The sequence below is a fragment of the Elgaria multicarinata genome, chromosome 3 (genome assembly GCF_023053635.1).
Source record: "Elgaria multicarinata webbii isolate HBS135686 ecotype San Diego chromosome 3, rElgMul1.1.pri, whole genome shotgun sequence".
Lineage (NCBI taxonomy): Eukaryota > Metazoa > Chordata > Lepidosauria > Squamata > Anguidae > Elgaria > Elgaria multicarinata.
In genome coordinates, this window is record NC_086173.1 from 90083722 (window position 1) to 90227900 (window position 144179).

At 42.6% G+C, this 144179-nt stretch overlaps 1 protein-coding gene across 2 annotated transcripts; it reads right to left on the minus strand.

The window, feature by feature from the left end:
- Window positions 1–922: 922 nt before the first annotated feature.
- Window positions 923–89086, minus strand: FAT2 (FAT atypical cadherin 2). Of its 2 annotated transcripts, XM_063120887.1 has the most exons (23): window positions 85818–89086; window positions 84530–84844; window positions 59743–59804; window positions 57974–58279; window positions 56355–56565; window positions 48993–49132; window positions 45412–45687; window positions 43501–43711; window positions 37389–41444; window positions 35289–35485; window positions 34135–34288; window positions 32350–32583; window positions 30408–30797; window positions 29107–29321; window positions 28210–28347; window positions 27269–27412; window positions 26558–26755; window positions 24310–25120; window positions 22873–23018; window positions 11446–11887; window positions 8241–8397; window positions 4020–4606; window positions 923–2038 (listed from the first exon to the last, which is right to left on the minus strand). In XM_063120887.1, exons 1-23 carry the CDS (start codon window positions 89080–89082, stop codon window positions 1518–1520), a joined length of 13176 nt encoding a protein of 4391 aa, XP_062976957.1. In that variant the 5' UTR covers window positions 89083–89086; the 3' UTR covers window positions 923–1517. The 2 variants fall into 2 exon arrangements, with proteins under 2 accessions (XP_062976957.1, XP_062976958.1); XM_063120888.1 differs by lacking the exons at window positions 923–2038; window positions 4020–4606; window positions 8241–8397; ... (1 more) ...; window positions 22873–23018; window positions 24310–25120 and adding an exon at window positions 25615–25803.
- Between the last annotated feature and the right edge of the window lie 55093 nt (window positions 89087–144179).

The window sequence follows — 144179 nt, forward strand, 5'->3', positions numbered from 1 at the left end:
GTTCTATGTTCTCATTATTTCTCAGGGCAGGAATACGGAGGTGCTTGTTAATGATGGTAACTGCCTAATTATAGGAATCACAGAAAGATCGATTGCGTCCATCAACCACATCCATGAGTGCCTTGGTTTGATTAACATGGAGCTCTTTTGTCTTTCTTAATAAAAAGGATGCCAGGTACATGGAACCGTCAATGTTTACAGTACAATCAGGGCACACTCCTTTCTTACCGTTCCATGCTCTACCTTTCAGGCCCATTATCGTCAGTTGCCTTCCAGTGTCAGTGACCCTGTAACCATTTTGTGGCATAAGAAAAGGAGATCTGCTTAGCATCTCTTTTTCCTGTAGAAATGCAACCATTCTCTTTCTTTTTGTCCCTCCCATCCCAGGCTCTTTTCATTCAAAGCACTGCAGGGAGATAGCCCAAAAATGAATGAATGACAGCAGAATGACCCTCTATAAAAGGAGCAAGGACACATAGAACTGGAGAGCAGCCTGACCTCAAAACCCCTTGCCCAGTTCTCTTTGGCCTTAGCTAGACCTAGCGGTCTAGCGGGGTGAAGATCCCGTGATATTTTTATCATGAGATCTCCCCATCAGTACAGACGTGTTGCACCCGCCATTTTTTTTACTTAAAGGGTCAGCAGCACATTAATGCTTGTGCGCAAAAGGTGAGTGATTTTTTTAAAAGTATTTACTCGCGAGGAATTGCGAGGAGCCGGGACAAACCGCAGCGCCCGGCCGCACGTTCCGCGGTCTTGGGCTCAGCCTGAGACCCTGGAAAAGCTGGGCCTAAAGGAGAGAGCGAGATCCCAGGGCAAGGGAGGGATCATCCCTCCCTGATCCCGGGATCCCCTGTGCGTCATCTGAATGCACAGGGATCATCCTGGGATTTCGCCCCATCTAGATATGGCCTTTGGGGAACTTTTAGTCCAATGGAAACCTCTGACAAAGGCACAATATTTGACTATCCCTCTGCAATGCATTTATTGCCCTGTACTTTCCAGGAGCTAACACATTCAAGTGTAATTTCTTCTGCCCTGGCAATTGACAACCCCAAGTCCCTGCTTGTTCCTCAGTCACAACACATTCTAGCTCTTTCTTTGGGAGCCTGTTGGCAAAATGCGCCCATGCAAAGGATAGGGAGTTGGAGCTGAGGTTCTTCATCCACTTCTAAAGGAATCCCGTACTGCTGAGAAGAAGCCACTGTCACCACTCAGTGGGAGTTTTTACATGTATAAGGATGCACCTCTCTGTTGTTGCTCTCCAGATGCAACTGAACTCAAAACAGCAACAAGGTCCATTGAGAATCCAACCCAAAGCAGAAGTGGTGGACCACTTGCTGGCAGGCTGAAGCACCAGTATAGCTACATGTAGAGATGCTGTTGTTAAGAATATGACAGAAAGTTGCACATTCCAGAAAAGGAATACTCAAAGAAAGTTACTTCTCCTTCAAATACTGTAGGCCAGGTGTAATTGGATGTACAATATCCCTTCGCATTTCAACTAAGAGTCCCCATTAGAACATCACTTCTTCACAGCTCCCATAGTCACTCTCCACCATGTCGGAGCCCTCATAGTTAGGAGGCAGCACTGGCTGAGTTCTGACATTGGAGGTAGGCCTCACCTCGCAGTCTGCATAGGAGGGCTGGGCCACGCTGAGTCGCATGCTCACCCTCTTTAACCCACTGTCTGGAAGGTAAGGTAGCCCCTCATTCTCTACCAGCTGGGAAGGGTAGTAGCTAATGGCAGTGTATTCATTCTGACACTGGGAAGCAGGTAGCTCAGCAGAACTGGGGGGTAAAAAGTCTTCCAGATTCTGGTTGCTGTAGCGGGGCGGGATTGGAGCCCGCTTGTTGCTTTGATCAAGTGGGAAAGGAAAGCCACCATAAAGGCCAGTTGGATCTGAGTCTACGGCAGGAGGAGATCGATGGCATGGAGAAGGCGGACGGGGGCCTTCAATAACTTCATATTGGTGATACTCTTGGATATCTGCTGGCTGGTATCTCGGTGGCCAGTAGGTTGTCTCTCCCGGGTACACTGAAATAAAATCAGAAGCATATTAATTTCTCCCAATGAATTCTTACCTATTATTTCACTGTTTTATGAATTCATGTATACTACCATGCACCTAAAAAAGGTTCCCCAAAAGGTGGTATGTAGAATTCGGCTGCAATCCTATACAAATGTACCTGGGAGTTAGTTCCATTGAACACAATGGGACTTACTTCTGAGTAGGCATACCCAGGATGTACCATGTAAGGCAATTGATCCATCTAGTATCATGTGAGGACAGGCGCGGATGAGCTGGCAGGCTTTGCTCCTCCATCATGTTGCCCACAGCTCTGTCCATGTCGTTAATTCCCTCTTCACCATAATAAACTTTCAATATATTACTACCCCAGCTGCGCCATGGGTTAGAGTTACCAGCAACCCAGAGAAGTTAAAGCAAAAAATAAAAATTTAGGTTTATTATTATTATTATTATTATTATTATTATTATTGCCATTCTTTACTAAACACAGCTGCTTTGAACTTTCATCTTATCTGGAGGCAGTTTTTCCTTGGAGAAGAAGGGCCGGAAGTCTGATATAGGCTATGGTATTTCCATCCCCTGCCCACCTGCAAAACAATTGCCAAGCTGTTGCATTTCTCTCAAAGGGGTAAGTACAGCCAAATATCTCAGAATCAGACAAAAGCACCTATGAACGGACCCCAGAACTGTTGTTTTTAAATGGATACTGTAGTTTTTATACTGTTGTTTTTATGTTTTTCAATTTTGTATACTTTTAATGTTTACTGTTTTTAACTTTTGTAAACCGCCCAGAGAGCTTCGGCTATGGGGCGGTATATAAATGTAATAAATAAATAAATAAATAAATAAGTAAGTAAGTATTTAGCCATATTTTACCTAACATAGGCTGATATGTGGTATGTGCCATATTGAACATAAAGAACATAAGATCAATGCATTTCAACAGCAGGGCATATAAGTGATAATTCTGTAAGGGAAAAGATGGGGGTTCTAGAGATCAGAATGGAGTTCAATTGGTAAAGCCATTGGGTAGAAAGGAACTAATATCTGCCTGAACTACTGGCCGGTTTCTACCACCCCTGCTTTATTCAGAATTTATTTTCAGACAATAAAAAGTACAGACTAGTCCAATTAGTGCAACAGCTTTCACCCATGTAATTGTTGGGGATAATCTTGCTATGGTGCAATAGCCCATTCATGCCTTTATTGTATTGTATCCTTTTACCTCGGGAGAGATTGGTGCACCAATATGAGAGATGGGAGTGAAAAAGCCATCAAAGAGATTTTTTTTTCTTTTGAAAGCAAAAGTTTCATGAAATGGCCAGGACATATGCTGAGGATGGGGTGGGGAGGACACCTTGAAGTGCATGGTGCTTCTTTGAAGGGCAGCAGGAGTGCTCCTGTGCTTGAAAGCTTCTAAAGAATTAAAAAAGGAACAACCCTATTGAAAGATCACAAAATGAGGGAGACTTTGCCTCACTCATGACTAATGACATAATGGGGCTTTGTTGTGGGGCATGAAGAACTGCATCCCAGACTAGTGCAATGATGCACTAAGTGGGAGGGAAGAGGGGAAATTAATTTCCCCCAATGTCAACGTATTATGTTTTGAATGTTGGAAAACCAAAATCCCTGCAACAGAAATACTATTATGAAAAAAGACATCTGGATCACCCACAACAAATGGTAATGACTGTGTGGATTTACTGGTACCCTACACTGCCTCACGCTAGTGGGATCTACCACTAAGGCAACGGAAAGTTAGCATTTCTGGAACAGGGTAAGTCAGTGGAGCTCACAGAAGGGAGCAGTTCCGGAAACAAGTGTTTCCACTCATTTCCAAGTTTGTTTTAGGAAACGCTCATTCCTGTTACGCTAGTGGGGGGGTCCTGCTGGTGCAACAGAACTAGTGGAGATGCAGCAACAGTATACTGCTCACTGCACGAAAAGGAGAGAAGGGAGAGAGAGAAAGAAGGTTACACAAACCCATCTTTTCTCCAGCCCAGGCGCTCTTGATGACAGACTCATTGTCAGAGTTGGACGAGGGTGCAGCAATTGGGAGATTGGGGGCCACGCTGCACACAATGGCACCCCGCTGTTTCTGGAGATTGCTTGTGCTGAAGGTGACGAAGTCTGGCGTGATGGAGGGCTTGCCTGGGTCTAGTGCATTGAGGTGGTTGTGGTGACCATCACTGAGGATGTTGAGTTCAATGGGGGGAAGACCTTGAGTGCCGACACCGACACTTTTGGAGAATTCACTTTTGGAGAGCAGGTCTGGGTCCTCTTTGGCCACTGGTTTGTGAGTCTTGTCTTTGCGGCAGTAGCATTTGTGGATGACAACAGACACTATCACCAGGATGATGACACTGAGCACGCCGGCGGAAATTTGGGCAATCTCCCCAGGTGCCAAGAGCAAGTTGGAGGGACTAATATTTGGAGTCATGGTTTTCTGCGCGCAGAACGCTCCCTGGAAGTCACCCGTGCAGATGCAGTGAACGGAGCCCTCAGCATTCACACAACGCCCAGAGTTCAGACATGGATTCTGCAAGCATTTCCCAGCAACTTTTTCACATCTGTAGAGGAGGAGATGGAAGGTATCAATCAACAGACAACATCACAGCAAGACACATATACCTGAGACTCTTACTTGTGAAATCAGCAGGACTTTTAGAGTGCCAGAGAAATAAAAGGCCTGAGTCCCAATCTAGCTAAAGTTAGACATGCCTAGGTCCAACTGAAACCAATAGCACAAGCTGGGTTGCAGCTATCTTCAGACACATTGCTTTCAATGGAAGAGTCATAACCAAATGTAGCTGAACCCAGGCCTTGGGATCTAATTCAAAAGACCCAATTCAAAGGAGTCAAGATGTTAAAATGAAAAGCAAGGTTTTGAAAATACACACACACACACACACACACACACACACGCTTCAGGATATTTTACTTCATACAAATTGTTCTTTTTTAAAAAAACAACAACAACATTTTCTCCTACAATAAATTTTATTTTTAATTTTGCTAGTATGTTTACTTTGTACTGTTAATAGCAGTTGAGGTCTAGTATGCAAACCAATTTGTTTTTCTTTTTAAAAGCATGGAACTTTGCAAGAAGACAAACCATTTCTCATTTTAACATAAAAAAGCATTGGGCTGTATCCAGATTTAGCCACCTGCAACTGCACTGGCAGATGCAGACTTCCCTATCTCCTCAGCAGCCTCTTCAGCACACAGAGGGTTGGGCAACCCTGCTGTATAGGGTAGGCAGTAGTGCTCACAGAAGGTGCTCCTGCCTGATTTTTGAGGATCCCTTTCTCCGCTGTACCACAGCTCACCCCATTCAGCAGGGTCCTCTGATTCTCTGGGTAGAATTCTCAGGGGCCTGGAGAGTCTGCCATGAAGAGGAGGGGTGGGTGTGGAAATCCACTTTCACTAGTGCAGTGGATGAAGCTTAGATCTTTTGTATAGCTAGAGTGACCAGATACAACAGAGGGCAGGGCTCCTGCAGCTTTAACTGTTGTGATAAAGATGGAATTTCACCAGGCACTGCATGCCTGCAAAGGGCACCAGCTGAAATTCCATTTTCTATGCAACTGTTAGAGATACAGGAGTCCTGCCCTCTTTTCCATAAGGTCACCCTAGATGGTCTGACAGCATAAGAGGCTATAAATCTTGGGACTGTCACTTGGAATGTCAGCACTTTTCCTTTGCTAGGTGTCATCCTGAGACAACTCTAATGGTCTTCTTTAGGTCCATAACTTTAGGACCCGCTGGCAGTAATGGAAACGTCCCTGTTTAAATCATTATCAATAATAATAATAATAATAATAATAATATAAATACATCACTTCTTTTCCCGGAATAGCCTTGCCGAGCTTGGTGGTCACCAGATGTGTTGGGCAAAAACTCCCAGCACCCTGTAATCAGCCAGCTGGGAGTTGTAGTCCAACACATCTGCAGGGCGCCAGGTTGGAGAAGACTCTCTTCAAGATGTGTACCCAAAGTTCTGTAAAATAAACCTGATGTGCTGGTGCAGTAGCGCCACCTGGTGAGCAATAGTATCTTTTCCTCATTACATAGGGGCTGATGACGATAACTACCATACTACTGATCCTCATTCTCATGTTAGTTCCAAAGGTGGTCTGCTTTCCAGGAAAACACACACAAAAAGAATGGTCCTCACATTTAATCACATAGAAGGAGTATTCCTCTGTTGAGAATGCTCAGGAGTGTTAGTCCACATATAACAAACAGGAGCCATAAGTGCTTTGTTATTTCTCATATGCTGGTTATCTCACCGAAAAGATTGAATTAGAGCTAATGCACGTTAACTAATGTGCTACTGCGCATTAGCGCACATCATCTCACAAAGTGAAAAACCAGTTTGCAGAATCCAGGTGTCTCAAAAAAATGCTGGTCCATTTCAGAATCCACAGGTCGGATTCATAGAAATCTGAACAAATTTGAATTCCTTGCAGATTTCTCCAACATCCCGAGATTGAGCTATCCTATCCTAGGCAGGTTCCAAGTGCACTATTGCTGATTTGTGCTCCCCAGTTTAGCCCCATAAAAAGGCTCCGAGATGTTGCTGTGAATTTAGAGGGCAGCAAGCAAAGGTAAAATATGTACCAGTTAAGGGAGCAGTTCTTGGAAAAGAGTGGTCACAGGACTTCTCTTTTGATTTGCAACCAAAGAAAACATGCACTCCCACCTGTGTAAGCACCAATTAAATTAGGCTGAACTCTTTCAGCCTATAATAACCATGCCACACACGGTGGATGGGTACCATGTAATCACAGTCCTCGCAATGCAAGGTCTGAGATGTATACAGTGACGCAGTACTAGTCAGAAAGCTCATGCAGCAAACTAGGCCTGACCTTTGTAGTAGCCTTCCTGAACTTGATGCTCAGCAGATGTTTAGGACTACAACTCCCACCATCCCTGACAATTGATCATGCTGGCTGGGGAAGACAGGAGTTACTGTTCAACACATCTGGTGGGTATCATATTGGGGAAGGCTGGTTCATAAAGTTAATAGGTGACCAAAGGGTGATTGAGACAAGCAGGCATCTCACTACACTTCATTGCATCCACCACATGTGCAGTAATTCAGTGCAAAAAAATCAAAAGATGAACAAGGACTCCCTGGCAGATGAATGTGCCAACTGACTCCAACTGACACATGTTGCATTTGAGGTAAGGGGTCATGAAGCCTGTTTGTAGTGTCTGTCATGTGCTGGGCCTGTGACATCTGCAATGGCACTGGACCCTTCTGGATTCCACCTGCTGCCACTACCTGTGATGTCCACCCTCCACTGGGTTTACTTCTGACTCAATTTACTTCTTTATTGACTCCAAAGGACCCAGCTCAGGTGCACACATCAGGGCTAGAGATGCCAACTCTGTCTCTGTGGCACTCCTACTTCTGCTTAGGCCCCACAGCAGCACAGATCAGGACCTTTTGACCCAATCTTCTCCCTTCCGCTGCCACCATAAGATCACCTGTACCCTTCCCTAGGTACTCCAATGTCCACACCAGGATAAAGTAAATGTTGTTTATTTAACAAGATGATTATGCAGGTTCAAAGCTTATTGGTTTCTCTCAGTACAGCGTATCGTTTCAGAGCTCAAAGCATAATGGTTTCATAGGTTAATTCACTTTAATGTTTCTCAGAATATAACTTCAAGTACTCCTACCTACTCTACCCCACTCTAAACTACTCTGTTCTCATTCCCACACTTTAATCCACCAAAACAACAAACACACAGGCCCTTCCTATCTCTAACCCAAATAATTCAATACCTTTTCCCCTCAGAAGCAGCCTATTTATTCTCTACAGCCTTCCAACTCCTCCCCATCTCACACAGCCAATCCAGACACTCTACACAAACATCTAATTAGTATTCTCCTTCATCCAGCACTCATTAACTCTTTTAAGACCCATACTTACCAATCTGCAACAAACACACAGTGAGTACTTCTTTTAAACTTTGCAAACCTTAATACTTTATACTAAACAACACAGGCATAAGCAGTAAAACATCACAGGGCTACTCAGACATGAAAGTCATTTCTTGACATAGCACCACTCACTGATTGATGAACGTGTATATGTTCTGGGTGTTTAATGGAGGTTAGGATTTTCTTTTTCATGTCACTCAAGCTGGAAGCATTGGTTGGGGGGCGGAGCACTTAAACGGCATTCTTACCTTTCTCCCCAGTACCATTCTGGGCAATGGCAGGTATATCCGCCTTTCTCAGAGAGGGCACAAGTCCCTCCATGTAAACAGGGTTTGCCTTCACAAAGGCTGTCAGCCACTTCACAGTGGTCTCCAGAAAACTGTATGGGGCAGATGCAAGAGTAACCTAGTGAAAGGAAAAACAAAAACAAAGGGGAAAGGATTTTAAAAGAGGCGGGAGAAGGCAAGAGCTCGACACCTGTGAAGCCAGAATATACTCCAGGTAAAGTTATTTTATAGATGGAAAGGATGGTTGTTACTGATTTGTTGAAGTGGATCCAAACAACATATTCCCTATGCAGTCATCGGTTCATGGGAAAACACTTACTATGTACCAAAATGCTAGTATTGTGAGCAGCACCTATTGGACAGTATGTGTGCCATCGCTGCCGAAGACACAAGTTCTTACATCATTTTGAGGGGCTTACAGACCTTGCCGTTTCATTTTTCTTGACACTTTCTGCAGCATGCTGGTTTTCCTAAGACAGCTGTCCAACTGGAGAATACTTAAAATGTGCTCAGTCTATGCTCAGTTGCTAACCCTGAGGTTGTTCCAACCATCTACTGGCATTCTAGAGCACCCCGCCCCCGGCCAATGTGCCTTCCACATTTATGAAGGCATAATCCCCATGGATGTTTTTGTACAAGCACACACACACACATGTTCCCAAGCACAATGTCACCATGTGCCACAGATGTGCATGCAAAGACACCCTTGTCTCTGCAAATATTGTTGTTTAACAAGTGCACCTTTATTAAATGAGCTGCTGAGCTGACAGGAATCCTGATCTTCTTGCAGTGGTGTGAAGGAAAGGAAGATGTGCACTCCCCAGCTTTTGCTAGCTGCTCACCTGTCAGGGCATGCAACTCAGCAGCAGGCTTCGGGCAGAAATAACAAAGATGCACATGCCTACAGAAGGTGGTTCAAAGAGTTTCTCAGCACACATCTCCCATTACTGGTATCAAAGGCACATGCACCCATCAGTCCCACCCAACCCAGGATAGGGGAAGGAACTGTCTCTGTGAGATGAGAAGCATCTCACACAAAGACTTAGTGCTGTTGGGCTTCTTCCTCAATTGTAACACATGTAAATTCCACTCACACACATCAGACTGGAATATGATCCAATTCTGGGGACCCTAGCAACAGAGAGAGCAAACAGAACTTGTAAAAGTCAGAGATAAAAGATGGTTGTGCACTAGAGTTCGACCTTGAAGTTATATGTAGTTCCTCTTTTCCCCAATTCCAAAAAAATGGGATACTGAGTTGAAATTATTTGAGTCGGTCAAAGATTGCATGTATGTTCAGAGATTAAGAGTCACACCTGGCCACCCACATATTTCTTCATAGAGAAGTGAACAAATTCTGCTGATTTTGCTAGGGGACAGGGGGCGACTGTAGGATTAACTCCTCCCAAAGTAGTGGTTTACTCTCCTTAAAAATCCCCTTATCATCCCATCTTTGCTCATCTCACCTGCCAATATACCTTCATTAACATCACCCCTGCATCTAATTGAGAGCTTCCACCCAGTCTGGACTCTTTGGAGTTCCTAACTCCTTATGTCAGCCCCTTTCCCAGTGCCACTGCTTGCCTTCCAAAATATTCACAGGCCAAAAGGGATTCTCTGCTCCTCCCATCCTGCCAGCCTAAACATCCTTGTCATCCAAATCTTCTTCACTGACCATAGGGGGAAAATCCTCATCCATTCTTTCTCCTTTGGAAGCAAAGGCCAGCAAACAGCAAAGCTCGCATTTTCCACACTCCTTGGCCCTTGTGTTGTTTATTTTAACCATTGCGAGGGAGAGGCTGGTGTTTAGCCAATCAGGAGCTGCCATTTGGTAGGATAGCCCCTTTGCACCACTGAGGGCAGTGCTCCCTAGTCCTGATGGTTCAATAATTCCTGTGGAATGTGGTAAGAGGTTGCAGCCACACTGGAGACCCCCTAGCCTTCTGTCTAACAGCTCTGCCTACATCACTTCGGTAACAAAGTCAAATTTACTTCAGTTTTAGAAGTACCTTGGCATCTTGAACAAACGTCTTTAGCATCCTGCAAAAGCCTCCTATCAAAAACATGTAACAATGAGCCAGTGGTGTGTAGTCATTAGAATGTTAAATCTGCAACAGGGCGATCCAGGTTCTTCCCTCATGCATAGGGTGACCATAAGAAAAGGAAGACAGGGCTCCTGTATCTTTAACAGTTGCATAGAAAAAGGAATTTCAGCAGGTGTCATTTGTATATACGGAGAACCTGATGAAATTCCCTCTTCATCACCACAGTTAAAGCTGCAGGAGCTATACCAGAGTGACCAGATTTAAAAGAGGGCAGGGCACCTGCAGCTTTAACTGTGGCGATGAAGAGGAAATTTCACCAGGTTCTCCATATAGACAAATGACACCTGCTGAAATTCCCTTTTCCATACAACTGTTAAAGATACAGGAGCCCTGTCTGCCTTTTCATACGGTCACCCTACTCATGCAGGAAGCTCACTGGGCCTACATTCATTCCTGGCTTCATAAGCCGTGGTCTTAACTAGGCCCATGTTTCACAGGTGTAGCATATAAACATAGAACAGAGGTGCAGAACCTCATTTAGTCTGAGCTCCGAATTCAGTTTCGGAAAAGTTCTCAGGGGCCTCATTCCAATGGTGGGCGGGGCCAAAAGGGGGCAGGACCAAAAAAAATACCAGCATTGTTTAGCTGAAACCTCTTACTGCCAGCAACGGAGCCTTAGGAGAGGCATTTCAACATTTTGGAACGAGGAAGGAATTGCGCAAAAGCTGGGAAACTACCAAACAATGAGTAGTTGGGCAAAAAATGGGGAAGGGGCTTCCTGTGGAACCCCAGAGGGCTAGACTTGGACCCCAGGCCTGAGATTCAGCACCCCTGATGCAGAAGCTCTATGAATTCCTACTATTTCCCTTAAATACGACTAATTTCCTTGCTAATGGTCCAAGGGCATGATCTGAAGGCACATGAAGCAGCCAGCTTGCTGAAACTAAGCAGGCCTGGTAAGTACTTGTAGGGGAAACCCCCTGGGGACCGCATGTAGCCCCCTTGAGTTCCATGATGGAAGAATGGTGGGATAGGCATATAATAAATAAATAAAATGATAAATTACTTCTCTAGCTCTAACTGCTCCCCTCCCAGTTTGTACATTGGCTATTGCTACTCACCTCCATCTTTCAGCTCAGTGCACAGCCCGTCGTTGAGGCAGGGGTTGCTGCTACAGACCCCGGTGTGAGGGCAGCACTGCCTAACGCCTGCCTCTTCAACGACTCCTCTGGACCTCTTCTCCTTGGGCAGAACCACCAGGCCTCTTTTGTCGACTGTGACGGCGTCCAGGCAACCTCTGAAACCATCAGTGACTCGCTGTGCCTGATGATGTTGCACAAATCCTCCAATGAGCAGATCGCGCCTGGAATGGGCAATGTCACAGGCCTCAGGCAGCACTAGAGAGGCATTTCCCAAGCTGTCAACAAGCAAACGGATGGAATAGCTTTTCACTTCCAGAAGGATGGAGTGCCATGTACTGTCGCTCACAAAATGGCTGGATGTAAGGTTCCCGGTGAAACCACTCCGACATCTGTACCCAAGGTGAGGCATTCCATTAACAAGCTGCAAGAGGTATCAAACAGTCAGGTATTTTTTTAAAAAATGCTCCTTTCTTTTTCTTTTAAAGTCTGGTTCAAACACACAAGGTTGGATTCAGAAATGGGCTACTGCACGTGAGAGGCAAACACTTGCAGAATGGGACATTCTGCGTACTTTCCTCCCCACTGCAGCCCCCATGTACCCACCAAATCCCCTCCAGAGGGGTCTCTGGTGGATCTGGAAGATGCATGAGGAGCTACCGGGGGCAGGGGAGGAGAGGACGCAGAGGTCTAGTGTCACAAGCGGTAGCCTTCTGCATGTAATAGCCTGTTTCTGGATCTAACCCATCATTTTTAAGCTCACAACAGGTATTTTTCCACTTAGTCAAGCAAATGGAAGTCTTGTCTGGAAATTTTCGTTGAAATAGGAGTGTAGTGGAAACAAGGCAGCAAAAGTTAAGCATACCTAAATCAAATTCAATTGGATGTAAGCTGAAAACAATGAGACAAACCATGACTAACTTTTTACATTGATTTCAATGGGACCTCAGTGTAAACTCAGACTGCACTCAACTCCATTGATTTCAGCATCAACTTTGCATTTGAGTTTCACTAATTTCCCTTAGATTTAGGAACATCTAGCTTTTGTGAATATTCGGCCTATATAACGATTTATTTAAATTGGGTTGTTCTACATATAAGAATACATTTTCAACAAAATCAAAAATGACCAACCCAGTCAGGTAAGTAGTTTGGGTTATTGATACATCTGGCCCATGAAGCACAATCCACTGAGGCATTCTCTTGCACAAATCCCACTGAAATTAATAGGAGCTCCTCAACAATGCAAGACTCTTGTAGGGATCCTAATTCTTCTACTGTGTTGCACCATTGGACTTGCCTAAAAATTATATGCTGAGCTCTGCCTCCACCCCAAAACAGTGAGTTCTGACACCTGTCTGCACCCCTGAATCTAGTCTAGACCTTTCCTGCTGCCTCGGGGACTTTGGCTTTAGCTAGACCCACCTGTTATTGCGCGATTTAGGGTTGAAGATGTCATGATGTTTTTATCGCGAGATCACCCCTCTGGGCAGACGTGGCATGCGACGACCTCAGAGGGAGAGGCGTTGCACCCGCCATTTTTTATTTTTAAAGAGGCACAAGCACATGAGCGCTCATGCACAAAAGGTAGGGTTTTTTTTTAAAAAAAAATTTTTCCCCGCTCCCCCCCACCCAATGGGCGCAGTGCTCCTGAGGAGCTCTGCACCCCGTGCGCGGGTCCCGGCTCCTCACAAGGAACCGGGACAAACTGCAGCACTCAGCCACACATTCCGAGACCATGGAAAAAACGGGCCTAAAGTGTAGGGCGAGATCCCGGGGCAAGGGAGGGATCATTCCTTCCTGATCCCAGGATCCCCTGTGTGTCATGTGGACCCACAGGAATGATCCCAGGGATTGCCTGTCTAGCTATGGCCTCTGTCTCCGGGCTCTGCCTAAGTATCAGAAGTGTTGATTTCAAGACTTGACAAACTTCACGGCAAGGTCTATGAAGTGGGAGATCTTGGTTCTATTCTTCCTTTGGGATAGCCCTGGACAAGGTTGCTTTCCCTCTGCTCTTATCTTTGTCTTTATAGGATTGGATCCAGAGGGCTTGAAGGGCTGCTGTGCGAAGGAGAAAACAGGGAAGTCTACTTCTGCTAATGCAGTTGATCCAGTTTAAATCTGGATCTAATTCACTGGTCGCAATCAAAATAGGTAAGTGTTTGTTTCTCGTTATGTTCTAGTGCATTGATTTCAATATGTAGCTGTTGGAAGCAGTGGTACCTCGGCTTTGGAGTGTTGTTACTGTTACTGCCAAATAGTACTGAGAGGCAAATTCGATAAGCTGACAGTTTTCCAGACCCGTTTCAGTTGAAGAGTTTATAAGCTTACAAGCTTCTCATTCTACTCAAAGAATTTTTCGAAGTGTAACAGCTTGCACTTCCTTTCTAAGTTATTGCTTTCCATCTGGACTCCAACTAATTCTATCATTTAAAATGAATCTGAAAGATCTGAACCTTCCTGCTCAAGGTCCCTTCTTCTCCTCTACCCCAATGCTACTTCATCTATTGTTGTATAGACCAGTCCCTGAACTGAAGGGCACAAGTCCTATGTGAAGTAAAACGAAACTGATTCCTTCCTGAATCAGGCAGCTCAAAGGTCAGGATTTAAACTTTTACTAAATAAAGTTATTATTCATTTCATTATATGACCTTGGTAAATATTGCCAGCCTTTACTGTATTTGGCAATGTACATTCACCTGCAATAAAAATAAAGTCTGATAGGACTTTATTTAGCCTTCCCCTTTGGGTTTTTTGACAACCTGGCCAGACAGCTTTCTTTCCCTCTTCTGTTTTCATCTGTTTTCACTGGTGGCTTCTGGACCTGGAAATGTAGTGCTATGACATCCTGTGTGGGACATCATGGCTGCCAGCTAGAAGCCTGACCTGCCTCCCATGTTTCTGGGTCTTAGATTATTTGGAAGTGAACAAATGTAAGATAAAAAAACCACTTTACTGCTTATAGCCACAGGCTGTTGCAAATAATATAAAAGAGGTAAAATGTCTAAAACAAAGGCATTAAACATGAGCAACCGTGCTTCCAATTCTCATTTAAGCTGTAGGATTGTGCACTTATGTTCTCTTAAAGCATTAGTATGTCCTGCAATATTTTTTAGTTTGCATTGATTATGTAATTTGATGTTTTTAATTATTTATAAATTATGTATTTTTATAATATGCACCACCCTGGGATCACTTGGGAGGAAGGGCATTATTATTATTATTATTATTATTATTATTATTATTATTATTATTTAACATAAGCATAATCACTCAGATTAGATTAAACTTTACTCTGATTAGAGAGTCACCTTTGCTACCCACTGAAACTTTCTTCAAGATACTTGCCCAAATTTTCTTAGCTGCTATTGCAAACAATGCAGGTTGATAGGACATGTATTCATACTCAATTAAAAGTAACTATGCTACTAATCATTCTTAATAATTTGTCAATATAAAAAAAGCTCACCAAACATCAAAATATTTACAGATTATCACTTTTCCCCAGTTGAGAAAAGCCTTCACGTAACTTAGATTCTAGCAGATCCCAACTTCTCAAGGCATGCACCATCCTATTCTTGTAAGGGTTAGATTAAGGGTGCTTCTAGATGGACAGCTCCTGGTGCTTTGAATTAGAAGGCATTGTGCGGCAATTCTGTATCCTTAACAGATTTTAAGTGTTCAGAAAAAAGACGGCAGAAGCAAACATGGGAGGCTACAAGTTGAAGACTATGACATCTGGACCCCTTGGTAAAATTCTGGGAATGAAGCAGGGTGATGGTGCAATAAAAGCCTTGTCTAGAAGCATATCTATGAAGGCAGTGATATAGAAAACAGCTGATAGTTTATTGTTTTGACCAGCATATGATTCTCCCAGAACAAAATTTCTGTCCTCTTTAGTGATTCCATGTTCTGGCACGTTAATAAATGATATTGTGGCATACTTGCTTTTAGGATGTTTTTAAACAGTATATACCATGTTTTTAATCAGTATTTTATGTATTTTATGCTTATTGTTGTTCCCGCCTTGATCCAATCGGAGAGGCAGTTAAGAAATATATTATTATTATTATTATTATTAGATGAGTATGAATATATATATCCTATCAAGTTGTATTCATTGCAACAGGAGCTGATCTTTTTTTTTATAGTGGCAAACCATTGAGAAGAACAATATATTATTAATCACTTCCCTATCTGTAAGCGGGTGGAAGTAAGTAATCTGTTCATCAAGTCCTGGTTGAAAGCCATGTACAGCTACATATTCTACCACATTCTCTCTCAACGAATCTTGGACGAAGACGGAACACGGACATTCAAGACATCTCTTGACTGCTGGGCTCTAGCAAATCCTTCCCTGCCAAATGATGGTACAATCTTAGCAATGGCTCTGTTCTCACCCTCTTGTTTTTGGTGTGGATGCTGCTGCCTATGCTGGAACTGCTCCTTTGTTGGCACTCAGGACTGTTGACAGAATCCAAACAGGGAAAGGCAGCTGACAGTTTTGCACTGGGAGAGCCAGCAGGGGACAAATAGTGGCAGAGAAAAACTCTTGCTGTAACAGTCAGCTATTTTCCAACAGGATGGAAACAGAAAAGCTTGTTTATATATCCATGAGCTTAAGTGGGATCTCATCAGTGGGCTCTTGAGAAAAACAATGGGATCCCAGAGCTTCTGAGTAGAAAACCGCAAAGGTCTTCTTCATTGTGTCAGAAGGGTGGTGGCAAACATTTGGTTGCCCAAGATTTACCCTGACGACTGCTGCTGTATAGTGAAAAACTGAGCAGCAGTAGCAGTGGGGGGGGGGCGAGCATGGAATTGCAGACGATGCTCCATCTGACGAGCGTTTTATTGCACGCTCGTTACTGGGCACTCACGGATTCCTCGGAGGTAGCTCACATGACGTCGTCTGCCTCTCTCTCGCCTTACGCCCCTTCTAGTCTTCCTTGCGCCGCAAGAAAAACCAGAAAAATTACCCCCCAAAAAATTAAACCAAAGTTGCTGCTCTCTCTTGCTGTGTGTGGGAGAACCAGCATGTTCACAATGAGGGACTGAATGGCCCTTGTGCACCTTGTGTACTTCCTGTTTGAAAACAGGAAGTAACTGAGTGTCCACAGAGAAGCGATGGTAGCCAGCGTTTCTTCCAAGGTGTGACGGAGCTTTTATATAAATCTCAAGAAAAAAAATCCTGTTTCTTTCCCTGTAATTCCTAAGGACATTCTCTCTACAGAAATCAGGCAGCATGAATAAGGACTCAGTTTACTGGAATTTGGTATAAATCAAATCATTATGTTGAGTTTGGTGAAATGAGGGTGATTATCTTTGGAAAAAAGCATCTCAGTTGAGGTGTTGGATCCAGATCCGTCATTTCACCAATGGAAGGAAACCGCTTGCAAAATAGCACTTCCGTATCCTCTCCTTCCTCCCGCAGCCCTCCTGCACAGCCTCCAAATCTGATCCAGATGGTTAGGAGGTGTGGGAGGCTGGAGGAGAGGCGGTGGAAGTCTCATTCCATGAGTGGCCTCCTTCCATTGGCACAATGGCGGATCTGGATCCAACCCAGGGAAATTAGGTAGCTTACTTCTCTAGAATAATCTATTGCTCACAGAACAGGTGCTACTAGGTGAATACAGCCTATTTGGAAAAATCAATCCAATGCATGCAACAGCTCTGGAAAAATCCTCTGAAGGGAGCCCATGAAAGGCACAGGATACATAGCAATCGACTATGGATCAACAAATGCATGTATATTACCAAGTGGTCATGAGAGATTTGTGGAACCTTTTATAACCGGAAGGTGGGAAGCCTTGGCAAGAATGTATCATAAGCACCAGTATTGTACAAATGTATGGAATAAGACTCAGCTCTTGTGAACCTACTATGAGAAAGTGACAACAAACCTCCTCAGCTGTATCACTGTGTTCATCATTAGGTTCTATTTCAGAATTTTTGCAATAAACAGAAAGAAGAGGTGAAAGGACAGAGAAGGGGGAATAGAAGCAACATGGAAATTAAAATCCTCAGACTTGCACACAGTCTGTAAACTTGCAGATTGACTTCAGTGGGAATTAAGATCACTGTGCCGGACTGCACCCCTAGACAGCTTAAAAAGAAAGAATGACAGTGAGCCCAGGCGACATGACTCCAGGAAAAAGGCTGGAAGAAGTTATCACAGAAGAATCTATTAATAGTTGGTTTTGTATTTGCTGTGCTATGTCTAAAACTCTGTTTGGCATGTCATCCTGGATATGCTTAAAACTATTTGTAAGTTACAGCTGATGCTAAATGTGGAATCCTAGCAGCCCATCCCTTAATGGGAGCTGGATGAATAAAAACGTTTAGGCCAATCCTAAACTTGCTGTACTGCACTGCTTGTTGGCTGGCTTCTGTGCTCAACTGAAGCTTCTTTGGTTACAAACCCCTATACAGAGAGGGCCTAACATGACATAAGAAGAACCGTGCTGGATCAGACCCAGGGTCCATCTAGTCCTGCATTCTGTTCACACAGGAGCTAGCCAGCTGCCCAAAGCAAACCCACAAGCAGGACACAAGTGCAACAGAACTTTCCAGCCCATGCTCCCCAGCAACTGGTGTATATAGGCAGACTGCCTCTGATCCTGGAGGTGGCATATAGCCACCAGGACTGGTAGCCATTGATAGCCTTCTCCTTCAAAAATTTACCCAACCCCCTTTTAAAGCTATCCAAATTGGTGGCCATCACCACATCTTGTGGTATTGAATTCCATAGTTAAACTACGCACTGTGTGAAGAAGAACTTCTTTATTTATTTTATTACATTTATATACCGGCCCATAGCCGAAGCTCTGTGGGCGGTTTACAAAAGTTAACCTTTTATCTCTCCCACCAATCAGCTTCATGGGATGACCCTAGTATTTTGAGAGAGGGAGAAAAATGTCTCCCTATCCACTTTCTCCACACCATCTCCCCTCACTCACCTTCCCCAACCCCTAAGCTAATTAGTCCCAGACATTTTAACCTTTGTTCATAGAGGAGTTGCTCCAGCCCCATGATCATTATAGTTTCCCTTTTAACATAGGGAACACCTCTCCCCTTAGGAATATCGGAAACTGCCTTACACCAAGGTCTGACTGTTTATCTAACTAGCTCAGTATTGTTTGCTCTGGCTGACAGTGGCACTCTCTCCAAGGTCTTAGGCAGAGAAAGGCCTTGCACATCAACTTTGATCGAATCCTTCAAACTGGAGATGCCAGGGATTGAACCAGGAGCCTTCTACATGCAAGCACATGCTCTACCACTGATATGTGCTCCCCTTTCCCGAATAGGCCCACCCAGCAACAGAAATTTGTAGAGGGCTGCAGAAGGATCTTTGCTGGAAATCCTATTCTTCTCAAATTCATTCTCGACTAAGGAATTCTATTGTTGGCTTTGTATTTCTGTTGTTTTACAGATATTTATAACTTGATTTTTTTTGTATATTTGCCCTGTTTTATAAGCCGTGTTTTATCACAAACTGGAAGAAATAGGAATATCCATAAAATACCATAACAAATCTTTTACATATTTACTAAACAACTGTTGATGAAAGGTCCTTTATTAGATGTTGGAGCTACTAAGTCCATTGTAAGGGGTGAAAGAAAAAACAAACATTAAAGACACAATTCAGCCAAAGTTAAGCACTATTAAATACATTTGATTTTGATGGTGAAGAGTGCTTAGTTTTCCTATTGAAATCAGTGGGATTTAAATGTGCTTAGCTTTGGATGGATTGTGCAATAAAATATTTAAATGGATAAATTAGTTGATTAAATAAGCAAACAATTGGGGCATGGGATTAAAAGGTAATTCAAAATTAGTTTATCTACTAACAGTCAATTGAGAAGTAAATCCCATTAAATTACATGGGGATTACTTCCAAGCAAGAAAGTATAGGATTGCAGCCTAAATGTACTTCTTTTACTTATTTGTTTGCTCGATTTTAGGGGATTGACAGTTTTTCTAAATGACCACATTGCTCAATTAGACTGAGCTCAGAAATATTAAAAATTCTGAAGCCAACAAATTACAAGCTCTCATTTCTCCATCAGGTTTCATTAATATCAATGTGGGATCAGAAGAAGAAGAAGAAGGAGGAGGAGGAGGAGGATGTATCTGGAGGGTGATGCTCCCCTTCTGTTGCCAAGCCAGTAGTGATGCTTACACCTTTGAATTACACATAGATTCCAAAGTACAGCCAAAAAAGGATGATATCAGATTAAGATGTTCCTGCTTCTGGCAAGAAGTCTTGAGTGATGAAACTCATCAAGGGAAACATAAACTTAGAAGTTCACATGTTTGTGCTTGACTGGGTCTCCTTCTCCCTCTTCCTAATCTGTCAACATTCACATGAGTTGTTCATGAGAATAAGTCATGTAAAATGACCTTGAAAAGACTTTTGAGCTCAATTAAAGTGTAGTTTGTTTAAATCTTCATTGCTTGACATACCACATTTTCCAACTATATATGATGACCAATGGGTTTGACCTCAGCTTTCTTGACTGGGACCTTCCTAGTCTGAGTAAAGATTGCCTCAGCCATCTTTGAGAACATTAGATGTTCTCCTTGATTTGGAGGTCAAGAGGTAATGTAATGTTCAAGGCTTCCATAAAATCAGCCTGCAGGTTGTGGATTAGATTAGAGCTGTGATTGGGTTGAAGTAGGGTAGTCAATCTTTTTGGGGTGTGGGGATTTGAGAAATTCTCCTGGGCATTACCACAAAATGGCTGCCATGAGAGGTATGGCAAAGGACAAATAATCTGCCCAGATGACTAACTACAAGGTCTGAGCCTCAACAAGGAAATTAAGGAAACAGGTAAAAAATGCAATTTTATATACTAAAATATAATATTAAAAATAACATACACAGAGCATTTCACAAGTACAATAATACAAGACAATCAGAATGCTAGACAGAAAATGCTCAGTAAGCTTGATCCCTTTGTCCAGGAGGGGCAGGGAGTGTCGGATCTGATGAACAAAAAGAGATGAAGGACTCATAACGTATATTGTGGGGAGTGACATCTAATTTTGTTTAGTTTTTGGAATTTTTAAGTCAGCCCTGGGAGAAAATAGCCCACGGTACTAATCAGCTTGGCAAACTGGCCATTGAGGAAGACCAAGGGTCGAAACGTGTCTAGCCAAATGGATCAAGTTTACTGAGCATTTTCTGTCTAGCATTCTGATGGTCTTGTTGTATTATTGTACTTGTGAAATGCTCTGTGTATGTTATTTTAAACATTATATTTTAGTATATAAAATTGCATTTTTTTACCAGTTTCCTTAACTTCCTTGTTTTCATTTATACTGTGTTAGGTTAAGGTTATCACCTCTTTGTTGCAGTTGCACCCTTCATACCAAAACCAGCCCTTTGAAAGCCTCTAGTGCTGGAGAGCCAAGCATGGCTCTCGTCTCCTATGCCACCAAGGTAACAGGAATGTTTACTCTGGCTTCAGAATGAGAAGCAAGTTAGACCAGCACTGAGCAATGTTGGGAATTCCATCCCATAATAAATAAAGTACCTGCCAGCCAAGAGTTTCAGGGTGCTTCAAGGCAGAGGCCTTCATGCACTACCAACTGAAAGGTAGATTCAATCTTAACGGTGTGTGTGTGTGTGTGTTCTGGTAAGACTGGACTATGCCAGCCTTCCCCAACCTGGCACCCTCCAGATGTGTTGGGCTTTAACTCCCAGCAGCCCCAGGCCAGCAGGGCTGCTGGAGGGCATCAGGTTGGGGAAGGCTGGAATGTGTGTGTGTGTGTGTGTGTGTTGGGGGGGAACATGGAAGGGTTGCAAAATAAAGATGGGGTCATCTGGACTCCCTGTAAAATTCCATGACCCAGTCAGGGCAATTGCACAATGAGAGCCTCACCGGCAAGCCACCTCAACCAAAAAGACGAGACATAGGGAACGACGAGGAGAAATGAAAAGTCAACAAACAGCAACCACAAGAGAATATTCTTAGCATATGCTTACTGTGCAAAGAGTCTAAATTGTAATTACAAAATTAATTAACTTTGCATAGTCATTTCAAACTGTCCTCAGCTTCCCAGAAAAGCTTTAATTAGCTCAGTGCTTTGACTCTTTGTCTCCACACAAAGAGCTCCTAAGCCTTAGACGGGTGTAAGTCAACCCGGTGATTGCTTTCTCCCTCCATGTGTCATCACAGGACAGTCAGTAGATCTCGCCACACGCCTGTCACAGCATGTTCTTCTTCACTGAAAGGAGAGTGTGGTGTTGAAATCCCAGCAGCGCATGAAGACGATATACTGCAAGGAGGGCACAGCCCTCTTTGACAGCAACGTGACCAGGTATAGTGAGGCTGGGCAGAAAACCTGAACTTTCCTGGCACATTCCAGCTTGACTGATCAATTCATCTGGAGTATTTATTTCCCAGCCTTCTCATGATGCAGCTTGCAAATTTTAAAAACAAAAACAACCAATAATAACAACCAATAATAATTTAAAATCATTAAAGCAGATAGATGCCATTGAAATAAGGGCTAACCTGGGGGAAAAAACAACCCTCAACCAGGCAGGTCACATGCCTGCCAGAACAAAAATAACGTGGCCGAGTAGTGAAAGGCAATGAGTGGCAGCCACCTTCTGGGACACTCTCTCACGTTTGCTTCAAGAGGTGCAGACTGTAGGGAGCTTCAAGCGCCTCTTGAAAACACATTTGTTCACTGAGGCTTCCCCTGACTTGTAACTGATCACGAACAATACTCTGATTTACTGCTTTGGTTGTAATATTTTAAACCTATTTATTATTTCATACTGTTTTCCTGCGAGTCTTTATATTGCATTGTATGTGTTTTTATGCAAACCGTTTTGAAAGCTTGGGATGTCAATCGGCACAGCTGCAGCTTAAATGAATAAATACATGAAATATTCTGCTGCACCACATCTGTTTTGACCTACTATGCGTTCCTCCGGGTCAGTCGCATGGTTCATGACACTTTATTCCAGCACATCCCTACTTGTAAGACACAGATAAGTACTGAGATAATGATGGCAGCCAGCCAAGATTGATGAATGTTCTTTCCTGGGTGGTTGGGATGAGAAGAGCTTGCCCTGTTTGCTTGCTTGCTTATTTATTTAGCAGGCTTATATATCGCTCACAATATCAGAAAAAAAAATATGTCTACATTTTTTACAAAAAAATACATTCAAATACAGCATTGTGCAGAAACCGCTATTGTGGCTGCTGCTGTTTTTAGCAAAATGGACACCAACATATCTGTAGGCACTCTATATTTGAGGTGGGTGATGGGAGTGATTGGGTGGCAGGCATTGTGTGTACTTCTTTGAGTAGTGGTTCTCTTGCTAGTCAAGGAATAGCTGATTGGGATGAGGGTGGTGGTGGTGGTGGCAATATAAGCACTTAAGAATCCTACCTGCAGAACAGCACTATTGCTTCCATTGGTCGTGAGCAGTACGGCATGGAGCTGATGGGTTTGCAAATGGAACTGCATTTGCCAGTCCCTTTTGCCTTGGTGGTGATACCAGAGGTAGCTGTGTCCGCTGAACCGCAGAGCTGTGCCTGGAAAGGTAAGCAAAGACGGCCATGCTGTGAAACAGAACGGTGGCATACAGGGCTCCTCCAGGCATGTGCTGACTTATCGTAGCGTATGGCGTTTTCAAGTCTTCAAAGTGCTAAACATGCATTACTTAATTGTAACCCGTACAACTGGGATGTGTGTGTGTGTTGCTTTCCAGATGTTGCTAGACTCAAACTCCCATTAGCTCCAGCCAGCAGAGTCAATGGCCAGGGAAGATAGAAGCTGTAGTCCAACATCTGGGGGCCCATCAATTGCCTACCCCTGCCTTCTAACAATCCTATAAGGCAAATCAGATTTATTTATTTGGTTTATATCCCAGCCTACATCACAAAGAGCCCAGGATGGCTTATTCTGCCCGTGTTACAGATGCTGGGGTGGCTGAGGCTGAGAAAGCGGCTTGCCTAAGGCCACCTAATGAGTTCATGGCAAAGGCAACATTTGAACTGGGGACTTCCTGATTCATTGCTCAGCCTCTTCGGGCACTATACTACACCAGCTCTTCTTCCCTAGGGCACAACTACACCAATGCGCTTTGAAAAAGATGCACAGAGACACCAGTCCTACAGCACAGGCCTTGCAGTTCTCATGACAGAAGGGCTTCAGACAGGGAGTAGCTTGTCATGCTTGCCTCAGTGTTTTCCCACTGTCTTGGATACGAATCAAATCTCTGTCAATAGCACTGGGAAAACTGCATTCCCCATTGACACACAGTTGTAGCAGCATGTCAGAGCGGGAGGGGCAAAGAGACCTCCGTCCCGGTCTCTATTGCTTCACCACTGCTGGAGCAACAACCCAGGTCAATAGGTGTGTGGGATAGAGGGAAATGGGGTGGGGCCTGGGGAGAAGAAGGCAATCTGGCAGGTAAGTGAGCAGCTTGGAGGCTCTTAGAGGTGGAGGTGAGACTGGACCCTGCTGCTCTCCCAGGACATCAACAGGGTGTGTGGCACAGCTAAGGTTTGTGCTATTTCCTATTTTCTGAGTTTTGGGAAAGCAATTCACTTTGGGTGGGGGGTTGCACCCAATTCTTGGCCTATCTGGGGAGCTCTCCCCAGCACACCAGACAAGTATCCATCTAGTCTGTACAGTACAGGCAACAATGATGCATCTAAGATGCCAATCTTTCTCTCTCTCTCCCTCTCTCTGTGTATGTATGTATGTATACACACACACACACACTGGGCATTTTACCATGGGGCGATTACTAGTAGGAAACACTAGAATATTGTTTTTATCCAGGAGATTAGAAGGTGATTGATAAAACGTCCTTCTCACCATTGCAAGAACAGATTTGTTCCAAGTTGTGCCGGGGAGTGAGGACACTAAGCCGGGCAGTGCTGTAGGTGAACACCATGCCTGGATCAAGCTGGATCGTCTCCCTACAGGCCCGCTGGGGGCTACACTCTCCTTCATGGCATGGGACATGAGTCACCTTCTTCATCTGCAGCCCAACTCGCTGGTCGATCTCTTCAGCTGACTGAGATATCCTGCTAGCGATGAAACTGGGCTTATACAAGGCATGATGAGGTTCTCCAATGGCCAGCAGGAGGTCCACGCCATCTGAAGCACCGGAAGGTTGCAAACTAACCATGTGGATGTTCTGCCGCCTAGTTTCTAGGAGGCTTCCCAGAAACCTTTGCAGGTTGCGCCAATGGTCTCCTATAAATTCCTCAGGGGTGAGGTGGCGGAAGTGGAGCACCACAGCCTTATCCAAAGCTTCCTGGGTGAAGGTCCACACATGGATGTGGACACTGGTGGTTGCTGCAAAGGTCCCATCACTGACTGTTACATTCAGAGCATAGTGACCATGCGGGAGACCATCACCCACAATTATCTTCCCATCTGTGGCCCCCACTGAGAAGTGTTTCTTTTCGGGTGCTTCTGACACCAAGGTGTACAGCAGGGTATCATGAGGGTCTCGATCTGTGGCATGAATTTTGCCAAGCACCCCTCCTCGGAATGCTCTTTCGTTAGTAGTGATGAAAATCTCCAGTGGGAGGGCGGAAGGAGAGTATCTGCTTTGCTGCGTCACCTGGACATTGACAAATGCAGATGAAGAGAGAGGAGGGATACCACTGTCTGTGACCTGTGGAGGAGAATTAAGCAAACCGTTACAAACTCCGCATCAGCACTTGCACTCAGCTTGTCCCTGGTATGCTTGCTTTTCTTATTTCGGCTTCAAGATAAGAAATCCATGTTTTTGCTCATTGATTCCACATCAGCGTTCTTCCCAGAGAAGTGAGTTTCCATTGACTACACATCTAGATACATTCAGGAACCTTCACAGCCAGCACCTTCTGATCATGGAGGACCCAGAACTGGAATAGAGAGCATGTTGCAAAGGGGAACTGGATTACCTTAGCACAGTGTTCCCCAACAAAGTTAGTGAGCTCCAAATTCTCCTTTCAGCCTCAACTTCTGAAAAGCTTTGCTTGGAACCTTGGAAATGCACATCCTCCTACTGCACATCCTTGGAAATGCACATCCTCCTATAGTGTCATGAGGTCGTGACACTATAATGCCACTGACCGCGGAATTTCCGTATCGTGACTAGTCGTCACTGATAGACTTTTTCTCCATGAATCAGTCTGATCCCCACTTTAAAGCCATCCAAGCTGCTGGCCATCAACACATCTTGTGGCAGCAAATGCCATAAACTAATTATGCATTGTGTGCAGAAGAGCCTTCTTTCGTCTGTCCCGAATTGCTCAGCATTCAGCTTCATCCTATGACCTTGAGTTCCAGTAGTTTGCTTGGATTTTCACCATCCTGAATAAGATGGTGTCATCAGCAAACGTGGCTACCGATGTAAAGGTGACACCAGGCATGCCCGGAAAATATTTACCTGTGAGGAATTGCATGCACCCGGCATCTACTTTATACCAGGTTGCCTTGCTTGCACATGTAGCTTTAGCACGCCAATGTGATATTTGGCTGGGCTATGGATTCCTGCTGTGCTAACACTGCACGTACAAGTGGGGCCGCCTGGTTTAAACAAGACTCTGGGAAGTTAGGAATGCTGCATGGATAAGTTTTTTGAGGATACTCAAAGCCATATATAAATTGTGCCCTAGTCTCTTTGTAAATTAAGAGAAGCGATACCAAATACAACTATGTGGAGACTTGCTACTGTGATTTCATTTTCAAATGTTACTGTAGCACTTCAAGTCTCAGAGATCTTTGCAGAACTAGGAAAATAGGGTTCTTCTAGATGGAGAGCACCTTGTGCCATAGATCAAGAGGAATTGGGCAGCAATTTTGTCTTTTCCTCCTTAACTGATTTTACCTGGTAAGATGGAAGCAGTGGGAAAACACGGGAGGGTTACAAATGGAAGTGGACGACATTCTGGAGCCCCCCTGTAAAATTCTGTGTTTGAGGCAAGGTGATTGCAGAATAAAAGCCTCATCCAGAAGCACCCTAAGTCTAATTCATTAACAAGCATTTCATCGAAAAGAAAATATTAGAAGATCCAGTCAGAGTTCTTCCTTGTAATGTGTAATATGGTTGTAAACATAGATCTACCTGGACTTGCAAAAGGTATTGCTCTTTTGCTCTTCTGTTCAGGATGGATGATGTCACCAACATTCCATCCCGGCTGATCTGGAATGCCTTTCCTTCATTTCCCTCAGTGATGTGGAAAGAGTATGGTGGCCCATTCTCTGGGGAGTCTCTGTCACTCATGATCAGCTCCAGGACACTGGTACCAACTGGAGAGTTCTCCTGAAATATTAAAAAAGAAAAAGGTTTACCTAGGTACAGAATTGCTAATTTTACTCGCAGGACAAGAAGAGCAAGGGATGACTGAGGCAAAACAAAAAGAAAATCAAACAGAAGCTTTCGGTTCAAGGTGTTAATTTCAGCCAAAGGCCATTTCAAAGACAAAAGTGTTAGAGATGAGCATGTGCAGAACAAATAGGCATCGCACAATGTTCTGCTTTTCATAAGTCTTTTCTCTCTCACATAATTTAATCTTACAGAAGCTCTAATTTAACAGTCCACATATGTTGTAAATATATATATATATCTAGTGAGCAGATGTGGATGTTGCAGCTGACATCTGCAAAAGCAGTTTAACTCAAGGGCTAAACAGCAGCCTCTGATTTCTTACTGCTATTAAGCATTGGTTGTCTCTCAGCTTCTAGGCAACCCAGCGATTAACATTGGCAACTTTCAGAATTATCTTTGGCAAAAGCCTAATCGGGTAAGGCTGTTGCCTCAGAAGGGCCACTTTACCTGAACTGCCACACTGTAATTGAGCTGAAAGAACCTGGGTGGGTTATCGTTGACATCAGACACCCGAATGAGCACAGTGGCATCACTGAAAAGAGCCACCTGTCCATTGTCCATGGCTCGGACTTTCAGAGAGTAGCTGGATATCTAGAAAACATAACACATGTACTAAGAGGGCTTGGTTGTTGCAATAATTAAACAAAATAGTAAGGATTAAGTAAAATATCAGTTATGGCCTCCTTATTCTTACCCTACTACTATTTTACTATTACTATTCCCTTTACTACTGTTTTACTAGGACTAAGAGGCCTAATCAGTTTTAAGTCCCTGACAACCAGGCAGCTGTAAATCAATGCTCTGAGCTCTCTGACCAGAGGGCCCTTATTCCATTTGTTAATGCAGAGGTTTTGTTACCTCCCAAGGGATTTTGCTGGACTGATAATGAAGAGAATGTGAACTAAGTGTTTATTTTCTGACAGTCCTTCATGCCTATATCTAACCGATCAACTGAGATAAAGGTTAGAGCGATGCTTAATTAAGAAAACTGCATTACCCTTGTTTTATAAGCAGGGGCTGCGATTCACAGAACATGGGGTTAGGGAAGATGGAGTGGATGCAAATGAAGCTTATACACTCAAATCCAGAAACCATGAATAGATTTCGGATCAAGACTTCCTTCCCAGTTACAGAGCAGTTCTTGCTGCCTCTTCAAAGGAGCATTCATGTAGTCTGGGTGATTTCTAAGCCCAGTGAATGGCAAGTAGGTCTTGCTGCCTGACTATCATTTTATATTGTTATTCAGAACATGTCAGGTGGATGGGCACCATGAATTTCTCCTTGTTTGGGGGTATTTCCTGCTTTATGTTGTGGTGGCTCAGTGGCCTTATTTTCAGTATCGAGCCTCTCACAGTTTCACCTGCACTCCCAGTGATCCTAGCACTCACCTCTTCCCTGTCCAAGTGCTTGGCAATATGGATCTGTCCAGCTTTGGGGTCGATGATGAAATGGCCCAATGGATTCCCTACCACAATAGAATACGTGATCTGGTTGTTCATGACCCCATCTTTGTCATCCGCTAAAACCTGTCAAGAGAAAAAGGGATGCATTGTCATTACAAACATCCTTTCATGGGAAAGAAGTGTTACCTGTTGGGAAACTTGTGAGAGAGTCTTACTAAAACAAAGAGGATTTAAAGCAGAATTGGACAAATTCATGGAGGAGAAAGCTAGCAATGGCTACTGGTCCTGATGGCTATATGCCACATCCAGTATGAGAGGCAGCATGCCTACATATATCAGTTGCTGGGCAACAAGGCAGGAGGGTGCTGTTGCACTCATGTCCTGCTTGTGGGTTTCCCCATGACAGCTGGTCGGCCACTTTGTGAACAGAGTGCTGGACTAGATGGATCCTTGGTCTGATCCAGCAGGGCTCTTCTTATGTTCTTATGTTTAAGATTTTGCAGGCAAAGGGTTTGAGTGGTGCATTTTGCAGGTAGGCGACCTGCTTACTTGTGAGTAGATATGCAGAAGCTTGATATTTGGGATGCTATTTGAAAGCACTGCTGAGTGTTTCACTCCTGCTTACTGCTGGGTAGACATGCAGAAGCCTTGTCATGCTTACTTCTGAGTAGGCTTAAAATGGTAGTGATAACATTTGGCCCTACCTCTTGACTTGCCAATAGATGGAGTGTGGCCCTCAGGCTGAAATAGTTTCCTCACCCCTGTTTTAATGATAAGCAGAGTACTTCACAGCAAGCATTGTACTTCACAGAGGCTGCTGACACAGTTAATTGCACTAGCACAGAACAAACCTCTCGTTTGGAATCTCTCATTATGTCTTACCGCAAGCACCATTTCACCAACAGCAGCATCCTCACGGATGTCAGCAATGTAAAGGTCTTGGCTGAACTTTGGCACATGATCATTTATGTCTGTGATGTTGATCACAACCATGGTGATGTCACTGAGAGAAGTAGAGCCCTTTCTGATACCCTCGATAGACAAGTAGTATTCATGGCTAACTTCGAAATCCAGACTTCCATTGACATATAGGATGCCTACATATACACAGAGACAACAAGGATAAGACACATTTTGAACACACAGAGCATCCTGTCTTAGAGATCCAGCCAAACTGAGGGGATGACTGGTCAGATAAACTGTCAAAGGCAAATGAACTGTTTCAGCTAAAGCAGTATTTCCAATCAATCAAAATTTACTAGTAGATTTTTTGAGTACAACCTTTATTTATTTATTTATTTACAGTATACAAAGATTTCAGAGCAGTGAACAAATAGAATAAATGAATAAAAACAGAATAAAATAAAATATCATTAAAAATTACATTTCAAAAGAACAAGGTACAGATTGAACCATGGCTGCTCATTCTGGGAAAACTTCTAGGAAGAATAATGTTTTCAGGAGGTGCCGAAAACAATGTTCTCCAAAGGGTGGGAGCTCCATAAGAAGGGGGGGGGCACACTGAAGGCTCTTCTCCTGGTGGACTCCAATTGGACCATAGGTCAATGTGGAAACACCAGGAACATGGCCTCAGATGAACTCAGTGGCCGAGCAGATTGGTGAGGGAGAAGGCGCTCTCTCAGGTATCCTGGTCCCAAGTTGTTTAGGGCTTTGTATACTAGTACTAGAACCTTAAACCTGGCCCAGTAGTGAACAGGTAGCCAGTGCAGTTCCTGCAACAAAGGAGTTACATGCTGAAAATGGGCAGCTCCTGACAACAGCTGAGCTGCTGCATTCTGCACTAGCTCCAGCCTCTGGAACAACTTTAAGGGCAGTCCCACATAGAGCACATTGCAGTAACATTAGAAAACATATCTACATCTATATATCTCCCTCTGAGATCCTCAATGAATTTGACATGGGATCTGTGGAAAAATGGATCAAAGGAATGAAATACAGGAAAGGAAAAATGAACAGAGCAAGTTTTGATGAGTGAAGGAGAAGTCAGAAGTGCTTTTTGTGAACCGCCCAGAGAGCTCTGGCTATTGGGTGGTATAGAAATGTAATAAATACATAAAATAAATAAATAAATAAATTTGAAGAGCTCAGAGGAATCTTGATAAAAGAGAACAAAGGAGCATAATGTTGGACTACACTGACTGCTGGATAAAGAGCCCACTTACCCGTGTTTGGATGGAGTCTGAAATTCCCATGATCATTTCCATTCATAATTTCATACTTAATCTCTGTGCCCTTAGCACTATCCCTTGTCAATGAAGACAGATTCAGAACCTCTGTTCCAACAGCTACATCTTCCTGCACCACAACCACATATTCTGTGTCCAGGAACACTGGCAGATATTCCTTTAAATCTACCACTGAGACTGTCACAGTAGTAAGGGAAGAGAGGGAATGTGGTAAACCCCTGTCTGTGGCGCACACAGTCAGCTCCAGGGCAGATGCCTGTGACTCCTTGAGAGGTTTCTCCAGACGTATCACACCAGTTGTCTCCTCTATTGAGAAGTGGCCATTAGCTGATTCAGCAAGAGAATAGAATATTTCTGCATTACGACCTAGGAGAAAAAGAGATAGGAATATTACAGGAGAGACCATTTTATTTGTGATTGTTATTCAATACATGGAACCAACCAAGGGGAAGCTCGATGGCCTTGTAGGTCCCCTTCCAACTCTGCTATTCGATGATTCGATGATTCTATCTCAGTTCCTGTCTCAATAATCAGAGACTTAAGATTTAACCTGGGCCAAAAACTAGGAGATTTTGTTTTGTTGGACTGACGGAAATTCGATTGACGTATGAATGGATGGTGTTTTGTTATTACTTGATAAAGATACATGAAGAGGGGAAGGTTACCGTGTTCAGTTTGACAAGTACATACAGGTTAGAAATATTGTCATGGCATAAAAATGGGCAAAGAATATTTTAAGATGCATGCCTGCATTTGAAGAAATAATTAGGATCAAAAAAGAGGGAGAATCTTTCCAGATGATATCATTTGTTAATAACTTTGGATCACCTCAGGGTTAAATCCTACATATCAAAATGAGAAAAATGATCTGCAGCAAACTACTCTACAGGTGGGATGGTGTTTCTCCTTAATATGGGATCAAGGTGTTTTGCCTGTTTAGATTTTAGACAAAATTGGATAAAGACAGTCATGCAGTAGTGTTGGGCATCTTGGAAACTTTGTAAGAAATAAAAGACCAGCAATAACAAACAACAGAGTGAAGGGAGCATTTCTGGTGGGAATGTTTTAAGAGCCAGCATATATTGGAAAATAGTAATTAACTCCAAAGACGACATGCTTAAAACAATCTTAAAATTCAAATGTCTGCTTGTTCAATTATGTGAAGGAGTGTGTTCCAAGTATCCATGTTGTACTCATTTCCAAATCTCTTGTTATGCCCAGAATTATTTAAGTTAGACGTTCAACATTCAAGAAATGAGTAGCTACAGTATATCAAATTTATGAGACAATAAGGCTGACAATATATAGTTCTTATCAGAAATTGGTAGGAATGGCAGCTGTTTTCAACAACCAATGGGCTGCAGTGGATAGATACATAAGCCACTTTGCATTATTTACCTATAATGTGATACAGTTAGTCTAGATCTAAAGGTTGGTATCCAATTAAGTCTTCCTAATGAAAGAACTGCTTTTGTCTGCAGAACAGGGAGGGGTGATTCCTGCTGCTTATTATATAAAATGTGTACATTTTAATTATAAAAATAATGTAGAAGATTTCCCACTGCAGAAAGAAGAAATGGCATTTCTCATTAATCTCTCTAAGTAGAGCTAAGCAAACCTAATTTGGAATTCACTAGATGATCACATTTTAGTAGAGTTTATTTTCAGAGCATATTTGAATACTTCTGTACAATGGTCCATTTCTACCTCCACTGACTATGTGACCTGTGTTCTCAAGTATCTTGAACTCACTTAAAACATTTAAAAACAACAACTTTAGATCGCAAAACACCCTCAAAAACCCAGACGCTTCTAAAGTTAAATTAAATCAGTCACAAGCTACGTTCCTTCTTAAGGTGCTGAAAAGATTTATCCAGATTGCAATAGAACTTATTCTAAACACCACATTTTGACTTACCTTCATCAAGGTCCCTTGCGAAGACGACTGCAACAGGTGTCTTTACTGTGGTATTATCAAAGACAGCTACTGCACAATGGCTGGGAAAGAACCTCGGAGCATTGTCATTCGTATCCTCAATGTCCACAGTTATGTCCACTTGGCAAAAACGCCCTCCGCCATCCGTTGCCTTGCCCACAAGCTGGTACTTGGGCTTCCGCTCTCGGTCGAGTAATGCAAAAGTAGTCAGCTCCCCTGGTGGGAATAATTAAAAACATGAAAAATGGTGCAGGGATATCAGTGAAGCCTTTTATGGACAAGATATATTCGACTAGTCTGTGCTTTCCTGAATGTTTGAAGAAATGTCTCCAGAAAAAATGATGTATAGGGAATGTTGGCCCTGGGTTCAAGAAATTATACCTCCTCCTAGTTTGGAATTAATATTCAATAATTGCTGGTCTACAGTTGTCTCCTGGATTGGCAGATAGACTTATGCGTACAAGTTTTTTTTGCTAGAATTATTATTATTATTATTATTATTATTATTATTATTATTATTTACATTTATATACCACCCCATAGCCAAAGCTTTCTGGGCAGTTTACATAGCCCTTTTCTTCACTTTTTCCAACTCTACAATATCCTTTTTTAGGTGTGGTGACCAGATCTGTACACAGTATTCTAAGTGTAGTCTTACCACAGATTCGTATAATGGTAGTATGATATTGGCACTTTTATTTTCAATTCCTTTTCTAATTATGTCTAGCATGGAATTAAGACATAATACAATATTTAAAATACAACAAAAAGAGTAAAATGCACCATAAAAACATTCCCTTTTTTTCTAGTGGAGAAATATGATTGATTAGCAGCTTAGCCTTTAAAAGCATTACAACAACAACAAAAAGGAAAGGAATGGGTGAATACAAAGGTCTTCCTTCACAAGATGCTGGAAAGATGGCAGAACCTCTTACAGTGAGGGATGCTTTTTTATTGGCAGAACATGGCTTTTAGTTGATTAAAGACTTCTTTAGAAATGGCAAAATTGTACAACGTGAGGATATATCCATGCCAGCAAATAGTGGAAGTATGAGCCCAAGATGTATTTTTAAATCGCAGCTTGTAACAAGCCAATAGGATGTAAACCCCTTTTGACACCAGAATGATTCATTCAGAAACAATAAGAGAAGAGAGCAAAGGAGAAAATCTGGAAGTTGAAATATGGGTGGGAGGGCTGTGGTGAAGATGCAACTTAAAGAATGTGAAAAATTAATTTTCTGGAGTATGTAAGTTACTTTGCAGCAACCAATCTTAGGGAAAGTAACTTTATAGATGGTTCCTTTCACTTGTGAAATTAATTTAAAATTTTAATTGGGCTACCCCAGACAATTGATGACACTGCTTTTAGCCTAAGGCAGATGGTAGTCAAGCCATATGTGGTGGAACTACAAAAACCAAAAACCAAACCAAACCCAAAACTCAATTGTTTGGGGAAAAGATACAAACAATTATTAACTAGAACCTTGGCTTCAAAATCTTTGGTCCTTGAATTTGAAATATTAAAGAACATTTTGTAGAAGCTTCTCCATGTTAAGACTATTCAGCTGTTGGACCATTTCCAGGAAAAGCACCAAAACCTAGGTCATCCAAGTGAAAAATAACTGCTTGGAAGTAAAGTCTCTGCTTACTCTATAGTACACAGGCACAAGATTCCAACTTCTAATGGATATGCAAGTAATGAATATGAAAACTAGTAACACACCTTCAAAAATAGCCACCATGTAGGCGAATAGATTCCATTCTTACCTGTATGGGAGTCCAATCGGAATTCCTCCGCACCAGATCCATGAAGACTATAAATAATCTGGCTGTTGCTGCCAACATCAGCATCTGTGGCTGACACTTTCAAAACAGAAAATCCTTGAGGTGCATCTTCTGAAACTTTCCCTTTGTATGGCGTCTGGAAAGAAGAACAGTAATCTTATCAAGCAAAATGACTGACGTCATTCCATATGCAAAAAATGCCTAGTGGAAGTGGTCCATTCCAGGTCTGTTAAAAACGATGTAATTCCAAATAAAGATTCATTGAATAATTATCAGCAAAATCATAAAATTGGAGAGTTAGCAGGAACCAAAGACTATCTAGCCTAATCCTGCTGCCCAAAGACAAGTTGACCCACCAGATTATGTGCTGGTCTGATTAGTTATGTTGTATCTGGCAACACTAATCCTATAGCAAAGGTGTAGCTAAGGAAGTGCTTGGATGATCAAGCTCCATGTAAATTGCTCAAACTTTCTAATCAGCCGCAGTTCAGCCTCTGCCATCATGACCACTGTGTGCCATAGGGAAATAGCATGTGCCTTTCAGTAAAGATGGCTACAAAATCCCAAGGTGCACAAGAGTTCATTCAACAAGGCCAGGCAATCCTCATAATTTAATAATTACAAAGCACCTAGATTATACTGGATGACTTTCAACCTAGTTCTTCTTTAGGGGAGTAAATTAATATCCTGTATTGCTATTACTATTAATGACTCAAGCAATCTAAGTGATCCGAACAGGCCTCCTCTTCAGATACCACTACCATGCATGTATGCTTAATTATGCTGAGGTGTGGCCATAGTTATCATTATACACATCCAGTGACCAGAACCATCAAAGCAATAAGAAGACCATGACTTTTACAGAGCATTTCACCTCTGTTAGCTATTCTTCATTATTGCAGACATTGGACTACTATGCATTGTTCCTTCCCGTTACTCCAATGCTGTAGCGAGTCAGAAGAACAGGACACACTTCATGAGACCTCCCAAACAAGAGATGTGGAATGATTCGACATTGCAGGCAAGTCATTGCTCAAGTGATTGCCATACAGTGAAGACACCAGCTTGTAGTGTGTGTGTGTGTGTGTGTGTGTGTTTGGATGAAGAGACACAGCTTTAGAGGCACACACAATCACCTGCTTGCACTCAGGGCTGTTATCATTGACATCAAGGACTGAAATCTCCACTTCTGTTGCTGCTTGGAACTTTCCATCAGATACCATGACTTTGAGCAGATATTTTTCTGTGTCTTCCCTGTTCAGAAGCTTCCTGGAAAAAACCCTCCATTCTCCATCAACCTCGTCAACACTAAACTGTCCCAGAATATCTCCTTCTGTTAAGGCAAAGAAAGCATAGTTATGAAATACAGGGTGAAAAAATGAAAGAATTTCAGGGAGAGGTAAGGAAAGGTAAGGAAATCTTCTTAGTGCCATTCACCCCCATCCAAATTGCCATGTAGGATAGGGACACTGTTTTGGTCCGAAGGCAGAATTCCATGTTGGAGAAGCTCTTGGGGTGGGGCCCATTCCAGTGGTAGCTGGGGGCTAAGGGGTGGGGCAAAAAGAACTAATACCAGCATATTGTAGCTTAAAACTAGATGAGGGGGGTCAGAGGGAGGCGATCTCGCAATTTTATGATTTTAAGATCGGCACCTTGGTTCACATGCAGCGTGCGACATTGCGCCCGCCATTTTGATTTTTTGTTAAAGAGGATGGAGCGCACGAGCGCTTGTGCACAAATTGTAAGTATTTTTTTAAAAAAAAAACTAATTTCCCCACTCACCTCACCCCACCCCACCCCTGATGGGCACAGAGCTCCTGAGGAGCTCTGTGCCCTGTGCCTGGCTCCTTGTGGTTACTCGTGAGGAGCCAGGACATACCACAATGATGGGCCACACGTTCCGCGATCTTGGGATCATCCCAAGACCGTGGAAAAAGTGGGCTATAACTGTAGGGCAATATCCAAGGCCAAGGGAGGGATCATCCCTCCCTGCTCCCGGGATGCCCTGTGTGTCATGTGGACGCACAATAATAATCCTGGGGCGAACACTGGGATATCGCCCCATCTAGCTATGGCCAAAGCCTTAAGAGAGACACTTCTCCCTTGTAGATCGGAGAAAACACTGCACAAAAGGTGGGAGACCACCAAATGCTAGGTGATTGGAGGGAAGGGGGCCTGCCCACCTCCGTGGTAAGAAAACTAAAGCATTTGCTTGCTTCTGGAAGTAACAAAAGAAAACATTACATTAAGATGACTTCATCTAGAGAACTGACTCTGAGCCAATTCACAAAACTGAACCTCTGTATGGAAAACACAGATCGACTGGATTGAAGTCAATTCTAGCAAGCACTGAAGCAGTTTTTTCATCATGCACCGTGTTTCAGGACCAACCACCTCTCAATCTGTTGGGGGCAGCTTTGCGGCAACATTCTTACTATAGTTATGAGTGAGACATATAGGGATGCGTCCCATGATAGCTTAACAATGTGCTAGACTGTTATCAACTGCTTAGAGATATTTTTGAGTACATTCAGCAGTATATAAATCATAATCATAATAATTCCAAATTGCTAACTTGATCATTGGGTCATATGACATTCATTTTTCTAACATTCAAATCCTCTGGCTCTATTCTAAGACACATTTGTGGTGAGTAAATGGCAAGACATGAAGTGGCAGATCTATATTTTATAGCTATTTTGTAAAAATAAACATGAGCTAGTTTAGATCGCTAAGGGGTGAGTTTTAACACTCCTGAGTAATAAACAACTTATTAGTTGATGTTTGGATGTTCATGCTGTACATGTAAAACATGCTGTAGATGTAAAACAACTTGGCTATATTTAATTAGCAGCAATAATCACTAACATACAAACAATTTAATCTTATATGATTAATTCATACAACATATTTTCCTTCGGAGATTTGCCCCATAACTATTACTGAGCATAATGTGTCTTAGGAAGAGGCTTTACAGTTCTCTCGCTTCAAAGTGCTGCCTTTCTCAGGACTAACAGAATGTAGTTTTCACATCTGCACCATTCCCACAATACTTCCTGGTGAGAAATATGTTGTATTAAGTGGTCTTTCATTAATAATGTCTATCATCTTTGATACTCATCTTAGAAATTTCAACATGACTAATATATAGAATAATGGTATTCTCAAAGTCAAGCAAAGTTATCAGTAAGAAGATAGATTCTAATTTATAAAAAATGTTAAAAGTATATTCTTACCAGTGATGTAACATGTGACTTGTCTGTTTTGCTCTGAAATATCACTGTCTATAGTTCTAAGCATGGTAATTATCTGTCCAGGCTCAGCATTCTCGACCACTGACCCTTTATAGATTTCAGAGGTGAACTGTGGAGCGTTGTCATTTTCATCAGTGATTGTGACTTCCACTAGGGCTTGAGAAGAAAGCTGGATTTTTCTGCCATGGTCGGATGCTACAACAAGGAACGTGTAGGTTTCCTGGACCTCACAATCTAGCTCCTTGAGTGTCATGATCCAGCCACTTTCACTGTCAATGGTGAAGAATTCTCTGATGTTGTTTGGTTCTGTTCCTAGGCTATACGTCACTTCCCCATCACTTCCAGTATCCTGGTCATTGGCGGTGACCTGAATCACAGTGGTCCCTGCTGGCATATTCTCCATGACAAAGGCTCTATAGGGATCAGCTTCAAAAACAGGTTTGTTATCATTGACATCTTTTACATGGATGTTTATAGATACCAAAGAGACCAAGTCAGTATCCTGATGTGAGCAATGAGCCAAAACATCAACTTGGTACCATTTCATCTTCTCATGGTCCATTGCCTTCTTGATAGTCAAAGCCCCTGTTTGTCTATCCAAAGCAAATATCCCCTCTTTATTGCTTTCGGCAGTGGTTCCTTTCACCAGACTGTAGATAATGGGGTCTTCTGCCACAGCTCTAACTGATCCAATTTCTGATCCCTCCGGAAGGTCTTCAGATGCTGAAAAGGTGTAGAGAGGCTCAGAAAACCTTGGCAAAGACACTTTCTTTGGAACAACTTGAAGCTTCACTGGAACAGTAGAATTCCAATGGGGAGGCCTGGCATCTTCAGCTTTGACCTTAAAGTTCACTGTTCTGTTTTCTAGCCCGTTGAGGCTCTCCTTGACTTTAACAACTCCTGTGACAGTGTTAATCTCAATCACATCCTCTGCAATGACCTCCTCCACTGAATCAACAGAGTAGGTGACGTCAGCATTCACTCCTTCATCAGCATCATAAGCTAGCACCTGAATGACTGGCGACCCTTTGCTCATATTGGACTGGATGGACAAGATGTATTCAGAAGCTTTAAACTGAGGTGGGTTGTCATTTTCGTCTGTGAGTATGATTCTGACAGTGCAGAAGGCCACCTTTCCTCCCCCGTCCTTGGCCATGATTTTAATAGCAACCACCCTCTCTGTGGAATTTTCCCTGTCCAGCTTCTGCAGCGTTTCAATGTGCCCCCTGTCATCTACTGCAAATTTCTCTTGACCAAGCTTGTTTATGATGGTATAATCTACTGTGCCATAGAGACCATCATCTGGGTCAACAGCTAACAACTCAATCACCTTGGTTCCTACCATAGCATTTTCAGCCAGCACTGCTTCATAAACATCCTGCTGGAATGATGGGCTATATTTATTTACATTTGTGGTATTGATGTAGACTGGCACGGTGGTCTTGAACACTCCATCTGACGCACAGACCTTGAGATTATAAAAAGATTCCAGGTCCTTTTTACAACGATTCAGTGTGGAAATGATTCCTGAAGCACTGTCGATGGTGAAATGTCTTTTTTCATTCCCCGAAATTATCAGATATTCCAGCCTAGGGGTATCCCTGCTATCTGGATCAGAAGCTTGGACTTTTATCACAATGTGGCCACAGGTGACCATTTCGCTCACATTAGCCTGGTAGTGAAGCTGACTGAACTGAGGTGGGTTGTCATTGACATCCAACACATGGACCATAACAAGGGCTTCACTGCTAAGAGGAGGCATCCCATGGTCTGTGGCTCTCACTCTAATGTGAAACTCATGGTTGGCTTCATAATCTAGAGCCTGAGTTGTTGTTATTTCACCTGTGCTGGCATCAACATGAAAGAACTTTGATGCGTCCGAACGGTCCTCCAAGATCTGATATGAAATTACTTTGTTCCGCCCTGAATCTCTGTCGGTAGCAAAGACCTGTACAACGGGAGTCTGAGCCGGCATACTTTCAGAGACAGATGCAGTGTACACCATCAGAGAAAATTCAGGTAAATTGTCATTAACGTCCTCAACCTCTACTTCTACCATTGCTTCTGAAAAGGCACCCACTGCTGTATCTGTTGCTCTGACGGTAAAGGCATGTTTTGTGTCAGATTCATAATCCAGTTGGCTAGTGACCATAAGTACCCCAGTCTTGAAGTCAATGTTGAACTGCTTAAGGGTACCTTCTTCCACAATGTTGTATATTAAGCGCAAGCCTTCGGGGCTCCGAGCCTGGATATGGAGAACAGGTGTGTAGATTGGAATGCTTTCAGGCACTTTCACAGTATACAAGAGGCTCTGAAACAGAGGGTGGGATTTGTTACGCACCATGATTACAACCTCTTCTTCAGCATATAAGGGAGGTTCACCAGCATCTCTGGCAAAAACTCTTAGCGTGTATTTATTTAAAGATTGATAATCAAGGGGTTTCTTGAGTGAGATGTCTCCTAAGTAGGGGTCAATCCGGAAATACTTGTAGTCTTCTATAAAGGAGTAAAAAATGACTCCATTATTTCCCAGATCTGGGTCAGTTGCAGAAACCTGAAAGACGACATCACCTGGCTCAGCACCATCCTGTATTGCTACATAATAAGGCACATTTTCAAAATGGGGTGGATTGTCATTAACATCATCCACATATATTTTTACTATTGCTTGAGATACTCTTGGTGGATTTCTAATGTCCTTTACCTCCACTGCAATCTCATACATGTCCTGGGTTTCACGGTCAAATTCCACGCCCTTGGTCTGTAGCACTCCTGAAGACTGGATCATCGTGAACCTCTCTGTGCCATTCATGATGGAGTAAAAGAGTGGTTCATTCAGCTGATTCCCAATGACATTAAGAACAACCAGAGTTTGAATATCTGTGGAGTTTTCCTTCACTCTAACTTTATATAAATCTTGAACAAATTTTAAGGTGCTGTCTCGTGGTTCAACACAATTTATTCTTATCAAAGCACTAGTTGTATATAAACCATCCCCCGCTCGAACTGTCAGTTCATGATAGCTTCCCAAAGTGGTAGCATTTAGCACAGAGATGGCACCAGTTGTGGGGTGAATGAAGAAAACATGGTCATGATTCCCTTCCACTATACTGTAGATTACCTCAGAGTCTACATCTTTTGCATGTACTGTACAAATCTCCATACCCTGATGGACAGGAAGCTGTGCTGAACATTCATAAATTCGTTCTGTAAATACCGGAGGACAGTCGTTTATATCTCTGATGTGAATGGTGACTTCAGTGGGTTTGGAAGCAAATAAAGTGGGGTTGCCACTGTCATGGACATGGACACGAATGTGGAAAACTGGAATATGCTCATAGTCAATATCAGCACAAGTAGTAAGAGTGCCCATGCTTGCATCTATTTTGAAAAAAATTAGTGCCTCTGGCTGCAAAATCTCATAGACCAGCAAAGCATTAGAATCTTGGTCAGCATCTGTTGCATGTATCACTAATGGGGCATTGTTTTCATCCATAACCATACTACCCAATGGCATGTTCTCACTGAGCCAGCCAACAAAGGAAGTCTTCTCAAAGATAGGAACATTGTCATTCTCATCTATGATATAAACAAACACCAGAACATCCATAAATGATCCTGCCATGTTGGTGCCACGGACTTTTAGCTGGTAAGACGAAGCCTGCTCAAAATCTAATCTCCTTTGCATAGAAATAAGTCCAGATTGATAGTTGATGGAAAAGAAGCCGTTCTCATCTCCCTCTATTATTTTGTAGCTGACAGACGAAGGGCTCATGGCTGAAACAAGGACGACAGGAGAGCCAATGACAGCAGATTCACTGATCTCTATAACATATTCCTCCTCTGCAAACTGTGGAGGTGTGCTATCCGAGGGCTTAATGTAAATGTTCACAGTAGCCAGGTCCTTCATCTGCGGAAATCCTTGATCTTCTGCTTTTACACTGAGAGTGAATTTCTCTTGCTTGCGCTGGTCTAGCTTCTGAGAAATTGTAATGATCCCAGAAAGCTTGTTTATGGTGAAAATGTCCCCATTGTTCCCTGAAAAGAAAGAAAGAAAGAAAGAAAGAAAGGCTTGAATAAAGAGAGCAAACCCACTCTTGAATTGCCATTATACTTATTCGTTTCTATCTCCATACCTAGTCTGATATATTAAAAAATTATCCATTTTAGACTTCGTGAAATAAACAGTTCTTAAAAACATTTGTTGCTTGGAGAAAAACTCCATTCTGTTTCCTGAGGCTTGTACTCTGAGGGCTGTGCCATATATTTTTAATATAAGAATTCTGCTACAGATGGGAGGAATATGATCCTGTTCTAGTTTACTTAGAAGTAAGCCCTAGTGATTTTAGTAGTACTTACTTCTGAATAAGGGTTGCAGCCTTAGGAACAAAGAGTTCTACTCACCAGGGTGTAATGGGTAATCATCCCTTCCCTGGCAGCCAGCTTGATGTTTAAAGAGATCTAAGAATGTGAAACTGTATAACCCATGTGCAGTCAAGGCCCTGCATCAATTAGAAAGGCTATCAGACATTCATGCTGCAGTTAGGTTCTAATGGCTTGAAGATAGGAGGCAAAGAAAACTATATGGAACTAAGTGTGTTCTTATTGCTTTGTAGGTCAGAGAGTCAATGGCCTGAACTAAAAAATAAAATAAAAAAAAGCTCACTGTCCTGGACTTGCTACTGCAATTTGTTCAACAAGATGGCTAAAAAGGGTGAGCCTTTTTTTTTTTAGAAGCCACTACTGTCTAGGATGAGCAGAATGAAATTGATCCATTGGACATTATATGACCTGGTGTTGCTAAATGAATGAGTGCTCGTCTCCCTATTTGGCTTTACTACTGTGGCCTTATCCCACAGCTAAGAAAGAGCAGTTTGGGCATGCTCCTAGATTCATTGTCATTAGGAGCCCCAGGGACTGCCTTGGCATGGAGCGTCTTCTATCAACTTCAGATGGTAAGTCAACTGCACCCATTCCTGGACACAGATTAACCACAGTGATGCATGCACTGGTAACCTCCAGACTGGACTACTGCAATGCTCTCTATGTGGGGCTGCCATTGAGGCTGGTTTGGAAGCTGCAGCTAGAACAGAATGCTGCAGCAAGGCTGTTGAGTGAAGTGCCTTGACACACACATAAAACACCTGTTCTGAAAGAACTTCACTGGTTGCCAGTTTGCTATAGAGTCCGGTCCAGTTATTATTATTAATATATAAAGCCTTAAACAGCTTAGGACTAGGTTACTTAAAAGACTGTTTCCCCCTATATAGACTACTACGATTTTCAGGGAAGGTCTTGCTGTCCATGCCACACTCTGCAGAGTCTCACTTGACAACGGGGCCTTCTCTGTGGTAGCACCCTCCCTCTGGAATAACCTCTCCTCTGCAATACGTCAGGCAATTATGTTCATGTGCTTTCGATACTTATTTTAAAAACTACTTGTTTACCCTGACTTTTACCAACCATTAACTTGTCTGAATGTTTCTGTGCTTTTATAATGATGTATTATTTGCTAATTGGTTGTAAACTGCTTCAGGATTCATAAAATAAGAAGCGATATATAAATATTCTAAAATTAATTAATTAATAATATTAATAGTAATATTAATTAATGTTGTCCTTAGTAAAGGACAGCATTTCTATACACTGAATTATACAGTATCATTTTGTGTTTCAGGGTCTCTGCACATTTATAAATACCAGCTAGAAAAATATTACTCTTTTGCAACATATGCAAGAATAAATTATATTATTCCACTGCTGTAGATAAGCCTGTGCTACTTGTCACTAGAAAGACAAAAACTAGTGTCAGAGGAAAAAATGCCTGATGAATTTGGAGACTACGGTGATAGCTGAGGGACTCTGGTGCACTGTCTTAAATTTTACACAAAGGGTTCAAGAGGATAGGGATGGAGAAGGATGCCCTATATTCACATGAAAGTCTACTGCCATGCATGTGATTTTGCTATTCCATCTAGTCTTGCATATCTAGCATATTAGAAAAGGATACATTTAGCTAACCTATGTAGTTGCATTCTTTAATCAGGTAAGCACTTGTGTTCACAGTCAGCTTTGACTTGCTCAAGTCCCTTACCTGCCTCAAGGGAGTAGAGGATATCAGCATTAACTCCATGATCTTGATCCAGGGCCCGAACTTGCACAACCTCTGTGCCTACTGGAGCTGCGTCCAGAACTTCTGCTTTATAATGGAGGCTGGCAAACTGGGGAGGATGGTTGTTACAGTCCTCTACGTGGATGACAACTCTGGCAAAATCTCGCTTGATCGGAACCTCCTGGTCTCGCACCTGAGTGGCAAAAGGGATGGCGATGTGAATATCAGTCTTAAGGAAGAGAGGCCATACGGCACAGTTTTGCAAGTGCAGAATGCCTGGTGGAAGGGGATAAAAGGCCACCCTGGATTTGATACCATTTTTGCCACTCTCATTCATTTGGAAGAGCTCCCAGGCAAGAATCCAAGAGCCACATCTCAGCCCCTTGATTCAAAGGAGCAGCTCCAGGTATTTGAAGGCCCTTGCATAGGGCTCCCTGAATGGGCCACTCCCTCGGTGAGCCTGCCTTCTCACCACCCAAGTCACCAGCTGCTTTTACTCCTTATCCTCTTTCTCATCAGCACTACCTCTTGTTGCTCACTTGGCAGGCAGAGAGCCTGTATCTGCCAAGTGGGCAGTGGCATCTACTCTTTGTTAAAGGGTGTGTAAAACCCATTGTCCCTTGGTTAGAGATGTCCAAAAATTCTTTTTCTGTTTGCAAATCATCAGAACTTGCCTTGTTTGCAAACCTGAATGTGAACACATCTCCAAAGTTACGATCACTTTCCCAGTGCGAACAAAAAGGGAAACAAGCCACAAATGAAAATAGGAGTGAAGCGAATCAAAATTCAAAGTGGAGTTTGGACAATCTTGGCAGACTTGAGCATCCCTGGTTATCCCATCTCCAGCTTTTGGATGGCCTTTGGATGGCACTGGAGCCAATGCCGCATGAGAGGAAGTCCATGGGACATCCGCTTGGCACAACGGGACTTCTCCGCCCTCTCCTCCCAATCTGCAGCCCCCAACGCACCACAAAATCTATTCCAGAGAGTTTCCCAACTCTCCAGAGCAGGTGGGAGTGGGCAGGTAAGCTGCAGGGGAGAGGGGAAATGCACTCCACCAGCCATCTCCGTTCTGTTGGCGGAATATGATGTGATCTGGGTTTTTTTTAAATAATAATAATAATTAGTCATTTTAATTTTATTTGGCCTCTTTTATCCACCAAACCATTTGATCTTTTATTTGTATTCTTCATGTACTGCCTTTCAACAAATAAATAGGGCTCAAGGTGACAAACAATAAAATAGAGATTAAAAGCAAAATCCTAATTAAAACAGAACATAAAAACAAATAAATTAAAAACACAATGAAAAATGCAACATTAAAAGAAATACACAGTACCCAACTGGTCAAAACCCACTTCAGCAACAGACCAGCTTATAAACCAAAAACTACCCGTATGAAACATCTTTCCCTGCCAGCAGAAGGACAACAGAGAGGAGGCCAATCTCACCTCCTTTGGGAGGGAGTTCCACAGCCTGGGAGTGGCCACCAAGAAGGCCCTCCTTTGCATCCCCACAAATGCACCTCTGATGGCAGCAGTGCTGAGAGAAGGACCTCCCTTGAACCTCTCACAATCTGGGCAGGATCATATAGGAGAAAGCGGCCTTTCAGGTAGCCAGGCCTCAAGCCATACAGGGCTTTATACTAGCACTTTGAATTGAGCCTGGAAACAGACTGGTAGTCAGTGAAGCTACTGTAACAAGGGACTCACATGGGATTTAAAGTCAAAGAAGGGATTTGGAATAAAATCCCATTTAACTTTATTAGATTGGGAGTCCCTTGGCGAGAGAACTATTAATATTTAGAAAAAATGTTGAAATCCCCTCAGGAGACCACGGGATAGAGCAGGGCAGTTGTCAAACAATCAGGTTGCTTTCTTGTGACTCACGTACCATCACTGTCAAGGTGTGCAGGGACATGGCTTGAGAATCAAGGTCTTCTACAGTCATGAGGGTGCCCCTGCTTGGGTCCATTTGGAAGAGCTTCATGCTTCTAGGATCCACACTGCTCTGAAGGGTGTAGATCAGCCCTTTCCCTGGGTCCTTGTCCGTTGCACTGACCCAAATGAATTCGGTTCCGGGAGGCGTGTCTTCTGGGACGTGCGCCTCATACTGGTACTCCAAGAACTGGGGGCAATGCTGGTTGATGTCAATCACACGGATATAGGCCTGTGGGGGTGAAGAGAGAAAGTGTACATGAGAGAAGGGAGGGTCAATTCCTAGGTGTTTGTACCATTTCCCACAGAACACCCTTTCATAGGGTGGCTTTGGATGCGTATTTAGCATATCAGAGTCAGCAAGGTTTGGGCCTGTGCCCTCTGCCATGCCTATAGATGCACATGTTTATTTGTAGGGGGACGTCATGCAAACGAAACCCCAACCAGGTATTCTTTCCTTCTTCCCCTCACAATCCTTGTCCTCATTTGCCGACAACTGCCACTTAAACATGTATGTGGCGGTGACGAATGCCATTTTTGTTGATGACTTGATGCAAGCCCACTTCTGGGGGAAGGGAGGGGAAGGCCTTTGAAAGTGCTCTTCGAAGGGCCCCCTCCACTGCTGGTTGGCCCTTGTGGGTTTACTTGACGGTGGTGGAAGGTGGTGGCAGCGCTGCAAACAGCACTAAGTGGCTGAGATTGCCATTACAATGTCTCACAATGTCTTAGAATGAGACCGTGTCAGGGGCATCATGGGAAATTATGAATAAAGGGTTCCCAGTAGGGGTGTGCACGGACCCCCCACTCCGCTTCACTTTAAGATCCGCCATTTTCGGATCGGCCCGCTCCGCCCCGCCCCCACTCTGCCTGTGCCCACTCCACTCCGCTCGGAGCTCCGGATCCGGATTGGAGCTCCGGTCCCCCCCCATAGGGGGGGTTACCGGGCCCTGCCGCCATCGCCGCCCATGCGGCGACAGCAGCAGAGCCCGGTAAGGAGGAGGGGGGCCTTACCTGCCTCCGTCCGTGGTCCGTCGCCGTCTTCAATTGAGCCCGTGGTTCCACCAGGAAGTCTGGGCCGCAAGTGCGGCCCAGACTTCCTGCTGGAACCACAGGCTCAATTGGAGACGCTGACGGACCGCGGACGGAGGTAGGTAAGGGAGAGGAGGGCGGGGGGCGTTACCGGGCCCTGCGGCTGTCGCCGCATGGGCGACAGCGACAGCGGCAGGGCCCGGTAAACCCCACTTACCTTTCCGGCCGAGCTCCGGATCAAGGCGAAGGATCCGCCTTCACCTCGGTCCTCTTCGCCACGCTCCGCCGGCCCCCCAATCCTCTTCGCCTCCACCTTAAGGGCAGGCGAAGCCCCCCGCTCCGCTCCTGCTTCTCCGGTCCGATTAGAAGCGGAGCACATCCCTAGTTCCCAGGGCACGTGTAGGTGGTGAGCCCTGGCAATTATTCAAGGATCTCAGTGCTGGTGCTGGCGCCAGCCCTGACGTGATAACGCAACCTCTGATGCAATGATAGGGTGCAATGATAGGATGGACTCTTGTAAATAAAATCACAAGGGCCGTCACAGCCAATCAGAGTAAATGAAGTCTGGGGAAATGAGGCTGACGACCGTGAAGGCATAGAAGAGGGAGCTGGTGCCAAGGAGATGTAGCAGCTATGGGAACAAAAGCAGTGAAACAACGTGCCTGCTTGGCAGTCATTAGGTTGGCTGTGCACATATCAAAATTGCAGCATATTTTGTTTAGCTCAGTATCTGTTCATGCCATTCTAGGAAGCTAACAGAATAAAGGAAGAAACAGAATGGTGGAAAGTGTCCTTCTAGCAGAAGCAGTGGGGAAACACATCTGAAAGAGCTTGCCCTTGTAACAGGAAAACAAACCCTTCCCTTGCTGTCAAATGTTGCAAAGAGGATCTGGCAGCTTCCTTCTATCTGATCCGATTGCTTTTCATCGCATAACCACATCTTGGAAAAAGGTGGCCTGATGCAATAACTTTCTTTCTTTGGTGAAAGCCAACTTGCCGTGATTTTGCAATAGCTGGTTCACCAACATATCCAGCAGTGGTTGTCAATGCCAAAGTAAACAGAGAAAGAAGTTCCTGGAGGCTGGGATGGCATGTCAGCCAAGGTGTCAGCGGATGACTCTTAGTGGCAGAACAATGTTCGAAGACATTCAAAAGAGCATCAGCCAGCAACTGAGTCATGGTAGAATGGCAGCTTCAGCTTCCCACAATTTTCCACATTATACAGAACGTTAATGGCCACCAGCAAAGAAATGATCATATTAAATGCATGCGGAACACCTTGTTTTTCTAGGTAAACCTCTCTCTCCATCCCTCCCAGCAGGAGTGAAAGATGGCGGAGCCTGGTTTCCGGAGACAAAAGGCATATCTGCACTATAAATATCAGGGTGTTTTGACCCTCTTTAACTATTACGGCTACTAGTTAACGAGTCCTTGAACTGCAGCTCTTTGACGAGACTAAAGATCTCCAGCAAATAATTCCCAGGCGATGTTAGCTAAACTAATTTCAAAGTGGTTTAGCTGTGCTTTAGTATCTTGTTTGAACGTGTAGTAGGGGAAGAGGTGGAGCAAAGAACCATTTCTCTTCCTCATCTTTCTCTTGGCCTTGCCGTTCGACAGGCTTTTATCAATTCTGCCAGTTACGTACAACAGGAAAGTGGGTTAAGATGGGGATTAGAACTGGACCTGTGGAATTTTTGAATCCCCAATTACCAGAGAACACTGAGGGGAATTTTAACAAAGAATGACACCTCTACACTAGAGTGTTCCCCTCTTGTTTCTGCTTTGCTGTACTACCCTACACTGGACATTAGAACTGTCACTGACTGATGAATGAATGAAGAATGTGAGTGCTGAGTTTGGGTCCTTAAGAACATAAAAAAGAACCAAAGGTCCATCTAGTCTAGCACTCTGTTCACAATCAGCCGTTGACCACAAGCAGGACATGGGTGCAAGAGCACTCTCCTGCCGATATTCCCCAATAACTTGCATATATAGGCTTACTGCCTCTAATACTGGCGGTAGCACATAGCCATCAGAACTGGTAGCCATTGATAGCCTTCTCCTCCAAGAATTTATCCAACCCTTTTAAAGCCATCACCACATCTTGTGGTAGCGAGTTCCAAAGTTTAACTATGTGCTCCATGAAGACATACATCTTTGTACTTGTCCTGACTCTCCCACCAATCAGCTTCATGGGATGACCCCAGGTTCTAGTATTATGGGAGATGGAGAAAAATGTCTCCCTATCCCCATTCTCCATCCCCTTCTCCCTATCCACTCAACAATTTCTTCCCCAATCCACAGGGGATGAACTGAGAAAATTTGGAGCCCAAATAGCTCTCAAACCCTCAAATCTGACAAGCTGAAGTGAAATAAGAATTTCAAGTATTTTTTGTAAAGGAATTATTTTGGGGGTAACTCCATCTTTGTATCTAGAGCCCACTCTACTTCTTATTAAAGGCCCCCTTGATTACCAAAGGATTTGAAACAGGCTCTGGGGCTTCTGACCTGCGTCTTGATGATGCTCAAGCCATCGGTGACTTCGATTGTGAGGTTGTAGTTCGACCTTCTCTTCGCATCCAGGGCTCTTGCGATGACAATGCTGCCAGCGCTCTTCTCAATGTCAAAATCCATTTCATCATCACCACCTGAGAAGAGGAGGAGGACTTAGTAGGTGGGTGTTATGACGATGACGATGATGATGAAGAAGAAGGCCAGGTGTTTGATTACCAGCATCTTCTAAGGGGGACCAGGAGGAAAACAACCCTTGCAGCTGTCAGCAGTTGCTGCAAACCCACTCACAGAATCTGATGAGAAATATCTAGAGGGAGGGAGCCAAATGAGCATAAAAGGTGGGTGGGGAATCTCTATGAAAGGCTTCTATTGTCACTATGGATCTTTGCTTCTTTACCTTAAATTTAGCATTGGCTTAGGAACGTAAAGCTGAATTTGCTACTGCAGTGTCCCACAAGGTGAAGGGAGGGAACTGAAATTAACCAGCGGGAGACATTCCAGAAAAGAAGGAATATCAAGGCAAATTGGCAGGGGAGAGTAAATCTGCTGGCTTTGCTTCAGGGCGTGCTACTTGAACCAGTTCCCCCCTCTCTCCCTTGGCTCTGTTGGGGCTTGCCCTGATCCCTGGAGGAGTCCTGCATTCCAGTCTCCTGCTTGCTTCCCTTTCCGTGATACGTGCCAATGAAGTAAGCTGAGCTCCATGTGCTCCGCAAGAGCAAAGAAACTGACCGAGTGGGAGGAGATCTTAAACTCTGCACATTTAGCTTCTCAGAACTGAAATAATAATAACTATCATCATCATCATCATCCTTTATTATCCAGTAGTCCATTCACAGGGGTAGTTTTCTATGGTAAAGTGACCTCTCTGTGTGAACCCAGGGCATTTACTCTAGAACAAGAAATATTGGGCCCCTCCTCTGCAACCTTCAAGGACACTAAGCTCCACTGCCTCTGAAGGCTGCAGACCTAAGGGGTGCAGAGCAGGCTGCATGGTCCACACCTCTCTCCTCTAACACCTTCTGCCCCCCCCCCCCCAGCATCTGCCGCCTGAGGCAACTGCTTTAGTCTCGTTAATAGTAGGGCTAGCCCTGCTCCTGGCTACAGAATACGGTGGCTCACATGAACTCCCCCACGCATTGAAAGAATATGTATGGGGAGCTGCGAGGGGAGCACACTCCCTGCTATCATCACCGGCAGCACAAGCAGCTCTTCCCCACCACCCATGTGGTCAGACAACATGGGAAAGGGCTCTCCATACTCGTGGATTAGATGTGGTACACTCATGGCGCTCCTCCACAGGAGGTTCTCTCACCGAGTCAGGTTCCCTCCTTGTGTGTAAGAGCTCTATGCCCATGGAGAGCTGTTTCTCATGCCATCTGGACACACTGACAGTGGACATTTTCCACCACAAGCATTGGTGGGATATGTGTGTGTGGCCATGGCATGTACTAGTGGGAAGCTAGTTCACACAGCCCCATGACCCCCTTTGTGTGCATTTTTCAACATGTGTGTGCAGGGGTTTTGCGTGAACCACCCAAATGTCGTTTGGATTTCAGAGGTCTGGAAGTGGAGTCACTATTCCATGTGCAGCTTGAAGCAGAACAGCAACTGGGTGCTGCTAAATCACCCATGTCTAGAAGAACCACATCTAATCCAGGAGAGACCTGCTTCAGACCCAGTTTAGTTTGGGGGATGCTCATAAGGAGCTATTGTGCCATGGGTGGACCATAGCTGTGCTACAGGAGAGGCAGGAATTGTGGTCATTAAAAGAGTATTTGTGGAGGTTCTGTACTTTGCAATTGAAAAGAAAGGATGCAAAGGTTACTGATTAACAGGAAAAAAATATCAAAATGTTCCCACATGGGATTCCTGAAATGATGCAATAATCAATAAGGGCCTGCTACACTTCCAAAAGCATATTCAATGTTGCAGTTCAATTAACTATGGAAGCAGAAGAGGGAAGAGTAATGGCAAAACATGTCCCCATAGGAAAGATGCTTGGCTCTTCTGCAATAATTTAGGAAAGAAACAAGGAGAAAGCTAAGAGAGGGAAATGAGAGCCCAACAGGACTTAAATATGGGAGGAAACAGAGTGAGGTCATTTATGGAAAAATGGGCAAAAGGGAAGCGCTGAGGGACGAACTAATGCAATGACCCGGTCTGCACATAACAGCAGCAAATTGTGGATCAACTAAACTAATTAAAACCCTAATTAAAACTGAATTAATTAAAACCCAAAGTTCTTAGTTTAACTTTGGGTATTTTAACCAAATCGGAGGTTGCATATTTCAAGTGGCAGTGGCACACGGCCTGGCAATTTGTGGGCTAATTAATTAATCCATGATTTATGTGCAAATGGGCCCTATGTCTAGGAGAGAATGAACTTGAGCAACTGAATTATTTGAGCAGACAGGTAAGGATACTATCTGACGTGCACTATTAATCGCCTCAGCAGACAAATGGAAGGGAAGAAGGTTAGCACTGAGAGAAGCTTTTGGTCTAGAATTCAAGGTCAACCTTGTGTGTGAGCTTGCAACGTTCTTTGCCATCATGTGAGGGAAATTGCACGCTTTCTGGGCAACCATGCAAGACTGCACAGTTGTAGAAACAGACCATGCTCCCCACAGGAGCTTTAAAGCTCTTAGCTGCATTCCAGATGGTCACAGCAGAGGAGAGAGGGGAACTCATGGAAAAGCGCTATGCCAATGTCTTTTAATCCAAGTATGTGTGCATGGATTCCTTGCTCATGATATTTTTGCTTGTGTTGTGTGCAAAATTTGGGATCTGAAATATTCCATTAAACACACATGCACACACACACACACATACATATATATACAAACATGCTACTTTCAGCTGTATGACCCTATTCAAAAGTTAGATTATTTTGCTGAATATTTCACATGAAAGTGCTGTGTAGTTGTTTTTGGTTTTATTATTTATTATTTGTTTATTTTATTTTGGGGTATTTATAAAACACTTTCATCTACAGATTTCGAAGTGGTGTATACAAGTAATCAAAAACATTAAAAAAAATCTTTTTTCTCAGATGGAGCGGCCATGTGCCGAATCAACTGCTGAACTGGTGTGTAATCACAATAGGAGGGTAAGGCACACTGAAGTTAATATCCAATAATGCACATTCTATGTAGGTGTGAGAATTAGGGGAAGACATTATGCTATGTAGAGTGTTTCTATTAGAAAAGTCTCTACAACATGGTCCCTTCCCCTTTGCTTGTAACCTGTCCTTTCCTCTCGCATTTACTACCTTTATCTGGGACTGGGTATTTAGGCCAGAGATGTTCCCGATTTCAATACTATTTGTCTTTAATTTTGGTGGGGTGAACTGCAGTGCAATAAGGTCAGAGATACCAGAGCAGCATGGAACACCACGGTAAGAAATTATAATATATGAATTGGTCCATACAACATTCAGAGAAATCATTCATCACTGAACAATTTATCCATCTTCTCATTCCATCTTTCCCACTCTTGGAATCTGTACAGGCAAACAAACCATCCCTGGCGTGTTCCCTCAACATCAAGGCCAATACTTAGAAGAGTCAAGCAATCGCAACAGGCCAGTAAGACCACTATTTCTAAAGAAGCTGAGAAACCAGAGAAGATTTGTGAACAGGAAGGATTGGCCTGGTTTGTTATGGACAGCACATGTTCTTGGTAGAGAAGAGGATTGACACCTTTTCACCCCTGGAAACATGTCGTACTATAACTCTAGTGGACCAGAATCTATAAAACAGTGGTGAGCAAGTTGTGGACCTTCAGACGTCATTGGACTGTAACTTCCATCAGCCCTAGCCAGCATAGCCAATGGTGAAGGATGATGGGAGTTGTAATCCAACAACATATGGAGATCACAAGTTGCCCACCCCTATTTCAAGCCATTCAGTTGTCTTCTGGGAAGAAAACCTCCTGATGAATTTTGACAAACTGCTTTCAAATTACGCAATGGAGCACTACACACCAGCTTTTCCATTTCTAAAACAGAAGGCTGCATGTTCCGTGACATTGCAGCCTGTGCAGCTGGAGAAAACACCTGGGTAGTGTAATGCTTAGAGCAGCCTTCACCAACTGGGTGCCCTACTGATGTTGCAGATGTCAACTCCCATCAGCCTCATCCTGCATGGCCAATGGTCAAGAATCCTAGGAATTGTAGTCCAAAACATCTGCAGGGTACCAGATTGTGGAAGCCTGGGTTAGAGGGTGGCACATGGATCAGGAAACCAGAGTTCCTCACTCTAGTCTAAGCCCATTTCAAAGTCTACAATACAGCACCATATCACCTTTTCAGTGTCTAAAGTAGAAGGCTTCCTTCTCCTGTATGTTACAACTTTCAGGCTTCACAGGACTGTTGAGAAGATAAAATAGCATAGTGCTGATCTCCTTGGAAGAATGATGGGGTGCAAAAATGTGATTTATGAACTAAAAAGTGATATTTTCAACTCCAGCAATGAAGCACAGAAGCAAATTGGGTAACAACTAAATGCAAATAATTAGGGGACTCGCTGTATGAATATAGGAGGCTGACATATCATACAATAAACAGAACCTCCCTTTGGAGTAGAGATAACTGCTGAGATTAAATTCCAAGGAAAATACCTTTAAGGGGACACAATGCTAGTAGACAGTCCTAACACAAAGCAAACTTTCCACAAGCATTGTCATTTCTGTACTGTGTTGATTCTTGTCCTGCTTTAATTGTATTTGTACTTCATTATCCATGCCCAACTGCACCAGACAAAGAAGTATTCTTTGGATCTGCCTTGTGAAGGGCAATTCTTGCATGTCTACAAACTGTCTGCCTTCAGGGATGGCTTTACTCTACAGAAGCAAAATAACTAGTCTCCAATGTGATGCCAGGTAATAGGAACTACAGATCACTACAGCTGAAAGATACATCAAAGATAATGTAGTCCAACCCCTACATAGAGGATTCACTCTGCTTAAACCATCCCGAACAAATAAAGCCCTCAGTGAAAGAAAACAGCTTATGATAAAGTCGTAATACAAATGGTTTAAGGGGACCAACTCTAGAAGTGATTATCTGTATTGCAAAATGCTTTGTATTGCATGCTAAATTCACGTCACCTTTTTAAAAACTGCTGTTTCTACCCCATGGTAACTACTTTATTTTTGTAACCATTATTGTAATGTAAGGTATGCCCCTACGTCTGCTTCATCTTGGGAGGAAAGGCAGACTCATGCGCTTTGATATGGTTTTCTAGTGGTGCAAAGAACAGTTCAATTAAATATATTTAAAACTACAACTTACATTTCATTTCCAGATACTAAAACAACAACTATATAGATACTAAAACAGCAACTTTCCTAAATGCCTAACAACTATTTGAAAGAACGAGAAAAATCAAGTATGGTCAATCTATTATAGATTTTTTAAAATGTGCACATACGAAGAAACAGATAAAATCACTTGATTTCTTACATTATCTTATAGATCAGTCTTCTGCAGAGATACACTTTCTACACAGATGTGTCCTATGAACTTGATTTTTTCGTATTGAAAACCTGTTTATCTTATTTTTTACAACTGCTCATCAACAGAACTGAGAATAAAATACCAAAAGAACACAAGAAGAACCATGCTGGATCAGACCAAGGGTCCATCTAGCCCAGCATTCAGTTCACACTGTGGCTAACCACCTGCCCACAGGAAACCCACAAGCAGGACACAAGTACAAGAACACCCTCACGCCCATGTTCTCCAGTAACTGGTGTGCATAGGCATACCGCCTCTGATATTGGAGGTATTGTATCACCATCAGGACTAGTCACCATTAATAGCCTTATTCTCCACAAATTTCTCCAATCCCCTTTTAAAGTCATCCAAATGGGTGGCCATCACTACGTCTTGTGGTAGCAAATTCCACAGTTTGACAATGTGCTGTGTGAGTGTGTGAAGAAGCACTTCCTTTTATCTGCCCTGAATTTCCCACCAATCAGCTTCATGGGAAGACCCTGGGATGTAGTATTATGAGAGAGAAAGAAAAATGTCTCCCTATCTCCTTTCTCCCCAGTATACATAATTCTGAACACTTCTATCATGTCTCCCCTTTCTCAGCCTTTTTTCTCAACTAAACAGTCCCAGATTGGGCCCATAGGTTCAGGTAAGGTACAGAGGACAAGGACAGTCTAGTCATTAATTTCTATCCAGAATAATAGAACCAATTTGTTATATACTGGGAGTACTATTATTGAACAAGGTAACAGGCTAGCCAATTAACTTGGTTGTAATAAATAAGGTTAGGCAATGTGTGGCCTACAACTCCTATTAATCCTAGTCAACATAGTCAATGGTGAGAGATGATGGAATTTGTAGACCAAAGCAGCACAAGTTACCCATCACTGTAATAAATTCTAAAATGGGTTATGTATGAAGTTCATCCTGGTAGAGACCATTGCTCTTAGATCACCTTTAGACCTCCAAATAGGAATGTTGGTACGTACCATGATATGTTCATTTTCTACATTGGATGGAGATTGCTCTCCCATGTGAGAGGGCAATTCAGTTAATATGCATGTTCCTGCCTATCAGAGCGAGTGGGAGGAACAACCCATATAATTATATCTTCCTCCACTGCAGGAAAATCTCAAAAACTACAATTAATGCCACCATACATGTTCACCAATTTGCCCATTCCAATCACTACCTGAATCCCACTGGAATCCCTAACTCAAACAGTTCTCTCTTATCTATACATTTCTGCAAGAGTTAAAATGTGTTTTCTGGTAGAATTGTACACATAAAAGGTATAGGACATTTCAACCTAGCAGACTAGTGAGGAAAAACAGGGAAGAAAAGGAATAAAGCACAACAGATTTTATTAAGGGAATTGCCAAGCATTGATAGTAGAGATCTTCCAACTCAACATTTAAAGTCTTCCAAAAACATATATCACACACTCACTCACTCTCTCTCTCTCACACACACCTCCAGCTGGTTTGTTTTCATTGCTGTGGGGAGCAGGTACAATTACCACATATTTCCTGTAAGCCACAAAGATGTGTTTTTGCCCGTTTGCAGCGCAAGAATTTTCATTAAGATTGGGAGCATGCCAGAAATACCACTTTGCAAATTGCAATGGGTAAGACAAGAACTGCAAAATGCTTTTGGTGGGATCACTGCCTGTGCCAGCCTGACTACTGCTCTCGACCAGTGCTGAGGCCTTAACTATAACGCGCCTGCTACCTAGAATAAGCAGCCTTCGTCTGATCGGTTCATGGGCATGCCAAATGCCTGGAAAACGGGGGCAGCCTTTTGTCAGCTCAGAGCCACCACCTTGGAGCTCACTTCCCACCCACCTGTGCATCACCACCCACCTGTGATGTCAAACCAGAGTTGGCTGAGTCCAGCCTCCACGCTGATCACTCCCACCATGTGGTTCACTGGGTCTGTTTCCATGACTGCGAAGTTGAAATGAGGCTCATCGAAATCGAGTGACTCTGAGGAGGGGAGGGGCTTGGAGATCCAACTGATGTGAAGCCTCACGCTGGAGGAAAGTGCGGGGATGCCGCCATCAATCGCCTTGACCTGCCAAGAGAAGAAAGCACCACTTTATAGTGGAGCAGCTGCACACTGCGGCGTTCCTCACAATGCTTCAATTTGAACGTCACTCTAAATATACTCCTAAAACTAAATAAAAGCTTAGCAGAAGTGAAACACCCTGAGCTGTTTTTCGGGGTGGGATCATACAAAACCAAAGTTGCTCTTGCCCAGATTCTAACTAACCCTCATAGGTCATTGGCTTTCCAGGGTTGATATCTGTGATGTTTTCTCGTGACAACAGCAGACAAGAAACCAATGTGTAGTATAGCTGTGTCATTATAATGTAAGCTGCAATTGCTTTTGTCTTCCCCAAATTCTCGATCAAATGCACGTCTGGATGACACCCATTCATTTGCATCTGTCATCTGAGCAGGGATTGGGTGATGCAAGCAGTCAATCAAATTCCTCCTGGGGTCAATAAAGCTGCTGTCTCTGGCCTGACTCCTCAGTCTAAGCCACTGGTTGCTCAACACACATAAAAAAAAACAACATACAAAGAGCCCTGCTGGATTGGATCCAAACATCCTTCCCCGGACTAGCATTCTCCAGATGAGTTGGATGGGGGTGATGGGAGTTGTAGTTCAACACATCTGGGGCGTGCGACGTTGCAGACGGCTGATCTGGTCCAGCGTTCATCTTCCCGCAGTGACCAATCAGACGTTGCCAGGAAGCCCTCAAACAAGGCTTGACGTCAAATGGCCAACATTGCTTTTGTTCTCCAGCAACTGGTCTTCAATCGTACCCCGCACTGCTCTTGGGCTGCTCATCTTTTTTTGCCTTCAGAGCCCAGTCCCCCACCCTGACAGTGCCTCTCTGCACAGAGCTTGAACCCTTCCTAATTCCTTGATTTCCACGATGGCCCCTACATCAGGATGCTCTTCCTTTTCAATGGTCAGTGAGTTGGCTCTAATGTGAACCCAGCATCCAGCTCACATGATTCTCCCTGAATAAACTGAATGGATGGACACACTCTAGCAATTCATTTTCACCTGTACACATGCATCCATGAGAAGGATTCATATTGTGGATGCAAAGGAGTACCTAACCAAGCGCCTCCCACTAGCCCCCTCTTTCCTTGCCGAACTCTCTACCAATGCCATTCTTTCTCTCATCTTCCTACCTTTAATTCTGGCTGGAGTCACATAATACATTCATAACTGAGCTGAAAAAGTTTAATGAGTATTTGTCAAGTGTTTTCGGTCAAACAGGCTTTGCAGGTTTTGAAAGGCTACAGAACCCTGCAAACTCTGTTTGACTACAGCCAGTAGAGGGACGGAAATGTGTATAACGATCAACAATTCTGCTATCATACCACTTTCAACACTTGGGGTGGGGGGAGCAGGGGGAACAATCATCTGTCTTCATCCTCCTTATCTTCCTGTATCTCACTTACTGTTAGTATGTTGTACTCTTGGGCAGGCTTTTTGGAGAACACCACGCCTGTCACTGGATGGATGCTGAAGGACCCCTCATTGTTTTCTTCAAGGCTGTAAGTAACTTGGCCGTTTCGCCCCTCATCACGATCTGCAGCAATCACCCTGTAGACTGGCAAAGGAGTCTCTGATGCTGCTTTTTCTGGGAGCTGAACCATGAAGAGTTTTTGGGAGAAGTTGGGAGGGTTATCATTGACATCCATGACTTGGATTACAACTCTGCTGGTGGTTTTCAGAGCTGGATCGCCATGGTCTGAAACAGAGACCTGTAAGGAAAAAACAATAAACAATCCCATCACCACACAAGGGAAGATAGTTAATGTTCATGATACAGCGCTTACAGATGATACCCAGTGTGGTGTACTGGTTAGAGTGTCGGACTGGGACTCGGGAGATCTGGGTTCTAGTCCCCACTCAGCCATGGAAGCTCACTGGGTGACTTTGCGCCAGTCAGTGGCTCTCACCGTAACCTACTTCACAGGGTTGTTGTTAGGATAAAATGGAGAGGAGGCGGCTATGTAAGCCACCTTGGGTTTCTTGCAAGAGGAAAAAAGCTGAGACATAAATGTAATAAATAAATAAATAAAATGCTTAGATAAGCATGTCTCTTTCTCTCAATCCTTTCCCCAGATCCCAACATGCTTTTTTGTAACATCTTGCCCAATGAAGAAATCTGCAGTGCAGTAGTCAAAAGCTTGAACATCTTTTCTGATCTTTCGGTTGGCCTAATCAAGATATTACACTAATATGGATTCAGGAATGAGTATGACAGTGATGTTAATTATATAGCTCCATTTGTATTCATATTCTAGTAGTGGTTTTGGACCTCCAATTAGAACATTGGCCGTACTGGCTGGGAGTGATGGGAGTTGTAGACCAACAACAGCTTGATTGGCTGTTGAATACAAGTGTTGATTGGTAATCCATGTTCCCTCATTGAATTTTGGAATGCTGTACCATGCATATCACATTGCCTGCATATTGGTTCATTATTATTATTATTATTATTATTATTATTATTATTTATTTATTTATTTATATAGCACCATCAATGTACATGGTGCTGTACAGAGTAAAACAGTAAATAGCAAGACCCTGCCGCATAGGCTTACATTCTAATAAAATCATAATAAAACAATAAGGAGGGGAAGAGAAAGCAAATAGGCACAAGGTAGGGTAAACAGGCACAGGGTAGGGTAAAACTAACAGTATAAAGTCAGAACAAAATCAAGTTTTAAAAGCTTTAGGAAAAAGAATGTTTCCTAAACAATGGAATGACAGATGTTGTCTTTCCGACAACATCTGGGGACCCAAGATTAGGAAAGGCTTGGCTGAGCTATCCCTGGTTTTCATGCCACCTCTCAACTTGGAAGGTTACATTTAGTTCTAATTTAGTTGTGAAATCCATGATGTTAAATATCCATTTTGTTAATCGGCAGGAAACCACTCTATTCTTCTGGATGTCTTAGCAGCTGGATTTCTGCTGCAGCCTTCAGTTAGGAAGCCAAGCCATGAGGTATTTCTGAAGCTGGCACTGGGGGGCAAACACACACAAAAATGCAGAACAGACAATTATCTTCCTGAGCAATTTGGAACTGATGGAATGAGTTGTCCTCCTTCTTTTCTCTGTGTGCTCTGACTTGCAAGGAAATGTTCTTTGAGGACTTAAAAAAACAACACCCTTCACTTGCAAGTAAATAAAACTAATTGCAGCTGCGTCATCGCTCACCTCTAAGATATGTTCAGCCTTGTATTCCCGATCTAGTTGCTGAGAAGTGGTATAAATCAGACCTGGCAGGAGAGAAAAGAACATTGTCAGATCCATGGGCTCCACGTGATGCCAGGCAGCACTTGCCTGCTACACCACACATTCCCAGCCTGATGCCATAATTCCTAGCCAGCATGGACTGGCCATGCTGGCTTGGAATTACAGGAGCTGCTGTCCGCAGGGCACTGGTTGGGGAGGGCTGTACTATACCAACGTGAGCCAATCCCAAATATGGCACTACCCTCAAGCAAATCAATACCATGAACAAAAGAAGTTTACAGTTAAAAACACTTCCTGCCTCCCAGCCATGGAAGAGTTCCATATTTCTTATATTCATCGAGGCGGTTTGTTTCATCCCCCTGTCCCACATTTTCAACATTAATCTCACTGAAGTGCATCCTAATGATCCAGTATTTTAGCCTCCAGAGATACCATTTCAGATTTCAAAGTGGAGGGTGTTGGTGGTGATAAGAAATGTCAGGGTGGCACAGGCGTAGGAACATAGGAATTTGCCTTATCCTGAGTCACACCACTGGTCCATATAGCCCAATACTGTTGAGGCTGATAGGCAACAGCTCTCCAGCGTTTCAAGGTGGGTTAGCGTGTTGTGTGAACCCAGACAATAACTACAGCAGTATTATCAACTCGGGTCAGTCGCGTCCCTTTAAAATAAAAATAAAAACCTAAAGGTGCAATCTTATGCATGTTTAGATAGAAAAGAAGTCCTACAACTCGCAGTATCCCTTCAGCCAGCTATGCTAGTTGGGTTATTCTGGGAATTCTAGGACATCTTCCTGTCTAAACACGCACATAGGATTGCGCTCTAAGTGGATTTGTGCTTTTGATATGCCTATCTAACACACTGCTCCATGTAATGGTTTATGACAGTAGTCATTCATTTAATTGCTCTATTATATATGCAGTTTGGAACGCAGGGGAGGGAACAATGGCCTCCCTAAATAGTGCTGCTCTGACCCACTTGTTTTTTTTAACCATGGTAACCCAGCATTTGAACTGCAGTTGCTCCTTCCTTGCTGCACATGCATCTCATCAGCCCTAAGCTTCCCACATTAAAAAGAAGGCCAGTCAGACCAGAACCAGGGTCAATAGTAGCGTGCATTCATATCGCGTCCTTAGACACCTTTAATATTGGGAAAAAATACCAGCACCGTTTACAATGTGTTTTGAAGGCTGAACTGGGTAGATTTCCTGCTATACATATACTTTGCACTTTATCTTCTTATCTTCAACTGCAAGAAGTTCTGGAAAGTGTCACAACTGTTGTCCAGCTTTTGCAAATGAAGCAACACTGCATGGAAAAAAACCCTATCAGTGCAGTATTTTAGATGAATCTGACATGAACAAAGTAGAAGATGGTAGATAAGATTCAAGGGCACCAGAGAGATAGATGAGCCCTTCCCCTGAATTCCCCATTTCCTCTGAATTTAGCTGCAATCCTCACAATAAGTGTGTGTGTGAGGTAAAATCAACAGGTCTAACGTTATTTTCCTTTGAGACTGTTATCATTTCCTTAACATCAGTGGTATCATCCTTCGCTCAAACTTCCAGCATTGATCTGGCCAAAGGGTTTCACAGCATCTTAATGCAGGAACACATGCATTAAAACCCCATGTGGCTGGGTGGGTAAGCCCAGTCGAAGGCAATCTGGAAGACTAAAAGGCAAGCAGGAAAGGAGGTTTGCGTCCTCTACCCAATTTTCCAATCCTGTTCCCCCTGTGGAAGCATCTTTTCCAGTTTCAAAAAGGGTGTTGGGGGTAAATCTTACACGCCCCCAGTGACAAAGCGGTACCTTTTGAAGTGCAGGCACTCTTCATGACACTCCCCATAGCCACACCCCCAAGGAGTGTCCAAACATTCCGGCTGTTATCATATCAGCAAACCACTCCTAGCCATTTCATCTCTGCCAGGAGCAGTTCTTTTGTGAAGCTAATGGGTCTTAATTGGCCGTTCAAGACCATGCCTCTGCAGAATACTTTACATTATAACAAGGAAGACTTTGCTAGAATAATTTGCTAGGAAAATTCACACATACACACACCCAGCTATTGTGAGGATTGCAGCTAAATTCAGAGGAAATAGGGAATTCAGAAGAAGGGCCAAATGATATTAGCATTCCTGTTAACTGAAAAGTGTCACTGCTGAGTAACCTGGCTCCACTACACCACTAGTCTTGAAAGGCTGACTTTCTTTTGTGAAGGTTCTTTGTTAGAGCAAGAACGCTACCAGTTCAGTAGGTGATTATTGCATTCCTGGCTCCACTACAGCACTGCACACCTCTTCATGTCCTTACAGGCACTTAACTTGGATGTAACCCTAAGTGCCTTTACTTGGCAGTAAACCACACTGAACTCACTGGGGGTTATTTCCTAATGAACACGCGTAGGACTAGGCTGCAAGCCTTTTCATCTCTGAGCTGGACATTTTACTATAGTCCTGTCCTCAGATGGAGAAAATTAAGAGAATTCACAACAACTCGCAGAATTTCATGGCCATAATCAGCATGAAAGCATGAAAGGAGAGTATTCCACCCATTTGCTGAAACCAAGTTAAGTCCTTCAAGGGACTTTGCAAATGAGGATGCTTCGATTCTGTCCACTTGCATTTGTATTTCTACAAGGTGAGAGATTCAAAGTCAATCCCCTGCTCCAATTTTAAAATAAAGTAAATAGCTTCTAAGTTGCCTCTCTGCTGTTGTTGCTCTGCACTACATTGATTCATATGGCACAGCTGTTATTGGAAACTTAGCTGTTATGTCTGTGCAAATATGAATTCCCAGAGGTCCGAATGAAATACTCTCCAAAACAGGGGTGGCGAACATCAAATTAGGCCCACTTGAGGTCCCAATGCAGCCTTTCAGAGTTACCTAGACGTAGGGTGACCAAATGCCCAGATCTGCCCGGACAGGTCCAGAAATCCTGCCCCCCATCTGGGATCCGGGGGGAGATTTTAAACTCCCTGCAAATGTCTGGGAAACTTGTGGTTCTGCCACCCACATCCCCATGGCCCATCCGGGCCTTCTCTTGGCCGGCACAATGTCATTGGTCAAGAAAAGGCCCGGATCACTGCATGGAAGGGGCTGGAGGTGCCCGTTTTTGCATTTCCAGAAATGGGTTTTTCTGCCCCTGCTCATCGACCATCCGGGCTGTTTCTGGGTTATTGCAAGGCGACGACCCAGAAGAAGCCCTGATCGCTGTGCAGGAGCAGCTGAGCAAGCCGCAGACCACCATCTCCAGCCTTATGGCACCGCCACCTTCCCCTTCCCCCTTTGCTGCGCTGCTGCCGCAGCCACCTCTACCACTGCTGCCTCCCACGGCCCAGCAGCAGCAAACAAGAGCTGGCCCAGTACAGCCAGCCCAGGACCACTTCACCGCTGCCGCAGTGGGCCACAGCAGCCGCCTTGGCATCAATAACCATCATGTGCCAATGAATGGAAATGCAGGAAGCGGTGAGCAAGTCTGACAGCAATTTTGAAGCTTCAGCATGTATTGAGTGGCAGTAACTTTTTCTCATGTTAGATATATGTTTGTAATTATGCTGAGTTTTTTAACTGACCCCAGAATAGCTATTTTAAATGGATATTACTGTTTTTATGCTTTTAAATTTCTGTATATTTGTTTTTAATGTTCATTGTTTTTAACTTTTGTAAATCGCCCAGAGAGCTTCAGCTATGGGGTGGTATATAAATGTAATAAATAAATAAATAATAAATTGTCCACTACAAAATTATGTAATATGTGATGGGTTCTAAAGCAACCACCTATTATCCTGGCATTTGAACTACTAAGATTTTCAAGACTCCTTTCTAAAATTAAGACAGAGTTTAAGCCCTCTAAAAGTGCAATCCTATACATATCTACTCAGACATAAGTCCCCTTGAGTTCAATGAGACTTACTCACAAATAAATGTGCATAGTATTGCAGCCTAAAGAGCCCTTTATTCTGTAAATAACTATGTACACTCCAATTATCTCTCTCTTGTGAAGATTTGGAGAGATATTTTTATTCTTGGGACTACGGACATAAGGCACTTCGTAAGACTAGATCTGGAGATATTAAAGAGGCACAGGAGTGCACCTTTCATTAAAGTGAATCCCAAAACAAAATCCACCATTATAAACCTCATAATTCTGCAGCTTATAAAAATGATAATAACTCAAACTTTTTAGGATCCATGAACTATCCAATGAAGGGAGCAAAAGGATCATGGCACCAGACCACCTTTCTGAATGAAGAAATGCAGCACAAGGACTCTGATCTTTGCTCTTACTTTATGGCCTGGTTCAGACAACACGCTAAACCATGCTGCTTAACCACAAAATGGTTAAGGTAATGCATTAATGTGTTCACTTAACCATTTTGTGGTTAAGCAGCATGGTTTAGCGTGTTGTCTGAACCACACCATTGTATGCTCATTAAGAATTCATTCAATCTCGTTATGTGTAAGCTCTACATTGACTGAACAAGGAATGGACAGATCTGTCAGGTCCATTACCCTGGACTTCCTTCTTTTTCCACCTCCCAAGTTCTTTCCTTACTAGTTCCATCTGGGGATAGGAGAGAAATTAATAGAAAAACATACATATGCATTTTTGAGCACATTTTTCAACTGGAGGCATTAATGGATGCATTCCGCATTGCCTAGAGCTTGTTTGTGTGCATTTTAAAGATATATAGTTTTTGTGCATTTTTCAAATGTGCATATGTTGTTGAACACATTTTCCCCCTTTTGTGGAATGCATTGCAAACACAGAATGTACAGATTTCCAACTGCAAATTGCATCCATTTCTGCATTCAGTTCTGGGAGGAGCAGATCAGGTAAATCCATAAAAAGCCTCAATGGAGTGAATTTCTTATCCATCCCTAGACAGAACCAGCTGCAAAACAACGGACACAGATGTAGGGAAGGAGACAGAGGGAAGCATTTCCTGGAAAGGAAACCAGTCTTAAGCCTTAGTTAAGGAGGGAGGGTATACCCAAAACAAAAGAGTGTCTAGACCAAGATGCTATGAAAAATTAGGGGAGGGGGAGAATGCAGGCCTTTTTTTCTGTCTAAACTTGCATAGGATTGTGCCCTTAGTTGTCAGACAAGTTATTCACTCCTGGTGCAGATAGCTGCAATTTTATATTTGATCTCCAGTATATAGCACACTGCAATCTGTTGGAGCAAACAGTCTGTGTGAGAAATATAATATATGAGCTAGTAGCAAATTATGCTTGGGCAAAGCAACTTCTGTAATTTTTTCAATGTTCCAAAGTGTATGTTCTGGGAAATGAGTATTTTGTGACAAACCATGCCCACCCTGGTAGGCAAAGTGTGAATGAGCAAGCCCCTGCCCCCCCCCCCCAACCTGAGCAATCATTTTTAAGAGTGCCCACAACTCTCTCTCAAAATTTCAAATGTGCCCACCAACTGCCAAAGGTTGAGGACCTCGGTGGTGGTGGTGGTGGTCTCAGAGTCCTTTCAGTCCAGTAGGGTGGCCAGGGGCACATTACCAACAAAAGAGGATGTGTGTTGCCAAAAAAGAGAACATAGGGTTGGCCAAAAATTGCATATGCTTAATTGATATGCATAGATGCAAATTTAGACATAAACATACTAGAATTTAAATAGAAGAACAATACATCTACCCATAATGGGGAAGAGTGTGACCTAGGTGGCTTGTGTGCCTTGCCTAGTCTGCTGCCCACCTGCTTCTGATGGTTCCTTATCTTTAAACCTGACTTGCACTGGACGGCCCTTCAAGTAGAGGAAGCCTTCAAACAGAGGGCTGTCCTCTGACAGACCATCCAATAGAGGACTGTCCTCTGTAAAGAAGGACACTCTACAGATCAGGGGGAGGCAATTGGGCAGCTTAGATGAGCAGAGCCATTTCAGAGCTCATGAAAAGCTCGTCATCATGATGTGTTCTGTGGTTCCTAATTCTAGAACTAGCAACTTCGTTGTTATTCTACCCAACTCCTTTCTACTACCTGATAGCCCCGCCCTGCACAATTTGTGACCCACCAAACTGAATTCAGCCCACCCAGAGGGTCGATAATCCACCTGTTTTTACTGCTTGCCTGGCACTGCAAAAACAGGGGCTCTGCTAAGGGCCCTTAACCTCACTACCATATATGGCTGGTGGACCGATTTTGGCTTGGCAGGTCACACACACTAAGCTATTGGCAGAAGAAAATTCCATGAGAATCTGCACTTACTCCACAGCTCCGGGGATTGTGATGTAAGTATTTGGAACAGAGCTACAGTTAGAAGTCACTACTTGTTCATTACTTTCTCCCTCTCAGGGATTATGTATATTTGGCTTTGACTCTCATTATAAACTACATTTAAAACTGAAGAACGCAATGTGTTATAACAAGACAATTTTAATGCACTCTCTGGGAAGAGCTATGTCTGGTGTGTTGTTTGTTTGTTTTTTTCATCCAACATCTAAGCATGAACAGAAGATCCCAAGGGCAACAACGAAACTATAAAGGAATGTTTGCATATATACCTGTTCATGGCCATGGAGAAGGCTTTGAGCAAAGAACTTTAGAATATGGACTCTGAAGTACAGCCCAAAGGTCTTTGCTAAATTGAATCCTGAATACTGTGCCATGACTCATGTGGAGGAGAGACCTAACAGAGGGGGAATGTACCTTTTATTATAGGTGTTTGTTGACAAGAGCCCTTCACAGATGTTCTAAGATGTTCTAAGAAGAAATGCACGTAGGCAGAAAGCGGCCATGGTGGCAGCAAGCTCTGCCTCAACGTGTGCACATTTATTTCTAATAAATGTATGTAGGTTGGGGCAGAGCCTACGCTGCAGTGCCATCCCTGTACATTCCTTCTACACACTGAAGAACAAATTACACATGATTACATCTTTAGCCTTGTGTGCCTGATTAAAACATAAATTAAAAAGCAGCTGGTGCCAGAGGAAGGGAATGGGATGGATTGAAACCATGATGCGGGAGGAAGAGCCAGTGGACGCGTAGTAGAGTGTTGGACTTGGGAGACCAGGGTTCTAGTCCCCATTCAGGCATGCAGTTCACTGGGTGACTTTGGGACAATGACTCTCAGCCCAATCTACTTCACAAGGTTGTTGTGAGGATAAAATGGAGAGGAAGAGGATTGTGTCCACTGCCTTGGACTCCTTGGAGGAAAGGCAGGATAGAAATGTAATGAATCATAATCATGATCATCCCTTTGCTCTCAGTGTGGTCCTGATCCAGGCTTGGGGAGGGAACATCTGCTTTTTGCAATGGGAGAAAAGCTCCAACTGGGCAAAGCCATTATTTCTCATTGATGAATTAGTAGATGCCATTTACATGTTCCATGATTCTACATCTCTACTAATAGGATGCTAACTTAGGACTCCCATCCAGTGCCTGTCTCCTCTCAACAAGATCGGCAGCTTTAAATGCAATTACTTAAATGCTGTGGATTGCTTAAAACGTGGCATTATAGCATTCCATTTTTCAAGAAGTTCTTAACTTTGACGAACTTCAACTGTTTAGCCCAAAATCGTCCAGAAGGATTGGAGAGGGGCCTCTTTCAGTCTGAGTTATTTTGACGTATTTTGGATAGGGAGGAAAAAATTGAAAAGTTATTTTTATTGCTGTGTCAGTTTAGTCTAATGCTTACTCACTAGTAAATGAGTTCATAATGTATAGGATGCTCAGTTTCTGTAGAACACCAATACAGCGGTGGGACTCATTCCGCCTTCCAAACGATGGAATGCTATAATGGAATGTTTTAAACAACCTACAACTTCTAAGCGACTACAATTAACGCTGCCAGTCCTATTGAGATGGGGAGTCAAGCATAGGGCAGGAATCTGGTTTGCATCACATGAGTGGAAATGTACAACAAAGGAACCGAAGACATGCAAAGAGCATCATATAATTCACCATGAGAAATAATATCCTTGCCCAAGGGAAGCTTCTTTAAACATTTTTTACTCTGTTGGAGTGCTGGTGCATAGGCAAAATTAAAGAAAAATCCAAAAGAAAAAAATTTGGTCCTTGCTGGCAGCAGGGGAATCTTTATTCTCATTTATTTTATTGTACTTAGTGCTGGAACAGGGTCAGGACAGGCCAAAACACAATGACAAAACCAAAGGGAGAAAGTGTACAGTGAGTAAAACGTGAGGGCACATGTCCAAAATCCATTATCAACACTATCAACAGAATTACAGAATAATAATGAAGTGGAACTAGGAGACTCGGCATTTGCAGGGGAGAATTAGCAGGAGTTTCTTTCTCCCACCTTTGAATTCTTCTCTGCAGATGTCCCATAAGGCTTCTTCCCCCCCCCCTTTTTTTTCCCCACTAACCAGGGATGACTTCTGGTTTCATGGCCCGGGTGGTGAAAAAACAACCTAAGGGAGCAGTTGCAGGAGACAGTGGCCCCGTTCAGACAATACACTAAACTATGTTGCTTAACCACAAAATGGTTAACGGAATGCATGCATTCCATTAACCATTTTGTGGTTAAGCAGCATGGTTTAGCGTGCCGTCTGAACAGGGCCAGTGAATACACAAGAGAAGACTGAGTACTCTCTTGCCGATTGTTTTATAATGTGTGTTGCTCCCTTGTTGCATCAGCAGGAATATAGAATCATAAAATTGTAGAGTTGGAAGTGGCCTTTAGGGCCACCGAGTCCAATCCCCAGCTCAGTGCAGGAATGCACCTTAAAGCATCCCTGATGGCTGTCTAGCTGCCTCTTGAAGGCCTCTAGTGTCTGCAATTTTTCTGCTTTTGGTTTATCCTCACAACTTTTCTGCCTTAAACAATTCCTGTTTTTAATGGTTCTTTCCCTGACTGTACAGCTTGTACTATGAGGGAGCAACCTGGCCTGGCTGCCCCTGTGATTCTAGGCCCGTGCCTCAGACATGCACATATCCACCACTGATTTCCTTACAAGGTCTGTTAAACACCCTGTAATGAGATCTGAGAGCAATTGTGGTTAATGGTTAATTACACTAATTCCAAAATAGAGCTGTGGTGTTTTTGCTCCTGCCAAGGCATTCACACCTGAAATGTGCTCACATGGATCCCAACAGCAGCAGATCTCAGAAAATGCAGAGAAAAGGGAGTGGATTTAAGAAGAAACTCATTGGAATGAATACTCTTAGGCCTTAGCTAGACCAGGCTTTATCCCGGGGTGAATCCCGGGATCGTCCCTTTGCATCCGGATGACGCACAGGGGATCCTGGGATCAGGGACGGATCATCCCTCCCTTGCCCCGGGATACAGCCTTCCCCTTTGGGGCCGCTTTTTCCATGGTCTTGGGCTGAGCCCGAGGCCACGGAGCATGTGGCCCGTTTCCGCGGGTTTACTCTCACGGAGCCAGGAGCTGCGCCCATCAGGGGTAGGGTGGGGCGAGCGGGGAAAGTAGTTAAATTTTTTAAAACTTACCTTTGCGCACAACCCTTCGTGCACTCCTCTTCCTTTAAAAAATAAAAAAATGGCAGGTGCAACACCTCTCTTCCTGAGGTCGTCGCGCCTTATGTGTAAACGGAGGAGGAATTTCGCGTTAATCGCAACGCGAGATCTCCCCTCCTTCGTCTCGGACTTTCAGGTAGGTCTAGCTAAGGCCATAGTCTTATTGGTTGCCACTCATTTTACAATCAAAAGTAAAAGTCTAGAGATACAGATTGCTAAAAAGGGTAGTGGCTAAACTAAACTTTTTGTGCGCCCCAGAGATATATCTACTTATATTTTTGTTGCTCTGTAGCAGGAAAGTTGTATTTTTAGCCCTAGTAAGTACACTGTCCTTCATTACACTTCAGTTTCAGGTGTACACCTAAGATCAGCCTTCCCCAACCTGGTTGCCTTCCAGATGTGTTGGACTAAAATTCCCAGGATCCCCCAGCCAGCCATTCTGCTTGGGGAATGCTGGGACTTGTAGTTCAACATATTTGGAGGGCACTGGGTTGGGGCAGGATGTAGTTCAACACATTTGGAGGGCACCAGGTTGGGGCAGGTGTTTTAACCTTTGTAACATGTGAATAAAGCAAACTCATGTTTGGAAAATTGCTTCAGTACATTTGTCAGGAAGCCATGATTGACTAGCTCTCTAGTGATCCCTATTCAGACATTATACAAACATGTAGAGGGGAGCTGGCATGCATGTGTAACCTCCATGCATTCATTATGAGATCTCAAAAAGCTGCCACATTTATAATTGTGTACATGCATAACTCTCCCCATGCAATCAGTACAGCCCTCACTTGCATGCCCAGGAGTTCTTTCAGACCTCTGTGAAATGTTATTCTCCCCATGCTACGCGTTCATAATATCTGAATAGGGCTTTAGCCAGGCTTGTTCCTCCATAGAGTGTAGAAAGGCCGTTCTGGTGAAATTAAGGTGGGTTTCTCTGACTTGTTTCTTATTTGTGTTTTTGAGACTTTACGTGATTCGGGTAAGAGCAGCAATCAGAAATATAGTTAAAATGTGTGTGGAGGGGATATGAAGATGGGAGAAATGTTTCTGGGTAAATGCCACATGTTAAACATTAAATAGGGTTCATATTCCCTGTGCAGATGTTAGGATGGTACTTTTCTGCTCCATCCAGCAGGACTGCACAACAGGAATTCTGCTTGCACACCAGGATTTCCCTGTCAACTCCTCTGTCCTGCAACCCCTTTGTGTGTGTCCAAATCTGCTCTGTAGGGTTCCCCAGCCCGCTGGAGCAGATTTGGGGGCATGTGGGGCTGCAGAGGTAAGAGAATCCATTCTGACAGCAGTTTGCTCCAACTGGCGGAATGACACCTTGGATGCAACTTAGTGTCTCCACAATGGGCATCATATTTGCACAGGGGCCTACATGTCCAGAGTCCAATGAATGTAGGCCACAGCCATGTGATTTGTACACTCTTTTGATTTACAAGTTGTGCAATTGCAACATGCACACACACTGGGTGCTACATGCATATATTCCATTGCAAACATGATATCCAAAGTACAAACACTACTATTTTAATTACTGTAAAAAGCCCTGAGATCTCTGGTTGAAAGGCAGTATAATAACCTTATAAAAAAGTAAACAGAACGTTAACATCTACTTCAAAAGATGGAGTAAATGAGCCTGTACTCATCCCCCTCACCAAACTTAGCCCTTCAAATGGAAATCATATTTTCAGATATATTTTTTCAACCACAAAGCAAAGACTTTTAAAGGCACAATCCTAGAATCACAGAACAGTTAAATTGGAAGGGGCCTATAAGGCCATTGAGTCCAACCCTTTGATCAATGCAGGAATCCACCTTAAAGCATACCTGACAAATGGATGACCAGCTGTAACTTAAATGCCTCCAGTGTGGGAGAGCCCACAACCTTTCTAGGTAATTCGTTCCTTCATGGGAAAGCTCTCATTGGGTTCTAGTATTATGAGAGGGAGAAAAATGTCTCTGTACTCACTTTCTCCACACTATGCATGATCTTGGACACTTCTGTCATGTCTCCCTATACTCATATTTGTTCTAAGTTAAACCAGCCTTTCCCAAAATTGTGTAAGCTGGATGGGGGACTATAGGAGTTGTAATCCAAAACATCTGGAACACTCCCCGGTTAGATAAGGCTGAGTTAGACACGAACCCAGACATTGTAACCTTTCCTCATAGGAGAGTTGGTCCAACCCCCGCAATTTATTTATTACATTTTTATACCGCCCAATAGCTGAAGCTCTCTGGCCGGTTCACAAAAATTAAAAGCATAATAAAACAACCAACAGGTTAAAAGCAACATTTTTGTTGTCCCTTTCTTCACCTTTTCCAAATCTACAGTATCCCCTTTTAGGGACAGTGATTAATAATTGTATACAGTATTCCCAGTGTGGTTACACCATAGTCAGTATCAAAAGGGCAACATCCTCTGTAGGTGTACAGCAGAAAGCCACTGCAGAACAGGATATTTTAGGGCTCGGCTAAAGGAAATTTATTCCCTGTTGGGTTAGGGATGAATCATAGAATAGTAGAGTTGGAAGGGACCTATAAGGCCATCGAGTCTAACCCCCTACTCAATGCAAGAATCCACCTTAAAGCATACCTGACAGATGGTTGTCCAGAGTTCAAGAACATCCATTTTGTTTAGATACCAAATCTTTGTTTTTCAAAATCCTTGGCCAGCCACAGAGCCTAATAGCATTAAATCAACGCATGGGTTGACAGTGGGATAAAGTTACTACTATACAGCTAGAGAAGTACAAATGATATAATAATGCTGTTTTTACTGTAGAGTGTGGGGTAGGGGTGGGGGTGGGGGTGGGAGACCAGAAATGTCAGGGACACCAGGTACCAATTTCATCCCACCCAGAAGTTTTTAAAGGTGAATTTTTAAAGCTAAAATTGACCTTTTTAGCCCATCATCACATTTGCTTCCCAAATTTGGTAGCAAACTACCAGTTGTTTTGCCACTGCTGCAGCAATAGCAAATTTGGGGGTGGGGTGTGTGTGCATGTTTAGACAGAAAGACCTAAATCCTAGCATGGCCCAGCCAGCCATGCTGAGGTGTGCTGGCAGTAGCTGGGGCATGCTTGGGTTTCTGCTAGTGGTTCATAGGAATAATGTAATACCTGTGCCATCTGCTGAAATGGGTCTCTTAGATGTATTGGGGCGGCTGTCCTTCCTTTTAGTTCATTGCCCTAGTTAATTGATAACCCAAGTGGCTCATTACTAAATTCCTGAAAAGCCCAACACAAACATGTCTATGCTGATCAACACATTTGGATTACAAACGAAATGACACCCAATATTAGCTTTAAAGCATGCTACACAATTGCCACAAAACTGGGACCGAGTAGTCCTATGTCTGATATGAGCTATTCATTTCTAAATCTGAAATGGGACCGAGTAGTCCTGTGTCAGATATGCTCTATTCATTTCACAGTCCAAGAGCAGCAGTCCTAGAGTAGCATTCGTCACATACAAAAATAAAATCCAGCTATTTGCCTAACTTGCCCATTATAAATTAATTAATTAATTAAAAGACTCTTTGGTGGGTTCCCTCCCTCCCTCCTGGAATTAGCTTAAAGTAAAAACATTTAGCTTTGATCCAGGTCTAAATCTGGTGAGCAGGATATAATTAATCATGAGGCTGAGTAAACTGGGGAATATACCTCTAGCCAAGCTAAAGACCCCTGAGGTAGTGCAGTTATCTGAGAGTAAAAACACCTGGTTGTCATAGTCTTCTCCCATGGAATCAGGGGACCTGTTAAGAAAGCTGGGTATCCTATTTTGGTGATTCTAAGCATATTCACAAATCCAAGGATCCCCTTGTGTTTATTAATGTGTAAAGGCCTCCTGAAAGTAAGGGTGGTGTTTCACTTTATCCTGGATTTTAATTGTTTAAATCTCAAGTTCTTTCTTCCCTGAATAAGAAGAACTTCGTGGATTTTGCTAAATTCTTATCAAAAGTGAACTGAAACAACATTCTTGCCCATCAGTATTTGCCAAATTCAACAGATACAGCTATACCCAGCATGGAGAAGACTATGTTGTCCCTGCTTTCTATACAGCTGTTAAAACGAGCCTATGAGGGGGGAAAAGAGGTAGGAACCCTAAGTAAGCACTATCCTGGTTGAATACACAGGGATTCAAAAACTGGCTTTTATCAAATCCGCCTTGCAGCAGTGATGCACAGCATTGAAACCCCTGTGCCTGGGTGGATAAATCTGTCAATTTCGTTTTCCACACAAATTTAATTTTTTGAAATCTCAAGTTCATTTTGCAACCAATATGGAGAACTTTGCAAATTTTGGGAAAACCTTATGAGAACAGAACTGAAACAAAATTATCACCCATCCCTACCTCAAAGTACTTGGTGTTGGAATCTGCATGGCACTCGGTACAGTTTAGAACCACCTTCCCCAACCTGAGCCACTCAAAATGTTTTAAACTATAACTCCCAGCATTCCTTGCCACTGGCCATGTTAGCTGGTGCTGATGGGAGATGAATTCCAATACAACTGGAAGGCAGCAGGTTGGGAAAGGCTGGCTCAGAAAATGATACCTATTTCCCCTTATTTTCATGTGATGGGGGGGAAGAAGATTCCCTCAATGCCTCACAGCATCACTGCTGCAAGGCGGAATTGATAAAAGTCACACAGTATGAGGGAGCACGGACTATCTGGCCAAGAAAAACCACAGTGCTGGAGACCATTCAGCTTGTCAAGCCAACCCCCTGCCTTACGTTCCTGTGGTCACCCTGCACTTGGAACTGCCCCTAGCAATGCCCACTTGCTTAACCTGAACCGAAGTCACCACTGACAGGTGAACAAGCAACGTGGTAACCTCAGAGCAACTGCAAATGTCACGGTAAAATGAGAATGCAAAACAACAACAACCACAGTTTCAGGTGGAAAAGCCTGATGTGGCTATGAGTCGGTTCATATAAACATGGCAGTGCCACTGTGCAGCCACAATAGGGCATATAGACAAGCCCAAGGTGAACTGCTTTGAACTTTTCTTCACCTCTGAGACAAAAAGGCTTTTCTTTAAATGCCCACTTCTGTTAAGACGCCTGTCTGAGCTCACGTGAGGAGCATTCCATGGTAGCATGCCATTTCTGCCTGCCATTGTGGAATGCCTGCCTTCTGCTTCTGGTCATGAATGGGCAAAGAAAGTCAAGTCACATTAGAACAGGAGTGGCAATATCAACACTGCACTGTTGTCAGCTACCAAAAAAAAAAAAAAAAAAAAAAATCAAAATCAAAACAATAGGCAATTTTCTGTTGGCAAAGGTAGGGGGGTGACAAAGTCCTGGTTTCTTGCACAGCTTGAAGAGATTAGACTTTAAGGAGTAAAAACAATGAGGACCCGGTTACTCAGGGCATGTAGAATTGTTTTTCAACTTCATCCTGTGCACTTGAATCACTGTGTGCTGTGATCTATCAGTCACGCAACCAAATAATGACTGAATTCCCATACTGTAAGAATGGCGTGAGGGTGCACAGTATGAGCTCTTACTGTTAAGTTCTAGAGTTAAAGACAAAGCTAATGTCTTAAGAGGGTTGGGGCCTGCTTTCAAAGAGCCCTTGCCATTTTCAGTACAATGGTGCACCTTTCCATGTTGGAGCAAGCTGTAAAAATAGTTTTGAAAGTTTTCAAGCTGTTCACTTTATATCAGGAAAAAGTCTGATGTGGAGAGTACCTACTGGCCAGAGCTATTGGGAAAGGGCTGTCACTCAAAGAGAGTGTGGATACTTTAAATGCAAAAAGTTCCGGATTCCCTGTAAATAGTAGCCACTCAGGGGAATCAACCAGAAAGGGAACCATGGGGCAAAGGGAAACTTTCCCCACCCCTGCTGCGGTCCCAGTGAAAATCTTCTCCCAGAAGCTGCTATTTGCACTGTGATTGGATTTTCATCGGGGCTGCAGTGAGAAAGAAAGAGTTAACCCCCTTGGTGCCTCATATATCACGTCCAATTTGGCCTCAGAGCAGAATGAGCAATGTTATGCTATAGTTGCTTCCTATGTACATTGGCGACACACCTCCCCCAACTCCTGGTGCCATTTCACAATTTAAAAAATGATTATAAAGTGAAGGTTGAACAGATTAATATCTAAACATATGTGTGCTAATTTTTTAAGTTATTTTTTTAAAAAGGCAGACAACTCATTCAAACTTAAGGAGGGAGGGAGGTAATACTGATGGCTGAATCAGCATTCAGCTTGCTGGGATAAAAGTGTGTAAGACTGGGATTACACTTCAGGGAAAAAACCTATTGACCTGGTTCACACATAATGCTAACCCCTGGTTTATTTAACCCATGGTTTGTTGTCCTACCCAGGATTTTTTTGGTAGACAATTGAACAAACTATGGTTTGTTTTCTCAATTGGTCCTTTGTTCCCCTCCTTTTTTGCCTGCTCCCTCCTTGTATACCAAATGGCTTTGTAGTACTGTAGCACTGGCATGTAGACCAGCTGGTGTTTGTTTGTTTGTTTGAACCACTCTTGTCTGCCACCTCTGTAGCCTGGCAAAACAACCCATGAACAATCCACAGTTCTGGGTTCACATGTAACAACAACTGATGGCTTAAACAACCCAGAATTCTCAACCCAACAAGAAACCATGGGTTCTCTTTCTCAGTTATTTGTGGTTAACAAACCACGTTTTGTTGGTGTGGTTGCATTTGCACATCACAACAACCCAGAATTCAGTAACCCACTGGTTAAATAAAACATGAGTTAGTGTTATATGCAAACCAGGCTATTAAAATGTTAAACCTCTTTTCACCACAACCAGTTTTTCTTGAAGCTGTATGAAAGCAAAGCTTTTTCTAAAATAATTTAACTATGAAAAAGCAGGGTTTCTTTCACAGCATTTCCAAACTATGACCTACTTCTCTATACATAGAAACATATCCCACATGGTGAAAGAAGATTATCAGAAGGGTGATGATCTGAGCCAGGGGTGGCTCCTATACATGTATCTCTTTGGTGCATGTATCTAATTCCTAATTCGAAGAGTCAAATCTAGGCATGTAAGACCTAGTAATAAAAGACAGTGAATTAAGATTTGGAACAACCCAAGCATGCAGGACTTGCTGCAGGAGTAAAGGTTAGAAATTCAAACCCTTCCATTACAACAAAAGTCTTCAATCCTGTTTCATTCAATGTTCTGCCCTGAATGCATTAATCTCTTTAAAGATCTTCTAACTCAAATATTAACTGACATTTGCCGGTATCATATAACTCAGTAAACTCCGACCTTTTCAAGAGTGCACATTTAAGTCCAGCTGGTAACATAGGATTCATTTTAATTTTCTTTATTACATATTTCTCTCTCTCTCTCTCCTTCCAGCTCTCGCTGGATGTGCACATACAGTAAGCAAATGCATTCTCTGAATGTGGATCTTTAAGTGACCAAATAGTGCCATCTGAGCACAAAAGGGAAGTAGCAGAAGGCTGGGAAGAACAACAAGGTTTGCAAAAGTAAAAAAAAAAACTTTAGAAAAACCCCTCTAAGTCCCAGATCAGTGAGGACTGGGCACAAAATGCTGATTGCTGGGGAGGGGAGGGAGGGGGACAAAGCCTGGTGAAAGGGGAAATGGAATGGAGTGTCCTTGAAAAGGGCATAGCTGGAAAGAAGAATAGGAGCATGTGAAAAAATGGTATTTTATTTTGTTGTTTGTATACATATGTGAGTGTTTGGCTGCAGGCTTGATTTGTTTTACGGTGATTTTAGATTGTAAGCCGTATGGCAGATTGTCTTGTTTTGTTTTATTCTGTACAGCGCCATGAAAATTGATGGTGCTTTATAAATAAATATTAATAATAATAATAATTTAACAAATCCTTTCTATTACAGGCTATGGTAAATAGGGGGGAGGGGGAGTTAGAATGTTGAGCTGTTTTGAATGGTGTCATCTCATTGGCTGTTTCATTTTCTGAGAGTGAGAGAGAGTATAACTGTCACTGGGGGCATAGCTAGACCAGCCAATATCCTGGGGATTGCCCCAGGATCATCACTGTGCATCCACATGACGCACAGGGCATCCTGGGAGCAGGGAGGGATGATCGCTCCCTTGGCCCAGGATATTGGCAGGCCCTTTTTTCCAGCTTTTTCCGCAGTCTCATGATGATCCCAAGACCGTGGAACGTGTGGCTGGGCGTCGCGGGTTGTCCCAGCTCCTCGCGAGAAACCGCGAGGAGCTGGGGGTGGGGAGAGGGAGAGGTGTGTGTTTTTTTTAAAAAAAAAGCTTACCTTTCGTTCCAGTGCTCCTGCACTCTTCCTTTAAAAAAACAAAAGAAAATGGTGGCTGCGATGTTGTGCGCTGTGTGTAGATGAGGGTGACGATCTCGCAATCATAAAATCGCAAGATCATCAATGTTAGAGTGAAATGAAATGAACCTGACTTAAATTAGGCTATAATTGGATACACTCTATTATGGGGACAGGTTGTGGTTACTTGATGCTGAAAGACAGGCATTCTATACATCGTCAAGAGCCTAAACCAGACATTTTTTATTGACACAAAGTGCTTTAGTAAACAGTTAAAACGTTACTAAAACGTTACAGCAGCAAATGTTACAAGCCATGTACCAGGCCCTCTTTAACTAAAACTACATTATTCCCCAAATCTCTTGCTTTGCATTTCTTCATTAGCCCATCATATGACACAAAACATGTAGCCATTTACTTCAGAGTAGGTACAACTCCTGGATGCATTGGTCTGAAGCTTACAAGCTGCCATAGACTGTGACCTAGAGATCTGTGGTCTGATAGAACTTCCTTGGTATTTTGCACTGCTGCACTCTCACACCCGAGAACCCCAAATCCTGTTAATTTATTTTTTAAAAGAAAGTGGCTGGCCTTCTCAGCTGTGGGAGCTGCAGCAGTAAAAGCTACAAAGGAAGCTCTACACTTGTTTCCCAAACAAGTGCATCAATGGGTTCTTTGGACTGTAAATACTCCTTGTGAAACTTTTCCCAGTGAAAGATCACTCCATAAAAGCCCGGCTGTGCCATCTGTTCACTGGCAGTGGCAGGTACTTATAATCATCACTATGTAGCTATTTACTCTTATTGTTTCTCTGCCTTTTTTTGAAGGGCTGACAGAAAGCGCACAGTACACCAGGGGTGTGCAGAAGGTAGATCAAGATCTACTGGTAGATCCCTGGGTGATTTGGAGTAGACCTGCAAGAGTTGCTGACTCCCAATTGTTTAACACCAACAAAAAAAAGGCTCCCCACCCTAAACCCTTGAAATGAGGCTGATGAAATGAAGAAAGCTAGTGGGTGGGAAATTAGGAGTGGATTTTTGTGTGAAAGGACTGGGAGCTCATTTCTTACTGAAAACAAATTCACCCTGTTCCTTAATTCTAGGTGAATGTCTGCCCCCACCCTACCCCAGCCTGGCTCCAGTTGGTGGACCTTGGGACTCTAGTAAAAAAAAAACAAAGTAAATCCTGGAAGCCTGAACCCTGCCACCTGTGCAATGCACAAGCCCTCCAGGAGATATTCATATCAGCTATCATGGATACTTGGGAAAGAATCCAACAGGGCGATTACGCCCCACTGACTGCATTGCTCAATCAGCTCCCCTGCTTGCACAATAGCAATTTAGCACTTAAGGGGAGACCAAAAATGAGCAGAAACACTAGTTTCTGGAAGGAGGCAGGTCGGTAGACCTCATATAAGGGAGTTCCACCAACCTGCCTCCTTCTAGAAACGAGCATTTCTGCTTTTTTCGGAGGTTCCCTTAGGAAGCGCTAAATCTCCCTTGTGGAAGCAGTGAGTCCCACTTGTACAATGCAATTGGCGGGACCCACTGCTTGCAGAGGGGAATCGGTGGGGTGAAAAGGAATTAGTGGGGGCATAAGCACCCCCTTGAATGGTGCCCATAATGCTTTATTTACCACTGATTTTGCATAGAACAATAGCAGACACAGAAGAATGCTGGTATATTCTAGTGAGAGTCTAAATTCCCCCTAGTGAAGTCCCCAGTTTGAATCACAGCTCTCCCATAATCTCACTAGATGTGCTTAGGTAAGCCTCTCTCTCTCTCTCTCTCTCACGCACACTCGCACACACACACATTCATTCTCTTTCTCTCTCTGGGCATGTCTACACCAGGGGAGGGAAGGGGGAGGATCTCGCAATATGCTAATCGTGAGATTCTCCCCCTCAGTCCACATGCAGCGCACGATGTCCAGGGAGGAAGGAGGACATCGCACCCGCCATTTTTTTTTTAATTAAAGATGAGCTCACAAGCACTCCAACGATAAGGTTAGTTTTTTGTTTGTTTGTTTTTAAAATGACCCCGCTCCCCACTACTGGGCATGGAGCGCTTGAAGAGCTCCATGCCCGGCTGCTCGCATTTACTCGCGAGGAGCCGGGACGAAACTGGGATGGCTGCCCACACCTCCCGCGGTCTCGGGACAATCCCGAGACTGTGGGAAAAATCAGGCTAAAAGCCACCCCGGTTATCCAGGGGAAATAGAGGGATCTCCTTCCCTCCCTGCCCCCGGGATCCCCCGTGCATCATGTAAACACACAGTGATGATCCCGGGGCAATCCCCAGGATAAAGCATCATCTAGACATGTCCTCTGTCTCAGTTCTTCACATGTAATATGGAGATAATAATGAACAAACCTACAATGAAGTCATAAGAATAACAAGGTACTATATGTAAAATACTTTGGACACCAGAAAGTGTTATATAAATGCTAAACGTTATTACAGAGTAGGCCGAGCCTGCACAATTTGTGACTGGTCAACTTGAATGCAGCCCACCAGCCATGTATGGAGAAACATCAGGAGCTCAATACCCTGGATCTTCAAAAATGGGGTGGGGAAGGTTCGTCAGTCATCTGACAGGCCACAATACATGTCTTGATTCAGCTAGGTCAGTTACAGCCTAGTATCTATTAATTGCCTCTTGGGGGGGGGGGGAAACACTCAGCAAAGTAGACAGCCAGTCCTCAAGGTTGTGTGTAATTGGAGGAGATATCCCAAGTCTGGCATCCTTGGAAACACTGTTGCCACAAAACTGATTGAGGAAGCCCCACCTCTTCTGTTCCCTTGCCTTGCAAATAAGGGAGGGTAGCTGAAAAAACCCAATCCAACATCCTCGGCTAACACCCTTACCTTTTCACCAGGCCTTCCTTGTTCTTTCTAACAGATCCCTCACACATGTATGCTGGGAATGGTGTAGTTGACCCAGGGCTCACAGGGACACAGTGCCGGCACTTTTTTTATTAGGGATGCTGCCATCATTTGCCAACCCCTTAGACTTCCTTGTTCCCTCTGAGCTTAGCTGCAATCCTCACAGTAGCTGGGTGCAGGGGGAGAGTGAATTTTCCCAACGATTTATTGTTCCTATTGTGATGTGAAATATTTTGCAGTGGCTTGGTCCTGAATGGGCAATTAGACCCGTATAAGACCAGTTCCTGGCAGAGATGAAAACTACTACAGCTTCCAAATCACGCAAGGTACTGGTTCCCCTCTATTCATTACTGGTTAGACCTCATTTTGAGTATTGTGTCCAGTTCTGGGCACCCCATTTCAAGAATGATACAGACAAGCTGGAGCGGGTTCAGAGGAAGGCAATGAGGATGATCAGGGATCTGGAAACAAAGCCCTATGAAGACTGAAAGAACTGGGCATGTTTAGCCTTGAGAAGCTGGACAACCATCTGTCAGGGATGTTTTAGGGTGGATTCCTGCATTGAGCAGGGGGTTGGACTCGATGGCCTTGTAGGCCCCTTCCAACTGTGCTATTCTATGATTCTATGATTCTAAGACTGAGGGGAGACATGATAGCACTCTTCAAATACTTGAAAGGTTGTCACACAGAGGAGGGCCAAGATCTCTTCTCGATCATCCCAGAGTGCAGGATTCAGAATAATGGGCTCAAGTTACAGTAAGCCAGATTCCGGCTGGACATCAGGAAAACTTCCTGACTGTTAGAGCAGTATGACAATGGAACCAATTACCTAGGAAGGCTTTCCCACACTACAGGCATTCAAGAGGCAGCTGGACAACCATCTGTCAGGTATGCTTTAAGGTGGATTCCTGCACTGAGCAGGGGGTTGGACTCAATGGACTTATAGGTCCCTTCCAACTCTACTATTCTATGATTCAATGATTCTACTAGAGTTGGACTGTTGATACAGATCAACATGGCTGCTTGCATTTTTGGCCTTGCTTTGGGAGGGTGCTATCAGGATTCTCACGAGGAGCGCTTGCACTTCAAAATTTACCATTAAACCACTGCATACTGGGTTCATTATTCCTCCCTTCTACCAGTTTAACCACTATGACACTCTAAACTGCAGCCAAACAACTGGTGCTTCTGGCAACTGCTACATTTCTAATGGGTAAGCAATGACTTTGAGCTGACAACTAGTAGAGTAATCCTAACCTCTTGACGTTCTTGCTTTTTCCATTGCACTGTGTTCCACTGAACTCTTAATTTTAGCTTTAAAATTAATAGTTTTTCAAATTAATTATTATGGATTTAAATGGATGTATTATTATGGATGAATTATTGATATTCTTTCAATATGAATTTGGTTTTCAACCATTTTTGTATTTTGATATATTCAGTTTGTTGTATTGATTTATGATTCTGGTATTTTGCATGAGGTGTGTGTGTTTTAATTAACTGCTTTTGGCTTCCCTCAAGAAAGAAGAGCAGGTTATAAGTAATAAATAAAATGAAATGAAAAGATGGCAATACTATTGACGAACTTCTCAATAGTCTGGATCGTGTCATGTTCCCAGTCATGTCAACCACTATCACCAGTTGTGAAGTTTGTGCTGCAGTCTGTAAGCCTCCACTTAGACACTGTACAAGAAGCCAAAACTAAGAAGTAAATTTCATGCCTAAAGTCAGCATTGTGCATTCACACCTGTCCTATGTCAGCCAAAGCCACGAACACAAAACTAGTGGGCTATTCCGATATACCTGACCTATATTCCTAATATAGACTTATTGCAGCCCAACGGTCAACTCATTTACAGTGAAATCGTATTAAATAACTCCCATGGAATTAAATCCCGTGAAGTTCAATGGGAAGTAAGTCCCATGGAGTTCAATGGGACTTATTCCTGGATAAGTGTATACAGGATTGCAGCCTAAATCCACATTGAGTAATGCACAACACCTATGTCTCACTGTATAATTTAAAACTATGCATGTCAATTCAGAAGTGAGTCTCACTGTGTCCTATGTAACTTATTTCCATGTGGGTGGGTGTAGGATTACAGCCTGAGAGTAGGACTCTTTGCTTTAAGATGGGCCCAATACCAGTTTACTAATGTTGAGAGGCAGTTTACATTAAACACCAGGAGGATTTTTAAAATCTGGAAGGATCTATTACCTAAGCTAGAGATGACACAGTCATAATGGACACAAAAGACAGAAAAAGGCTAAGTTGATACCTCTTTTGCTAACACTGACAAAACAAGGGAAGTGGTAAACACAGCTCAGGGTTTATGGAAATTGAAATGCAAGGGGAATTTAGCTAGCATTGATAGCTGCTTGATTGAATATGAATTAGGAGCTCAAACTTCTAAAAGGCCAGTTCAGTTCACGTCATAACAATAACAAGTTTCTTTCCTTCACATAAGTTCTTCGGAGACGCACATTTGCATGGGCATATGTTCTATGTGAAAGGGCATGGACATGACCTGAAACAACTTCCATTATTTAATGGTGCCTGGAAAATGTTCCAGCAGGGCCAAAGGAATGGCTTCTAACTGTCTCTGTGATTGTTCAGTAAAAGCATTCTGCTTGCCAATGTGAGTGCAAGCCTGGAGAATGCTGGGACTGCCTGCATGGAGGAAAGATGTTTTGTATCGTGTGGAGTTATATCTGATATATGGAATTATATCTGATATATGGAACAACACATTCTATAATACGTTTTCACAGTGAGGTTCAGTCTGTTCTAGGCTGCATCCATACCATCAACTTGCCCAAAAAAATAGTACAATGGCTTGAGCCAACATCACACAAGCGGAAGTCCACTCATACAATGGGGATTCACCATCTCCTCCTCCCTACAGCCCTTAAATGTGCTCCAGAGGGAACCCAGATTTGGGGGTGCACTGAGGTTTGCAGTGCGAGGAGAAATGATGCTATTGGATGCCATTGAATATGACATAAGATGACCAGTGTAGATGTTGGGCATGGTTTTCATATGGGAGCGCTTTTAAATCAGTAGCTGCCTACGTCAGATGTAAGATGGTAGCTGTGCCATCTGAGTGACTGAACATTTAAATCAGTCGAGGCAGGCTTTTCTGTGAAAGATAAATTTTGACTTGGGGCATGACTTTTACATAAATGGCTCTTGTTTCAAGCAAGCAATGTTTCACACAACTACTGAGCTGGTACAGTCCTATGAGAAGATGGCAAGCTGGCTTCCATGTGCATGTTCATCACTTGATGTCTGTAGCACCAAGTGGGGACTTGCATGTGTGAATGGGCTATCACAGATCAAATTCCGCAATTGTTTTTGCATCCAGCTATGAAACCTCCAGAGTTGAGTAATCAACTAGCAACAAACCAACAATATAAATGCATGTGTGAACCTAAATCACCCCTATGAGTAAATGTTTGAATTGGACTTAAAGGAGGTTAAACTATGATACAACAACTTGCTCAAGGCTACTTAATCCCTTCGCAGCAGAGCACCAATTTGAACCTGATATTCCTATGTGCAAGATACCATTCAGGCTGTTGCATCAAAAAGTAATTGGACCTCAAAAAAAAATTATTTAACCATTTTCAAAATATTACATTAGATTGATCTTTACAAGATACAGATGGATAATAGATATAAAGACAAAAAGATAGAATATTTAGCTTATGAGTTCCACAGAAGTATAACCAAGGCAAGCATCATTCGCTGTATTAGCATTGAGTAATATGAACGCATTCAGTATACGTTAGTCCATATTCAGATCACATCCTACTCCTGTTAATGGAAATTGTGCTAGCATAGCACTAAAGGATTGGTATCAACTGTTAATTCTTCCATCTGCTCAAATCTGAGAAGCCAAAATAAGAAGCATTCATTCCCTCCAGACTATCTAAACTTTTCTTGTTCTTGTTGTTTTGGACTTTGACATAACAGTAATTATTTTCTTACAAGCAACGCTTAAATTTTGAAATTCAACCTTTGGAAATGGTGGACAATAGAGTCCAGACTCTGCTCCATGAAGCACCTCATGTATTCTAGAAGCATTTAAAAAAGCAAACACAGAAACCTCATGTATTTATTCCTTACCAGTGACAGGATTAATGGCAAACAATCCTTGATGGTTTCCGCTGATGATATGGAACGTCAGCTTCCCTTGGGAGCCAGAATCTGGATCTGTAGCCTTAACCTGAAGGATGGAGGTGTTGGCTGGCGAATTCTCCATGACAGAGGAATAATAGACAGGACTAGACATCTGTGGTGGATTGTCATTTACGTCAGTGACTTCAATGTAAATTTCAACCACAGAAGACAAAGGGACTGATCCTAGATCAACAGCCAGCACTGTCAGCCAATAATGAGAGCGGGATTCTCTGTCTAGTGGCCCTGAGGTAAAGATTGTACCTAAGAGAAACAAAAACAAAAATCTTTGGATAACTCAGCCAACATATGTATGAAATATTCCCCTTTAAGAAATTAAAATAAGTAGGTTTCAGAGTTTACTTTAAAGACAAAGGATGGAATCCAGCATTGTCAGAACTATATTTCCTCTCTTCCTCCTGCAGCCCCACACTCTGAAACTGGTCCTGGAAAGTCCCCCAACCCTCTGGAGCAGATTTTAAAGGTGCACCAGGAGGGAGCTGCAGGGGGCAGAGGGAATCTCCCTGCTTCTAGTTCTGTCAGTAGGAAGATTTCATTGGATTCCAGCCACTGTAGCAAATGAAAATATACTGTTCAAGACTTACTTTATAGTTATTCTGTTTTCATTGTCTCTGAATATCTTAAAGAAATCTACCTTAGATGTTCGAAGTAATATAATTTGCACTTGCCACTTTTGTTCTAACAGCAGTGGATCCAGCCAAGCTGCTATCATCTTGGGTTTATAAAAATAATAATATTCAAAAAATAATAATATTCTAACTATCTGGGGGGGAAATATGTTCGAAAACTCACAAGCCTTAAAGTGAATTGCAGTGCAATCCTATGCATGTTTACTCAGAAATAAGTACCACTTTGTTTAAAGGAGCTTATCCTCAGGTGAGTATGCATATGATTACAGCCTAATGAAAACAGATGCTTTCCTCCCCTAAATAAGCAGAAAATATCCTATCCAAATTAGGGGCATATGAAAATCCTATGTATCCCCTTGTGAGGTTCTAGTAGTCTAGCCTTTGAGTAACTCTATAGAGACATGCATTCAAGCAATGCTTGTTCTCTACTAGTTTGTTTCAAAGAAGCAAGATTCATTCTGTAGTACAAACTTCTCAATAACCTATAAACATGAATACTGTGGTGGGGGCGGTATACTGGCAAATCAATATTTTCATCAGTTTCATTTGAGCCACTACTCCTATCCTCTTTTGTGCCTCATTATTACCTGTGTCCTTTTCAATACTGAAGACAGCCAGGTCTGTTCCCTCTCTGATGAAATACTGGATTTCTCCATCTTTCCCTTTATCACCATCTTGAGCTATTACTCTCATCACAGACGTCCCCTCTTGGCTGTTCTCTTTCACCAAACCTTCATATACAAAAGAAGCAAAGCGAGGAGGGTGCAAGTTTTCATTGACATCCAAAACATCAATCTCAACATGGCAGATGGAAGAGAGAGAATGGGGCTTCCCAGCATCACTGATCTTCACAGATAGATTGTAAGAGTCCCTCTTCTCATAGTCTAGCTCTTTTTCCAAGAACAGAGCCCCTGTGATCTCATTCAGATGAAACGTATTCTCATCGTCATTGAAGAGACTGTATTTCAGCTCTCCCTCAGAGTTGATATCTGGATCAAAGGCTTCCAGGAACAGCAGAGTTGTCCCAAGCGGCAGGTCCTCAGGAACCTTCACCTTGTTCAAGACCGGGATGCAACGTGGAGAATTGTCATTTACATCTTCCAAAGAAATAACCAGATCAGCAATTCCGAAGAGCTGGTGGCCAGTTTGTGGCTGGTCTCTGGCCTCAATTTTTAGGGCATAGTGAGGCCATAATTCTCTGTCAAGGGCAGCAGTCACTACTACCTCTCCCGTGATACTGTTGATGGCAAATTTATCAGTGGGTACTAGAAAGGAATATTTCACTCTTCCATTGTCGTCCATATCAGCATCATTGGCTTTCACCATGGTGACTGTTGTGCCTGTCTTTATGTCTTCTGGTATAGTAACCAAGTATGTGCTTTGTAAAAATGTAGGAGCATTATCATTTGTATCCAGAACGTTTACTGCTAGCAACTTCCAGGATGACATCTGAGGAATGCCAAGGTCATACACTGTGATGTTAAGTACGTAGAAAGTTGTTTTTTCATGGTCTAAAGGAGAGGACACCAGGAGGAGACCTGTTTCTGTGTCAATATAAAAGCAGCTATCCTCATTTCCAGAAGATATCACATAGACCACCTTTCCATTAAAGCCAGTATCACTGTCTATTGCTGTCAGTTGAGCAATGGTTGAATTGACGGGTACTGTCTCCATTATATCAAGAGACCTTGGAAAGGCGTCATCAAACTGTGGTGCATGATGGTTTATAAGATGTGCATTCAAGGAGAAATCTTCATCCAGGTTTTGCTCTGAAGATTGGGAGTCAGCAGAATGGATGACAGTCTTAGCCACTTCTTTCAGCACCCCAGTTTCCTCACACTTAAAGTAGACTGGAGTCCCTTGGTTGACTACAGTAATGTTTACACATGTTGGGAAAGCATAGTTATCTCCATCTGTAGCAGTAATTTTGAGAGTGTAGAAGGTTTGTAGTCCAGCATAGAGATCTCGTAGAGGAGCTCTAAGGGAGATCACCCCAGATACAGAATCCAATTCAAAAAGCTGCCTTTCATTGCCAGACATGATTTCATACTTAATGTGCTGAAGCTCATCTATATCAATGGCAGACATTGTGACCACAGAGTGCCCAACAGGCAAGTCCCATGGTACACTTCCATTGCAATTAATCTTCTCAAACACTGGTACATTATCATTCCGGTTGCTCAAAATGAGGGAGATATAAACCTCTGTCTGATGGCGAAAAGGAGATCCTGAATCTGATGCCCAGACACGCAGATGGTACCACCTCTGCATTAGCTCATAATCCATTAACTTGGAGGTGGAGATAACACCTGAAAATGGGTCAATGGCAAATGGAACAGCTCTCTGGTTGGCTATGGAATAGGTAATGAAGCCATTCTCCCCAGAGTCACTATCTGTAGCCTTCACTGAGAGGACACTGGTGCCAGGAGGCAGATTTTCATCAAAGCTGTCATGGTATGAAGGCTGGGTGAAACTTGGAGCATGATTGTTGCAGTCAATAATGTCAACAATGACAGTGACAGAGACCTGACTGTAACTGGTTGTAACTTCCAGTTCAAAGTGGGACTGTTCCTGGAAATCCATCCATTTATCTGTAGTTATCAGGCCTGATTGAGGGTTGATTTTAAAAAATTTGCTGTCAGAACTAGGTTTCAAAATGTATTTTATATTTGCGAGAACTGGAATAATTTGAATCAAGGCAACATGACTTCCAGGAGGTGAAAACTCACTGAGCTGCACTTGATACACATGTTTTTCAAATCTGGCAGAAGTGTATTTTGAAGGTGGTATTTGAATAACTACAATCTGAGAAAGAAGTGGTGGTTTGTTCTTGTCCTTAGCTCGGAGGCTGAGATTGAAACCAAGTGGGTAATCATTCCAATTGATCTCTTTGGCTGACACTATCATAAACTCATTGCTTCCCACATACGATCTGATGGATTTGAAATGCCTTCTCGGGTCTCCATCCACAATGTCAACTGAATCTACCCCAGCTGCTGATCCATCTGCTTCCACACTCAGAGTGGCATAGAGGAGATCTTCAGCAGAATCAGATGGCCTCACCATCACTGACGCAATAACCGGGGGTTTCCTGAGAGATGGTTCCACCTGGACTATAAGACTGGCCAAGTTTCCAAAGCCATTTCCTTCAGAGATCTTCCTCATTCTGTCCACAGCCAGGACCTTCAACTGGTGCTTCCCTCTGTGGGTGGCATTAAGTCTCATCGCATTCATAATTACACCACTGGTGGGGTGAATTGTAAACAACTGTGACCTTGCATTTAATGCATAATAGAACTCTGCATTCTGGCCAATGTCAGCATCTGTGGCACTGACCACACCAATCACAGTTTTTAGGGGTGCATCTTCTTGGACAGTCACTTTATAAGAAGGGGGTGAGAACAGAGGCTTCAAGTCATTTCTGTCAAGGATGTGGATGAGTACTTTGGCCCAAGCCTCATAGGAAAACGTCTTCTCCATGGCTTGGATGATTAGCATGTACTTGTCTCTAAACTCCCTGTTCAAACGGTCGGTATTGCCACTTCTAGTTTTAACCCTCAAAAAGCAGAAATCTCCAACAATATATTCCTCAGCTTTAAACAGGCCACTTGTGTCCCCAGAAGCAATTCTGTATTTGATGTCCCATGCTGGGTCTGTGATGTAAATGCCCATTTTAACATAGCTCTCCACGTAGGTTTTGGGAGCTGAATTTTCATAGATTGTGGTGTTATAAAGAGGATAAGTAAAGTGCAATAGGGAAGCATTGCCTTTCTCTGAATTCCCCTCACAAGCCAGAAATGACATTAGGCAAAGTGCAAAGCTCACAGCATGCTTCCTTGTAGAGTTGTCCATTACAGGTCCTAAAGGGAGAATAATGAGAGCAGTCAGGAGACAGAAAAAAGCAATATGCTGCCTTAACTATATGTTAACCATTTATGACCCATATGTTAAAAAACAGAAGAGAAATCTCATTGACTACTCAAAAGAGTTTATTGTCCCATTTGCTCAGCATTTGCAGCTCTGTCAATGGCTCAACAACAATGGCCTGGTTCAGCTAAAGCTGCTTAACCACAAAATGGTTAAGGGAATGCATGCATTCCCTTAACCATTTTGTGGTTAAACAGCATGGTTTAGCATGTTGTCTGAACCAGGCCACTGTCTGGCAAACTTCATGAAATGCCTTCTGTCTTATTGAAACCACATATGCACAGTAGCCAGCTGTTCTTTCATATTGTTACTGTTTGCTAATGTGTGTTTCTACATCAGCAGCTATTTACACATCCTTCATTTCTGATTCTTTTGCTGTCATCACCCTGATGCAGATGTAAGACCCGTTCACTGGTTTCCTCCATGCAAATACTGAATATATGGAGGGAAAATGGGATCATGCCTGTTGGTCCAACCTCTACACACAAAGTGTGTAAGGGGCTTCTACATGTGCACATCTGTATACACATAGATTCTTCACTGAGACCAGGAACAGCTGTATACATGTAGAGCCCTTTTTAACCTTTGGTTGAATACATAGATTCATGGTTGGCAGGTGAAATCCCATATAAAAAGGCCTATAGAGATTAACATTGGCTAGCATTAACCATGTGTTTAAATTCAGTAGTCATCAAACTTTTGAGCAGGGTTGATTCAATTTAAATCATCATTTGAATCACTTCTCTGAAGGATTCCATTTTAATGATTTGAATCACAGTTGAAATCACTAGTGAGGAAAATTCTATTTACTCATATTTAGCAGAAGAACATTATTGTTTAATACAACCTTAATACATATTCAGAGATGTAGGTTTCGTTAGAAGGTGGGCACACACTAAGCAATTATTCTGAATTGTTTTCAGATTAATTTTCATTTAAAAAATGGAATGATAATTTGGTCATTTTAGTACTAAAGCAGAATGAACTCATGAAGTCATTTAGGAGATGAACCAGCTCCAACTGCTCAATTAATCATGATATTTTTGTCATGATGTGGCAGAAGCAACACCATAAAACAGGCTTTGAAACTGTATTAATAAGATTATTTATTCTTCTGGTTAGTTTTCTTCTTCAACAACAACATTAACAAAACACACACATGGATTTTTGAATGGTGAACTCAGTTTTTAGATAAATGTAAAATTTCTTTAAAAAAATAAAATTTAGGCAATTTCAACCACAGCAGGTATAGAAACAGGAGTCTCTTTAATGGTCTGCTGCAGCCATGCTGGCTTTTCCCCTTCATTAGTGGAGGACTTCTGCAGCAGATGTTTCCTCGGGAGTCAGGACTGCATGAATATGTTCTTTTCACTATTGGTTTGACTTTTTATTCCCCTCCCTTATCCCTTGCATTTCTATCCAGGCTTGTCTGTTAGCAGAACTCAGGCTACAGGTCACTGAACCTGAGGCTAAAAGGTTAGCATACACCTACAGGGTGGGAGGAGATCGCTACAATGCTTGTCTTGCTACTTCCTGTCTCCTCCCACCAACTTCCTATTCTTCTATTTTGCTGTTTTACCCACTTGCATGGCGTGCTGACCACGATGGGGGAACCAAGCCATCCCATCATAGGATATAAGTCAAATGTTGCTAAGTAAAGTTTTCTTTCAAACTACCAGTAGAGTGTTTCTATTGGTTTGACTTTCTATTTCCCTCCCTTATCCCTTGCATTTCTATCCAAGCTTGTCCTCTTTGTTCAGATCTATTCCATGTCCTCAAATTCTCTATTCATTGAACTTCTCTAACTTTACACATAGAGAGAGGCAAGGTCTTCAGAGCAAGAGAAAGTAAGAGAGAGCCTACACATCTGTGCACCACCTGCAGGGCAGGAAAAAACTGATCAGGTTATCTCCCATCTCCATAAACTGGTGTTAACAGATTTATAGAACATAATTAGAAGGTGTATAATTAGAATTCATGATGATATCTTTGACTTAGGCTCTTTATTTTACTAATTGTTTTAAGAAAATTTCAAAATTTGATTTAAATTTAAAAAAAACAAAAAATCAATTTAAATAAATAAATGATTTTTTTTTAAAAAAAACATACGTGTTTTTTTTATCAACCCTGATTTAGAGGCCCACCTTATACAAAGCTGCAACATGGGACCCAGATTTTTTGTTTGTTTGTTTCTTTTACCATATCTATCCTTCTCTCTCCCTCTCTTATGCTAAATACCCAAAACAAACAAAAACGTTAGCATCACAACTGGAGATTTCCTCCCTTAGGTGGGAGCATGACCAAGCTGTGGGTTATAACCCACTGGATGAAGACAAATGACAACTTGCTGATTTAGATGGCCTCACCCCAACAAAGAATGTGTAGGGATATATCACTTAGAACTGTTTGTTGCCTTGCAGCAGAGAGGAACTGCTTTAACTATGGTTTGCTCAGCGCAAATGTAACAATAGATCATGGTGAATGTAAACCGTGGTTTGCCAAGAATTTGAAGCCATAGTTTCACGTCCTGATTTGCAGCCAATCCTTAGCTGTGGTTTATGTATTCAGATATAGTACTTAACCAGGGTAAAGGAAGGAAAGCCTTGATTAAGCATTATGGGTACACAACAGGGCCTAGAGACTTCTCATGAAATATGCTACCTTATAACCTTAATGTATACCCAGTCCCTCCTTTATCACAACTTCGTTAATCCCCCCCTCTCCTTGATGTATGACACGCTTTATGACCAATCCTTTTCATCTTTACATTTCATTAGTGATATAACTGCGATGTTACAGTAACACAGCTTTGGTAAGGCAGCAAAAAGGGGGCATTGGTTGGCTGGTTTTCCCTGTCTGTGGATTTCACAGGGTTGTATCCAACACTGGCCAGTGGATTGGAAACCGCTGGTGGAACTGTTTGGTTTCCCCCCAGTGGAAAGCCAAAGGGTTGGGGGACCCTTTACAGCAGATTTGGAGAGCACAGAGAAAGCTATAGGGGAAGTCCCATTTGCAAATGTAAGTCCACTCGCATGACATTGGATTTACCCATAATCCTGGAAATATTTTTGCATAAAGACAGGTGAATGCTTTTCATTTACATTCTGTGATAAAAAGAGAGAATATTTACACACAAATTAGGTGAATTATAGGTGCCTATATTTCCCCTGGATATTCCAGCAGATCTCTATCAGCTGCTGCCCCTTCCTGTGTTAAATTAATATCAGTGATCAAGGACCTGCCAGTTGTTTGGCACCATTCAATATTAGAGAAGGGAGACTAGTTTTTCCAGACACTTTTTCAACATTGAAAATTCAAAAATGGTTCTACTTTCACTTTAAATCAAACTTTAGGTGAATAGCCTCAATCTGTAGCCCCACTGATTATGTATGTATTCAATTCTTTTGTGGGAATGATTAATTAGGATAGACAAAACATAGTAAGCTAGATACTGTCACTCACATCTGGCTTTTGCTGCTAAATATAACTTTTCCAATCCAGACAAGAAACTGGCTACCATTTCATTTTCTTTTGGAACAAGATGTACGAAGTTTTAACTTCAGGGTTATTTAGAACTGGCTTCTCCCATTTCATCCATATGTGTGGGTTGGCAGTAATTACCCCAGTTGTTTGGGGATTCCCGTAATCACAACTGCTTGTTAATGAGCAAAGGAATACGGGCTATCGTATCACAAAATCATACCAGCACTAACATTTTCAAGTTGAAACTAAATGTAATGCAATTGTATTCCTTATTAAAGCTCTACGCCTTCAACTTCTTTGTGACAGCTAGAAATTCAACAGATGCTGCTCCCCACCCACCCCCATCACCCACTGAGCCTCTATCTGGAAAAAATGACAAAGTAGTCATACCAGTCAATCCCTCGTTGACAACTTCACACCATTATTGTGAACATATGTGTTGGCCTAACATATTCACTATAATCAGTGATTAATGTGGGTAAAATATTTTTTTTCCTGAAACCCCACCATGTTTGGCGATGCTCTGTCACTATCATTCTCTGTCCAAGTTCACCACAGAAATGCACAATGATGCTTTATGAAGATCAGTCTACAGACTACACAAACAGGGAAAACAACAGCACCAAGAGAAGTATACAACACTTGCATACTAGTTTGGGCTAATCTACACCTGAAGCCCTTTTGCAATGGAAGAGGCATGCTCCCAAAGGTTCCCCACTTCTGCAATCACCCCTCATGGGGCACAGGCAACTTATTTGTACCACAATTAGAGGAGTGCCGTTGCGGGAGCACGTGTGCCCCATTTCAGCAGTTCCGCATGTGTATCGGTAAAAGTGAGCGGAGCTAGGCAGATGGCTACGGGGCATAGGATTTTTTTTAAAGACTCATGAGGGATGCGCAGGAGCGCAGACACGCAGCAACACATCAGGGGATAGGATCTCAGTCGAATATGAGCTCCTGCGCAGACATATGTATGTATTAAAAAAAACACCACTCAGCAGTAAAACACACCAATACCCAGGCACACACCCCTCACAGCTAATTGGCTGAGTCCAGAATTCATGGCGAACAGTTATGACCTCCCAAAGGGGGGCACACCACAAACGTGAGCGAGAGCTGAAAAAAACATGACAAAAGCAGTCAGGGATATTCCAGTAAAAGTGAGAGGTAGAGCTGAGATTTCCGTGGGAGCAGGTGAATGTCATGTGGTCAATGATGACCACAAGACACTCCTGCAATAAACAGCTGGTATAGACTCCCCCTTTGATACATACCTTTGAGATTGCAGTTATTGAAAGAAAGCTTCACTTCCCCAAAGGTCTTTGCCCGCCTACGTACTGAGCAAACACTCAAGCCACAAGTGCTTAGAGCAAAGGTGGGCAATATGTGACTCCAACTCCCATTAGTCCCAGCCAGCATGACCAATGGCCAGGGATGATGAGAGTTGTAGTCCTACCACATCTGGAGGGCTACAGGTTCCCCATCTCAAATGTATGGAAACCTGACAGGCTTGGGCTATGAGAAGAAGAAAGACACACACACACACACACACACACACAGCTTATTCCCAGCCAGAGAGCCATGATCTTAAAAGTACAGTTCATGTCACGATTTTAACAGGGTTAAAGAGTCAGGGAGCAGGCAGGAACTTGTCAGAGGCTGCTCCTTCTCCATGCTTCACCTGCTAAACCTAGAAAGAAGTCATGCAAATGCTTGTGCCCTCAAGTCCTGTGAAGCAGGAAGGATTTCTTGTCCCATTAAGTAAAATAAATGAACAAGGGATTCAGATGATAACAAAAGGGGCAGACACTGCTATGGAAGCTTAAATAGGCCAAGTCTGCATTAGGGGCTCAGGCTCTTCCCAGCATGCCTCCTTGTCCAACAACAACCTGGTTCGCATCCCCAGGTTCACGATACTGTTGTTTTTATACTGTTGTTTTTATGTTTCTGATGGTTTTTAAATTTTGTATACTTTTTAATGTTTACTGTTTTAACTTTTGTGAACCACCCAGAGAGCTTCGGCTGTGGGGCGGTATATAAATGTAATAATTAAATTAAAAAAATAAATGTGAACCAGTTCGCCATGCACCAAGTCTCCAGACAATCTGTGTACAAGTGTGCCATTTTTCTGCAGTCACCCAGCTGGGCATCTGCAGACATCTAGCAGCTGGGTCATGGGATCTTTGGCATCTAGCTCTCCAGAGTAGGATGGTCATATGCAGAGGAAGCCAGGGCTCCTGTCTCTTTACAAGTTGTGTAAGAGAGGGGATTGTGGTAGGTGTAACTTGTCATGCAGGGAAAGTAAAGTTGTGCCTAGAATCACACCCTCTGCTACACAACTATTAAAAAGCACAGAGGACCAGTCCTTATTTGCATCTAGGAATCTGAGATATTGTTTAACATGTGCACAGATTAGGGTCTGTTACTTGGAACGGCCAATTATAATGCCTGCTGACAGTGGGGGGGGGATCCCAACTCACACCATACTTCATACATTACAATATAGTTTCATATGTAGAGATTACCTGCTCATTTCAGAAGTGTTTTGGCTCATTTTCAATTGTATAAGGATCTACAAATGGATCCTTAAGCAAGTGATCCATGTGTTTCCACCAGAAAGATCTTTTCCACAGATACTGTGAAGACTGCAGCTAAGATCAGAGAGAACAAGTCCAAAGGGGCTGGTAGATGATATTAGCATCCCTGCTAAAAAGTGCTGACACTGTGTAAACCCTCACTCCACTATACCACTGATCTGAACCCATCTCCACAAACAAACAAACTATTAGCCACAAACAGAAGGCATGGTTTGTTGTTGGCTTAAAAAGTCTGGCTTGTTTAAACTATGATTGAACTCAGAAGTGTGACTTATCCCCGGTTTGTTTGTACTGTTGTTTTCCCTCAAACAGAGGTGCTCAGCAAGAGTAGCCTGAAAATGAAACTGCTCTGAAGGTTGGCAAAATGGTTGGGAGAGAAATAAACCAGAAATTTGGAAAACAACCAATTTTTTTTGTTTACAGGACAATTCATGGCTAAGCAACAAATCATGGTTAACATAAACCATGGCTTAACATTAGGTGCAGATGCAGCCATTTTCTTTTGAGAGGTCCAAGGCCACCATAGTTTCCACAAAGGTCCAAGGGTACCTTGCTTTTCTTGAACTACAATGAGTTTTTCAACCATCGCCAATCAAGTGGTTATATCAAGCCCAAATTGGTAATTGTATGCCACCTTTAAAAAGCAGCCTAAAAAAAGGTTACCAGGGTATTATCACGTGGGTAACCTCCACAGATTTTTTTTTTTTAAAAAAGGCTCTCCCCAATACAGAAATTCTCCCTCAACACATGAGGGGTTAGGAGGGGCTGAGTGACCCCAGGAGCAGTGCTAAACATGCAGCCCCAGAGCCCATTATACTCCTTCACATGATAACATGCATAGGCTTATGTAGTGTTAAAAAAAGAGATCCAAAGCTGCAAAACCTGTAGTTTAAAAAGTAGGTGGCACTGGAAAATTTGGCAAATAAGCTATGCTATGGCGCACGCTGCAAATATCAGGTGCAATTAATTTCTTCTTAAATTCTATAGCACAGTTTTAAGGTGGGGAAACGGATGCTTAAGGGTGTGGTCCATCTGGTGCTCTGACTCAAAAGAAGCAGCCGAATGCCTAAAAGGCATCCTGATTTTTATTATGGAAACAAATACACATCTTGTGCTTTCATCTCTGAGACCTCCAAAGGATTTCCTAACTTTGGGAAAAAGGGAGCCAGACTTTCTGTAGGGATTTGTCATTATTAGCTATTAGTAAGGTATCACGTCTGGACCCACGGTCTCTTGGGCCAACTTAATACAGAGTATGCAGAGGTGGTCTGGCAAGGGAGTCTTCTTTCATGTAGACAAGAGATGGCCAACAGGTAGTCTATGGAAAGGATCCAGCTTTCAAAGCAATTACTCTCATCTCTGGCAGCCCTACCAAATTTTAAGCAAGGTGTGGTGAAAAAAATCCCTACAGGTTATCTCATAAGAAAATAATAATTTTTTAAAAACATATTTTTAAGCTGTAAGTGGAGAGAGTCCACAAAGAGAGGGGGGAGGGAGGAGAGACTCTCTTACTCTTTTTAGGGCACAATCCTATGCATGTTTAGACAGAAAATAGTCCTACAACACTCATGGCTGGGGCATGCTGGGAGCTGTAGGATCTTTTCTGTCTAAACATACATAGGATTGTGCCCTTAAATTCTGTATCTAATGCTCCAGCTTGTGCCTCATAACACATATTCTGTAAAGCTAAAGCCCTTACTTCTAGATGGTGTCATGAGAGCCTAACAATATCAACGTAGGAGTCAGTTTATACTGCCACAGTCTGGAGTAGCCCCAAGAACATAGACTGACACCATCCTTCCCCAAACTGGTGCCCTCCAGATGTTTTGGACCACAATTCCCATCATCCCTGACATTGACCATGCTGGCTGGGGCTGCCTGGACCAAGACAGTAGTCATTGTATTGGTTGAAAAATGGCAATATTGGTTGAAAAATAGAAATGCCTATTACCTGTTCTTGTCAGCATAGTAAATGTCTGGAAAAAGCCACAGTCTAAGCATATAGTAGCTATTTACAACTAAACAACATGACAAACCTATCTTCCCGTAGTCTTACAATGACTGCATTTTTTTTTTCTTAAAAGTAATTATAATAAATCACTCTGAACACCAAAGAATCACAGAACAGATCAACCAAGCAGGGTGCTTTAATATATTCTGTAATATAGCACTGGGCATCTGATGTTGAAAACAGTAAAACAGAGGAGCCAGAGGCACAGGTGTCTCTACTATACATTACTAGCACTGGCTGAATTGAGAGGTAGGCAGAGTTTTGCTTTGTAGGTGTGAGAGAACTGGCATTACTAATCTTTCCGCATTGTCTTCTCCATTTGCTCTGGTAGTTTTGGAATCTTCTTAGTAATACAAGCGTAAGAAAAAAGGACTAGCTAAACAGACAGATCTGCATTAAGTGCTGGAAGATAAATGCCAAATTACCAAATGACTCAGGCTTCCCTCATGATCACCACTGAAGATTTTAGCTTTTAAATACAAGGATACCTTCCAAGCAACTCATTGTGGTTTGTTTGTTTGTTTTTAATTAGTTCTTTAACTGAGCAGCCGCCTTGGTGAACCTGAATTAAATTCCCATTTGAGGCTCCATATTTAAAAATCTAGCTCAGACATATTCAGAGGCATAGCCTGGCACTTCCCTTGCTCGGCTTCGTCCATTTTCTTCAGCTGCCCCTTACGCCTGGAACGCTCTTCCAGAACATTTGAGAACTTCAAGTTCAATCGCAGCTTTTAAAGCTCAGCTAAAAACTTTTCTTTTTCCTAAAGCTTTTAAAACTTGATTTTGTTCTGACTCTTATACTGCCTGTTTGGTGCATTCTCTTCCCCTCCTTATTGTTTTATTATGACTTTATTAGAATGTAAGCCTATGCGGCAGGGTCCTGCTATTTATTGTTTTACTCTGTACAGCACCATGTACATTGATGGTGCTATATAAATAATAATAATAATAATAATAATAATAATAATAATAATAATAATAATGGGTGAGGTTCTGGAGAGGTATTTCTTTAAATAGGAAATACTACTTTCCCCCAATAATTATATGCTATGATTAGAGTCCAAGGACTCCATCTGGAGTATAGTGAATACAGACATGTAACATTTCCCCAACTTATTACATAAAAATATGTTGTTCTTCAATTCTCTGAGAGCTATAGAAGCAGCAATGGAGTGTACAGAGATTGCTCATTGATTGGCTGTCCTGTACAGAAGTAGGTGTAGAAGCTTCACCGAAATACTGGTCAACAGAAATTTCTTTACTGATTTACCTGTCCATTAAATCTGACCTCAAAGGGGTGACAGCTGAGCAGTAGAGCAGCTGCTTTGCATGCAGAAGGTCCCAGGTTCAAGCCCTACCTTCTCCAGGTAGGGCTAGAAAAGAATCCTGCCTGAAACCTATTATGCACCTAACTCAGCATTGTAAGCCCATTAAAGTTACTAACCAGAGAAAGGTTTTAATAGCCTGCTAAGAGTCTAGGAGTTTGCATTGCCATGCTGGCTTTGGAGGAGGGGATGTGGCCAGCATGAAATGCAGGCTACTAGCCTCTTAGCAATACAGTAAAAAAACAAAAAACAACTTCTACAAAGTGGGCTGGCAGAGCAGGGGACAGATCACTCTATCCCTCACTCCCGCTACATTTCCATGCTGGTGGTGGAGGAAGAAACTCCCCTTCCTTGGACAGTAGCACAGAAACTAAGCGGGATGGCATTGGAAAGATGGAACGACCCAGCCCTTCTCTGCCAGCCCATTTATTTGCCTATATGGAATTCCTGGTAGCTTATCGCGGCCTAGGCAAATGGTTAAATGCAAGGCTGGCCTGATATTTACGAAGTGCTGAAACAGATAAAAAACAAGACAGTCCTGCAAGTAGTTAAATACAAGGCTGGCCTGAAATTTACTAAGTACTGAAATAGATAAAAAACAAGACAGCCCATGGCCAAAGTCTTGCAATATAAAAGACACAGCACAAAAAGAAAAAGGGATGAGAAGGGAAAGGAAGGGAACACAAGCTCCAGAGTAATTTGGGTAAGGGAATCTGATCATGAGACTGAAGTTGAACACAGCCTAATCAGTGCAGTGCATTTAAACGGGACATGCCCTGAGACAATGATACACTTTAGTTGAGCTAGACCAAGTTGTTAGTTGTTTCAAAGAGAGTTAGGTGTATGTGTGTGCAGAGTGCAAATTAATTATCAGCCATCTCCAGCCACTGATACTTCCATCTCACAAATACAGATGTTCCTGCCCATCCACTACACAGCCAAAGGAGTACTGAAAACAAACAGGACTGCAACAGAACACCCACTACTGATTCCCTTTCACCTCTCTTACCTTACCCCTGCCCCCAACTTTGCTAAACCATATGCTCCTTAATCTCTGTCCCAGTTACCTTTCTGATCTTTGCACTTTACAACCCCAATAAAGCTGACCCTCTCTTGAGTCATCCGTAAAGCTCAAGGAGTTATTTTTTCCTCCATCTTTTTCTTCATTCCTCCCCTGTAACCTTTAGCAAGAAGCTAGACATGTCGCTGCATGTGGGTCTTTGAGACAATTTAAGCAGCCTTTGTCCAGGCAAATGGGAAAGGCGGGGGAGGAAATAAAATATCTGCAATCTCATGACAGGGGAGAGCCAATGATGTCCAGAAATCTGGCTGTTACTCAGCTCACTACCTGGGCTCCCAGATATCTCTTGGAAGTAGCAGGTTAAGTAAATAGGAGAGAACAGTAAGGATTTCTCTAATGAACCAAATAACACGTGCATGTGCTCAGAGACATTACCTATATTATTATGTCCTTTTAGTTGTACCCCTAAGATGTGTGTGCATAGAAATATGTAAGGTGTGTAAGTAAAGCAAATTGGAAATAAAAGGATTAGGATTGGCTATAGCTCCCTGTTAAGCGTATTCTAGACTGTAGACCTGAGTTTGTGGCCACATAATACATGAGGGTCGTCCATCTTCTGCTGATGTGGGATATACACATTTGCCTTCAAAACAAGGCCCCAAATTTAAATTAACAGAGAATTCCAGGTAGTAGAAGTGAATAAAGTTAGGTTCTGAATGGACTGGAGCACAGCTGGTCACAGCTTGCTCTAGCTAGATGTAATCAGAGACCTGATTTATTTATTTATTTATTTATTTATTTATTTATTTATTTATTACACTTATATACCGCTCCCATAGCCAGGGCTCTCTGGGCGGTTTACAGAAATTCTAAAATTGAGGGAAAAACAAGTATACAAAATTTAAAACTCTAAAACACAGAACATACACACATAAAGCATTAAAAACCGATTAAAAACTAAACATGTGGGTAATTAGGATGAAGAACTATGTAGATCAAGGTTGTGCATATTCTACAGACATGGAAATTGAAGTGCAGGTCTGGACTTTCTGGGAATCTTAGCAACTTTCTAGTTCCTGTGGTTGCTGTGTTATTGTTGTTGTCGTCGTTTAAAGTCAAAGGCTCCAAAACTTGAGGACATGTTTGACTGTTGGTAGTCAAGGGATCAACTGTCAGTCATCAAGGGATCAGTGAGGGATTTAATTTCCTTTGCTGCAGATGTTTGATATTTTTTGGGATAGAGTAAGTCCATAAAGGGCTTATCAGATACACAACTAAATAGGAGACAGATTTAATGTGGCCTTTCTTAGCCCTTTATACTAGGATTATTCCCTTTTATTCAGGATTGCTGCCCTATCTCAGTTTGAATAGGGGCTATACAGGCTCTATAATATAAAGACTTGATTCTGATAAACTGGCCTTCATGAAAATTATAAATTCGGCTGAGTGCATTGAAGCCAGATTCTGATGATGCTAAAATCTGCAGCCGCCTTCTACTGAGTTTCCATTAACCACTGGATCATTCTTCTAACAAAATACGTAATTTCTAATATCAGGTGTTTTTGCATGATATATCCAGCCAGATCAAGAGGTAGAGAAGGCAGATAAATCACAAGCAAAGACAATGGAGGTCTTTTTGCTAAAGCTAGTAGGCATGGGGCAGGGGCCAATTTGGATTGGTATCATGGCTGGTGAGGGCTCTGAGGCCCCGATGAAAATTGAGGACTTCATACCTATTATTAAATAACATAAAAACTTGCCATGCTTCCAAGAGATACACATTAGGATTCTGTGTAAATGGACCTCAGAGTGTAAAACATGGGGATATTCGGACCCAACTACAAAACTCTACCCTGACTACAAAAATCTGCAACTTCTTCTGATGCCTCCCACCTAACTGTTCTTCCCAGGTGACTTATGACTTTTAAAAATAAAAATAAATCTTGCACACTTTTTGAAATTTGTATCATTTTGCTGTCTTTTCCATTTTCTTGCTTGGAGAATGAAAAACAAACCAGATTCACTTTCATGTCTGGCTACTTCTTGGCTTTGTCTATATTGTTACAGCAGTAGCAGAATGTGTTTTGGGTAACAAAGTTTCTCTGAGAATACTTATCCAGGACTTTATTTGTTTTGGGGGTTTGTACAAGCTTGCTTGGCTGAACAGACCCAACTGGATGGGACAATGCAGTCAAAATGAATTGTCAATTATGTTTGCTTTCCTAACAGCCTTTGAATCACAAATGTACTTTTTCTTTTCTTTCTTTTTTAAAGGTCTTGTTAGAGCACTGAAAAACAAATATTTTCCTGATTGCCAAACAGCCAGGAGGAACATGACATGATTAATCATTTAAAACGTAGTGCAGTAAGCATTTTTATTATAATATTTTTCCTTATTTGGAATAAGCTGTTAACAGTGAAAGAGATGGCACCTGGCTATTTCACTCTCAGCCAAAACACAACACCTATGCTTCAAAAGTAGGGTTGATGGTTGGTAACTATGCTTAGAATAATGGACTTAAAACAACATCCAGCGTCCCACACAGCAGGAGTTCCCCTTATTCTTCTCCCCCCTCAATCTGCTCCAGAGGATCCCCCAACTTTTGTGACAAATCTGGCGAGTGGTGGTGGGGCTCTTTGGGGGAGGGGGGTCCATTCTTCTTGCCCTCCCCATTCCACTGCCAGACGGATACAGATATAACTGTTAGACAGGACTTCTACATAGGTAGATTTAGGTTTCTTCGGTATATTCTGCAATCCAAATTCTTCCATTAGAAAAAGATATGTAAATTAACCAAATTAACAAATTAACAAATATTTCCCAATAAAACCCAGTTTCAAGCTTGGAAATTTTTGGAAAAAAATGGTTGGTTGAGGGTAGTGGTAAAGAACAGAATGGATGAATTAGGTCACAGCAGCAGTCTTTCGTAACAAAAGAGGAGGGGAAAACTAGGAATGGACCAGAATAGGTATATTGCTTATATTAGGGAAAGGAAAGGAACCTTTCGTGCAAGCACTGAGTCATTACTGACTCTTGGAGGGACGCCAGCTTTCACTGACGTTTTCTTGGCAGGCCTTATAGTGGGGTGGTTTGCCGTTGCCTTCCCTGGCCGTTATTACCTTTCCCCCAGCTAACTGGGTACTCATTTTACCGACCTCAGGAGGATGGAAGGCTGAGTCGACCCGAACCGGCTGCCTGAAACCAGCTTCCACTGGGATCGAACTCAGGCCGTGGGGAGAGTTTCAGCTGCAGAAACTGCAGCTTTACCGCTCTGTGCCACACGAGGTTCTATTGCTTATATTAACCATCAGAATATAATTGCTTATATTAACCATCAGAAAAACTAAAAACATTTAAATATATTCTTAAATGTGAGTAGTAAAATGTGAGTAGTTTTTATAAAGTGCTTCGGTTTGCTCCATAATTACCAGAGCTAGAAACTTGCTCTATAAGTAGAACCCATGCATTTCAAAATTCTGAATGCTTGATTTAAAAAAAAAATGAAAAAAGAATGGCTGGAGTTAAAATATTTACGCCCTATTATCTTTTTTCCTGTTCCATTCAGCTGACGTGCTAGTCCATGATCTGTCTGGAATTGTCTAGGACCACAACTGATCTATCAATATTGAGTTAAGAAGAGTTTGAATGTTGTTGTTTTCAATGTATTAAATGCACTGAATCCTCATTTCTTTCCCATTTATCCCTGCTGCATCCCGCTGATATCATACTGCCTTCCCTTGTTAAGTTAGCCATATAGTAGGGGAGGTCCACAGGCCCAGGCAGAAAATCCTGCCTTCTAGGGTTCCCTAAATGCCCATGCTCTCCTCGCCAGGACCCAACCACCATTCCCTATTATGTAGTTTCCCCCCCAGTTCTAAAATATGGAAATGCCTCTCCTAAGGCTTAGGTATTGGCAGTAAGAGCTTTAAGCTAAAACATGCTGATAGTTTTGGCCCCATCCCTTTTGCTCCACCCCCTTTGCCTTCAGCCCTATCCACCCCTGAGAGCTTTCCCAAAATTGAATTCAGCCATCAGGCTGAAAGAGACCCCCAACCCCTTTCATATACAAATCAATCACTTATGTGTACTCTTGGCTACCAAGCCACAGGGATGCCAAGTTTCAGTGCCAGTGTAATGTAGAACAGAGAGGAAGGGAAAGAATAGCTGTTCTCCAAGCATCCTGGCAAACACCAGCATTTTCTACAACCAACACATGAAAGTGTATACAACATATATTTATGCCTTTAAACTAGAAGACTTTTCAGATATTCCAGCAGGGTGCAATGAACATGCATGGAGGGAAGAGGGAATTATGACAGCAGGCTCCCTTCACACATTATAATGAAAATGTGTAAAGATGGGGAGGAGCCTACCACCGTGATGCCACTTCCCATTCTGCAGATATGTATCGGGCCCTGTTCAACCATCTGAAAAGGCCTACACAAGCAGACACATCTGGGGAGCCCCAATTAAGATTCTCAGATAAGAGTGTTCATGTGTGTATTAACTAAGGAAATCTGGCAAGTCCCATTCTCTATGCAAGGGGTGGGCAACATGTGTCTACCCCCATCATTTAAAAAAAATATTTAAGGGAAAATGTCATCCATAGCATTATGGAGAACCAAAAAGGTCAAATTTAACTTGTCTGCAAGCTCAATTTGACCCTTTTATGGCTCCCCAGCAAGTACAGATACTATTTTTCCTTAAGAGTTTGTTTGTTTTTAAATCATTTTCAAATCACCAAGCCCAGCCCAAAGTTGCCCATCCCTGATTAGAAAGCACTTTTATTTGGGAGAGCCTTTTATGATTAGTTTTAATCTGGATGTACTGACATAATTTCGTTGGTTGTATCCAGTTTTGGAATTAATTTATAATTTAGAAGACACTTTTTTTTTAGCCATGCTGTTTTAAGTTATTTTGTGATTTTATTGCTTTTACTGATTGTGTGATGTTTTTATTAATGTTGAATTTTTGCAAGATGCCTTGTAAGGAGTTAGTCTAAAAGGTATACTACAAATAAATAAATAAAGGTGTGTATGTCGTACACACTTTACATTTGCTGTGGGAAGCACTAGTTGAACATGGTGACCATAGGAAAAGGAAGACAGGGCTCCTGTATCTTTAACAGTTGTAGAAAAAAAGCGAATTTCAGCAGGTGTTATTTGTATGCATGCAGCACCTGCTGAAATTCCCTCTTCATCACAACAGTTAAAGCTGTAAGAGCCCTACCCTCTTTTGTAGAGTGACCAGATACAAAAAACAGCAGGGTTCTCACAGCTTTAACTGTTTGATAAAGAGGGAATTTCACCAGATGCTGCATGCATACAAATGACACCTGCTGAATTCCCTTCTCTGTACAACTATTAAAGATAAAGGAACCCTGCTCTCCTTTTCAAATGGTTATCCCATAGTTGAACACCAGTGTACATGCAGCAAACACAATTGCTATGTAAAGTGTGAAGCTTCCCTCAAACTTTTGGTCAAGGTATTCTCTTCACTGGTAGTGAAAGGCCTGCCAAGGGTCTCTGCACTGGCGCCACTGTAAGAGTAGAGAAGCAACACACTGTTCTCCTTTAAAATGCTAGATAGTGTAAATTAGTGGGGCAGTTTTTCAAAACAATACAGTTCCGTGCAGTGATCTTTTCCACCACCATTGGCCCCACAATGAAATACTCCAGAGCCCTTATAAAAGCTGTGGCGATACTTCCCTGGAGACGAGGAATACCTCACCCTCGAATTATAAGAGTTTTGATACTAGCGTTGTAAACAAGCTGAAGGTTCTTTGTGAGAAGTACAAGCCCAAAAGAGTAAACAAAGAGGGTGAGGTTTTGTGTTGCTATCAGAAAAACATAGCCCCCACGGCAATAAAGGGGGATAAATGGATAAATTAGCAGATTAGATAGCAGGTGGTTGCCTGTAGAAATGTCACCGCTCTGCTTGTGTATGCCTGCCTGGATGTGTGTTTTGTTAGTCATGGGAGAAGCTCCAGCAGCTTGGGGCCTTTCCAGACTAACCCTGTATCAAGAAGGGAAAGCGCAACTGCTACTTGCCCCAGTTCAAGCAGAACAGCAGTTCTCACATAAATTCTTCAGGAGCCCTATCTGACTTAGCGGTCTGGCAGTATTCCTTTGGAAGTGGTATTTGTGAAAATGAACTACACGGCAGCCACAATTCAGGGTGGCCTGTTTTCAAAGTGCTGCACTTTTATGAACTGCTGCAGCAAGATGATCCTGTCCCAAATGGAAGCACCACTTCCCCCAAGTGACTCATCTACCTATGTGCTACTGGAAATCACGGTTAGTTCTGAACGAGGCCTCAGGGGTTGTACAGATTTTAACCTCAGGCCTGTGGGTGAGATCTACCTCACCTGGGTCCCAATCAGGCCCTTGGATAGCCATGTCTCCTTCTCCTGGCTCTATCTGCTTTTCTCTGACCGACAATTATTTGGTGGTTTCCTGGCTTCTGCATTTGTTTATTTTTTGTCTCTCCTAAGGCCTAATTACTGGCTTTAAATTAAAATTGTTCGTATTTTGGGCCTGTCCATTTTGCCTTTGATCCCTTTTGCCATTAGCCCCATCCACCCTAAAGAGGTTCTGCAAATTTCAATTCAGCCCTTGGACTGAGAAAATTTCAATTCAGCCCTTGGACTGAGAACCATGGTCTATACTCACTTGGCAATGGCTCTTCAAGCTTTCAGACAAGAGTCTTGCCTAGGATTATCTGGAGATGCCTGGCATTATCCTAGAACCTTCTGTATGCAGAAGATGTGCTCTACCACTTATAGGGAAATTACACTTTCCCTGCCTACTGAAAACACACACACTACTCTTTTACAAGTGATCTGGGCAACTACTGGTTATTGCTCATGACATCACTGATAACCACCAACACACTCCTCATTCCCCATGTCATTTTGTGAGCTTCTTATTTTTATTTTAAAAACCAAGTTATTTCTTCTGGAAAAGGAGTCCTCTCCGCTTATGCTGCTTTCACATCTTTTTTAAGTCTCTGGAAAATTCTAAAAAGGCTATCACCTTCCCCAAAACACCACAGTACCATACCAACCTTTTATTCTCTTTAAAAAAATATTATTACTATTATTCATAATATCGATTTATTTAGCTATTTATTGCCAACTTTTTAAAAAATAGTTTCCTCCACTTTGTTCGGTAAGGTCTTGATGTTTGTAATCTTTTCTTACTTCTCACTTCAGACAGAGATTACAAAGAAGAGGTAAATACAGTTCTGCTTTCTAGACATATGAACAGGCTCATCCAGACACAACTGAGTGGGAAGTAAGATCATCAGAGATAATATATCATCTGATCCATTGCCTAACACTTGATGTAAACAAGACTGACAGTTATTTAGACTGCTAATAGTCAAAACATCACTAATACTTTATAATAATATAGTAGTAAAATAGCCCAAAAGCCAGGGATCTCTAAACTCTCCTTACTTAAGGTCCTCACTGGGAGGGAATTAATCAGTCCTTTCAATTACTATTGTCATCATCATCATCATCATCATCATCATCATCATCATCATCATTCCACCTGACAATAAGGCAGGGATGAGGAGCCTCCAGTCCAGGGGCTCAGTAAGGACCACAGGGATTCCCCATCTGGCCCCGCAGCTTCTTCCTATGGCCATGGAGGGAAAAACTCTTATCTAGAATCGGAGCTGATCAGAGATACGTGCTTTTCCTTGCTAAGCACTGAATAAAGCACCCCCTTCTCAACGTTTAGCAGGGGAAAGCTCTTACCTCCAATTAGCTGCTGATCAGAACTTTCCCTGCAGGGGAGAGGCGGTGGGACCATGGCAAGAAGCTGCTGTATAATTCGTTTCTGCTTCCTTCTGAGTAGACATCCTGCTCATGTTTACTTCAGAGAAGACACATGTAGGCTTGATATTTGGGGTGCTATTTTAAGTGCTGCTGAGTGAACCAGTCCTGCTTGCTTCTGAGTAAACATGCAGAGGGTTGTTGTCTTGCTTATTTGTGAGTAGACCTTATTCCTACTATACATTGGTAAAAATGGACTATTTGTCCATCTAGCCCAATATTGTCAACTCTGACTTGCAGGCTTCCAGGGTCTCAGCCAGTAGATATTTCCTATAAACTGCACATGGAGATGCCAGAACTGAATGTGAGACATTATACATGCATAGCATGCGCTCTGCTACAGAGCTCAGGTCCATGCTTTTCGCTAAATGCCACACAATCTACTTGAAACTAGCATAACAGCCATTGATCATGAGCGTCATCACACGGAGGAAAATCACATTTGCTTACCATCATTTCTCTGCCCACATGTTTGTCCCTCATTACTTCCTCTTTTGAAAGAGGAAGTAAACAATGTGCACATGGCTCAATCAGTGGGCCGTTTTGATCCCGCTGCTTCTCCTGTATGCAGCTGGAGATAGTGGCAACTTCCGTCTTTAAAAATAAGTCGGACTTAATGGGGTGAAGAGAGAAAAATCAGAGTTCTTAATCGCATGGAGAGCCTCCATGGTTACAGGAGGAACTCTTCTTCAGACCATTGCCCTAGACATGTACAGGGCGACAGGTGCAACAACAGAGGATTTCATTTGATTTATCCTCCCTGTCCCACCTTTCAGCAGGTTCTGGATTACAAAAATTTTAAATTATAATACACCAAATGAAAACGAAAAGTAGCACAACAAGAATGTCATCATGTCACAATATTAAATAGCAATATAAGAGCAGTCAGCTGAATTAAAAACAAATATAAAACAGCATAAAAGCAGAAAGAGGATTTCTAACAACCTGTCAAAATAAAATGGCTTTGCCTGATGCCAAAACACCATCCTTATCTGTACAACACATGTGTTTGCAAACAAATGTTGGGCACATTCACATTGCATCTCTATTTGATTTATAATCAAATTGCATGGGTAGCACATCAGTGAGGATACGTTGGCTTTGTTTCTCTAAAATGTTACTATTGGAGGCAGAATTTAAAAATGCAATCAGCAACGTTAATTCCGGGGTGGGTGGGGAATTGGAACACAAACAATGGCATAATACCTTTACTAAGAATTGACTAAAAATTTGGTCAGAGGGCAGTACAGAAAATGAATAAATAAATAAAATTATGGACACTGTTCCTACTTAGAGACAGAACAAATAGCAATTACAGAAAGCAGTGATCTTAGCATTTGTTATCAACTTCCAAAGAGATAGCCCTGTTAGACTGCTGCAGTAGAAACAAGAGTCTTAAATCTACTAGTCTTTAAGGTACCCCAGGACTCTTTGTAGTTTTATCTCATTTTAGCCAAATCAGTGTCCCTGAGAAACTGTGAGAAAACCTTGAAATTTGATTACAGCCTTCTCTCTCATTGGTCTTTATCCATACATCCTTGATTCCCCTCTCCTAATTTCTGTGACCAGGTTCTCCCCAGTTGAAGGACACAAAAAACTAGCAACAGTGTTGTAAATAGTACTACGCTGAACTTTTTTGATCTATTTATTTTCAACTGTTTATTTTCAAACTATGGGAAGGGGTAAGAATTCCAGAGACATTTCTCAGGGTGCAGGACTTCAGTGCTTACCTTACTGTAATGGGGTGGCTGAGGGGTGTGTAGGCTCTTCCGTTTAACATTCCCTCCCCCTACCCCCGCCTGCTGTTCTGTCCTTGCAGCCTCTCCTTTTTGGAAACAAGCAGAAACACTGAAAAGCCCCAAGGGAGGAAGTCCGGGTTGCAAGGACAGAAGGGGGGATGGTAAAAGAAGGAGCACACACACTCCTTGACCACATTCTTACAGTAAGGCAAGCACTGAAACCCTGTACCCTGGGGAATTTCTCCAAAATTCTCAACATCCTAACGAGGCAGAAAAACACTGCTTCTTTTGCAGGGAAACTAACAGGTTGAGAAAGGACAGGTGGGGTTTCAGCCCACCAGTGGTTATAATGGATCTTAGGTTGCAAGTGAAACTCTTCATCTGTGAAAACACTTGCATGGATTGAAAAAAAAAACCATCTAAAAAAGGCAGAGTTTCAGGAGGAATGGTTCAGTAAGATAGTTTGAAGATTGTGCTACTGAAATTATATGGGAGGATAGACTGGAAGGAGAAGGTGATGCCATCTGTGCCTCAAATGTATTTGTTGTTGTTTATTCGTTCAGTCGCTTCCGGCTCTTCGTGACTTCATGGACCAGCCCACGCCAGCGCTTTCTGTCGGCCGTTGCCACCCCCAGCTCCCCCAAGGTCAGGTCTGTCACCTCCAGAATATCATCCATCCATCTTGCCCTTGGTCGGCCCCTCTTCCTTTTGCCTTCCACTTTCCCTAGCATCAGCATCTTCTCCAGAGTGTCCTGTCTTCTCATTATGTGGCCAAAGTACTTCAGTTTTGCCTTTAATACCATTCCCTCAAGTGAGCAGTCTGGCTTTATTTCCTGGAGTATGGACTGGTTTGATCTTCTTGCAGTCCAAGGCACTCTCAGAATTTTCCTCCAACACCACAGTTCAAAAGCATCTATCTTCCTTCACTCAGCTTTCCTTATGGTCCTTTTTCAAGGCCAATAAAACCTCTTGGCTTGATCTGAGTCTATTGGGTGGTAACCTGGTCCTATAAACCAGCTGTTGGATCTCTTTCAACCTGAGGGCCACATTCCAATTCAGTAAATCTCTCGGGGTGGTGCATTCCTGAGGTGGGCAGGGCCTAAGCAAAAGGGGTGGGGCCCAAAAACCAAAACTTACCAGCATATTTTATCTCTAAACTCTTACTTCCATGAACTGAGCTTTAGGAGAGACCATTTAACCTTTTAAAATGAGGAAAAACTGCACAAAAGTTAGGAAAACCACCAATGATTGGTGGTTGGGGAAAAAGGGGTTGGGCCAAGGGCAGGGTGCGTGGGCATCTGGAGAACCCATGAGGGCTGGAGTTCTGCATCTCTGTTGTAAAATCTCCTTATTTAAAACTCTGGCAGCAAGATCTACAGTAAAACTACCGTTTTCCTAATTAGCTTCCCTCCTTTGAAGAAAATTTCTCAAGACACTCCAAGGCTGCTCTGGAGGAAAGAATCAATGTAATTTGTGTGAATGTTCTTTTTCACCTATTTTCAACTTCAGGATCCAAACACACCAGATGTTTTTTGCCCTCTGTTGGCCCAGGTAAAGTAAGCCTCCTTTCTCCGCTGGCAGTCAGTTTTGAGATGCTGCTACTGCCTGTCCTATTTCCTCCAAACTCTTCCTACCATTGAGACGATGAACTCATCAACATATTGACTGGGTTCGGATGACATGATAACCAACAGTGGGTTAAATAGCCAACAGTGGGTTATTGTATCATCTTTGGGACTTTTTCACACCACTGTTGGTTATTTGACCAAAACAACCAATGCAAATAACCAACACTGCGCAGAGTTGATTATTTGAACAACTGTTGGTTGTCATGTCATGTGTTGGGCACCATTAAATCGGGCATCACATACAGTTGGTTATTTTCAGCAACTACAGAGTACCCTGGTAAGAGTAACCAAAGTGGAGGTGGCCGCTCTAGTCCAGCCAGCAGATCGGATACCAGCAGGAGGATGGGGGGGGGGGCAGGGAATGTGTCAATCAAACACACCATAATAGTCAACTTTACACTGGCCTTAATCCACACCACGGTTGATTATAATCATGTCGTGTGGGGAGTACACCCTCTATAATTTACTGTGGAGTTGACTATTAACCCACCATTGACTATTGTGCTGTCTGAACACAGCCATTAAGAGTTCTCGGTGTTCACTGTTGTTGCTGTATGGAAATGAAAGCCTAGGGCAAAGGAAGACATAGATGTGCAGAAGAGGGAATTTCAGCAAGAGCACAACAAACTAAAATTCCTCCTGCAGTTATTAAAGGTCTACAGTGGTGGACTTAGGTAATTTTAGATTTTGGAGTAAAGAGTCTTACTCCTCTAGATGGTAATATGTATTACTTCACTTATTCCAAAACATAGCAAGCCAGCTCTGATTTATTTGGGGGCCCTCCTGGGGCCCCAGACCTCTTCCCCAAAGTTCCACCCTGAGTGCACCACTGAAGTTCTAGTAACCATATTTTGCAGCTGGTCAGGTCATCACACATACACATCACACCAATACTATTAAATATAACAGACAAGGCATTTCATTCAACAGAAACAACTACCTGTGGAGTCCATAAAATGCAGCCTCTGGTGTATCACTTTTGCCTAGAATTTTCTAGGGTATTAGCCTTTTATTGACTGCAATAGTAGCCAATGAATATTCCAAAAAGACACCAGTTCTTCATTGTCCTGCACCTGAAAAACGTGTGATCCACCAAGCTGAACACAAGCATGTTGTCTCTCTCCACCTTTTTCTTCCAGACTGCCATACCAAAGAACAATATTTCCATCTCCTATTGCTATGTGTTTAAACCGGAAAGCATGAAATCCTAGTTTTGAAAAATTGCAGCCAAACCAGGTACTTCCTTTGGGGTTACAAGTATAAAGTCACTGGCCGGGTTCGGGTAACACACTAATCAAAAGTTGATTCCCATTTTGTTCCTATTACCACCCCATCCCCATTGATTAGCGTATCGTCCAAACCCGGCTGCCGACTCCAGTAACACAAGCACACTTTAGGGTGTAATATCTTCTAACTCCTGGCCTGTTTACACTGATGAGAATCTAAAATCTTACTACTGCCAAGTGGAGGCCACTGGAAATCCTGTCACATGGCAGCAAGTCCACATAGGAGTGTTAGCATTTGAAAGCTGCTCATTCCATCAGCTGTCCCAGTCTTGGGGTGAATCTTCACAGCAACACCAGTAGCTTACATTAGCTTGACTGGCAGGAGATTGCGCAACCAGACTCTTCTTCAGGGTTGTGAGTAGCTTTGGAATGTCAAGACTCAGTGCGCAGCTTCCCATTTTCACGATGGACAAGTGTAAATAACCCTGAGGAAGGGATTAAACTGAAGAAGGAACAGGTGTATGGTCTCCTCTTTAAAGAGGTGTGTGAACACTGCAGGAATTGAGCTTGTTCTTCCCCTTCCCAGGGCACCTCTCCTCACTACAGAGAGCATGGCTTCTTGGGCTGTGGAAAACAGAACCAAGAGGAACTCGAAGGTAAGCACTCTAAGGAAAGCAGCCCTTCTGAGAGAAAACCACAGCAAAGAACAAAGCAGGCTTCATTTCTTAAAATATGTCAGAAAAATATGGAAAGTGCAGCCTGCTAAATATGCCCACCAAAGTACCTAATACATTTCCTCCAAGTTCATGTGAATGCAGCGCAGACAGCTTTGTAACTCTTTTATTAGTTTCCTATCCCTTTCTCAAATCCCTCTCTGTACGTTATAGCAGTATAATTATCCATATATTCAGATGTGGTGCTGAAAAAGTAGTGGCTGGCCTAACACCACCTACTGACTTTGCGCTGGGGTTGGGGAGGAGGGATTTTTAATCGGGAACCTCCAAACACACACCTGTTACTATTACACTCTCCCCAATTAAGTAGTCCAAATATCTTTCCATCTCATATACCGATTTTCTGTCTATAACGGGTGGGCAGAAAGTAGATCAAGGTGAGTCTGAGCCATGTGCTCAAAACTACCCTGTTCCTTAATTCTAGGCATATGTCTGCCCCCATCTCAAGCCAGTATGTTGCACCTGACTCCAGCTGGGGGTTGGACTCAATGGCCTTTTAGGCCCCTTCCAACTCTATTCTATGATTATATGACCTTGAGATTCTAGTAAAAATCAAAGTAGATCTCAGAAATGTGAAGTTTGCCCACCTGTGCTCTATAATAGGGTGACCATATGAAAAGGAGGACAGGGCTCCTGTATTGAAAAATTGTATTGAAAAGAAAATTTCAGCAGGTGTCATTTGTATATATGGAGAACCTGGGGAAATTTCCTCTTCATCACAACAGTTAAAGCTGCAGGTGCCCTGCCCTCTTTTAAATCTGGTCACTCTAGTATAGCTCCTGCACCTTTAACTGTTGTGATGAAGAGGGAATTTCACCAGGTTCTCCATATATACAAATGACACCTGCTGAAATTCCCTTTTCTATGCAAAGGAGCCCTGTCCTCCTTTTCATATGGTCACTCTAGTCTATAACATTTGTCTTTTCATCATTTCCTCCTTGTGCTTAGAAATATCCAACTATCCTGCATCTTATGTTCACATAGCTGCTGCTTCCAAGAAGCAGGAAAGGAAATCTTCTCTGATGTATGGAGCTTTTTCTCGCACTCCACCCCCTCAGAAAAACCACAACAGAATGGAGCTGGATTGTGGGGAGGAGCAGGACAATCTGCCCATTCAGCAAAATCTGGTTTCTTTCTTAAAAGCACAAAGGCACCCTTAAAAAAAAACTGTGAGCTTTTTGATCCTGTTATGTACAAGCATCAATGAAGGCTAAAATGTGCCTCCTGCTGCTGTGTGGCTATGTGCATATCACATGCACTCACTAGGGTGGCCATTTATGAACCACCAAAAAAGAGAAAATGCTTCATTCAGAGAAGAGGACAAAAGAGGACTCTGATTTGCAATATTTTTGCATTTGCTAATTATTTGCACAGATGCAAATTTCAAAATAATTACTTTAATTTAAATAGAAATGAAGTACATATCACCATAAGTGTGGATGTGAGAGACTTGCCTGCTCAGTCTGCTGTCCAAATACTGTCAATGGGCACCTTCAAGGCCCATCTCTTCCTTCTGAGTACAATCCTCTGGCAGCCCTTCAAATTTGAGGACTGTCCTCTGCAAAAGAGGACACCTGGACACCCTAGCACTGATGCACACCCTTAAAGAGGTACAAGCAACAACAACAACAAAAGGGAAGAAGCCAGCTCTGTAGCCAAGGACTGACATGAATGATCCTGTATGACTTATGCCGGAGCCAACAGCTGTTGACAATAGAGCATAATGTAAAATGCATTTGTTGCCTGGAGCAGATGTTGGATTCCAGGTGTATGTAAATTACTTTTAATTTCCCTCTTCATGACAGCAATGTTTTGTTTACTTGGCCAATACATCCGATCAGCTTTTGTAGAAATCTTGTATCAGAACAAAAGTATCTGTCCATAGGAAAACATTTCAGAGAAGGGAAAAGTACAATCTTTTTTTGTGGAATGCTTCCAAAAGCACACAAGCCATTTTGCACTTAAGAGTGTCATCAGATGAACATTTTATAGCATGTTCATTACTGGGCAGTCACGGATTTTCGTGGGTCCTTTTCACAACACCGTCTCCCGCTCCTCGTCCCTATTGTTGGACAGAAAAGCAATAGTAGGGAAACGTGGTTCCACCCCCTGTGTGATGACACTCTTACACTAATGGCCTTGATCAAACAACTGTCCATGTCCAAAGAGTTCTGTATCTCCCAGGAGAAGCTGGGCTTGGTGTTTCTTGAACAGAACTCCCTTCCCAGGCAGCACTGCAAACCACATTGGAAATGTGGAAATGGAGAGAATATCGAATTCTGCTGTTCAAAAAAAGTTTAAAAAATCCTATAGGCATGTCGAAGTTATTGAGTATACCTAAAAGAACTCTTGGGAACTCAGCAACCATATTTTACACCAACTAGGGGAATGTGTACAAAAGGAAATTTAGCTGGTTGGTTTGTGAAGATCTAATTCCAGCACATTTATTCAATGCCCCTAAAGTAAGGGTAGAGCAATAGCGCTGTCTGTTAAGAGTTGGTAAAACAGAAGATGCAAGCCAAATGATTTCACCATGATAAAAAAGAGAAAATCTGTTGTTGTTTTAGCAAAGTAAGAAGACAATATCACATATGTTCTTGAGGTCTCTGAGTATTTTAATAAGCGATAGAATGAATCACTGTGCACTGTACACATCTAGCCATTTTTTGGACACATGCTGATATAAACCTTCTTCAGGGCCACCTCACACATTCCACAACAATAAAAATATGTACATGCTACCGCATGTATATATTACATATAGTGGGGAGCTACAGTCAGCTCTAGGTCCCTTGCATTATGTGCCTTAATAATACACAGGTGTGTCACATGCTATGTGCACTTAAACCCACTGAAATCTATCTGCTTAAGTGCACTTAATTATGTGTACATCTTTACACACCAACAAACACACAGCATGTGTAATGTAGTCCTTATACAGACACATACCCAAAAGCTGGGAGCAGTGAAAACAGTGTCATCTGAATTTTACAAACACATTTCACAAGGACTGAGCCAGTGTGGTATTAAAAGGGTTAGAGAGTCAGGCTGACTTGTAGGAGAATCCAATTTCAAGTCCCAGCTCAGCTATGAAACTCATAGGAAAGCTGTGGGCAAGTCTCTGACTCTCACTCTCTCAGCCTAAATAATCACACTGGCTACCATGCAGCTAAACTTGCTGTATTGAACCCCTTGAGGGAAGTGTGAGTAATCAACAGTCAAAAGCCATGATGTTAGGTTTAAGGAACACTCATTATTCTTTAACCTGTGGGGAACTTCAACCTCTCACCTGAAACTACTATGATTATTTATAATCTTAATTCTTTTAGAAATTCCTCATATTGTCATTTTCTTCCTCACATAAAGCATATATTTCCAGGGGACTACTGTTGTATTTATTCACATAATAATTTTGTTTGCAGGATCTATTTCCTACAGCCACTCCACTATCGTTTGTACTTTATACAGGACATATGGTATATAACTTTTGTAAAATGCCCAGAGCGCTTTAGCGGTATATAAATGCAATAATAAATAAATAAATATAGCCTGCGTTTGCACACAACGATAAGCCATCATTCCAGAGAGTTTTGGCTTCTCATGAAGAGTCTGCTTGCTGGTACCCAACCCGCTCCTGCTGGGCTCCTGCCATCAGTGGGAGTGGATTAACTAATCAAGTATTAAACGCTTAGTGTAATGTCCAAACCAGGGCTCCTAGCTTGTCACTCTTCCAACAAGCCAGAATCACAAACCACGACTTGTTCTTGGTTTATGATTCCTGACTTGTCTGGGAGTGACAAGCCTGGAGTCGGTTCAGAAGTATCACTAAGATTTTAATTTCTGGTTAATTAAGCTGCTTCCATTGGTAGGAGGAGCCAACTGTGATTGAGTCAAATATTCATAATTAGCCAGAATTCTCCAGAATTCTGGTTTATCATTACATGAAAATGTGTCTAAATCAGTCTACATCAGACAGTCTAAATTAGATAAAGAAAATGAACCTGACCTGAGCACATGCTTCAAAGTGAAGCAGCTTAATTAACAGACAATATGTAAGCACTGTCTGTCCCAACATTGTTATCTTTTCGGCGCCAGGTCAAGACCTTTCTCTTCTCCCAGGCATTTAACAACATATGCTTAGTTTGTTTTTTAATGGCCCCCAGAACTGTTGTTGTTAAAATGGATACTGTTTTATACTGTTGTTTTTATATATTTTTGATGGTTTAAAATTTTGTATACTTTTTTTAATGTCCACTGTTTTTTAACTTTTGTAAACTGCCCAGAGAGCTTCAGCTATGGGGCAGTATATAAATTTAATAAATAAATAAATAATAAATAAATCTTGTGCCATTCTGATCCATTTCAAGCTTAAGCACAGTTGGGCAATTTACAGTACAATGTTCAAATTTGTCTGTGAAAAGTAGCTAGACTTGAAAAATTGAAGTCTTGACACCTTATTGGCTGGCTGACTCACTCACTCCCATCCAGTTAAACCAGAATACTTTGGTCTAATCCAGTTTCCTTCCACTTATATTAACTGGGTTATTAAATTGTCTTTCACCCAGACGGGAAACCGTGGACAAACCATTGTTTCCATGTGAAATACCACATTGTCCAAAACAGTTTATGTCGTTGAGCAACCAATCTTTGTCCTTATGGTCTCTTTTATAGTCTACTTTTAATTCCCCAAGGAGGTTAATTTGCTAATAATGCCGGCTGCTTATGTTATCTTTGTTCTCTATATTCCTCTTCTCCCTCCACCTCCAAGCATGTCTTTCCCTCTCTTATGGCTAACAACACTTTACTTCAGTTTACTTAGAGATTGATATCTAGAGCAGTTAGCCATATGAAGGCACACAGAGAATCAGTTATCCACTGACACACATCCATGCTCATTCACAATGTGCAACATCTCTGTATGAAAAGAGAACTGGAAGGCTTTGACTCCATTGAGACATCTATTCCAACACTTCCCACAATTACAGATCTACCAGTGACCTGATTTCATGTAATGATAACCCAGAGTATGGGCTGACTGAATTTGGACGAGATGCCATGGTTCATTGTGGGTTTTATATAACCCATGACAAGCCATGACACCCACAGGCACCAGGATGAATATGCAACCCCCGCTTGGGGGTTGTTGTGTCCTGCAAACCCATCAAGCGTGGGTTTTGTGTGGTTAAACAACCCTTGCATAACACTAAAATAAACTATAGGTTATGTGAGAGTTGTTTAACCCTCAGATAATCCACGCTCACTGGGTTTGCACAACGCAGCAGCCCACTATTGGTTATTTAACCCACAGTGAGGCTGTGATGTGTGTGGCTGCCATTTTGAATATGCGACTGAGCAGGGGTTGCATATTCAAAAGGGCAGCCACACGCACCACAGCCTTACCATAGGTTAAATAACCCACAGCAGGCTGTCGTAACATGCGAACAGGCCCAGTATGTCTTGAGCATGGGTTGCCATTGAATTAAAGGTTGTCATTAAGTGCAAACACTAAACTATGATTAAACTACGAGTTATTAAACATGAACAACCCAGGAAGAGAAGTCATGGTTTGTCATTAGGTTGTGAACTCTGGGTTGTTCATGGTTAACAACCCACAGTTAAACCATAATGCAGAGTTAACATAATGACAATGCAATTATGTGTGAACCAGGCCAGTGAGAGCAATGTCAGGATCACAGCTGGCCATGAGATGTTATGGAAACCAGAGATTCTATCATCATCTTCAGAGCAGAGGACATTCATGAATGCAAAATCTCTCTTTAGCATGAATTTCTGCTATGTCTTCATCTTAAATTCCAGGTTCCAATAGAACATTAACAGTAATTGTGTATCAATAGAAAATATAAATAAAAAGGTTAGCTAAAACAGAGCTGGCCATCCCTATTACGCATATACTAACATGCAGATGACACAATGCTGTCTGCTTGATTTAATTACCATATCCATCCCCCCCACCGCCACCTCACATATTCATTCCATTAGTTACCAGTCATTGTGACTGTACTATTATTATTATTATTATTATTATTATTTATATAGCACCATCAATGTACATGGTGCTGTACAGAGTAAAACAATAAATAGCAAGACCCTGCCGCATAGGCCTACATTCTAATAAAATCATAATAAAGCAATAAGGAGGGTAAGAGAATGCACCAAACAGGCAGAATAAAAGTCAGAACAATTCAAGTTTTAAAAGCTTTAGGAAAAAGAAAAGTTTTTAGCTGAGCTTTAAAAGCTGCGATTGAACTTGTAGTTCTCAAGTACTATTGTAAATTGTCATCCAACAAGGAAAAATGTGCATTTGGACGAATACACCTATGCTTCCTGCTCAAGCCAAAAGCACATACATTGAATCAAACATCATGAATCCATTGATTTATCTGGACTATGGACCATAACCCCCTTGACCAATTTTGCACCACCTTTAGACCCTTGATTTTAGAGTTTTGACTGCATTCAGGGTCACTTGAGTAGACAAAGGGGGCAAATCTGAAGAATAAAGGGCGGGAAAATGTTCTGAAGATTAAAACAACAACAACAAATACATAGCGCTTGTTCATTCTGAATTTTCAAAGTGCTTCATAACCATTCTCAGTAATCCTCACAGCAGTCCTGTAAGGTAGGCCAGTATTTACCCATACAGCAGATGAGAAGCTGACAGAATAGCAGCTTGCCAGTTTGTGTGAGATTTCACAGCCTACACCTCCTTCTTTTGAAGCCCAGTCCTAAGCACATGACCCTTGAACTCAAAGAGGCTTACTCCCAAATAGAGAGATGAAGGCTTGGGGGGAAAAAAGGAAAAACATACAAACTGTTTCCTCCCTGATTCCCCGTTTTTTCCCCAAAGACAGTTTTTGTTCCCCCTCAATTGGAAAAATTGAACTGCTTTGGATTATGAAATATTTCCTTTCAGAATTTAAGACAAACTATTTACATATTGCTACCCAGCTTTTGCTCCCCACCCCAAAAATGATTTCTAAAAACGATGTAATAAAAACATTTTAATAGAAAGACTAAAGATGTAAAATATAAGGAAATAATGAAGCCACGGGCAGGGGGGATGGTTTTTTTTTTTTTAATCCTCTCTGTATGATTCCCAGCATGGCTATTTCTTTCTTCCCTTATTAAAAGTATTGATCTAAAGTACATTTTATTGATAGACATTTATGCTCAGTTCTCCAACATGTAAGTAAAGTCACCACTGCACATTCTTGACAGTTTGGATTTTGTTGTTTCTGGTGCAATAGCAGTTATTTAATGTAGTTCTAATCTATTCAGACAATAATTACAAATTTACTGAGTTTACTTTTAAAATATTTGAAATATAATTATCATTTTATGAGCAAACTAAGTTATACATAAAATAACTTATAGAATCATAGAATAGTATAGTTGGAAGGTCCCTATAAGGCCATCAAGTCCAACCCCCTGCTCAATGGCTGCTTGATGTTCCTAATGCAGCCCTCCCCAACCTGGTGCCCTCTGGATGTTTTGGACCAGAATGCCCAGCATTCCTGATCATTGGCCATGCTGCCTGCTTGAGACTGATGGGAGCAGAAATTCAAAATATCTGGAGGGCACCAGGTTGGAGAAGGCTGTCTTAAAGCAACAATGTGACTTTAGATGTGTAAAGAGTGCTAAAAATGTATTGCTTATTTTCAATTTTTCCAAATTTTTCAATTTCTCTATTAAAAAAATGAGAAATTTTACATCTCTACTCCCGAATAAATACGTATCAGATCGCAGCCTTGGCCACTAAACCATCCCTGAGTTCTTGCTACGGCTACTCTTTTTCCTTTTCCCATGTTTCCTGTCAGCACTCCTTATTTAATGGCAATAAATGCCATATCCTGAGTTAAATTCAAAATTTTTCACAAAATGTTAGGGTGAATAAAGTGAATAAAAACAAAACAAATCAAACAGCCATAAAACGTTTGTCAGGCAAACCGAGGAAAATCAGCAAATCAGAAAATTGGGCAAATCAGAAATATGAGTGTTGTCGTTTTGTGACTCCTTAATAATCTTCAAACAGGAAATTTTAAATTGTGTACACGTCTCCACCTTTACCAAGAAGTCCGAAATCCGGTCGTTTTAAGGATATATTAGAAATACTTTTGAAAATTCACACACACACGCCCCACATACAAAAGTAGGGGTTTTTTACTCATAGGAGCACGTTCTATTAACACACACACGCACACACACACACTGTTGCACATTTTCTGGCTGATTCAGATTAATAAAACTGCTGTGTACGTAGACTGGCACGAGGAGGAGACAATGCCTGCCCCGGCGAGTCTGCAAAGTTTGGAAGAGCCAAACTGAAACGTGCATCAGCCTGTATTTCTTCCTCCTCCCCTCAGTGCTGGCACTAGATTCGGTAAAGATTTGATCCCCACCCTTTTTAAAATGAGTCTTTGAATCTGGGTTCAACGCATCGGCTTCCCATGCAAAATGTCTTTCCCCCACCCAAGTTGCCCGCACCGACACCATTTCCCGCACGCCTGACTCTTACGACGCCCCGCGCAAAAGCTCCCGAGCGGAGCCGCCCGCTCCGTCTTCACCTGGTTGCTGCAGCAGTTGGTGGAGTGGGGGGTCTCTCCTCCGAACAATTTACTGGCCCTCTCTTTGTCCGGCTGCGGGCTCCTCTTCTGTCAGTGCACAGCGCCCGGCTGGCTGGGGAGGATGCATGGCGAGGGCTGCCGCTGCTCCTGCGAAAAGGCGGCGCAGAAGTTCAAGGAAGAGCGGCGCGCCTGCAGCAGGCAGCTGGAGAGGAAAGTTGCAAGAGGAGCTGCCTGGGACGGCGGGGCAGCCGCGCGCTCGCGCTCTCTTCCGTCCCCTCCTCCCGCTGCGAGGGGAGGAGAATGAGGAGGCAGCGTCAAGCAGGTGTAGGTAGGGGTGTGTGTGTGTGTGTGTGTGTATGCAGGTGTGTGTTCACAAGCAGAACTAGCGCGGGGGGTTGTCTCTACAGAGCTGGTGTTAGTGTATCTGCACGCTCGCGCGAAGGTGGGACAGTGGTGGGAGCAGATATATTGCCACCCTGTGTGTGTGAGAGAGAAAATGAATGATCAGCCTGGAGAATCTCTGCACAACTGAGTTAGAAAGTCAAATATTGGTAGATGAGTGACGGGGACAGGGGTGGGTAGGTGGTAGATATTGACACTATGGGAGTATGTTGGGAGGGGCCCTTCTTTCCACACTGTTTCCCAATAAAATGCCCATATTTTGCATTTGCCCTACACAGGCCATACAGCGATTCTCAAGGTTACATTGAAGGCATTCCACACCACGTTTAGCCTTATGGAATTTTATTTCATGACAATTTGATCCAACCTCCACCCTACCCCCACCACATCCACATCCCCATGTAGACTTTCCCTAGGCAATATATTGCTCTGAGAAACTATTGTACATTGCTATTTACTTGTGACTAGCACAGCATTTCCACCCCTCATTCAATTTTGTGAATGCTATGTCACATGCACTAGTGCGAACTGCAACAAAATGTTGCCATGTGGAGTTTGGGTTCCCAGCTCTCCATTCCGTTCCCCCTTCCCAGATTTCCATTCCCTACCACCACAACACTCTTTCATGTGCTCAGTGGTCATTGAGCTGTTCCGGGGATGGGGGCAGGGTGGGAAGAGCACAATCATCCTTTGGATTTTCCCCCCTAAAGTTTTTTATTTGTACCTCTGCACATGCCTGTTGGCACCTCCTTCCTTTTGTGTGGATGGTGCTGTTTTATCCACATAGCCACTCAGAGTTCAGTTCACTATTAGTATGTTCAAGTAGGGTTTGCACCAAAATACTTCCTATAAAAGGAAGTACCTCAGACAGCACATTGCTGAACTATGGAATTCGCTGCTCTGGCTACATAAGCACTGACACTCGTGCCTAAACATCAGAAATGTAGGGAATGATTAGATATAATTTGCTTTGGACCTGACTTCACTGGTAAAATTCCAGTAGCACTTATCTAGTCATGTTTCTGAAAAGCTGTGAATACCAACAAAAGTCTTCTCCAAATCTCCCCCTCCCCAAGCAATTTTGTCACCCCTTTCTGGAGTTTTACATTATTTTAAAATCTTCGTAGGCTATCAGCTACTCCTCTCCTTCTCTGGAGTGCACATCTATTAAGGTTTTAAGGAAATGGGGAAAGTAACATGTATTACATACAGATGGGGTGTCATGTTCCTGCCATTGAGGAAAGTCTTCTGGGAATATTGTACAAAGGCCAAAAGGTAGTTGGTGCATGCTGAGACTAATCATGAGGAGAGGCTGTGTGGGAAGGGCAAGAGAGAGAAACAAATGTTGTTGTGAACAATCATATATTTGGAATTTGGAGAAATGTTAATTCAGTGTCTCTGGAGGAGTCCTTTTAGATGAATAAATGACATGTTCTGAATGTGAGCTGAGTGGGGCCCATTTCACATGTAATGATAACCTAGAATTAAAACAACAACTGGGATATTGTGAACTGGTGAACCCGCTCCTGTCAGCAGGGGCACTTCCACACATCGTTCTCAGGGCGCTTCCATCCGGCCCCAGTGCACCCTGAAAACGATCATGTAACTTGCCTGTAAAAGAGACGAGGAAGAAGCGTCCTTGCCGCCGCCGCCGCCGCCACCCAACTTCCTCCTCGCCGGCCGGCTCGGAGAGCTCGGCAGAAGAAGGCGGGGTGGAGAGCTTCTTCCGCTTTCCACCCCACCTTCTTCCCCCGAACTCTCCGTCCCAGCCGGCAAGGAGGTCTGTGGGTGGCGGCGGCGGCAACGACGCCTCTTCTTCGTCTCTTCCAAAGGTAAGCTAGACGATCGGTTTGGTTCGCACTGGGGTCGCTTAGAAGCGGTCTCGGTACGACGTGTGGATCCGCCCCAGGAGCAACTAAAGAAATTATGGACATTCCGTCTGTGGTTTGGTTAGCATTACGTGCGAATCAGGAAATCTGAGTTTTCTTTCCCTCAACAAACCAGAGGAAGAATTCATGGGAGACAAGCTAGAGTTCCTAGTTTGCATGTCATGCTAACCAAATTATAGATGGGAAGTTTTTTGGAGGGAGCAATTGGGCAGCATGCCTAATTAAGAAGAAAATCAGGATAGTGCTCTGTGCAAACTGGGGCCATATAAAATTTCCTCTTCATCACAACAGTTAAAGCTGCAGGTGTCCTGCCCTCTTTTAAATCTGGTCACTCTAGTATAGCTCCTGCAGCTTTGCGATGAAGAGGGAATTTCACCAGGTTCCCCATATATACAAATGACACCTGCAGAAACTCCCTTATCAATACAACTGTTAAAAATACAGGAGCCCTGTCCTCCTTTTCATATGGTCAGCCTAAATCACAGAATCATAGAATAGTAGAGTTGGAAGGGGCCTATAAGGCCATCGAGTCCAACCCCCTGCTCAATGCAGGAATCCACCCTAAAGCATCCCTGACAGATAGTTGTCGAGCTGCCTCTTGAATGCCTCTAGTGTGGTAGAGCCCACAACCTCCCTAGGTAACTGGTTCCATTGTCATACTGCTCTAACAGTCAGGAAGTTTTTCCTGATGTCCAGCTGGAATCTGGCTTCCTGTAACATCAGCCCATTATTCCGTGTCCTGCACTCTGGGAGGATCGAGAAGAGATCCTGGCCCTCCTCTGTGTGACAACCTTTTAAGTATTTGAAGAGTGCTATCATGTCTCCCCTCAATCTTCTCTTCTCCAGGCTAAACATGCCCAGTTGTTTCAGTCTCTCTTCATTGGGCTTTGTTTCCAGACCCCTGATCATCCTGGTTGTCCTCCTCTGAACACTCTCCAGCTTTTCTGTATTATTCTTGAATTGCGGAGCAGCGGAGCCCAGAACTACTCTAGATGAGGCCTAACCAGGGCCAAATAGAGAGGAACCAGTACCTCATGCGATTTGGAAGCTATACTTCTATTAATACAACCCAAAATAGCATTTGCCTTTCTTGCAGCCAAATCCCAACTTATTTTTTAAAAGTCGGTTTTTCTGTGGCTAATTTTAAAATGCGAAAACCAGGAAATGGGAGATGTGCGGCAGGATCACTGTGTCATCAAAATGACCTGCGAAGATCTGTGACTGTCCAGTTGGAAGTGTGGGATAAAATGCTTGTCTTATGACACTCTATGTCCCACAGGCTGCATCCTGGCAAACATGTCTATTACAAGCACCTCCCAAACCCACCAAAATTGTGGTCAGTTCCACAGAAATCTCAGCTCCAAATTTGCCACATATTTGGGTTTGTGTGAGGTTTAGCTTAACCCTGTGGAGAAAACAAGATGTTGTTCATCCACAGCTGGTAAAGAGAAAATCCTAAACCACACAACTATTCTTTTTTTGTGAGTGGAAATCTCCCCCAGTTTCAAAACACTGGCATTTAAAACAGTTTCCACCCAACAAATATTGTTTATAAAGGAGGGATAATAGCCATCAATGACTACAAATCTGGGTTCAAGCCCTACATATTTGGGGGGAATTGTGTTTTTCATGGATTTTATCAACAATGGTCAATACTACAAATAGGAACCTCCAGATTTTGAGATTTTTCCAGAACTGAGGGTAGCTTAGTCTCTCTCGCTCTCTCCCTCCCTCCCTCCAAAACACCCAAAGAAGTAAAGCAAAATTTCTCAAAATGAATAAAATCTGTTTTGGTAGAGCTGTTATATTACCTGTGCCAAGGATAAGAGAATCAGATGTTGGAGATTAGCTGGCTGGTTTTGTGAACAACAATGGCACTACATTTAGACATGTTAAGGCAAGAAGAACGAACTATAGGGCATCAGCAGATTGCCACAGGAGTCAGGAAACAATTTCCCACCATTGCTTGTAAATCTTTTGGCCAAATGAAATATGTGTATTACACTATTCTCCATGGCATCAGGTACTAATAGTCATGGGTAACAGTAATGGTATGATCAGATCTGCTATTGTTGCAAATTGGGGCATATTTTTGTGAGGCCCAGGGGTTGTTTTTTTATATACAAACTGCCATTTGAGGGGAAGGAAAAGGATGCATGAACAATCTTTTGTTCATTTGTTGTGTGTTTTCACAGCCATTATTTTTACAATCTGCTGCTGTTTCATCCCCCTTTTTGTTACTTTTATTCTCTCTCTCTCTCTTATTGTCTGTGGTACGAGCTGGTAGGTGGCTGTGATTTGAACAGGCTTTTTCGCTTCACTTCAAGCTCCATCAGACGTGCATTTTATTCCACGCTCGTTACTGGGCACTCACAGATTTTTGCGGGTCCCTCTCATGATGTTGTCTGCCTCCCACAAGCCTCCCACCCCTTCTAGCCTTCTTCGTGCCACAAAAAAACCCAGCCCAGTAAGTCCGACTTATTTTTAAAGACAGAAGTTGCTGCTATCTCCTGCTGTGTGCAGGAGAAGCAGTGGGATCCAAACAGCCCACTGAATGGGCCACATGCAAGAGGAAGTAATGAGGGACAAACACACTGGCGGAGAAGCAATGGTAATTTTCCCTTGTGTAATGATGCTCTTCATGATACTATCCAGTCTGGAAAGTAGTGGCCATGAAGACTTCACACCATATAGCCAATATGATTAAGCTGTGGGATGATTTCACTGAGAGGAAGAAGTAAAACCCTCCTATTGCCTTCACACTGAATGGGGCAGAGGAAGAGGTAACACATCTCCTTTGCCCAGGTATTTCAACAAAAAATCCTCTTCTCCTGCACACTGCAGGAGATAGTGGCAACTTCCATCTTTAAAAATAAGTCGGACTTACTGGGGTGTTTTGTCATGCGAAGAAGGCTAGAAGGGGCGGGAGACACACAGGAGGTAGACTATGTTGTGAAAGGGACCCATGAAAATCCATGAGTGCCCAGTAATGAGCATGCAATAAAACGCTCCTTTGCTGGAGCTCCCTGTCTTGCTGCATTCTGTTGGTAGTTTCGTTCCCTGCCAGTGTTGCAGGGCAAAAATAATGTCACCTTTAGTTGTGTTAGAATGTGAATGGGGGATGCATATTCAAATACACTGAAAGCGATGCAATGTGTTGGGAACATTTGAATGCACACAAAGTCTTAAGGATTATTTGGTTCATTCTGACATTTATCCACCCCACTTTACTGATTGCACCATTCATGGCCATTTTAAATGCAATGGATGTACTGTGTGTGCACTATCTTTGCAAACTGACACATTTGAACATCCAATTGATCACTGATGTCTCAAGTTACATCATTTTTCTAACTGCACCACAAAATGGGTTATTTATGTCATCATTTGCCCATGCAGACTATTATATGTAGGAAAAACCTCACATAGTGTGAGAATATGAATAATAGAACATTGTTCAAAATTAAAACGTCAGGTCTTGGATGCACCATTAGTATAGCATTTTATTGAAAATTCTCATAATTACAACGTTCAGGTTTGTGGTTATTGATAGAGTACCCTCACAAATACAACTAGAACAATCATGACAGCCTTCTTTTAAGGAAAGAAGCCGAATGGATTTTGAAGTTGGGCACTGTGCAGCCAAATGGCTTGAATGTGAGCTTAGAATTGGTATCCTTTTTGGGAAAGTGATTCTATGGATGGTCTCTCCTTGCAAATAAACCATTATCACTGTTCTAGTCTGTACCTTTAAGACTCATGTATATAAAATGACCTGAAAGGCAGAAGGAACATACCTGTCTGTAGAACTTGCCGCCATTCATGCAGTTTAAATTATTCGCCGGGGATTGAGGTTTGAACTCATTAATACTCTTTCGTTAGACTGTTAATCTTTATCATGTTTCTGAAATCTTGTATTTGTCTCGCAGCAAAACCTCCTCAGGAGGGATTCAGTAAGAAACCAGGATGGAAAGGTAAAGTTTTTAATGTTCCCTTACTCCCATGGCATTGCTCGTTAATGGAGGTGAGTTTTGGGTCTTATCTGATGCTATTTGAAAACAACTATGTAACTTCAAATTGGATTTCATTTGTATTATGTATATGTTTTCAGTCTTTACAGATAATGATTTTGTTTTTCTGAAGAAGCCAAAAACACAGCGAAACAGGACTGAACCGGGTGCCTGTAAAAAAACACTTTGCTTGCTTTAAAGACCTTATCTGGCTTGTATACAACTTGTGTTCAATTTATGTTCACACCTTCGCCCATCTGTAAAAATTACTATTTATTTGTACTTTATGCATGTGTAACACATATGCTCTGTGTGTAGAATTGTTCAATTCAACATTTTCTGCTTTCTTTGTTCAAATACTTTTGTTATGGGTTGTTACTCATTGTAATATTCCTTGAACAGAAATGAAATAAAATCAGTCATCAATAAATAGGAATAAAGTGTTTGAGTATTATAACCTCTGTTTGCTTTCATAGTTGGGCTGTTATCCAGAGGAAATTGTATCACAAGTGTACAGGAGTGGGTTTGATTAGTGCCAACTGATTGCTAATAGCAAATGCTTAATTGCCGAAACATCTGCCCAGCTGTTGGCACAATTTATATTTAATTAATATGAAAATGCAATGTGAGAATAAAGGCATGGAATAGGAGTTCAGAGAACACAAGGTGAGAAGCATTACATTTTTCTCTTTATGTGGAATATTCCATTACCCTTCTACATACATATCACACCTATGTAAGAAGCATCAAAAACTCTTGTAACACCTTAAAGACTAACAAATCCATCATGGCACTAGATGCACTACTACACAATGGTGTATAATCCATGTGTCCACGGTCATGTATGACAAGAGCATGCTTGTGCCTATTTCACTGAATGGATGTAGGTGCGACAGAAAGCCCTGGCTTCCATTGGCATGCACAAGCAACAAAAGCAGACCTACATTTGGTCATTAGGCATGATAGACATAGAGAGTCTATGGATCCTGAACGGGCCCCCTCCTTCACTGAGTCTACCTTCTCACCATCGTTGTCACTAAACGGCTATTGCTCCTCATCCTCTTTCTCATCATTGCCACTAGTCGATTGCTTGATGGGCAGAGAACCACTGAGTCAGTGAGCAATTAGCCAGTGACATCTATTATTATTATTATTATTATTAGTAGTAGTAGTAGTAGTAGTAGTAGTAGTACCCCGCCTTTTGCCCAATGCTGGGCCTCAAGGCAGCCTTACAAAGTTTAAAACATACATTGGGGGTGGGGGGAAACAAAGAACCGGGGACCTTTCACGTGTCAGGCGAACATGATAACCACTACACTACGGAGTCTACTGCTCCTTCTCCCCTCCACTGTTGCTTGGGTAGGTGAACAAGCAGGTTGCAATGGTAAAAGGAAAAGCAATTCTGGGTGTGGGTGTCAGTGGGCCCCTTCTGGGGTGTGGACCCTCAGCAGGTGCTCAATCATGCCTACCCCTGATGCCAGTCCTGCACATAGATTACATTCAAATGATTTCCAGGTAGGAAATATATGTTGTGCAAAGTGGTCTTGATCATTGACATCACCTTTTCTGTAGCATTTTAGAGAGTCCAGCATAAAGAGTTTTAAGTGTAGCCCCTTATTCCCACAATGCCCTGGAAAAAATGACTTTGTGATCAAAGTAGATGAAGTCATCTGTATACAAGGCCATCTGGTACCATGATGACTACAGGAACTTGGTGAAACAGAAGGCTCTGTGCAAGTAGGGATGCCAAGGTCATGCTGAGGAGGGATGTCATCACTCCTCTTAGCAGATGGGAGAAAAAGAGATGCTATATCTAAGTCTGGTAAAACAAAGGGCTCGGTGGGGATGCAATCATGCAAAGGAGTAATGTGCTGCCCCCAACAGCAAGGTGAATCACAATCTCTCTTCTATTAAAGACTGACTTGCGACAGGAGGATGGTCCATGACTGCTGTTCTCCCAGAAGGGGGTAGGTGGGACACAACCCAACCATAGATGTCTCCGTGAGATGACTTGGCCTCCAGTCTGAATTTTGCTTGTCTAAGTCTTACTTATAAACCATTAGCTCACCTTCAGCCAATCAGTCTCCACCTGTTCTTGAAATTCTTATATCATCTCTAGCTTTTGGCACTGGAAACTGTGTTCTATCCCCGGAGTCTATGTGGGGTGTGCCAGAGGATCAAAAGAGAAGGAAGCAGGAAAAGACATAAGTTCCACAAATGTCTTTGTCTCAGCATCCTGAGGATCGAGGGATGAGATCATTCTCACCTATATGCTTCAACGGATGATGAAAGCTGCATGACAGCTCAAGAGTGGCAAAATTCCTTTTCAGACAATTACAGCAAAACTTGGAGTTTGTGGACAAGCTACACTGTCCATTCAGCCACCGTTCCACTGCACTCCCTCCTTCTAATAGTGAACTTGTGTAGTGAGTGCTAATAGGACTGGAGCCAAAACAAGGGCACAGATGAAACAAGAGGAACATATTAACACAATCAGTGTTAGCAGGATCCATGAATCTTAAAAAAGGAAACCAACAGAAAGGGACACAATATGGACTGAGCCCTGAACTGGAGATGATGATGATGAGTGATGGCAGCTTATTTCTAATTTAGATCTCTGGGATGCAACTCGTGTGTGTGTATGTGTGTGTGTGTGTGTGTGTGTGTGTGTGTGTGTATATATATATATATATATATATATATATATATATATATGAATGATATGCCTGGTGTTGCTCAGGTCCGTGAATAATGTTTCTAACATTTATTTGATATATAATAAATTTCTATGCAACTTATTCATCTTTAGGTTGGTTGTGTTTTTTTTAGTTTGGTTGAGTTAGTAAATTGTTTTGTTAGAATAAATGAGATAAGAACTTAATAAGAACTGTATTTTAAATTAGAGCTTTGTGATAAACCACATTTTTGTTTTACCTGAAAAGCCTACACCTCCCATCATGCCTTGGCCAGAGCAGCCGTCTAAACTTCAAAAACAATCAGGACACACAACACCTTTTCTACCAGCTAAAAAAGATGCAAACCTAAAAATATGTTTTTCAAAATATACCTGGCATTTCCCTGATATCTAAATAATGTTTAGTAGGGAAGCAGATCCACCATCTTAAAGTAACAGGCTGGTGCTAGACCTGTGAGTTAACCTTTGAACAGATTAAATTCATTTCCCCCCTGTCTTACCCTCACAACAACCCTGCAAGGTAGGCCTGTCCAAGGCCTGTGAGGTAACTTTAAAACAAATTAAATTAGTTTCTTCTCTCTCTCTCTCTCTCTCTCTCTCTCTCTCTCTCTCTCTCTCTCTCTCAATGTTTTGAAGTTGTCATGATTTTCCTTTTGTTTCCCACAGAAAACAAAAACTACAACTCCCAGCATGCCTTTTGCCCCGAGCTGTGACCTCCTTCCTGTCAGTTGGCTGCCTAGTAACTGAGGCAGCCAACTGAGGCACTTTCCCTTCAGGCCCAGGATGGTGAGCCACTTCCAGATGATGGCTGCCACAGCCTGATAAATCTTCCCTCCCACCCAAGGCTATTGAAACAGAAAAGTGAATGGAGGAATGACTGACAGCTAAGGCTAGAATGGAATAGTGGGTGGAGTTAGTGGCAGTTGGGGAAAGTCAGTTTATTTATTTATTTATTTATTTATTTATTTATTACATTTTTATACCGCCTAATAGCTGAAGCTCTCTGGGTGGTTCACAAAAATTAAAACCATAATAAAACAAACAGTTTAAAAAGACAAATACAGACTACAGTATAAAAAGTACAACCAGGATAAAACCACGCAGCAAAAATTGATATAAGATTAAAATACAGAGTTAGAACAGTAAAATTTAAATTTAAGTTAAAATTAAGTGTTAAAATACTGAGAGAATAAAAAGGTCTTCAGCTGGTGACGACAGGAGTACAGTGTAGGCGCCAGGCGGACCTGTCTGGGGAGCTCTTTCCACAGCCGGGGTGCCACAGCGGAGAAAGCCCTCCTCCTAGTAGCCACCTGCCTCACTTCCTTTGGCAGGGGCTCACAGAGAAGGGCCCCTGTAGATGATCTTAAGGTCCGGGCAGGTACATATGGGAGGAGGCGTTTAGTGGGGGGGCGAGTTAGGACTGAGAGATAGTGATGCCAGTACTACACCTCCCAGCATGCCTTTGGCAGCCCTCAGGTGCCCATATCCTCTGAGAGGTGCTTTCCTCCTCTCATGGCTGATTCTGCTCTTTGACAAAGCATCGAGGAGTGGCATCACCAAGGAGGGGAGGTAAGTGGCTGTCAGTGGACACCTCAACTCTGGCCAAGTCCTGCTGGGACTGCATCAGCCCACACTTCTCACCCACAAAGTACTCCATCAAGAGCCTCTACTGAAGGGACAGGCCTGGGCTGGGCACTTGCCCTCCCTTTGTCAAGCCTGTTTCTGGGCGTGCACAGAATGCTTCCCTTTCCTCCTTCTCTACCTCTCTCTTAAGGGTGAAGGCTGTGTGTGTGCTTCCCTCAGTTTCTGAGAAAACCGCTATCAGGACCTTTGAGCATGTCCAGAATTTGGCCTATCAGAGACACGCTGTTGTATCTAGTTATGATTTTAAAACCACACATGGCAGGTGGGAGGAGGCACTGCAAATGGATGCAACCCATTCATGTGAGTTTCCTTTTATGTGGAATTGGGTTGACTGCTTGAGACTGAGCTTAGGAATCACAAAGGCCACCAAAGGCAAGTAAGTCTGGCCGCCCACCCAAGGTATGCTGGGAGTTCTGCCCAAGGCATGCTGGGAATTATAGGTGTAAACCTAGGGTTTTTATTAAATTCTTTAAAAATTCTTAAAACCCCAAAATTCATGTTTTTAGATTTTTTTCTGATCCATGTACACGAAGACCTGTCTGGGTGAACAGCATTAAGGCAGTACCATATGTGAAGTGGGTAAACATTTCAGGACACACGTGACACACACATACTTTCCACTATAGTTAATTGCTGTTTGATGTGGAATTGGCTTGTACACGTGCGTTCTAGATTAGAAATTAAAAGTACATCCTGCATTTACATATTTGTAGCAACTGGCAGCCCCTCAGAAAGCATGGGTGTGGTTTGGTTTCCATCATTCTTCCAAGTCTTGCCTTTCTAAAAACTTCTGACTGAAATAATAAGTTATTGCACTGCACTACATCTTATCATGGATACTACTGGGGCTCAGACAGTTTGTTTTCACATTTGTATATAGCATAATGACACATCACCCACAAACATCACTTTTTGAACTAAGGGGATTGGATGAGAAATTCACGGGGTGGCGGAGATTTTTTTTAAAAAAGAAGCCAAGCATTATTTGCCAGTATTATCATATATTTCTGTTGTGTCATGTGATGTGGACCTTTTCTTCTGTTGCCCCCGGATTGTGGAATGGTCTGTTGGAGGAGATTCATAAAATTAACTCTCTGTGTGATTTTAAGGCAGTTTTAAAGACTAGCCTTTTCCCAGCAGGCCTATCCAGATCAATGTAAAATCAAGACTACTTAAGATGTGTTGATTCCTGTACTAATGTTGTTCCCTGCCTCGATCCAAAGGGAGAGGCGGGTAAGAAAATTATTATTATTATTATTATTATTATTATTATTATTATTATTATTATTTGTCCAAGTGGGGAAAGGTATCCCCTCTCCACACCATTTGAAATTTACCATGGTATACATTTCAGTTTTCAAGAGTGAGCATTGGCAAGGTAGATGACAAAGTCTGCACTAAGTCACAGTAAATAAGTTCAGAGATGCCCAAAATTCACGTATCAATAACTCAAAAGTCTGTTTTAGTTCTGTGTGCACCTAGCATTTGAAAGTGAATTAAGGGTATGTGGAAGTACAGCAAGAATAATGGTGCAGTTAATTTAATGTTTGCCAGTATTTATTCCATATAAATACCATTTGCTACTAACAGGTTAGGTATGTAAGAACATAAGAAGAGCCATGCTGGATCAGACCAAAGGTCCATTTTCCCAGCGTTTTGTTCACATAGTTGCTAACCCACAAGTAGGGAGATTAGATGAAGTGCAATATACAATTAATGTTTCCAGAGTTAATTCATTCAAGCAACTTATCCTAGACTTAGATGATGACTTCTGTCTTGTACCTAAAAGCCTACTCAAACTCAACTCTTCTGTCCCCCCTCCCCTGCCAAAAAAAGGAAGAGATAGTCTCTAGTGTTAAAAAGTAGAAAAGTGTTAATCTCTTTGTACTGGTATCTCAAACGTTTAAAAATGTATTGTTACAAGACTTTCTGAATAAAAGCTCGACGTTTTGGATCTACTGATCCTTCTTCAGGAGCTACAAACAAAGAAATTTTTTTTTGAACAACACATGTCATATATATATTGAATATCATTATACATTATACACGAGAAAGAGTAAAAGTCTGAGAAAAAACCAAGAGGAGAACAAAAGGAAGAAAAAGAAAAAGAAAACAGAGCAATACCTTTTCTTCTGTGTAATTAATAGTAACCTAACCTTGACTGGAAAACAGTATTATATATATTTTTACAGCAAATTATTTATAACTTGAGATGGTGACCTTGGAGTCTGCATTATATAAATATGGGTTAACAGCTTTGTTCAAATAACAGGATTTGTATTCTTAATTTTTTCATTTTTCGTGATAATTGTCTATGTGGGAAATTTTCTATGTGGGAAATTCTTCTCCCACCACCACCGTCAGGTAGGAATAAACATTGCACATGTGTTACTAATTTAATTTGGCCTCTGTATGATGATTTTTAAAAATCTTTTCTGCAGTGGCTGTGCACCTCTGGAATGATCTTCCACAGAGGAAGAGGAGGGATAGGCCATGGCTAGACCAGGCCTATATCCCGGGATCATCCCGGGATCATACCTGTACATCCAAATGACACACCGGGGATACTGGGAGCAGGCAGGGACAACCCCTCCATTTGCCTGGGATAATCCTTAGGTCTAGCTAAGGCCATAGATGCAGCAGAGGACTGGATTGCCCCCAAGAGTTTAACCAGACCCTGTTTGATGGCTGAAAATGCACTATTGCGAGGACATTTTTCTTGGGAGCCATTCTAGTAAAATGTGAAAAACTGTGGTGTAGTGAACAAAGTGCTGGATGTAGACAGAGAAGTCCCAGGATTAATCCTTGCTTGGCCACAAAGCTTACTGGGTGCTCTTGGGCTAGTCACTGTTTCTCAGCCTAGCCTACCGCATAGGGTTGTTGTGAGGGAACCAGGCATGCTGCCCTGAACTCCACAGAGGAAAGACAGGATAAAAATGTCTTCATTATCATAATACTACGTTACATCCTACCTGCAGTACAAAATCCTATCTCCAGTATTAAGAATGTTTACAGATGTTTTCAAATGGTGCTGTCAATATCCACCGCAGAATAAACACAGAGTACAACATATCATTACCATCATTTCACTGAATGCATGGCATAGGAGATTATAAAATAAAAAAATAAACAATGAATTAGTTCCAGGGCTCCTTGCCACATTTCTTTCAATTATAAAACAACTCTACTTTTAACTCTATTGTAACCACAGTGGTGGAATTAATTTCCTGTGTAACTTTTATGTTGTGATTTCGCCATTTCTGGTCTATGAAATTGTGGCAAAAAGTGCAATTGCATGGGAAAACCTCTGGATGTGTGTGTGTGTGGAAGACATTACTGAAACACCACTATCATGGGATGAGCTGGCAGTTTTTCATGGGGTAAACATACTTGAAGGCACCTTAAATATATTTCCTCTAGTATTGTGGATGTTTGCCTGCTATTGTTTAGTCACATGATACTGCCATTGTAATCTGCAAACCTCTCTAGTTAGTCATGATCTGTCACTGTGAACGCATTCACAGAGCGTCACCAGACTGGGGGTGGGATTGTATTTCCCTACCGTTGCTTTTCTGTCCCACAATAGGGATGAGCAGCTTCCTCTTTCTTCTCACGGGGAAGAAAGAGAAAGCAAACAATGGACACGTGGGTGTTTTTATCCTGCTGCTTCTCAAAAGGAGCAGAAGACTCACAGGAGGTGGACAGCGTCATGAAAATAGGGTGACCAGATGACCCCGAAAACCCGAGAGACCTCTGGTAAAACGCAGCTTCTCTGGGGCAACCGGGGCTGGCCCCCAAATTCTGGGGAAAACGGACACCCGGCAGGGGAACACGTCCCTTAGCCCCTTCCTGTGCCGATCTGGCTTTCTATTTGGCCTGCACGATCGCACTGGCCAAGTAAAGGCCTTGATGGGGATAGGGCTGGGGCTGGAAGGATGTGTTTGGCTCGGCTGCCGGGGGAGTGTTCCTGCCCTGGGCCTCCTCCCTCTCATCTGGTCAGTAATTGCTCGGATGCCATGAAAAAGTGCTCCTGCTCGGGACTGCTAGCCTGTAAGCTCAATGGTGCACGCACTGCTTGGCTGCCCCTGTCCTCTCTCGGCCTGGAATTAGAGGCTGTGGAATGGTCTTGTCTGCATAGGTAGGATACTTTTAATTTTACCTTCTATTAAAAAAAAAAGTTCTTATAACTGAGTCAAAGGCTGCAGCTAGACCTAAGGTTTATCCTGGGATCATCCAGGGTTCACCCCTGCCTGAGCACTGGATCCCCTGTGTGTCACCTAGATGAACAGGTTTGACCCCTGGACGATCCAGGGATAAACCTTAGGTGTAGCTATGGCCTAAGAGAGCAAAAAAGGGTAAATTTAAAAAAGATGGAAGCGTTATTGAAAATTGGTTGATTTGGGGGGCATGCCCAGACTTGCTCTCTGCTCCAGCCGGCATTTCTTCAGCCACCATAGGCACTCACGAGGCTTGAATTTTTTTTTGGGGGGGGGGCATATCTGGGCTGGCTTGCTTGCTCCAGCCAGCGCAGCCCACCTTGTTGGTTTCCAGCAACTCCCTCTCAGCCACAGCATGTGCAGGTCTCCACAAAGAGGACACCTCTTCAGGTAGTGGCTCTAAAAGTTACTCAACTATATAAATTTTGTGTGTGTGTATGTTTCTCTGCACTTCTGCTTTATGCCCAACTGGGAATTGCTGCTCTTGCATGTGTGTATTTGTGTGTGTGTGTGTGTGTGTGTGTGTGTGTGTGTGTGTGTGTGTTGTTAAAGTAAGCTGAAATCTAAGTCTAGTGGAGGGTGTGTGTGGCTGCATTGATGAAATAAGTTGCCACTGATTTTCTATACATTCTTTGGGTACTGATTTTGATGAATTAATTGGGTGAATGCATGCAGGGAGTGGGCTTGCCTTGGGTGTGTTTTAAAACAATTATTAGTGAGCGAGTATGTTGGTGTTTTATTTTTAGTTTTGGTTGTGTATGTTTTTTGGTTGGTTGGTTTTTGCCTTAGTGCATGTGTGGGATGATGATGATGATGCTTTAGGAGAGTATATGGGTGTGTGTAGTATTTTTAATGACTTTTTTTTGCCTTGGGTGTGCATGTCTATGTGGATTTATTATGTTGATGAATGTTATTTTTCCTTATGTGGGTAGCTGTGGATCATTATTATTTTGCCTTTCATGAGTGTGGGCTGGATTTTTCTTCTGACCCCCATGCCCCCCACCTAAGTGTGTGGGGGGAGGTTTTTTTGTTTTTAATGGTCATGGGGAGGGTGGGTTTGGAATTGCCATAAAATGATACCTCAGTAAAGTTTTCCATTGTATTTCATTGTAAATGAATGGGAATATCTGAAAGTTTAGGCATTAGTTCTTTTAAGAGCATCTGGAATGATGGGGCAGTTGCCTCAGTAAAATCCCTGATGGTAGGCTTGTAAACAGTATAATGTATTGGAGATATCAGGTTTTAGTAGTATTCCTATCAGCATACTAGCTGCATTTAATCTGCAGCTGCCATACACACTTGTATAACCAACAGCAAGAAGATGAAGACGATGGTGTATGAAAATTCCCATGAGAAAGAGAACAATTGGTTGTATCCAATGTTAGTCTTACATCAATTAGACCCATTGAAATGAATGGAATGTAGACTTTGAATACAATCCATAGTTTTGAAAAGCAGCTTGCTTGTCTTTCGGCATGATTTGAAGGACAAGGATCATTGATTTGTCATTGCTCTACACTGCAAGCATGGGCTACTCGTTCAGCTATACTCAATCTCCTTTCAGTAGCCAAATGTGCTTATCTTGGCGTGTTCACATTTTATTCTCAGTTATCTACAAATAAACTGTTATCGTGGCATGGCAGCTGATGTCTCAAATGTTGTCCCAGAATTGTTCTGTCCCAGCAAGATAATTATGTGAGTGCATAGCATGGTTTGGCTTGACTTCTTTGATGTGCCTGGACATCCTAGGCTCTGAAAGCATCTTTCTAGAGAGCACCTGCTGGTTGCATGAGCCATGAAGCCATGTTCTGTGAGTGCATGGTTGTCCTTGACAAGAGAAGCTTGCATTTGCTACTGTAAGGTGAACAGATGTGAAGAGGCTGTAATCCTATATTTATTTATCTGGAAGTAGGCTTTATTGAAAACAGTGGGACTTGTTTCTCAGGTTTCTTTGGGACCCTGATTGGGATTTCTGTTCTCTGCACACTGAGGCAGTGTAAACTCAGGAGATATTTGGATAAAAGGAGGGAAAGATCCTTGTCCAGCATTATGATAATAGGCATCTGTTTTGGCCTTTCTTTGTATTGCTACTGACCATGGTCTTGTTTGCATGTCTAATGAACCAGAGACATAATGACACATTTTAGATTAGTTTCTCACTAATAAACCAGAAGTTGAAACACTGATAACACTGGTTTATCTCACTGATAAACCAGAAGTGAAGTGGTGCTAGTGAGAAGTGACAGCAACAAGCCTTTAGTCCATTTTGTTCAATGGCTAATGGTTGCAGGATAATAGTATTTTATATTCTTTTTGAATGCTAGATTTGTTGTACTAGATTTTTCTTCACTTGTCAATTGCTTCATTTGTTCAGTGGTAGCAATATGCTGAGAGCTTCATCACACTGCCATTATAGCCTGCTATCACGGCACAATACATGCAAAGCAGTTGTTGTTGTTGTCAGTGAGCTCCATCACATGAGCCTCTGCGCCTCCACACTGCTTTGGCGCATGCCCTGGGAGGGCTGGGCCGGTCTCCGTGGTGCTCGCTAAGGACTGGCGAGGGAGGCGGCCAGGTGGCCCTGCCCCTCGTCTTGTTGCTCTGCGTGCGCCCCAGGAGGGCTGGGCCTGTTCCAGGCTCAACGCTCATTTGGGGACTGGCGAAGGTGTTGGCCGGGCGTCTCTGCACCTCATCGTCTTTCTGCGCCCCCAGTGGCTGTACTTTTTGCATTTCAGCTCTGTCTGACAACACAGGCTACATCTCTCCATCCCCAACTAGCATGTGTATATAGATCTGCTGATTTGAGGTTAACACTTCATGCATGAAGATACATGAAAGCTTCTGTGAGAATAATTTTGCTGGTCTTTTAAGGTGCCACAAGTCTCTTCAGTATGTAAATATGTACATACACATGCATATAGATTAAACTGCACTATATGTACTGTATATACTGAGTGTTATAGGAGAATGTAAATACAGAGAAAACCAATTACCCTAATGATAATCTCAGATATGCATATATATTTAATCATGGGAATTCAGCAATAGGGGATGTCTAATCCTCACATAACATTTAGAAAGACACGTCCTTTGTTTATAACAAGTGTTACAAGCAGGTTCTCTGGGCATGTATAGGCATGGCAGTGCATCCTTGCTATTGTCTTGCTGCATTCCCTTTGCACTGGCTGACGGAGTGGCCAAGACATTTCTCAACACTGCTGAACAGTGTGCCGATTCTTGCAAAATTGCCCATAGGGCAAAGCGGTTCCTTCTTTGCTGAGATCAGCAATAAAACCCAAGTTTGTTCCTTTGTGAGTGCAGACGATGCTATCGATCACCCCCGAGGCCACTCCTGCAAGACAACAATCCAAATAAATGTGTGTGCGTGCAATAAGTGATTGGTTCCTAATCTGTTTTTGGGAGCTCCCAAAAACAAACAAACAAAAAAAAAAACAAAAAAAAAAGCATGGCTTGTTAAGAAACCGTGTGAAATATAACAGAATGATCCTTTTCTTTCATAGACATTTTAATTCCCTTATTGCAGGGTGTGTACATCTACATACAAAAACAAATGTAACCTGTCAGTTCACACATGTTAAAAAAAGGCACATTTTTGTTTAGAATTCACAGAACTAATAACCAGGAAAGGGACTGGGTCCCCATTTCTGCATACTTTAAGGAAAACCCAGCTCCTTATCATGCATGTTTGAAAGCTGGTAGATTGCATCCCATAGAAACAAACAGACTCTGCTTTATAAATAAACTTCCAATTTTTATTTATGCCAAGGTGTAGGGTGACCATAAGGAAAGGTTAAAGCTGCAGGAGCCCTCTGGAGTGACCAGATACAAGAGGGCAGGGCTCCTGCAGCTTTAACTGCTGTGTTGAAGAGGGAATTTCACCAGGTGCTGCATGCATACAAATGACACCTGCTGAAATTCCTTTTTCTATATAAGTGTTAAAGTTACAGGCGCCTTGTCCTCCTTTCCATATGGTCACCCTACAGATATCTCTCAGGCTATGGGCCAGAAGTAGTGAGTATTGCTGCCAGCTACTTCCAGGCTCTTCCCAGGAAGAATAACCATCCAGACCAAATCCAGCCCCTCTTTCATATTGTTACATCCCTACCCTTTTGAAACAAAACAAAATTAAAATAAATAAACATGACACTAGTCTTTCAGGTGGGCAGAGCTCTTAATAATTCACCCACTTTGTATCTGGGTTCAGTGATGACAGCCTTCAGCTGCTATTCTTTATGCTGCTCCCCTCTAGACTCAGGTGTGTCCTTGCTGCAGTCTCCTCCTCTGCATTCATACTGTGGTCTGTCTCTGCCTTCGTCAGCACATGGCAAGGATTCCCTGCTTGTCTTATCCAGCAGGATCCTCTGCTTGCCCCTCATTTGAATTTAAGCCTTGGGATGCAGGGTTCCAATGATCAAGAAGTGCTAGATATGGATCTGCTCCAGCCCCTTTGTTCTCTCCCCTTTCAACATTTCCCTGAGTTTCAGAAAGTGTCAGTTCAAGGCAGAACAGCGAGAGGATAGCACTGCCAAGTTGGAGTTATTGCCTCTCCTCCTTACACACACGTTTGGTGCCCCTTTTTGGAGCAGTTACTTCATTCACATATTTTTTTTCTTTTTTGGTGCTTTTGTATTGTGCAAATGGGTTCGTACTTTCTCTTAGTATTATCCCCCCACCCCCAGTCCTTCACAAGTGTGCGGAGATTACTCTATTTGCACGCTCGCCATGCAAATAGGGTAGGTTTATGAAGTATGGGTTGTTCGTGGTTAACAAACCATGGGTTATAGCGGCTGGATTCAGACAACATGATAACCCCCATTTCAACAACAACCCACACTTCAACGACAACCGACACTCAACCGACACTTAACCCTTTCATGTTGTCAGAACCCAGCCACTATGTCTGGTATCCCATATCATGCAAAATTTTATCTTACGTATGACTGTTCTGGCAAAGATATCTGATTAGTAATCTACAGTGATCATATATTCCTTGTTTGCTCAGCTAAACAAATCCACCAGTCCCTCTGGAATGTTGTGTTGTAATACTGTTTCTTTGGATTGGCAGCCATCCCAAGATCTGCTTACTTCACTTTTCCCCATGAATGTCTTCAGTTGCTCATCATTCATTCCTGGTCAATAGACTGCTTCCCTAGCTCGTTATAAACATCCTTCAATTCCCAGATGTGATTAATGCACTTTGTGCATGATTTCTGTCCAAAGCGCTTCTGGTATAGCTGGAAGATGATGCCATTCTGTACACAAAGTTCATCCCATATCTTTTGTTTCTGGACAACCCTGTAATATCATGAATTTTAGTGTCTGGAGGATGTTGTCTTCCTCCATCATTGAATCTCTCTCAGTCTTTCTTCAGATATGGGTAAGTACTATCCAATATTAATGGTTTCTACTTCAGCCCTTTACTGATCCCTCCATGGCACCTTCTAGTAGGTATGCCCGGCTCAGAGTATCTGCTAACTCTAAGTCTCTGCAAGCGTATAGCTGATTTGTATATTATACTTCTGCAAACACCTCATCATGCATTGTAGATGCTTTGGTGCACTGAGTAAGGATATTTTCCATATATTTTCCAAAGGTTTATTGTCAATCTGGTCATCTACCTGGTGGCCATATGCCTACCGGTGAAATTAGTCCATTCCAAAAAGCCCCCCACCAAAACAAAACAAAACCCAGAACCCAGGGGCTGTTGTAAGAATCTCATTTACCTTTTGGAAAGCATCTTCATGTTGCTCCATCCACTTTCTCAGACAACATGATAGTCAACAGAGGGGTAATAATCAACTTGCCAGTTGTTTACCTAGGGGGTAGTCCCCACACAACATGATAATAATCAACCATGGTGTGGATTAGGATCAGCATTCAGTTGACTATTAGTCCACTCTGAGTTGACTCACTCATCCCCCTCCCCATCAGTCCTCTCGCTAGTATCCCATCAGCCATTGCTGCCAAAAATCTATCCTACCGGTTGGACTAGAGTGGCAGCTACTGCTTTGACTGCTCTTGCCTTGTAACTCTGTGGCTGACGAAATAACTAATGGTGGCTGAGGAAATAACCAATGGTGCCCTCCACACAAGATGATAACCAATGGTGGTTCAATCAGCCAACTCTGCACAGCATTGGTTATTTGCATTGGTTATTTTGGACAAATAACCAAGTGGTTAAAAAACTCCCTCCACACAACACAATGACCCATAGTGGGTTAAATAGCCAACTGTCAACTATTTAAACCACCATTGTGGTCTTTGTGTCAGCTACCTCAGGATCTCACAGAGGTGTTTACCAAATTTAGCCAAATAGTTGATCATTCCCAGAAATCTCTGGACTCCCTTGACACCTTGGGGTTATGGCATGTCTCAATAGCTCTTACTTTTTCTTGATCTACCTTCAGGCCCCTTGAGGTCAGTAAGTGGTCAATGTATGGTACTTCTGTGACCCTCAGTCTGAATTTGTCCCTCTTCAATTGGATATTCCTTTCTCTGGAGCTTTACTGCACAAGGCCACCATATTTTACCGTTGGTGTGGATTGCACCTGAGAGAACCAAACAGACTCTGCTTTCTAAACAAACCTCCAGGTTTTCAGGCTGTGGCCTTTCTCTCCTCAGGCCAGAAGCAGTGGGTGTTACCCTCAAGTACTTGCTTGCTCCTTCCAGGAAGAACCACCCATCTTGGCCAAATGAAGCAGTTCTTTCATATTGTTACAATACAGATGTCTTCACAACATACACTATACCTATAACCTTTGTTGTTATTCTATCCCTGCTTTCCATTATAGTACCCCAAGAGAGTTAACAGAATTTGTAAAGCATCTTGTAGTGCATTGGGCCCTCTAGATTCAGGCGCTGGGCTCTTTTTCTCAATTCTTTGTTGCCAGGATCAGTCTGTTATGTGGGTTTTTTTCTCCATAAACCTCTTATTACAGATCTTGTTGATTATCCACCCTCTTCATGCTCTTTATTACAATCAACCAAAACCACATAAAAATAAAACAGGAGCAGCAAAGAAAAAGTATACATCGCAAAAACACTAGGAGAAATAACCTGGCCTGAGGCCTGCCATAATAAATCCTTGTAAAGTGCTCTGGATTTTTAAATTTTTACCTAAGGCTGCATAGAACTCTCTAAACTAACTAACTAAATTAATGAATCAATAAAGGGTCTTCCAGTGGCAATAAAAAAATCACCAGGGTGGAAGCCAGGTGAACACCCTGGGGCAGTGAATTCTACAGAGTAAGAGAAAGCATTCTGACACATTTCAAGTCCACCAGCCATACTTCAGATTGTGATCAGATGTGCAAAAGGGCCTCCGCAACCAAGTGTATGGGCAGGCTTGTATGGGAAGAGGCAGTCCTTTCAGTAACCCTGTATTAAGCCCTTTGGTACTGTCCTGTGCAGCCATGCCATCCTTACTATATTCCACACAAGTTACTGAGCTACCTTCAAGGCTAGGAAGTGGATGCCCTTACTAGTGCAAAAAGATTGCTTCAGCATGTCACATCAGCGTCTCCACCTCTTCCTCCTAAAGTGGAAGTGTGTCTGTCACTGAGCATGCAAGAACAGGCGAGTAGAATGCTAAAAATGATTAAGGATAGGGCTTGATCAAGGTAGTAGCAAGGGGATCAAATTAAACCAGGGTAAACATTTTTGTTGAAAACTTATGGGCATGGCTCATGCCCATCTGCTGGATGGAGAATTGTTCTTTCCAACCATTTGAGTTTGACCATCCTACCCTACAAATATGCTAATCTGTATACAATTTCTCTTTCAAAGCAACTTTTATCTTCCTCTCTCTTTTTCACATTAGGCTTTGAAGAGGATGAGAACATTCAACCCATTGATGGTAAGTGTTACTACATGTATATGTTTGGAATGTATATTAGTGTGGTTTCTTATTGGGAAATATTTAACATGGCCACAATCCATGATGAAGTTATCT

What these genes read in the sequence shown, in the direction of transcription:
- FAT2 (XM_063120887.1), bottom strand. Translation starts at nt 89,082, where the DNA reads ATGGACAACTCTACAAGGAAGCATGCTGTGAGCTTTGCACTTTGCCTA. An exon ending in TGCACACCTTGACAGTGATG is followed by an intron (nt 43,712 to 45,411) that starts GTACGTGAGTCA and finishes TTTGCCACTCAG; the next exon opens with GTGCGAGACCAGGAGGTTCC. An exon ending in CGCAAGGGACCTTGATGAAG is followed by an intron (nt 30,798 to 32,349) that starts GTAAGTCAAAAT and finishes TTTTTCTCCTAG; the next exon opens with GTCGTAATGCAGAAATATTC.